The sequence below is a fragment of the Cuculus canorus genome, chromosome 3, assembly GCF_017976375.1.
Source record: "Cuculus canorus isolate bCucCan1 chromosome 3, bCucCan1.pri, whole genome shotgun sequence".
Lineage (NCBI taxonomy): Eukaryota > Metazoa > Chordata > Aves > Cuculiformes > Cuculidae > Cuculus > Cuculus canorus.
Window position 1 is genome coordinate 990,311 of NC_071403.1, and position 144,179 is coordinate 1,134,489.

A 144,179-nucleotide genomic window follows, 5' to 3' on the forward strand; every position below is an offset into this window, starting at 1 on the left:
ATTTACACTCAGATTTTAGAAAACAGCATTGAGTTAGGAGAAGTTGGCTCTACTGCCAGAGACTCTCCTTTGTGGGACCTAGGCTTAAATTTAGCATTTATACACTGTTTATAGGGTTATTCAGCCTGGAGAAGGCTCCGAGGAGACCTTAGAGCAGCTTTCAGTGCCTGAAGGGGCTACAGGAAAGCTGAGGAGGGGCTGTTTACAAAGACATGGAGTGACAGGACAAGGGGAAACGGCTTCAAATTGGAGAGGGAAAGATTAAGATTAGACATTAGGAGCAAATTCTTCACAATGAGGATGGTGAAGCCTTGGAACAGGTTTCCCAGAGCAGTGGTGGCTGCCCCATCCCTGGAGGTGTTCCAGGCCAGGTTGGATGGGCCTTGGGCAGCCTGAGCCAGTGGGAGGTGTCCCTGCCCATGGCAGGGGGTGGAACTGGATGGGCTTTAAGGTCCTTTCCAACTCAAACCATTCTGTGATTCTATAGCATTCGTTTCATTTTTCGCTTAAAAAAAAGACCAAGGAACACCAGACATAAGCTTCCAGTTAGCACACAACAGTTTGACATTGTTCTCTGTTGTGCAGGCACCGTAAGGGAATTGGACTATTTGGCGTTCCAAGTGCATTTCCATTACTTGCACGTGCGAGTTGACTTGCATGATTTTCAGCATCCAAACACTTTGTACATGTGCCACATATGTGTTAAGTTCCAGTCATTGCGCACACACACATTCATCTGGAAACAGCATATGGGAGCAGAGCAACCTGGTTCTAATTTGCACCAAGATGTTCTGCCCCGGCATCAGAAAGCAGTACTTGTAGTAAGGTAGTCCAGGAGTCTTTCCTCAGTTTCATTTAAGACCGATGTGTCTGCACAAAGACAGTCGCCCAGTCTTCTCCTGTCAGCTGAGTGGGTGGGGGGAAAAGCCAACAAAACACCACACATTTTGAGAGGCTATAAAAGCTAAGTAAGCTGTCTAGACAATTATCTAGGCATTATTCCACTCTACTCAGCACTTGTCAGGCCACAGCTGGAATACTGTGCTCAGTTTTGGTCCCCACTATACAAAAATAGATGTGGACAGGCTGGACAGGGCCCGGAGAAGGGCCACAAAGATGATCGAAGGACTGGCAGGCCTCACGTGAGGAAAGGCTGAGAGAACGGGGTTTGTTCAGCCTTGAGCAGAGAAGGCTCAGGGGAGACCTTATCACCATGTTCCAGTACTTAAAGGGTGGCTACAAAGAACACTGAGACGTGGAAAAGATGAGGAGTATGGGTACAAGTTACTCCTGGGGAGATTCCAGCTGGGCACGGGAGGAAAATTTTTCACATTGAGAACAGTCAGCGACTGGAATAATCTCCCCAGGGAAGAGCTGGATTCCCCAACATTGGGCACTTTCAAGATCTGGCTGCACAGGGTGCGGGGCCATCTCGGCTAGGCCGCGCTTTTGCCAAGGAAGGTTGGACCAAGTGATCCTTAAGGTCCATGCCAACCTGGTATTCCATGACCCTATGATCTTAGTAAGCAGCACAGGATGGGAAGGGAAATGTCTCAAAGACACAGAAGATGTGTCTTTGCACTGCCTGCCATCAGTTACGGCCGGACACACGAATATGAACACAAACCTCATGCTAAGTGGTGTCAGATTCAAGGATGAACCTTGGTTCGCAGAGTGCACAGTCCGGGTAACAAAGGCTTCCTGGTACAAAATAGTCTTTTCTCTCTTCTTATTTTCAAAATCAACACAAGTTCCGTCAGTTTCTGTATATCCTGCATAAAATAAGACTCTTGGTATAGATGCACTGATAATGGGCACGAAATCTCCTATGAGAAACATCCTAGAGGATCTCCAATTAAAATATATATATATATATATATTATTGTGGATGCCCTGTGCTTGCAAGTGGGCAGTGGTAATCTCTAGCACCAACCCCACGCCGTGTGTACATAATTCAGTTTCTACAGTCACACCTCTCAGAACCATCACAGGTAGCAGAATGCTAGAACTAGCACAACGTTTTTGTGCTGTGGGATTCAATTATCTCAACCGTTCAGCGTTTAGAGGACCATTCCTGGCATGACTTTGACCTGAACTCTCCCATCCAATGCCCACGTCCAGTTCAGGAGTTATTCTGGGGCCGGGGCCACTCCTAACCGAACTGATTATTACGGATGTGGTGAGTGAATGATCCCAGACACTGTGTACTAGAACATATATGGGTTAGAATTTGGCCATTTAAGAATTCAACATAAACACTCTAATTTTAGACAGCTGAGACCCTGAAGTCTATTACTCCACTTTGCTTCTGCAGTGCTTGATTCTCTGATGACAGACTTATTGTGCAGAAAGCTGAAGGCACCGCTAAGAAAACCCTTCTGCAGCACAGAAAGCTGAGCCTGGCACAGAGACCGAGGACGTGCCCAGGAGCTAAACGATACTAAACTACACGGCAACTGCCAGTGACTGAGATATAATCCTCTCCTCTAAAAGCAAACTGCAAAGCAAACCAAACCCTAATTGGAAGCAACAGACTGTGGGAGCAGAGGAAGAGAGCAGAAAGATCGCTCTGTTAATGGCATCTGTGCCTTGAACAGGTCACAACTCCTCGAGGAATTCAGGCTGTTTTCTGCCCAACTAATTGAACAAAATGCCTAAACTGATCTTTCCCTTGTGGAGAAAAATCATTACGCTCCATGGAAATGAAAGAAGGAATGACTGAGTAGCAGCTACTACGTGGCCTTGAGTTTTCTTAAATTGCACAAGGCACACAGATGAATATTAGTTATGAACATGTGTTTTTTGAAGAAATTGTGCCTCTGTTTTGGTTTTTTTTTATGACTATGGACAAAGTCTGTCCTAACAAATGAGAAAGAAAATACAGTGATTGAAGGAAAGACTGCATCTTCAGCTGGAAGGTGAAGGCTGGAGCACCTTCCCTACAGGGACAGGCTGAGAGAGTTGGGGTTGTTCAGCCTGGAGAAGAAAAGGCTCAGAGGTGATCTTATAGTGACCTTCCAGTACCTGAAGGGGCTACAGGAAAGCTGGGGAGGGACTATTCGTAAAGGCCTGTGGGGACAGGATGAGGGGCAATGGGTATAAACCGGAGAGGGGAAGATTTAGACTGGACATAAGGAAGAATTTCTTCACTATGAGAGTGGTGAAGCTGTGGCTGCCCCATCCCTGGAGGTGTTCCAGGCCAGGTTGGATGGGCCTTGGGCAGCCTGAGCCAGTGGGAGGTGTCCCTGCCCAGGGCAGGGGGTCGGAACTAGAAAATCTTTAACGTCCCTTCCAACCCAAACTATTCTATAATTCTATGGTTCTATGATTCAGCTGTGGCAGAATGCACGGTGCCTGTCGATGGAGTCAAAAACAGGAGAATAGTTTGCCACCACAAAAGAGTTAAATATGCTCTGCTGTGCAGGAGACCGGGCTTTGCCTTTAAAAGTTTCACCTCCACACCACCAAGGTGAGGGCAACATAAGCTATCTGCAGCCACTTCAATCTGTTGTGCAAGAATATCCGGGCATCTCGGGTGCTCCTCAGAGCAGCGGGTTCACCCAGCCAGAGCGTACATCAGTGGGCTGCAACAGGAGCTGGACCAAAGACCCAGCTGGGGGTCAAATTAGCTTTAGAGATAACCAGAGTCACTCGTTTGGCTAAGCTGGGAGATGCCGAGTCAGAAGCTGCAGTTACGCCTCGAAGTGCGGCAGGACATCTCCAGGCTGTGCCTGCTCGGAAGGAAGGAGAGAATGGTGAGCACAGGGAGTCCTACCACAAGAGCAGCACTTCTCTTTAGTTGAACACAGCGCACTCAAAAGTCACTATCAAGAATCACAGGAGACATATTCATTTAAAATATCTATTGAAATTACAAATTAAACTCTTCAATATAATTCAAAGTACAAAACACAACATTAAAAGGCATTCAGCAGCTCTTTTATACATCACAGTGTTAGTGGCACAAAATGTACTTACATTTCAAATACATCGACAGAACTATTTTTACACTGGTCAAATACATTATTTGTACACACGCATGACTCTCCTTCATGCTTGTCCCTATACAAGTTTAAAATATATCCATAATAAAATGATCAAGAAAGGTTCGGTTTTGTACCACGCACCTGTACCTAATGTTTCGGGAACTCTTAAGAGAGAGACACAAATCAAAGCATTAATGAAGACCACAGGGCTCTAAACACAAACAGCATGCCTTACTTAGTAGGAGTTCATTAGCAATTAAGCACCAGTGCAGGCTTTTTTGATGTCTTTAACATCTCTGTCATCAAAACCGTATGCTATCTGTTTTCTTCAGGATTTTGGATCATGTATTTGAAATGGATAAACTTTGGTTTTTAAAAGAAAGCAAACCTGCACAAAGCTTTATACATGCGGCACCTCACTGGGATGAGAACGGCTGGCATTAAATAGACTTATTCCTATTCAGTAAAAGGCCTACAGATGGAATGCACAAAACTGCATTTCTATCTTCCTGCTCATAACAATTTTAAATCAAAAGCACTTCATCTTATTCTGATCTGTGATATCTTACCCTGTCAGCTCTTCACTAATTTTGATTGCGTTTCCTGCACGTCTGGAGATGAGCTGTACGCTGCGAGTCGACCCGGTCAGCTCTTATTGGAGATCTTGCCCAGTTCATAATGCAGAGTATTTGCTGCTTGGTTTGGAGAGGGGGAAGCATCTCAAGTCCTTGGCATGCTAAAGTCAGTAGGAGGAGGTTTCAAAATGAACGCCAACATGAATAAAATTGGAATATTACCATAACAGTAAGCATTTATATAGACTCTTTCATCACAGAATCTTCCAGAATTTCCAAACCAATGAGCTTGCCCTCACAGCCCTCCTGTGAGGTAGGTTAACATTGGTCCATTCGTTTGGAAGATGGTTAAATTGGGAGAAGAGGAGGTAAGTGACTTGTCCAAAGCCACATGGGGAATACTCAACGTTACTGATCTCTCTCAGGACTGACTTCAGCCCAACTAACGAACGGGGAGATGCAACACCTCTGGAGCGTGGGCTCCTCATGCTCGCGAGTAAGGATTCCACCTTATCGTAACAGAAATTGCAAATTATGTACTGTTATCGACTCTATTAAAAATAGGTTTTAAGACAATGCAAAAAAGCCTACGTAATAGCATAACCAGAGAAATGCAACAGAAATCATGCAGCGAATCTCATTTTCCTGGTGAAAATCTAGAAAGCCAAAGCTGTTGTAACAGAATTTCATCTGAAGAGCAGCAGACACAAACATTTGCTTTTCCATGGCAGGGGGTTTAAATGTCAGAGATTAAAACTATGTATTTACAATTCAATTTCAGGGTATTAAATGTCACACTATCAAAATACACTGTAACATAAAACCACCTCAAACTCAATACATCACCACCAGAAGCTGCTACTTTGGAAATGAAACAGTATTACAAAAAGTAAAAATAAACTTAAACAAAAAAATCCCCGAGAAGAATACAGATGGAATGACATTTAGTAAACCTGAAAGGAATAGGGATTTGGGAAATGTGTGTCAGCACACAGCCTATCCTACCAGCCAGGATGTGAAACAAGACATGTCAAAACCCCCAGTAGCAATTCAAGTAAGTTGAGATTGGAGACGGATGCACTGACAGAGGAGTACAGTCTTCTGATCATATATTATGCTACCTGTGAGCCTTAATTAAAATATATCATTTAAAAACATCCGTATTTGTAAAGGATTTTTTTTTTTTTTTAATCTGGAAGTGCATTAGTTTTAACGTTGAACTGGCCACAGAGCACTGCGCAAAACTCTGGAAGCTGTGGCTGCCCCATCCCTGGAGGGGTTCCAGGCCAGGTTGGATGGGCCTTGGGCAGCCTGAGCCAGTGGGAGGTGTCCCTGCCTATGGCAGGAGGTGGAACTGGATGGGCTTTAAGGTCCCTTCCAACCCAAACCATTCTATGACTCTATGATTCACAATATTGCCATGTAAAGGCCGCCTCTAAGAAAGGCACGGATTGAATATACCTTCCTTCAGGACACTCCAGCACTGTCAGCAGTGCTGTCAGCTCTCAGCCGAGAGCTCCTCGGCTCTTTACCATCATCCCAGTAGTGCATCAGTCACTGGAGCCACTGCCACACCCAGCAAAACCCCTTTGTGCTCCCAATTAAAAAATGAACAACCCATGAAGTCTTTACGTCGCGCTGTCCAGTCTTTTTTCTCTCCAGTTCGAACAGAAAGACAGGGCCAAGGCTGAAAGGTCCTCGTTCAAGCTTACCTCCAAGCCGTGGTCCTCAGCAGAAGGGTTTCCGTCGCCTCTGCACCCTGCAGCTCCGACAGGGAAGCAGTTGGGTGCTCGGCTCAGGGTGCCCTGCGGAGATGGACCCAGAACCCCTTCCTGCGCGCTGCGCTCAGCACGGCTTCACACCCCTTGGGGGGTGGCAAACAGCGATCGAACGCGCTACCCAGACTTTCCTACACGTGCTTTTTAACAACTAAGTGATTCTTAATAGCAAAGAGAGTTAATATGATAAAAATATGTGATAACAAAATCAGGTATTAGAAAGATCTAAACTGCGCATTGCCATGAAGAATCTGAAGATATCGCAAGGGGTTCAGAGTGCTGGAAACCAGCTGCCCTTCTTCTTCACACTGTAATGGCTGAACTCATTAAACCAAGCCAAATAAGTGAATTGCAGATAACCTCCAGCTCCCAGAGCCAAAAACCTGTGGTTAGAAAGTTTGAATTGAGACACCATTAAACTTGGAAGAAGGGAGAGAAAAAAATTCAAGAGCAGTTTTATAAAAAGACAGTGCCCTTTTCAAAATTGTACCCTGCAGTCTTTTTATTTAACAGACAGTAAAAAAAACTCCAAAAGGTAATAAAGAAAGGAGTCATTTCCTTATGCTTGAGCTATGAAAACACATTGCTAGCCTGTGACAGCAGCCAGAAGCAGTTGCATTTGTCGGTCTTTATACATTTTCAGTGCACAGGTGCCCTGGCTTCAACATATTCATCCATCTCGATACACTGATAACGCACCGAAATAAATGGTAAAAAGACGCAGTCAAACTTTAGTCCATAAGCCGTTCAAAAGCACGTTTTCCTTCAGTACCACACAGAGGCATACACGTTGTTTTGGGTGCTTAATATTTCATGGCAAGAAGTTATCAGTCCAATTCTTGTCGGCTTTAAAATCAGAGCAAAATGGTTTTCAACAACTTAATTCTAAAGAGAAACAACAACAATTAATAGTAGGTTGGCTCGCACGCTTTACTACCCTGGAAACACAGCACTGGATTCCGCAAAACTACCAAATCAAGTGATTATTTTTCAAATGAAAACTCGTTTTGTCACAGTATTATTATTAAAAGCATACACCATACACCATATGACTAACTCTGAAAATGGGCTAAGGAGTTTAAGCGTGAAGTACAACTTCCACAAGTATCCCAGGCATTTTTATTATTAACTATAGGGAAAACCCTTATGTCTTTTTCTACTTAAAAGGGAAGATTCACTCTTAACTCAAGGGGATACTAAATAGTAAAATGAGTCCTGTATTTTTTAATAATCGCCTTAAAGACAGAAGCGAGCTATCCTGAACTTCCAAAATATTTCAATAGCACAGCTATTTACACATTTGGTTTAAATAGGATTGTATATATATATCTCTATATAAAAAGATTAAGATACCTGGATTAGAAGTTATGTAGCCCTGTAATTGTAGCAGAACCCTAACCAACAGCAGAAAAATAACAATTCAGAAAAACACCAGTGGTCCAGCGGTAATCAATACCATCAATGCACTTTTAAAAGAACCTAGATTAGATAGCAGGTTTGTGTCACACTCAACCTTACAGCTTCATCAATTCGTTTTTAAAATATAGCTTTCCATCAAACAAATGCCTTACAAGACTTCAAAAAATTCCTGGAAGGCAACAGGACCAACTTTGTCCTTCTATACCCAATGTCAAGAAAGGCATAGGATGGCCTATATGCACCTTATTGATTTTGTTATACTTGGAAAAATATGTACTGAAAAGGACATTGTGATGGCTTTAACAAAAAAAGAGATGTGTAATAAACACCGTAAAGTCATACTAAGTTGACTATCTGATTTACATGCTAGGCAACTTAAATATATACAGCAATAAGACACCAAATTTTGAAGCAAACAGATAAGCAGAGAGTTTAGATTTGTAGGCATTTTCAGCTTGTTTGGCTGATGCCATTCAGGACAGTCCCAAGTCCACCAGCAGGGCAACAGAAACTTTTTGCATTGATTTCAGCAGTATTACCTCTTCATCTCAGACAGCTGCCTGGGTCCACGGTCTCCTTTTAGCACCAAACTTGCTTTCCATTACCTTCCTTGTCTATTATCAATTGATCTACACAACAGTAGTAACAACAGCTCCCGGAACCAAGACTGTGTCAATGAAAAGCAGAACGGGGCACATAAGACTACAGCAATGTAAGTGCAAGAGGGAAACACCAACAGCAACAATAAAATCAAAACACACGTTGTGTTGAGTCCAATCTTCTCTGTCTAGGTAGGTAGAGGGTCATCATCTCCTTTATTACATTTGCACTTGCAGCACAGAACAAATGGCGTAGCAAGTAGAAGGAAAGGGGAGGCCACCAAAAGCAGAAGACCAAATCCTGCAAAGATCCCTACCACCTGCAAGAGAACGGAACAGCACTGCATTAGGGATAAAAATTGTCTAGACTCTGCTACCAACAGTGCATCAGTGTCCTTCAAAGGGATCTCAGCAAATGCCATTGACCTTACTAGATCCAGGATGGCCCTGCAAGCGTGTGCTACAGGCAGCTCCTGCGATCAGTAAACGTGAGTGACATCAGTCAGAATGGTGCTGTGCCACACAACTCGGTTCCATCACCCACAGGGATGCAAATGGTTACGTGCCTTTGAGTTTTGCTGTATCTCAAACAGCTAATGAAGCAATTGACTCGACACTCTTTTTGTTGATCAAACCTAAATATTAAATAAGATCAAGACCACAAGAGCTAAGACACTCTCACTTTCAGGTACTCCCCCTTTTTGCTGGAAAAATCTCCAAAGAGTCAGTCAAGGGTTTGCTGTTGTACACGGAGAATCTGGGAAGACTCCCACAAGCTTCCCACTAGCAGGAACATAAGCCTGAGAATCAGCCACAGGTGACAAACAGGAGGACTTTGCATGTGCCAAACAGCTTTTTACAGTCAAACCTGAGCTCATCCGGCTGCTTCGTGGGACATGACCTAACTCTATCTAAAAGCATTTCTTTCATTTACATTTATTGATCACCATCTTCCCAGCACAGGCAAAGAAGCACAGACCCAGCCATCCTGTCAGTGTGCCAAACTCATAGTTTCCAGAGTTTAAATTTGGAAAATTATTAAAAAAACCATCCAAGTTGACATATGTCGCCTGAGGAAGTTACGGATTTGCCATGGGCACTTGTATGAGCAACGCTGCAACAATGTGCCTGCAGATTATTTGAGAAAATAATTTAGATTTATTCCCCTGACAGTGTCTATGAGTAATTTGTAATAATGAAGGCAAGAGCAGAATGCTACTCTGCTTGCAAAACCTCATAACTGAAGGGAAAATAAAATTAGAGTGTAGTACTCAAAGAATTCTTCTAGCCAGGGCTAGAACTTGTCCGGAGAAGTGCAACAGAGCTGGGGAGGGGGCTGGAAAACAAATGTTATGAGGAGCAGCTGAGGGAACTCGGGTTGTTTAGCCTGGAGAAGAGGAGGCTGAGGGGAGACCTTATCACTATCCACAATTGCCTGAAATGAGGGTGTAGAGAGGGGGGTGTTGGTCTCTTCTCCCAGGTGACAGGTGATAGGATGAGAGGGAATGGCCTCAAGGTGCGCCAGGGCAGGTTCAGATTGGACATCAGGAAAAACTACTTAACAGAAAAGGTTCTCAGGCCCTGGCAGAGGCTGCCCAGGGAGGTGGTGGAGTCCCCATCCCTGGAGGGGTTTCCAAGATGGGCAGATGAAGTGCTGAGGGATATGATTTAGTTGTGGACAGGTACAGTCGGACTGTGATCTCAAAGGTCTTTTCCAACCAAGCAATTCTATAATTCCATGAACTAAGTGGTAACATTTAGTTAGCCATGCTTTAGACGGGAAGATTTACTAGTTCTTTTGTCAGCCACAGACAATTTCTCTCTCCGATTACTATGTCCTTCCTTTTGCAACTCCACCAGGGACCAGAGAGGGCCGAGAGGAAGGGCTGGTTGCAGGAGATGGCGCTGTGGGACAGCACTCCAGTTCTGTCAAGTCTTGGGTTTTGGCTGTCGAGATAAGCTCAAACTTCCTTGCCCTAACAATTTTATTCCTTGCCGAGACCAATTTCTTTTTCAGCTTCAGAGGTGTGCACATCCATTACTTATTCTTTTTTTTGGAGGCGCTGACAACCTGAGGGAACTTCCATCTACCAATCTTTGCATTAATTTACTAGAGACATAAAGCAAAGGTAAATTCTTATCTCCTTTGAAAACTGCAACTATTGCCACGCTGCTCTTTGGAGACAGCACGCCCTTGTCTAGCACTTTGCAGCCCACACTAAGAGTGCGCTGGTCTGACTTCCAGGCTGGAAGGTAACAATTCAGTGAACCAAACTAACTACTGGTCATTTTTACGAGATCCCTATTTACATCTTTCTTGCAGCCTCAATATGCCATCAAAGAATTCCTTACATTTCATTTGGGGTTTTTTTTGTTGCTTCGTTTTTTTTGGTTTTGCTTATTTTTTTTTTTATCACGTTTTTAGTGGTCTGTTTGTCTTTCAAACAAAACTGCCTGCTGAGAATCACCTTCTCCTTTTCTGCTTGGTTCCGTTGCTTCTGTAGAAGCTGTCGCCCTACTCAGCATCAAATCATTCTGGCCAAAACAAATATTTTTCTTGCATCCCCAAACAAACCAAAGGCTCACCTCAATTTGCCTTGGATTAAATACTGAAAGGAACAACAAAAGGAAATGATTGCAAGGTTGATTCAGCTTTAGCGGGTTTAGCAGAGTTAGATTCTGACTGGTGGGAATTATCACTTTCTTTCTCAGCAATGACCAGAATATCAAGCATGCCACCTATCAAATATATTTGCATTAAATGCAGTGGCTAAGAACCAACTCCAAATATCAGATTAATCACCTCATATTACAGGCAAAGCAAAAAGCTTATGTACCCACACACTTCCTAAGATACTGTTGGCTAAATCAAGCAAAAGCCAGTCCGTAGCTAATGAACCCACCCAGGGGCATATGTAGAGAGAGAGGGGTGCAAACCTTCTCCTTTTTATTTCAGTTTAGCTGTAGGTCCAGACTTGGGGCTTATTCTCAAAACTTGGGGTTTATGCTCAAACAGAAATAAAACTGTACTTCACAAACAGCCCTTCATCTCATGCTAAGGTGATTTACTGGCACGCAGTTAATTTAGGAGATGACTCAGCTACCCAGATGTCTCTGTGTCGCTGTAAAGGCAGAGGAGATTGTGCTAAGTCACACACTGCCATTTATTTTGAATGCATCGAAGTAGGGCAGAGTGCTCTTCCATCAGCAGCACTCATGCTGCGTTCAGCAAGACTGGATCCAGACTATAAGAGGTAGTCCTCACTCTTTGTGACTGTCAACTTGAATTTGTGTTTGGAACTGCTGATAAGCCCTCCAGGTTGCCCTCTATCCAACCCACATGAATGAGTCAACCAGACTCCACAGCAAGATCCTCAGCATACTCGGACCAATTCCTTTCCAGCTCTGGATCCAGAGCTAAAGACTCCTTGCAGGATGAGCTTCCCTGTTAATAGCATGGATGGTGGCAACTTAGTTTGCTCTCCAAGTTTACTGAGAGCGTAACTGGACTGGCATTTAACCAGCTTTGCAAATGCACCCTTCCTAGTTCTCAGTGTTTTTCTCCCACGGAGTGTCCTTTCTGGGAGAGCTGTTCCTCTCCAAGCTACTGCCCTCTTTAAATCTGCTACAAAAATCAGTTACCATTTAGCACAGAATTTTACCCTAAGGTATTAAAAAGATTTAGGCAAAGGAAGGCACTAAAACAGTAGTGGACCTGTAAAGAGCTTTTAAACACCTGAGCTTTACCTGTGTCCTGTGCCAGATAACAGATGCCCTGGAGTGTCCCAGCTTGTTTCGGCAAGGTCCTTTGTCGTAATGTATTAGGAGAAAATCATCCTACAAGATATTAAATAAAAAGGTAGGTAACATACAGAAATTCAAACTCTTCTTAAAACTATAAAATACTATTTCCTCAAAACTTATAACCAGGAATTGTACAGGATAAAAGCTTAGTGAGGTAGGAATGGCCATGTCCAGCCTTTCCAAAGTACTTTGTTTGCAGTTAAGTGCTTTCACAAACAGGCTTGTTTAGCAAGTGTTACATATCTATAATGAACTCTTGTCCCAAAGGCTCTCAACCTGCATATTTAAATGCTAGCATGGACTTTAGCAAGAGGATCCGAGAAGATAAGCTGCCCATTGCTTATATTTTACACACATACAGAGCAAAGAAAATGAATACTTGCACTGCAGACTTCCCAAATGTGGCTCCTTTTATTAGCTGAACAATAAAAGGACAATACGTGTTTTTGAGCAATTACATCCTTATCTCTCCTGCCATCCTTTGGAAAACCAGATGAGATAGCAAGCGTAGGACCAAGGAATATTGCTTTTTAACTGAGCCTGTGAGAAGCCTGCGACCAAAGGACTGTTAGTAAAGCACTCAAGTAGGACAGCTACAAGATTTGAATAGTCAGAGTAGCTTTCAGGAACCCCAAACATTTCCTTGCTATTGTTAACAATGCAACAAAACAGATGACATGGAAACAGATGTTGTATATTGCATACACTCTGATCCTTGGGCACGGTAACCATCTGATTTTAAACGAACATAAACATATGACAGGAGCAGCTTACAGACTGACAAATTCCCGGCGTTAGGAGGACATCATATTCTTTTTCATATGTCAGATCCATTTCTTGTACCACAGAATACAATGAATGATAAACAAATCTGACTGCTAGACTCCTGCATGGTGACGCACCAAGCCTAAGATTTGCCTGATAAACTTCCTCAGACTAAGAACATCGCTATACTCATCCTGTAACTCCTTCAAGAAGGGGCACATTGAAAAGTCAGGACTAAATGAAGTAGTATTAAAAAAAAAACAAACCAAAACAAACCTACCCCAACAGGCTGGTGACCACGAAAGATTGCAAACAACTTTTTCGTAAAATTTTGCTTCAAAATGATTAATTTCTGACTTACACAGGCACAACGCAAAGATCAAAAGTCAGACAAGTAAAACAGAGCATACAAATGCTATCAAACCCCCAGCATCAACTCTGGTGGGTCACAGTCCACCAAGCTGGGCAGAAGCTAGTTAGTGAGCTACTATTTCATTGATTAATGAGGTCACTGGGTAGGCTAAGCAATAAACTAAGCACGTGAGAAACACAGCACAGGGTGTGTACTCACATCAAGAGATTCCAGACAGTACCAGCAAAAGGCATGTTTGCAGTTCTTACACATCATTTGGGCACAGCCTTCATCTCGTTCAATGTAAACTTTACACTTTGGACAGCGTTTGATTGGAGCATCATCTTCTTCCACTTTAAAACCTGAACTGTGGGAGAGAGTGAGGAATTAATAAGATACGTAGCGATGAAGAAGAGAAGGAATTCTAAGAAATGTGCTAAGAAGATAAGCCTGCAGTAGAGATCCAGGAATTTAACTGAGTTTTGTTATTCAGATCACAGAATCACAGAACTATTTAGGTTGGAGAAGACCTTTAAGATCATGAAGTCCAACCGTAAACATCAGACTGCCAAGTCCACCAGATAGTTCAGCCATATTCTATTTTTAAACATATATCTAGAAAGAAGTGTTTAATGACTACTTTGCCCATGTAAAAGTCAGGATATTTTCTCTACCACATATTTAACCAACTGTTTTTGTTATCTAATAGTACCAATATATGGTAGCCAGTTTTCTCCTGGAATATATCAAACGAGCTGCAGCTAGTTCACACCTTGCACGTCTAGATAATTTTCTTTTTTTCCTCCCTCCTTCTTTTTCTTCTTACCCAGAAAAGAAGAGGAAGCAATCCCTTGATGGCACAAGCCTAAGACCAGATTCCTTCGGACTGGGGCAGCAGGGAGGGATTGCTTGTCTCTGCCCTCCTTGAGGGTCCACCCTAGGAATTTCCTCCCAAATCAGGAACCGTGAGGGTTTTGGGGCATGTCATTGTTTCAGAGTTGTTCTCTTCATCTCTAACACTGTGCTAACAAACCACGATCCATGAATTAGGGTCAGCACCACCACTTCTTGTCTTGCATTATGTGCAAAACCATAGGATGCCCCCTATGCATGCAGCGGGGGCAACACACAGAAAGGTGGAAATGCTGAAGAACATTCACTTCCCTCGAGTAGCTTTCTACCATGCACAGGTGTTACATACACAAACAACTAAAATGTACCTCAAAAAAATGACACCTCCTACAGCCACTGCCAGTGGGAGATACAAGAACAAATGCTGGGGAATCAAGTTTCCTGGAAACCAAGACAGACCCTTGACTGATTGATTGATTGATTGATTGATTTGTCCAACAGCAGGATAAAAGGGGACACACTCGTTAGTCACGCTCAGGGCAATCATATGACAAAAATGCTTTGTATTCATAAACCGTATATGAAATTCTAAAAGTATAGGAGCACAAACTGCTACTGACACATTACACTCCAAAATAATGAAAAAACATACCTCAATGCAATAAAAAATAAAGCATGAAATAAAAACTAAAAAGCAATCCAAACACTAAGGAAAATAAATAAAGTTTTTTTATCTTGCCATAAAATTTAGTAAACTTCACTTATGGCCAAGCACACATAAGCACATGCAAAAATTACTGTATTTGACTAGGAACTTTTGACAGCTTGAAAGAGGACGAGCTATGAGTAGGTAACTTCAAGGCTGTCCAGGGCTTTAATGATACCTTGAACTGCTACACAATCTTTGACAAAGCCTAAATGTGAAGGAGAACATACGCACAACAGCCTTTCTTATTTACTGACTGCAGTACGCCTGTGGGAATGACTTGGAGTAGAACTTAAGGTCATTGGGCAGATGTGCAGCATTTGGGATGGTTATCAGGGTATCCTAAAAGTCACTGCCTGGCACAATGTTACCAACCCGTCCAGAAGAGCGGCAGCAAGGAGATCTTCTCTGAAGGGAAGTTCACGAGCTGCCTGGAGGTCTTTTTTTCCCCCACTGCGGCAAAAGGGAGGCTGATGGAGGTTCAAAGAGCTCTTTTGTGTTTTGCCAGGAATGGTGGCAAGGAGTGAGGCTGCCAAGAGCCATCCAGTTTCGGAATACAGCATTAAAGGAACAGGAATGACTGAGCGACGAAAACTGCTTTGAAACAAAATATCAGGAAAACTCCCTCTTTGCTATTCATATTCTGGTTTGTTCAGACTGAGTGTTTTGTTTCTAAATACTTGATCTTTTGCAATACTTTACCTCGTTTCTCCTGGAAGAAAAGAGATTGGCATGTTCTCTTGACAGCCTTGACCTGGATGCCAATTAGATTTGCAAGCAGAGCAGAACTCAATGTCGCAGGCTTTGCATTGGACCAGCTGGGGGTCTTGTGGGCTTGGCTCCTGGAGTTGGCAAACTGCCTGGCAAGTAGAGGATGGACACCAAGTCCGACACGGATCCAAAAGCACTTCTGTAAAGGGGCATAAAAGAACAAAATTCAAAGGTGGTTACAAGACGGGCCTTCCCTAACAATGCATTCCAGCTGAGGTTGACTGGCAGGGCATTTGGAGACACGTTTTCAAAAGAAGTCTTGTGATTCTCATCATGAAGAATTTCCCCCTTATGTCTAGTTTAAATCTTCCCTCTCCAATTTAAAGCCATTCTCCCTCGTCCTATCACTCCATGCCTTCATAAAAAGTCCCTCCCTGTCTTTCTTGTAGCCCTTTCAGGTACTGGAAGGTCGCTATAAGGTCTCCTGGGAGACTTCTCTTCTCCAGGCTGAACAACCCCAACTCTCTCAGCTTGTCCTCACAGCAGAGGTTCTGTAGCCCTCAGATCATCTTTGTAGCCTCTTCTGGACCCATTCCAACAGCTCCATCACCTTCTTATGTTGAGGATTCCAGAATGGGCACAGTATTCCAGATGAGGTCTCCCAAGAGAGGAATAGAGGGGCAGAATCCCCTCCCTCCCTGCTGGCTGCGCTGCTCTGGATGCAGCCCAGGACACTGTTGGTTTCTGGGCTGTGAGCGCACATTGCCGGCTCATGTGGGGCTTCTCATCAATCAGCACCCCAAGTCCTTCCCCACAGAGCTGCTCTCATCCCCCACCCTGTATTGAAACCACGGATCACTGCATGACTAACAACAGCACAACACTTACACAGTTCCATTCCTTTCTTAGAGGCTGCTTACTGGGAAGTCATTTAGTGCGTCAAAGCCCATTGAAGTGAATAAAAACCCACCAATGACTTTAGTTGTTTCTAGGCTGGGTCCTGCCCTCAGGAAAACCTTACTTTAAATTTTCTACGGGCACAGACTTCCACATCCCCATAGGCACCTGGTCAGCTTATATGCTCATAAAAATTAATAAGGTTCATGTTATCATTACACATAGGACTGCCTGGTAATTGTGCACCAGCTGCCATCACAGGAGATAATGATGGCTCCATAAAGGGGTCGGTCTACCTCCCCAGTCCCTAGAGTGCTGGTAGTCAATTCAAGCAGCAAAGCCTGAAATAGAAGTCATTCCCTCCATTAGTTATAAAGCATATCGGCAATTTTCTTCCCTTCATTTATTCCCAGAGTGTTGCAGTTCTGGGAATCACGCAGGCAAGAACAAGAACAGAAACGTTTTTTCGTTTTGGTTCGGTTTTTTTGTTATGACCAAGCAATTAATACACAATGATACTGCACAAACGCATGCAGAGCCTGATTGTGATTTATGGAATTGCCCTGGTGTGATACCACTCCCACAATGAGGAGAGTTAAGTCTTACCTCTTTCAAACTGCAGCTTCTTATACCTTTGCATGATTTCTGATGCAACCATGCACTCGATCTGTCAAAGGAAGGAAAAGGGAAAGAAAATTTCCAATTAGGAACAAACTTCAACAAATGGGAGACAAAATATTTGACCTTTAAAGATTTGTTAAAAACTTACATTGGCAACAATCATAGAATCACAGAACAGTTTGGGTTGGAAGGGACCTTAAAGATCATCCAGTTCCAACCCCCCTGCCATGGGCAGGGACACCTCCCACTGGATCAGGCTGCCCAAGGCCCATCCAAGCTGGCCTGGAACACTTCCAGGGATGGGGCATCTAATATCCAGACCAAGAAACATTTAAACATCCTGGGAGGAAATTAAAACCCTATTTGTGGTAAGATTGTACCTCATTCTCTTGCAGATGGCCTCGCTTTGGGCAGGCAGCATCAGGGCAGCTGATTGCTGTTTCTAGACCTTCTTTGATCAGAAGTTCCACGTACTGTTTTAGGCACTGTAAGAGAGCCAAAGGCTGAGTTAACTGTCCCACCAAGCGTAAACCACTTGGTATTTTAACAGCTTTCCTCTGAAAATCTGAAGAACTTTTATGAGCACGGGCCATGCTGACAGCTTTTGCCATAGTTATATCTTTAAATAAAAACCCAGCAAGTTCATTTCTCCATCAAATAACTCTTCCTTAAAATATGCAGCAAATTGAAAAACAACAAAGGGGGGAAAGGACAAATTAAACAGGGAGATAGGAGTGGAAAAAAGATAATAAAACACCAAGATAAAATTAGATTACCCATACTCCAAAAACCTTCACGTGACTACAAAGCACAAACGCAGCTTAGTAAGCCGTAACTACCCTTAGACAGACATCTGTCAAGCACACCAGAGAGCAAAAGGGAGTGGGGCGGCTTGTCTTCTCTTTCTAGAAATTAATTATCTGAACTTCTTGGTTAAAGATGTATCTTTTCCATAGGAAGGAAAAATGAGAGAATTAGAACTCCTAGAAGAACTACTGTTTCCATGGGGACCGAATAATAAATATTGGTAACACTAATGCTTTTTTCCTTAGCAACGACAGCATTTTACTCACGGCATAACTGAAAATGTAGCACCTAGCACAGCACGACCATCAAGAGAAGAGAGAAGAAAGGTGGATAGTTTAGACTAATAACAAATTAAGACCAAATCTTGGTTATTCTTGAATACCAATTGCCCATCTCCACACTTCCCACACCAAGGTGAGAGCTGTCTGCTGGGGAGGCAAGGGGGGTGAGGGATATCCTCCGCTTTGCAGATACTGCACAACTGCTACCAGCCTCACACCACCCGGGAAGACCGAACATGGGTCTCCTTTCCAGCAGACGGGCCACCCTGTGGCATTCCCACCCTGCTCGTGAGTGCAGCCGGCAGTGGCAAACTGGAGACAACTGCAGAAAGGAGGTCCCTAACCCTCTTACCAGATATGTGAACAGAGAAAGGCTAGACCAAAAGCAGAGTAAAATGAAGACAGAAAAGCTCAGCACACAGCTGGGTGAGAGGCGAGAAGGGTTACACCCTCTGCACCAAGCTGGCAACACGGGGACTTGCAAGTTCTGTCTGGAAATAGTAGTTGAAAAGGTAAGCAGCTGCTGACTCGCCTTCAGCCTGGAAAGACAAAGAGCTGCATTGACATTGTCGAGTCCTGCACCCTAAACTGTGGGGCAGAGCACAAATCCGCTTCTTCCTTCCACCCAGACCATCAGGCAGGATCACCAGTGAGCACATTTCCAGCCTAACCCTTTTGCATGTGACTTGTAGCTGCCAAAAGTCTGGGCTTTAAGTCCACTTATTCAACCTCTTCTCCTTCTGTGCTGCCTCCTGCTATGTCTCTGCTGCTCCTTTAAGAAACTCTTTTCACCTACATTAACATTTTATTTTAGATTTTACCTCTCGCAGCTCAATTGCAGCAAAAACATCACTTCCTGACCACGAAATTTCTCTGCTTTTGGGATGCAGCCTTGCTGGCAGGAACATGCCACCACCTTGATAGCACAAGAGATCATTCCTGTCAGATTCCCCTTCCCTGCGTCTCCTACTCAGACAAAAGTTCTACTTTTTGGAGAAGAAAAACAGAAAAACATTAAAAGTTTTAGGCCTGTAAAAAATCCACGTATGATAGGTAATGACCTATGTCTTCCTCTTTGTCAGGAGGGATTTAATGATGGCAACTGTTCACTTAGTAGATGGTTTGACTCGTTTGTTTCCAAGCCTTCACTTGGAGCTCTGCAGAGCAGGTGGTGGAGCAGTTCAAGAGAACCAGCAGCAGCAACCACAGCAGGCTGAGCTCTGCAAGAACCAGCTCCGAGGTTGCGTGCCCTGCCAAACTGTGATTTCAGCCGCAGGGGAGGTCCTAGTGTGACCATAATGACACCGACGGCTCTTCTCTTTCCCCTCCACTTGCAGACGCCAAGCACGCATTAAAATGGAAATGCATACATTTTTAATGCTAGCAGTTAGCACTTACAGAAAGTACTTTTCAAGCTGAATGAGCTTTGCAATCATCAATCATTAATGTGGGTAATTCTCTTCCTCAACCTGTTCAGGACCATTGCCAAAGTCCATTCAATTTGTTTCCCTTCCCTCATAGTGAAAGGAACGACAAAGTTGCTCCCTGCCACGAGCAGTGCCCAACGCCTCCTCCTTCCCCTGATGTGGCACCGGCCTCACCTCCTCAAAACCAAAGCGCATTTCTTATGCTGCACCTTCTGAGAACACAGGCGCTGTCTTGAGGTCATGAAAGGTCACTCTAAATTAGGCAGAGGATAAAACACTCTTTCCACTCATGACTTGCTCACTTTAGAGATTTCCATGGTGGAGAACGAGTAACGCAAAGTGGCCGCAAGAGAGTTTGAAGCACAGGGCAGCTGTGGCCTCTCGAGAGCAGACAGAAGATGCACCACTTGTGTCAGACGGTGTCGAACTGGCTACAGTACTGGAAATGTACCAGTATGCAAACAAAACACAGCAAGATTTGGTACTTGGTTATATACTATGAAAAATTCTTTACTAAACAACTACAAAAAGGTGACAAATAAATTGTTGCATTTTCTATGCAGCTTGTAGCTGATCTCATGCTGGATGAAATTACCTTCCCCGTCTATCTGTTAAGGCAATAAAATACTGTATGGGATGAATGAAAACTGTGTGCATGTCAGTCACCCCCAAACAACTATCAAGATGAACTACTTCACAATTTTTCTCAGAGAAAACAGGAGCCAAAATAAGGTACCTAAAGGCTGAGATTGGAAGAAGGTCATAGGATATCCTTCTTGTTGTACTTTGACTCTTCTAAAATCATCATGCTGAGGAGCACCTTCATTCTTCCTTTAATGGACGCATGTCAGTGGAAAGTTATTTTTATTTGAAGCAATACTTCTACTAAATTCCATTTGTTTTTTTCTTTAAAAAAAGCCCCTTCATCGTATTCAAAATGAAATAACTAAACATACAATTTAAGTAAGTCAGACCCGGAGATACTCTAAACCTATCAAAAACTGATGGCTTTTTTTCTATAAATTTCTGCTTACGTATACAGTCTGACATGATGAAGCCAGGGCAAGACTTGGCATTTCACAAAAAATAACTCTTTACTGAATTAAATAGGCCATAAGAGGAACCATTGCCTTTGCATTCAGCTTTTTTACTCCATTTCTGTACTCTGATGGTCTTTACTTGGAATAATGAAGATCTGCCTAACAGCAAGAAGAGAGGTCCAAGTACTCTTTCTGTACATCACTGTTGTCCTCTCTGGTGACTGGATGACTTTTTCTTTCCCCTGGCAATCCAAGAACTCTACTGCCATTTGCTGTCCCCATGACAAAGGTCAGGAGTGTATCTGCTTTGAGGAGTTTTGGCCCAGATCCCCTCTCACAAGGATCACCTGAGAACCCAATCCGGCAGTGGTTTTACTCTCAGCTTCCTATAGAAATTAGGAACACTTTTTTCCACGTCAGCCTCAGAGGGAGATGGCTCATAAGGGGAGGACTTCCCTCTGAAGCTGCCAAGCATATCCTAATCTTAAAAGTTCTGCAAGATGAGCTGTACTTCTAACCTTTGTGCATCACGGGCTGTGCCGCACAAAGGTATATTCAGTGACCATCAACGCGCTGTTGATTTAGAGCCGCAGACCGTTATATCATTTTGTCTAACGTGATAAGCATTACAGTACCCCATGAGAATCAAAATAATTATTTTTTGCCTGATTTCCAAACCATAACACGTAATTTAACTCTGCTGCACTGCACTGACCTGACTGCGCAGGTCACAACAAAAACTCAATATAAAGAATTAAAACGTCTGCCTTTCAATTTTCTTTTAGGGTAATCTGAGCAAAAATTACACCCATTTGTGATGACGGTGCTTTGACTTACTTCACCTGACACTCAAAAGCAAATAAATCCCATCATAATTCGTAAGAAAGAATCCCACTTTCGCCGTTTCCATATGGGGCAACATTTATCTGCCCTCTACTTTGACAGAAAAAAACCGTGTACACTGGGTGCCTAAGGTGATCTTACAATACAAAATGCATGTAATTAAAAACACTTGGGAGATATTTTTGGTGAGCAGCTTCATTTTTTAGAATAGAAGAGGATACCTTTTTAAAAGGCTAACAATTGCACTTTTAAGAAGATGCTAATATGACCGGAGACAAGGAATAGCTTTACAAGATGTCACCTTTTATTTGAGAGCTAGGCAGCCAAAAAGATCATCCTGTATTATTTTCTTAACAGCTGATAGGTGGATATTGTCAAAACTGCTCTAATGCTGCAGATGCAAGTGCCAAGTCATATGGGAAAGCATATAAATAAGTCAATGGATTTGGAAAGGCCAAAAAAGCATTACAGGACTGCAGAGCCAAGGAGATCATCACAGTATCACTTGATTTATGTCTCAAAAGTTTAAATGTATTTTAGTGTTGGCACTAGGCCACGGTCATCCCAAAATAAAATGTGCACCGCATGCAAAACCATCACATGCCGGTATTGGTAAAGCATTTTAGAAACCTCGAGGGCCTACTGATAAAATTGAAAGGGAAAAAAGAAATGAAAGAAATCTAGCATTTACAAAATTCAAGCAAAAGAAATTAAATTATTTTTTTACAAAGTATTTGCTAAATGTGAGTATTAAATACAGACAAAGGCAGTTGCTATTATGCACAGGTAACAACCAGGTAAGTAACTCTTGACCTTGGGCAGATAATCACTAAGAGTTTTGCACCACTAATTATTTGATCCGTTTTTTCAACAAGGGAGATTGTTTGGGTAATTTTTTTAAATTTTTTTAAAACAAAAAATTTCAATTCTAAAATTAATCTGTCTGAGTTTCAATGTAAAGAGGGAAACCAGAAAATACTGGGAAGAAAGATCAAACCAAATCAGAGAATGCTTCCAAGTAAGATGATTATTAATGCGTAGACTAAATTGCTAAAGTCTCTCAAATTCTGTATCACCTGCAAACCAGGATTAGATGAACTTCTGAAAATATACACACAAAAATATGTTTATACAAACTTGCATTCAACCACGTGAAGAGTCAGAAAACGCTGGTTAGTATTTTATGATCCGCGCTACAAATGACATCAGGCTGCATGAATGTAATGACCCCTCTTGGCCCTGCATTCTAGGAAAGATGAAGAATACAAAAAGATATTGAGTGAGAAGCACTTACTTAGAGGATTTTGTAGCTACAAATCTATGGTTTCATCTATGGCTGGTTTTTGTGCTCAGAGGATACTAAGTCAAAGCTCAAAATTCATGTGATGAGGCTACATTAGTGAACAAAAACTGCTGCAACAACCACTTTTGAGAGTATTTTGTCGTATTCTTAGGTTCTGTGTGACAGGTATTTTCTTTACATTACTTAGAAATGAATACTGCGAAGGTGATACTTTTTCTTGCCAGAAGATAGTGCGATATCAGGGTTATCCCACTGCTCTGTGCTAATTCCACTAATCGAACTCTGCAAGCTGGTGAATAGGCATCTATCCTGGTAAACACATCGCCCATGAAGTCTTTTGGGTAGTGTGATGGAACACGGGGAGAGGGTGCATGAGCGAGTGATGTCTTTCACTCCATGAATTCGGATGTTCGTGTCTCAGGTGGAGGCTAATACTCTTGGAAAACAGACCCCCCACCTTTTGCCCAAACAGAAAATTCACTCTGGGCTAGAGAGCTTTTCCCTGAAGAAAACATCACTGTGTAGATAGGCTTTCTTTAGATCTAGAGAAGGCTGAACAATCCCAAGAGGAAAAATCACCCTAAACTAAGCGCCCTCCAGCAGCTGTGGTGTTCCCTGAAGAGGAGAGGAGGATGATAGACCAAGGTTTGAGCCCGAGCCTTCCTTATTCCTGTAAAGCAGAGATTCATGTATCCATATAACCGTCGTATACCATCTTATTTTTAATATTTCAGGGGATACTCCTAAAACAAACACAAATGCTGATCTGGTAATAAGACAGATGCACTTTGAATCTTAGTCTTTAAAACAAAACTACTTCCTGCCAGATTTCCGTGGTACACTCAGAGCATGCAAGAAAACCTGTGAGAGGAAAGGGAAAAAAAAAAATCGTAGGTTCCTTGGAGAGCTTTTAAGCTTCTTTCAAACACGGCCTTTGAGTAAAGTAGTAGTTATAATCCTACTCAAAATTTAATCACAGGCTCAACTTTGAAATGCTCTTGCACTGCTGCTCCAGCATGCCCAACTCTCTATGGTAGATCTACAATCTGGCTTTTTAGTATCACCCTAATCCTACTGGGTTGACTTACTGGAAAATATCTATGCAGGCTTAATCAGAGAGACGTGTTTGAGGCACACACATGGCCATGAGAGAGATCCTTCTGTCAGCTCTGCTAACCAAACCCCAGAACACAACCTATATTCAACCTCACAAACCATCCAGATTATAGAATGGTTTCAATTGGAAGGGACCTTAAAGACCATCTAACTCCAGCCCCCAGATGATCATGAAGCAAGATTTAGTCTGTGCTTTAGAAAGCTTCTTTCCCTGTGCTCCTTTGCAGGGATACCTAACAGAGAAGTTCCACAGGGATGTGGTGGCTTTCTCTATGTGTTTTCCAAGGCTGGGTGCCAGATTGCTTAAGCCTTGCTTTAATGCCTCCAAGAATCATAGAATCATAGAACAGTTTGGGTTGGAAGGGACCTCAAAGATCATCCAGTTCCACCCCCTGCCATGGGCAGGGACACCTCCCACCATACCAGGCTGCCCAAGGCCCATCCAACCTGGCCTTGAACCCCTCCAGGGATGGGGCAGCCACAGCTTCCCGGGGCAACCTGGGCCAGGGCCTAACCACCCTCATCGTGAAGAAATTCCTCCTTATGTCTAGTTTAAATATTCCCCTCTCCAATTTATAGCCATTCTCCCTCATCCTACCACTCCAGGACCTTGTAAAATGTCCCTCCCCTGCTTTCTTGTAGCCCCTTCAGGTGCTGGAAGCTGCTCTAAGGTCTCCCTTGAGCCTTCTCTTCTCCAGGCTGAACAACCACAATTCTCAGCCTGTCCTCATAGCAGAGGTGCTCCAGCCCTCAGATCACCTTCGTAGCCTCCTCTGGACCTGTTCCAACAGTTCCACCTCCGTCTTATGTTGAGCATTCCAGAACTGGACACAAGGTGGGGTCTCACGAGAGTGGGATAGATCTCAGGGACAGATGTACGTTAGACACCTGTTTAATGTTTGTGAACTACTTTGAACTTTAATAGATCACCTCCGGTTCTATGGACATCATCTCAGCGATAATAACCTACTTTAAAGAAATCTTCACTAAATTCCGATTTTTATTAACCCTGTAGCTGAATCGTCATCCTTAAGGTTAAATGACAGAAGGAAAGTCACTTATCTGCACACGCAGCGCTCCAAATCTACAAATGTGAAAGCAGTAACAGAAGTGTCTCGCGTGTTTGCTCTTTACACCTTGCACACTGTTTTCTCACAGACACAAACCCCACGTTCCACAAGCACACAGACCCTCGAGCGAGACACGCGCCTGCAAGGCTCTCAGAGCTATGCAGCAGGGCAGAACCCAGCGCCCAAACTTGGCCTTTTATCCTGTGAACAAGCGGTACACCCGAGGAAGGGCCTCAGCCAGGACCAAGCACTGACAACAGCACAGGTGATAAACATTTCCCAAAGCAGCAAGTGACTTCAACAAGCTTGGTTTAACAGAGTTCCTGCCGCTACGTGCCCAACACTTTTCAATACACCCTTTTGTTTAAAATTGCCAAGAATGAATGCTTTTTTTCCTCCCATGGTGTCAATTTAAAACTGCACCAGCCGTTCTGAAGCCCTGCTAGAGCCTACAACGTTGCCCTAACTCACCGAATGGTTTGGGTTGGAAGGGACCTTAAAGATCATCTAGGCCCGTTCCCCCTGGCACGGGCAGGGCCATCCCACTGGATCAGGCTGCCCAGTCACATAAACTTGCTTGTGGATGATACAGTGCCTCGGCTGGGATGATAAATGCAACCTATGTGCTTCCATGTTTCAGGACACACCACTTAAGCATCCTTTTCCAAGCCGTACAAATTGCTTTTCTCCAAAAATCCTTCTGCTTCCGCCTGACAGGAGGGGGGGACTCGGCTCTGCAGATGCCGCTGCGAGTAGTGCAAAGGTTGGTGTTGATTTAGCCCGTGGACACGGTGTGATTCAGGTGCTTTGGCTCTACGTCTGCCCAAACACTTTCTGACAGCCCAGCTAAATGTCACAGCAGCCCCCGGTACACGCTTAACTCAAGCAAACAACTGGCAGACAAGAAATTCCCATCATGGATGAGGAGCGGCCCCCTCCGTGTGCAGCCTCCACCCCCGCCGCACTGGAGTAACCGCCAGTCTGGGGACAGGCGAGCGTCAGCATCAGGCCACCAGTCAACAGACAAGGAAGGTGAGGCAAGAAGTGTATGTATCATCAAGGATGCAAGTATTTTCAGTGAGGATTACCCCTGAAAAGGAGCCCTCCTGGGCTTCTTCAGCTTGAGAAATACTAGACTGTGGCAAACACCCTTTGAGGCGCAGCGATCAATGGCTGTGGGAATCACAAGCAAGAGTGAGTGAGCAACAGGAACCAAATGAACCTGAAAAACAAGTGCCTGTTTCCAGCTGAATGTCTTAGTAGAGAAAGGAAAGGTAACAAGGACTTAACAACTGCCTCTCCTTCTAAATGGTCGTCTGTTTTTTTATGAAGGAGTTTATATACGCATCTATATATGATTATGTACTGTACAACACACTGAAAAGGAACGCTTTTTCCTTCAGAAAAGTCCTTCACATCAGAGTCAGCAGCTAATGGCCAAACGAGACAAGGATAACATCCTGCGGTTCATGCATATCTTCATTTTAGATTACATAGTTCAAACGGTGTACACATAAACATATTTTCTTGTTGGATTTTTACCCCTCCATTATCTTGCATAAGCTGCTTATTCTCACTTATTCAGGGACACAATTGGTAGAAAAACACAGAGTAAACTTTACAAAAGCAAATTGTTTTCAAATGCCAACACATGCAAGATGAAACTCAAACATTCAGGAGGCAAAACCACCACCACCAAAAAATTTCAGTCTTCCCTTACATGGCTGTTCAAGAAAGTTTGTTCCATTTTGGAACAGATGCATATTTCTGAGTGGGAGGACAATACACCTTCCACTTTCACATGACAAACACTGTGCAAACAAAAATGAACTAGTTCTCCCAACACCCAGATGGAGACAGATAACGTTGATCTTATTTAGTAGTATCACACAGAAGAGAGGAGAGTTGAAGGCTTTGGATCAAGTTCAGTTTTCAACCAGGGCCTGCAGCTCCCAACTCTACATTAATTACTCTGTAAATAGGCATCTTTATTATTTAAACAGGGAGTTTTATCATCACAGCACCTACAAGACAAGTCAGAACCCAGACAGCCATGTGAATCACTATGCAAACAACTAGCGACCTCTAACCACCAAGCCTCCACTGACACATCACGTGTCAAGATGGGTATCAGTTCTCTGCTAAGGTCTGAGGGAAGTGAGTAGATGGAGCAAGCTCTAAGCTGGTGGGAAACAGGAAAACATTATGATTAATAAGAAGTACCCAGAGCTCTATAAAAACCTCAGAAGCCATGAGGTGTCTCTTTCTCTCTTGTTTCCAAGCAAATAGGGCATCTCCTCTTGGTAGAGGTGGGGGAATAGAATCATAGAATCACAGAATCATAGAATCATAGAATAGTTTGGGTTGGAAGGGACCTTAAAGCCCATCCAGTTCCAACTCCCGGCCACGGGCAGGGACATCCCAGTAGACCAGGCTGCCCAAGGCCCATCCAGCCTGTCCTTGAACCCCTCCAGGGATGGAGCAGCCACAGCTTCCCTGGGCAGCCTGGACCAGAGCCTCACCACTCTCATGGTGAAGAAATTCTTCCTTATGTCCAGTGTAAACCTGCCCCTCTCCAAGTAGCCTGCGTCAGCCCGGCGCTCCCCTGCTAAGGCAGCTTTCCCTTGGCAAGCAGGGGCAAACGATGGTGGAGGAGGCAGGCAGCCAAGCCCACCTGCTCCCACCCACACTGCTCTGGGTATCTGCCTTGCCCCAGGGAAAGCAGAAGCCGACGCTGCCTCATTTACATGAAGGAAATTCTGCTTTTCCTGTCTTTCAACTCGAGGCCAGCAAAGCTGGAGGTGCTTCCAGTCAAGCATGACAAGAAAAGAAAAAGATGCATGATGTCAATCAAAGGCGCAGGCTAATGATATTCGCCTTGCTGAGCACAGGGCTGCGCAGAAGCTCAGTTAGGAGAATGACTAGAATTAAATAGACATGCACAAACAGTCATGGTTAAGCCAATGCCTGGTTAAGAAGGGCTAGCGATAGCAGCGGAGTCTAGCACTATCCCTCTGTCATGCTACTGGAGATAGAACACACTTAGATACAGACTTAAATCATAGTTCCACCAAACTCAGAGACACCTAAAGGTCCAGGGAATATTAACAGGGTGTCTCAAGGGTTAGGGCAGAGCCTACAGGTGCAAGTGTCTACTAAACAGATACAAAATTAGCATAGCAGTATTAGCCTGGAATGCCATAAAGCTGATCTATGTGGCCAGAGCTGACCAACTGGAAATCACAAACAAGCAGAAGACAGGTCTTAACACTGAGCTTGCTGTTTTCTTTTTGATTGTAGGACCTCTCTCCCTCTCATACCTGAATAACACTCTTTCCTTCCTTTGGCAATAATCTGGATTGCAGATGGCAGTAATCAAACTAATTCTTTCCATCAAAGCCAAATCCTCTCTCAGGCTTCATATTTCTTCTCGATATTTGTTTGTCCAGACTGCCTACTTGACTAACTTTCTGTTGAAATTTGAGAAAAGTAACCAACGACTCCTTTGGTACCAGAATGACAAACACTGCATAAAATATTGATGAGGAACAAACAATCTAATGTGAAGCCGGGAGAAGCCTGTCTCGCGTAAGAGCAGTGGCACCGCTGGACTTAAAACATGACATTTGGTACTCCTAAGTGTATATTTTATATATATAATTATATAAGTATACACATATACACATGATCCTGAATCACAACACATTTCAGCAACTAACTGATGGCATTTCATGCCAGAATAGCAACTGGAACACAACCTGTTGTAACTTTAATATATGTACATTTGGTAAGACATCAAGGGAATATCCTGTTCTTTAAAATACCTGACAATTTTGTTGTAGATCGTAAAATGGGCAGAATTTCAGGCAGGAATTGGACCAAAATCGCTCCCCCTTCCTCTCCCCTCAACCCCAAAAAAGCAAAGGCTAAGTAATACCTCAACAAATGTGGTGCAGTAACTAACAGAAAATGAAATCAAATAAGAAAAAAGCGATGCTGTGTTTGCCATATTCTCCCTCTCCTTCCATAAGGAGGAAAGTGTTACAAGTAAACACTTTCTGAAGAAAATGTGCAAATTCAATTCCTCCTCCTGCAGAAGCAACTGCTAAGTGACAGTCTTGAGGTTTGAAGCTACCAGATAACCACTGTGCGCTAGTTAAGTAGGAACATGTGATGTAATAAAAAAGAAATTCAAGCATTTGGGGCCAAAACTCGATGAGTGCATTTAAGATCAGTTCTGTTGCCGACACGGTTCCAGAAGGAAAGAGATATTAGTTTGCCCTTTGACAATACTCAGAAAAACCACCAAATGAAAAGCCAACAGCAGATAGTTTGTTTTCCTTTCTACTCTCTCGACTTCTGTTCCTCTGGTCCCTCGAGCAGTCCAACAACCGGTACATTCCTAATGGATGAAATGCACAAAACTTGAGAGCTCAGAGCACTGTGTGTGTATCAACGATTATAATGATAAAACCCATAATGGACTATTGTACTCACAGCTACAACCGGCAAAATAATACGACGGGAAATTGTAGCGTCTCTGCCTTATCAGCAGAGGAGTGGCAGTCTGCCCTATTCAATTCAAGCACAGCTCTGCCAGAGAGCAAAAGGAAACAGCGTCCTCATTCTATCTTTCTAAATAGCAATGTTGCGTTATTGTGCAAGCGTTGGGAAGAGACAACCCTTCACGAGATCTTTACTGCGGCACTGCGATGGTTACAAAGAGCGAAGACTTGCACACAGAAATGTTACAGGACTGATAAATCTGCACGTTGATCTAAATTCTGCCTACACGCAGTAGCGCTGCACTCAGGAGATCTCTGGGTGACACACGCTCATGCTGTCTCAGCTTGCTGTGGCTTAGACACAAGGGCTAGAACTAGGAGCAAGAGCAGCAGCAAAACCAGCTTGTAGAATCCCTTTTCTGCTCCAACCACTGCAGAGGCCATCGGCTACCTCAGATCATGCACATAAGAGCAAGAAGCCTGATCAAAATTATATACTGGTCCATCAAGAACAGAACAGAGACGGTCACCATCTCTCCAACTGTAGTTCCGCACAGCCTAGTACAATGTGATGTGCCGGATCTACGGTATGTAAACTCCACCCAAAGTCAAGACAAAAGGATATTTGAGATGCTGGAGAACAAGGGTTATGAGGAGCAGCTGAGGGAACTGGGGTTGTTTAGCCTGGAGAAGAGGAGGCTGCAGGAAGACCTCATCACTGTCTACAACTGCCTGACAAGAGGTTGTAGAGAGGTGGGTGTTGGCCTCTTCTCCCAAGTGATAGGATGAGAGGGAATGGGCTCAAGCTGCACTGGGGCAGGTTCAGATTAGACGTCAGGAATAATTTCTTCACTAAAAGGGTTCTCAGGCCCTGGCAGAGGTGGCCCTGAGAGGTGGTGGAGTCCCCATCCCTGAAGGTATTTAAAAGACGGGCAGATGAGGTGCCCAGGGATCTGGTTTAGTAGCGAACAGGTATGGTTGGATTCAATGATCTCAAAGTTCTTTTCCAACCTAGGGATTCGATGAATCCTGTTGGTTTTCAATAACTTTAGATTTGTCTGTTTACAAAACACTGTTCATACTGAAGACTGCAATGATGAAACACCAAGTTTCTGGAAATCATCACTGGAGGAATCTGTGCAAAGCTGGCATGTTCTTCCTTAACCTTTGCCAATGGGCAAAAAGCCTTGCCCGGCTCATTAAGGGAATGTTAGGCAATTTATTGACCTGCAGGCTGTCCTAAAAGGTGGAGGTGGCCTTGGGTTTCTCCCATGCCACATTCCCGGGCTGTAACAAGTCTACAGCTATTGCCTCCTGCCATTATTGAGATCGATTCTTATTTCTCCAGCCCTCCCTCCCAATGAAAGCAAGGGTAATATTATTTGCTGTTAATTGACAGGAAAGCTTTAGGGTAAATAATATTTTCAGGGCATTCAAATGTCACTGTACTGAAGCTCATACAAATCAGACCAGGTATGCTGGCTTGCTTAAACAGGACAAAGCTGAAAGAACTATTCAAGACAATCAAATACAAGTGGTACAAATGGACTGATCATTCATTTCACCTGAACAGAGTTTGACAGTAGAATTCAGCGTCACCACAGTAAGTTCACTTATGCCTGGTCCTACAGGCCACTGGCAAAGGTTGCACTTTAATATCTATAACAGATTATATCTTTTGAAAGAGCAGTAGCAGTCAGTAAGTGCATTCTATAAAGAAGAAACGGAAGAGTGATGGCAGCAAAACTTAGAAGGAACAAAGCGGAGATGAAAAGATTAACTGGTAACCCAGCCTTTCTTCTGCCATTGAAATGTTACTGAAATATGAAATCAAAATATTCTCTGCATCCAGGCAACAGGGAGAGACACAGAAAACTCAGCTGTAAATACTAGAACTATCTACTGTGCAGTAGAGCGCAGTTTTCACGAAGCCTATTATTCTGTTCTTCATGAAGCCCGTTATTATATATAGTGTCGCATGCTTGAGCAAACACTGCTTTCAACACGCACAATGAAGCAATACTTACTTTTTAATTGGACAGGCAGCATTTACAGCAGACTAGAGCTGTTTATCTGCCTATGTACTAATTTTCTCTTTTCCTATCAACACTGAAGCTGGTTGTGACAATTTGGAGTATTTCTAATATTAAATGTACTCAGAACCGAGCTGTTTGCATTGCTTCTTTCTTTGCCCTTTTCAGTAAGCCACAAAAAGAAGCCGTGTGGTCTATCACCAACCCCCTCTATCGCTTCTCAATAACCAGCAGAAATAAAAAAAAGTAAGAGATGGTGATGTTTCTGTGAAGAAAAATAAGACACAAAATGCGACTTAAAAAAAATCCTCGTTCTTCAACATTAAAAACCAAAATGACCTCTTCACCCATCTAACTTTGTTGATAAGAAATTTTGAATTAAAAATCCTGATCCCATGTCTGAACCTATTTTTAGTTTATGACATGGTGTTAAAGTCTTTAAGAATGCATCCCATAAATTATATCCTTACTGATTTTACTGTGACTTTTCCACTGCTGAACCATCATTACAAGGTCATTTTCGTGTAACTGCACTCATTGCAAAGTTAAAGGATCTAACATTTTCATTCCAGTGCATTAGGAATGAAAAGTATTACTATTGCTTCTCTGTTTCTAAATTACTGACACCAATTTACTGTGATCATCTTTGCTACGTACTACTCTAACGTTCACCAAATAGTGTTTTATCCTTAACTGATAAAGATCTTTGTTATTCTAGGCACACATTTGTGCAATATGGTAACGAAAGCCTGTTATGCAATTGTAATTTATCATGATTGGGTGAAATCAGAATCCATAATATATTAAACACTTTTCTAGTCACAAGTGTGTGTGTGACTATTCCAGAAAGACTTGGGGCTAAAGGTGTTTTTTTTAAGAGAAAATAAAACAACCAAAAAGAACCAACAAAGCCACCTCAAGAATCCAAGCCATTAATAGATGAAAGTGAAAATCTGAGTAACCTTGCTGAAGAGGCAACTGCATACAGCAGCACTCATAAGTGCTGAGTAAAAACTTCCTTTCATAAACAGGAAAAGGTTTTCTTGTTAGCATTTGTGTCAAGAACACAGTAAAGGTATTTATTTCCACTGCAGCACGGACACTTCAGGGTGAAACCCGTTCAGCAGAAACACGCACAATTTCTGCACTTAAAGTCATGCATTGGGTTTTTTTATGCCTAATAAAACAGCAAACTCACCAGGGTACAGAAGATGCATTGGCATTGTGCTATTGTTGTCATCTGCTCCACAGGATATTCTCCAAGGCAGAGCTTGCAGGACACTAATGGGTCGAGTACCAAGTCCCAGGTAGGCCTATATCTTGCTGTAGTCATTGCAGAACAGTCTGAAAAACAGCATAAAAGCAAAGATGTTCCGTCACTGCCTTATATTGATACTCAGTAGATTTCTGCCACGGAAAGTCTCCTTGTCAGCTGCTGCCTGTTAGCTATTTGGGGACAAAACCGCTATAAACAGCAATGGCTAATGTGGCAGTGTCAGCACTCGCAGTGGGCTGCACACATCAGCAAGCAGAAGGAACAATCCCGCATAATACACTGCCAAAATAGGATGAGGAAACATCCTTAGGTCACTGACTTTCGTGTGAATTATGCATGCAAAAATCTTTCCTGATTCCTGCCCTTTCCACCACAGTTACAAGCTCTCCTCTCTCACCAACACTGAGTACCATCGCTTAAAATACATTCCTGGAGAGCCACAGCTCCGGCTACCCAGGCAAGGCTCAAGGTCTTTTGTGAGCCAAGACTCTCTTACGCCCCTTTTCCAGCCTGATAACACTGCAACTCACAAAGCCAGATATTTTTATTCCCAACAGCATGACAGATCGATCAGTTTGCTAAGTTAATTTTAAAAATAATGAATATTTTGAGAACACTCAGAGTTTTAGCCTGCATTTTTCTCCCAACCTTTGCTATATGGCACTATCACAACTTTTCTTGTGGCAACAACCAACTGGGGCAAACAAGAATACAAAGTGAGCTATAAAAAGAGGCTACAATACCCTATATATCAGTTCCAAGACAGTGATTGGGTAGGATCATGCAGAGCATCTTCATTCTAGCCTTCAGGGCCCAGATGGAGAGTTGTCAAATGACTAACCAGAAAGAAAATAATCTCACACACACCAAATGTATTCCCCACAAAGAGGAAAGCTCATTTACAAGTTACACACATGCGAAAAAATCCAAACCCAAATCCCACAGTCCCCCAGACATCTAGGCTAATTTATGTAGTATACCCAATCTTAAGACCACATTTACTCATACTGTTTCATCACTGTGATATTGACCTTCCAAGTGGGAAAATTCATATCCTGATGCTGCTGGAGGTCCACATTATCTCACCTCCCTCCTTCCCAGTACTGGCTGGCTTCTTACCTTCCCAACACAGGCAGTTACACTATTCTAACTAGGATTACAGATTTTCCCCCCTCATTGGCACTTGCAGCCACTGTTCTTACCCAAGTCATCATCTGCGAACCTCCTACAACCTCCGGAACTGCAACAAATGACTTTTATGGTTTTTAGACCAGGTTTAGGCTGATGTTCAAACAAAATATAATTTTTGCCCCCAGTCAAACCATATGGAGAGTTCAGAGAAGTGTCAAGTCTTTGCTATTCAGTTCGCTGCAGACACGACTTCACCAAGGTCTCTAAATTCTCTGCAACAGAGTAAAGATTTTACCTTAGCCCTCCATCCGGTCTAACTCATTAAATGTCCTTTAAAAGGCTCCTAAAGGACACCAAAAGAGCAGACCCTCATGATGCTTATTTCTAGTGCAGCCATCAGGGAGGACAGAGGAGAGAAGAAAGACTGAACAACCTCATTTCCAGGGATCTGGATCGCTTGCTCCAAAAGCCCCATGTAAGCTCCGCACTGTTTCAAAGGGAACAGATTCAATGGTCATGCAGAACGGCACATAAATAACGGCCCCACATCACAAAATAGGACTTGTGCTGCATGGTCCTTCCTGAGACCTTAACATAGGAGTCTGATGTGATACGAATGGAAATCCCAAGAGTTTTAAGGCTAGTAGACTGCTTCTTTACTGTCAAATGACACTGCTTTTTTATTTAATTAAATAGATTAGCAAAACCAATTTTCTTCCGAACCTCTGTTTATGTGACGTTTGCAGATAGATTCATGAAGTATTTGAGAGGCAGGGATCAAACACCTGAACTAAGTGTTTGCAGTTAGTTTGTGTCCTTTGCTTATCATGCGCAGCTTATTGCACATCTTTGGTGACGGCAACAAGCAGATGAAACCAGCAGATGAGCAATGAAGAGGGATAAATTGAAGTTAAGGATGCCCTTGTAAACTTTGGGCAGACCAAAATCCTGGTGAAGATGTAATTTTATGGTGAAGATGTAAAATCTGATCCAATTCAGACTAAAAATCTCAAATATATTAATACAAATCAATCCAGACAATAAAAATAAAGAAAGAAGTTTTTATATATTCAGTGTGGGTCAATAAGTGATGGGAGAAGGGACAACATCAACCTTCCAGCTCCAGGGTTGACACTTGTTCCCTGACCCCCAGAGCTCTGAGGCTTACTGATATCACTGTGGTAATTTCCCTTTTGCAGTACAACTACACTGCCATAACACCTCTCCGAGAAATATTTCTCTGCTTTGTCTTCTGCAAAGCAGAAGTGAATCAAAGTGAACTTCTTTCAAGCCGACATCCAGCAGGCCAGCAGAAACTGGCTGCTCAAAGCAGTTGGATGCTAATCCATGAGGAATTCAGTCATGGTGATAACAGGAAGCAAATCCTGAATGTAGCGTCAAACAGCAGCAGAGTTATTTCTGCTCAATCCCTTCTTGCCAAACACTTTCTGCTGAGACAGGAATGTGTGCAGCAGAGGTTGATTGCCTCCATTCAGAGTGGTGTGTTGAAAAAGAAATGCTTAGTTGACTCCTAAAGGCTTCTATCCCATGCTGCCAAAGAAAACAAGTTCCAAGTCACCAAATTAGTCTTCCATTTATTTTTTTATGTCACTTTTTCAAATAGATCACAAATAGTCCAAGACAGCACAGTATCACACATAGGCACACACAATCGTTACAACCTCAACTGAACACTAAATCTATGCTAAAAGAGTCTTTGGTTTTAACAATCAAATCTTACAGTCATGGAATCATTAGGTTGGGAAAGACCTTTGAGACCATCAACTGCAACTGTACCTGTCCACTACTAGACCACATCCCTAAGCAACTCACCTACCTGCCCTTTAAACCCCTCCAGGGACGGGGACTCCACCCCCTCCCTGGGCAGCCTCTGACAGGGCCTGAGAACCCTTTCAGTGAAGAAATTTTTCCTAATGTCCAATCTGAACCTGCCCTGATGCAGCTTGAGGCCATTCCCTCTCATCCTATCACCTGTCACTTGGGAGAAGAGACCAACGCCCACCTTTCTACAACCACCTTTTTCACACGGGAATAACTCCCTGTTGTTCTGTGCTCGCAGCCCAGAAGGCCACTCGTGTCCTGGGCTGCATCCAGAGCAGCGTGGCCAGCAGGGCGAGGGAAGGGATTCTGCCCCTCTGTTGCTCTCCTGTGAGACCTCATCTGGAGTATTGTGTCCATTTCTGGAATCCTCAACAGAAGAAGGAGATGGAGCTGTTGGAACAGGTCCAGAGGAGGCTACAAAGATGATGGGAGGGCTGAAGCACCTTCCATACGAGGACAGGCTGAGAGAGTTGCGGTTGTTCAGCCTGGAGAAGAGAAGGCTCCGAGAAGACCTTATAGTGACCTTCCAGTACCTGAAGGGGCTACAAGAAAGCTGGAGAGGGGCTGTTCATAGAGGTTTGTTGTGATAGGACCAAGGGGAATGTGTATGAACTGGAGAGGGGCAGATTAGACTGGACATTAAGAAGAAATTCTTCACCATGAGGGTGGTGAGGCTCTGGCCCAGGTTGCCCAGGGAAGCTGTGGCTGCCCCATCCCTGGAGGGGTTCCAGGCCAGGTTGGATGGGCCTTGGGCAGCCTGAGCCAGTGGGAGGTGTCCCTGCCCAGGGCAGGGGGTGGAACTGGATGGGCTTTGAGGTCCCTTCCAACCCAAACTGTTCTATGATTCTATGATTCTTGGTGGCATTAAAGCAAGGCTCAAGCAATCTGGCACCCAGCCTTGGAAAACACATACAGAAAGCCACCACATCCCTGTGGAACTTCTCTGTTAGGTATCCCTGCAAAGGAGCACAGAAAAAGAAGCTTTCTAAAGCACAGACTAAATCTTGCTTCATGATCATCTGGCATACTGTCACAAATAAATAAGTTGTTTCTGTGGTTTTACATCATGGTGCTTAAGAAACTTAAGAAAAAACAAACAAACAAAATAAAAAGCCAACATCAATAAAAACCCAACACTCAAAAGAGAACAGAAGAGAAAAAACTAACATCTGTCAAAATCAGACGAAGACTCCTACTGTTCCTAAGACACCTGTGGTGTCTCACTGCTTCAGATCGTATTCTCATGCCTTCTAGTGATGTGCAATGCTTTGGGAAGAATGTAAAGTAACAGCAATAGGAGAAGGCAACAGAAGCAAATGATTGAAGGGGACCACTTAGAGCAGCAGCCATAGAAGATTTTGCTGCGATTTGGTCACCTGCTAGAAGGCCTCAAGAAATCCAGCAAGCAAAGGTGGAGAACTACAGACCAATCCATGTCCTGAACACATCTTAGCCCAACTAATATTTAATTTATCAGAGATTTAGTGATTACCAAACTCAATACAAACATCAGTCCTTCACAGGCCCTGATAACAGACCCATGGAATCAGACTCGGAGACGCAGAAAACCAGAAGAGAAGTTGATGATCAGTTCAGACTCCAAACTCCACTGCAGTCAAAGTCAGTGTCATTCACACATTCTTGCTAGACCGTGGTCCCTATTTAGTAACACGGAATTTGTAAGAAAAACAGTAACACAGGCCATCATTTTTTAGGGCAGCAAAAGCCGGTGTCAGGAAGCAGAGGAAATAGCTTTAGTGACAGTTTGTTCAGAGCAGTCTTTCCATAAGCAATTGATAAACCGACTAATGACTACTAAAACCTACAACTATGTGCGTGTCTACACAAAAAAAGGAACCACTACATAAAGTCACTCAAGTGACTCCAGCCTTGCTGCTGTAGCAACATGTTAATGTATGTAAAATGTGACCAGGAGATACGTTCTGGTAGATGGGTCTGGAGGGGAAAGGAATCTTTCCATATTTCAGCACAACAATTAACTCATTAAGTGAATACAAACTGCATTTCTGAACAGTAATCCCTCAGTTTTTGGTCCACCTACACAGACTACGTTTTCAAGTGAGAACAAACGGCTGACTTGATCTCCGCTAAGACAAGAATAGAACAATTCTTTCTGTCCAGGCTTCAAGAAGTTGCAGAAAACAGTGAAACATAAATAATGTGAAAACATCTGCGAAAAACTCTGGGAAAGCAGGAAATAACGCAACTCTTTTCTGTGCAAGTCATTCAAGAAATTATAAAAGAGCATGATCTTTCTCATCGCACTACAGTCAATTATTTCATGGCGCCGTACAGCCAAACGGCAAGTGCATCGAGTTAACACTTTACAGACACACGATCAGCTACGTGACAACACAGTGACTAGAAAATATGGTTGAATAAAATAGTCACACAGCGCAACCTTTAACTGGTGAGTCTTTTTCACAAAGCAAGCCGAAAACCAGAGCTTTCAACAGACTCTAAATTTCAGATTCAGATCAGGGATCTGAATTATTTTCTAAATAAAGGGCTTCAGTCCCCTCTCCTACCAGACAACAACGTATACTCGAAGTCATCTGCCTTAAAGACTTCTCTTAATCTGAATTTACTAACACGATGCAAAATGGCTCTTTTAGAAGCCAAAGGAAGGGATTTAAATAGGATTTAACACTCGTTCTCATTCCTGTTGTCCCTCTATGTTTTCATCTAGTAGCCTGGATTATTTTAAGTAGAGTTATTTTGACAAATGCATCTGCTATAGTACAGGTTTTTTGATATATTTATATATCAAAACATATATATTTATACAGTCTAGGCTACACTTCTTCCCAAATGAAGTCAAACACACTTGTCACAGTAGTTTCATATATATATTTTATATATAATGTACACTTCTGTATTAGATTTATACTTTTAATATTTATAACTATCTGAAAGTATAAATCTACAAAACTCTTTCCAAAGATTTTAGGTATATGGAGAAAGAAAAGCACATATCTGAAGAGGAGTCGTCTGCAGAAAGGCTGTCACGCTACATCTGGGACTGGCACTGCCTGCCACATCCATTCAGTAACTACTTTGAGTCCGACCTGAACAATCCCGAAGTCGCCTCTGCGGGCACGGCTGTAGCTCCCTGCACATGGGGACAGTCACCCCCAGGAGCCCCGGATCAGCTTATGTGGTCAACAGTGGTGACTGACAGTGTCCAGGAGCAATCCTGTGACTTGGGTTATTTGTTACCCCTTCACCAGAGTTTGTACGTGATGCCAATTCCCCAGGTTTCCCAGGGCTTTTCGGCAGGATCCATATTTCCCTAGCAACGTGCAGAAGCCTGCGTAACAGAACTGAGCACTTAGCAGTATTTATTGTCTGCCTTGCCACTATTATGTAAATGTACCAGAGACTGATAAGGCCATTTAAAAGTCCTTCTATAAAACAAATTTATGAATAAATTCACACAGCCGGACTTTACGTTTACAAAAGTTGGCTGTCAGACAGCGCCTCTCGTGTACCAATCCCAGTTAATTACTGGTGTCTGTCTCAGCCCTAACTGTCTGTCTCTGAGCCTTCATCCTCGCAGAAATGCTTGGAGGGAAAGCAGAATAGCTCTCTGGTAGATGTCAGCCAAACCAACACATAGAAGACTGGATTTATGTACATATTTAGGTGTTTACAGATGACTAGGTTAGAAGTTTGGTGCCTTCTTTCCTCAGGTTCTTAAATCCTGCCAAATGACTACCTAACACTTAAGGCTCACTCATAAATCTGATCCACCATCAGCTGCTCAAGTCCAGCAGATACCAGTTGTTCTCTGAATTCCAGACAACCTCAACCAGTAAAGCCATGTTCTCTCCTCCAGCAGTATAACAGACTGCAATTTTCACGCATAAATCTTTTTAACACGTAAGAAACTTCAGCTTGTGCAGAATACAGCAGAAAGTCACGTCAACACATAGTCTATCGTGAGCTCTCCAGGCCTGGCTTTAAGTCCTTGCACTAGATAACCAGCAACTCCAAGCTCACCATCTCTGTTCCTATCTTCGAGCTATTCCGGAGCCTGAGACCAGAAGAGATAAGAGACCACATAAAAGCTTAGAGCACTGTCAGCAACTTCAAACTCCTGGCTATTACAGCATGTGGGCAACAGGCTCGCTCTTGAATCCAGACTGAATTATTACAGGGTCGTCAGTCCACCCCATGGAGAGTCACTATGCTTCTTCGCTCTGCTACCTTCCCGACTGGGGCAAAACATCTTTCAAATACATAAAAGCATATACACACATCTATAAATAAAAATATATACCTGTATAAAGGCTAAATTCAAACATTCCAATGGCCAAGAAAAAAAGAAAAAAGAGCAAAAGAACAGCTGGTTTCTCAGTAATAAAAATGTACATGAAAAATAGCATCAAGAATTAAAAAAAAAAAAACCTACTAGACTGCTTCTGGGACAAGGGACTGAGCTAAGGGAAGGTAACAAAAAAAGTATTTATTTGCTAAACACCTGAGTAACAATTTCTCTTATTTCTTTTCTTGAGAAAGTGGAGCATCGTACCAGCCAAATAAAAAAGAAAGAAAAAAAATTATGCAGCTTGGGTTGATTACAGCACAGATCATGAAGTATTGGAAAAGTGATGGACAGCTTCTAAATCTATGGATATACACCTACAAATATACACCTTACCTATCAGATGCATGAGCAGGTAAAAAGGAAAAGATATTATGGAGGCAAACACAGAAAAGAAAGCTCCAGCTTCTAAGGAACACTACAAATGGCCATGGCACAAGCTCATCTTCTGTCCATGCAGGAGTACCTCAGAGGGCAAGAGCCTTTCATGTCTCCAAGAAAAAATACAGCTGCTGAATAATGTGGCAGAGGCAAAGACTTTTCTGACCTTGCATTTTCCCTTTTTGTCACCAGCCCTGGTGCCACTGCGGCTTCTCGAAACACTGCCAAGCAGCAGCAACCTGAAATAAACTGGGTGCGGCTGTTATTCAGACCTTGTAGGCAAGGGTGAAAGCATTTCAAAGAAACAAAAAAAATCACTTTACTCTGTGTGAAAGAAACTGAGGTCAGGCAGAAGAGAAAGAACTGGAAGATTCCAAGGTATTGGGGAAAAACACCCCCAATATTTTAATGAAAAGAAAAGAGGAGTGAGAAGGAAGACAGAGAATAAAGGAAAGAGAAGGGAGAAATGAGGAGGAAATAGGGAAAAAGATCTTCCTGGCTGTTCCTAGAAGAAGGGTACGTTGAAGTGGAATTCCACTGCATTATTCTAAAAACATTCTATATTCCCAAAAGATGACATGAAGATGGTAAAGATGTGGCAGTGTCAGGGAACACTGTTCAGGAGTCATGAGTCTAAGCGATGTCTGCTATCCAAGAGAACACAGGAGTCACGGAGCAGCAGCATTCCTCAGGTGAGAGCTGGGAAGTTGTCCTTGCACGACCACATTTCCCAGCAGCGGCATCCCAGACCCACAGCACACCTCCGGGCACGCTCGGCAGGCAGAGAGACAAGGTCTTAAGATAAATTGAAACAAGCTCGGCCAATAGGATGTGCATTTAAAAAGCATCCTCCTCTGTGCCGAGCAGGACAATTCCACCCCCATCATACCGGAGAAAAGCCTGGACACTGCAGCACACGTATATCGCCTGGATCGCAAACTGGCATGAACACAACACATTTTGGTCTGGGGAGAATGTGCCTGCTCATCTCATTTGCTTATTTTAAGAGTCATGAACCCATTAGATGCTCATTAAAAGTTCCCTTGAATTTTAATGCAATGAACCACTCCTTTTCAATACCAGGGTCCAGACCAAGGTACCATCCATGTGTCATTGTGGCAATCACGAAGCCCATGCAGGACTGTGAAAGACCACGGGTTAAAGCATTAACAGTTGAAATGTTTAACTCTGTTAGTATTTCAGAGACAGGAAAGACAGCTGCATACACAATCTAGGATATAAAGACTTTCTCTGTACGAAGAGTGACACTCTATACGTCATCATTCCTCTTATCCCCAGGATTCAACAAACCAGAACCAAAAGCATGTGATGGAAATAGTAGAGAGATTCCGAGACCAAGCACAGATTAAAACAACTCATTGGCATCATCACCAAAGGAACAAGAATTCAGGAATGCAAACAAACCTTTCCTCTCCACTGACAGCTGAATACAACAAAAGCAGCGTAATCTTTCTTGAAAGGAGTTGTCATATGAAGAGCCATTTCAGCACATGCCGGAGACTTTCACTGAAAGAGCAACATCTCGCTGACTTGTGTTTTTTGGTTACCAGAAGACCATCAGAAACAGTCAAACCAATCTTCCTGGCTGACTGTTTCCAGATTTTCTTCTACTGGAAGAAAGATGATGGCTACTAAGTTTTCAGATTTAGAGAGTATTCTGCACCTTGTAGCTACCACCTCTGTTAACAGAATTCACGCTCAAAACCATGGATACACCGAGGGCTGCACAGATAGCATTCATCAGCCAAGGAAGGCAGCTCAGAACACAGCTAATTCCTACACCAAATTAACACGGCTGAGAAAATACTCTCACGTTTTCCAGCTCTGAGCTCTCATCATAGCCACGGGCTACAGCCAGCAAGTCGTGTTTTGGCAGTGCTGATGGCCACACCAACCAGAGCTCTACAACTGGCTACAGCTAAATCAATAGCCACTTGCATTTAAAACACCTTAAATCTGATTTCCCCCCATATGCCTCGCCCTCTTGCTCGTCCTAACTCTCCCACAAGGAAAGGAACCCAGTTAATCAGACATCTGTAAGAGGTCTTAAAGTGAGAGAAGATGAAGTCAACTTAAGAGAGACTGCTCTCAACCAAAGACAACTGTAACCTAAGGACGGAACTTGCAGCTGCAACTATCCCCAAACACCACCTGGTAGTGAGAAGTCACTCGTGATTGAATTATGTTTTAGCTTGTGAAGGCCACAGTAATAAGGGACAGACAATTCCACTGCTCTCTACATCTTATTCCATGATTTTCCAGAAATTCAAAACACCCAGTCAAAACCAACTGATTTGCTATGCCTTTTCTCCCACCTCTTAGGCTTTCCCGTGTTTCTATTTTCTCTTCCCCAACTCCTTCCCCTCCACCCCTTTCAGTGTTTCCTCTTATTCTTCACTCCTCTGTCTACAAGGACCTGATGAATTGGTGCACTCTGAGCTGTCTCCACAACAGCAATAAATCAGTCAGGAGCAGTTTGAAACTTGAACACACCACAAGGTTTTTCCTTCTCCACAGTCAGCTCTTGCTTTTCTAAGAGAGTCATGTTTACACAAAGCACAAATAACACTAAGCTTGAGCTCTGTGGGTTTTTTCTTTGTTGGCTGGGGAGAGGAGAGAAAAGCCTTGGGAGCTTAAAGCTAAAAGCACATTTAAAGCTATGCAAAATTACTAAGCAAATGCAAATATAATCAAGAACACTGGAGCCTCAGTTCTGACCGAGACACTTGGAGAGACCAGCTGAGCAAGTCTCTCATTTCTACCAGTCAAAAGGAAATAAAAATTGTCTTTTTTCCCTTGCAACTACGGCAAAACACATGCTTGGTGCACTGACCAGTGCTGTACTTCTCTTTTACAGGTCTCAGATCAAGGAACAAGGCACACGGGATTGAAAAAAACCCACCACAGACCCCCTTACTGTTTGCCACTTGAACACTACGAGTGGAGCTCAGGTTTTAACAACAGCTCACGTCACAGCTGTACAGCACATACGCAAGTACCACCCCTTCATGTGCTACGCTTGAACCCCAAAGCAGATAGGCTGGGAGCTGAAAAGAGCATTCAGAAGTGGGGTGAAGTCTTGTTAACCTCTCAACAGCTCTGCTCCTGTGACTCAAGAACAACCTCAAAACACCAGGCAGATATTTGTATGAGAGTTTTTCACTGCTCCCGGTGTAGACAGCAAGTTCACAGGTTCATGCCCAAGATCTGCCCCTCAGAGATGAGCATGAAGTTCTCCCTTGCTCTGAAGGGCTATCTTCCACCAACAATATTGAGAGGGAGAAGAACTAGAGCACATGTAGTTAACAGGACTGAGTAAAAAATATTGCTTAAGTACAAAAAAACAAAAAGACTCTTCATAGAAAGTGCAAAACTTCACCGACAAGTTTTGTGCAGTAATTACAACCATCTGGAAAAGTACTTCTACTTTTTCCACAACCATGCCTAAAACCAGCTGCTCTACCTAGAAGCTGGACAGCTTCTCTGGAGAAGTAACAGCTTCTTTCACACTAAATATATACCAAATATACTATACCTCTGCTGTGACAACAGGCTGAGTTGGGGTTGTTCAGCCTCGAGGAGAGAAGGCTCTGGGGAGACCTCAGAGCAGCTTCCAGTGCTGAAAGGGGTGACAGGAAAGATGGGGAGGGATTTTTTTACAAGGGCCTGGAGTGGTAGGATGAGGGGGAATGGCTTTAAATTGGAGTGGGGGAAGATTTAGATTTGACATTAAGAAGAAATTCTTCACAATGAGAGTGGTGAGGCCCTTGAGGTTGCCCAGGGAAGCTGTGGCTGCCCCATCCCTGGAGGGGTTCCAGGCCAGGTTGGATGGGCCTTGGGCAGCCTGAGCCAGTGGGAGGTGTCCCTGCCCATGGCAGGGGGTGGGACTGGATGGGCTTTGAGGTCCCTTCCAACCCAAACCATTCTATGATTCTAAATTGCACGGTGCATCAGCTATGACCCAGAATTGCCCTTAGTCTTCAGAGAACAGAAAAGTACAGTGGATTTGAATTAGATGTTGTGGTATAAACCATTCACCACGTCGGTGTAACACACAGGACTAAGCATAAGGAGAAACACTAGGATAGGATTTAGACTACGCAAGAGAGCCACTCTACTGTCGGTGCCTAACAAAGTAGGTTTTCTAAGATAACTGCCTACATTACCTACTCGATGGGAGGAAAGTGACTTTGAAGGCCTCCAGAGGCAGATTTTATATCTAATACCAGGCACCTCAGCCAAAGGAAAAAAACCCCACCCAAACAGGAAAAAAGAAAACCAAACACCACAACTTTCTGGAACAATTCCATCTGCTGACAATAAATTCAATGGCTTGGCCTGTGCAAGGGCTGAATCATAGATCAGTATGATCATTTTTTTATCTCCTTCTCAAATAATGAGAAAGCTCAGACAGAGCCTGCTCAGCACACCCTGCAAACATTATCTAACTCATCAACAGCACCGGCTACTCACACTTTCTCTGAAGAGTTGTACACCACTTAAAAATGGGCAACAGAGGAAAAGATTTGATAATTCCTACATCTCTCACCAAGGAGTCAACCCTTCACATCATCTTATGCTTCACATGATAAAAATTAGACTTATCAGCTAGGACATTTTACAGCAAACTTCTAGCTGGACAAACTTGATTTTGGCTTCAGATGTCTCTGCACAGTTCAAATCCAACTGATTATTTTCCTGCATCCCTCTAAAAAAAAAAAACCCCACAAACCAAAACCTTTATCTCCTTTCCTATATCTATAACTCTGTTGCCCTAATTTCCTCCTTGCTTGAAGCAGCCTGCCCTCTTCACAACACCTCTTCTACATCACAACCCAGTTCCTCAGTTTCACCTCCACCGCACAGCAGCCACGGCAAGGTGGCCCAGGTCAACTGAAGAGGAGAGGTCAGTGTGTCATACTAGGGAAGAAGCTTGGAAGTTTTCCTCCTCCTTCTGGGAGAGGAGCAGCTTGCCTTCTTTAAGCACCATGTTAGAAAATTTAATTTTATTATGGTCTATGCTAAGATCTCAGCCACGCCAGCTTGGTGAATAAAGTGTTGTTTGTTCCCTAGTTTTCTTTTGCAAGTTACAGAAGTATATTTCTCTGCGTCCTGATGCGACACTCAACCAGCACACGCCTGGGCATAGACTTGTCACTCACACTGGCTACAGAAATTACAAACAGATTCTTATCATTTAGTAACACTTTGATTAGGGGCTTTGATTTTTGGTCTCTTCCTGTTGTCTTAGTGATGGTTCAGTTAAGAGATTCAGCTCAGGCCTTGGAAGACCTTTGACAGACGCAGTCAAGAGAAAATTCTTATGTCAGTACGAACCACTGAGATTACAGACGCAAAAAAAGGGATGATCTAGTGATTTGTAAGAAACCTCTTCTGCTTCAAATTTACTGCATAACTGCGCAGCTCATACAGTTTAGTCATGCCTCGGACGGATGTATCAGCTGGTACTTACCACAGCCCATAGGCTGGTGGGAGGGTGAGCAGCGCATTAGCTGCCTGAGTGGATGTTTTCCTTCTCCCCCTGCAGAGTGAGAATCAACATTTGCAGTATCTTCAGAGCTTATTAGCCTCAATATCAGCCTCAGCTCTAATCTCATCACAGTAATAGTACCATTCCATAGTAATGCTTCCTATTTTGTTGGTGGTTTTCCTTCTCGCCATTTAAGAACATTCATGGTGTAAGATGTGTACCTGCTTCCAGCAGAAAGCGGCAGCGCTGTCGCACCCCACGCAGCACCGCGCGGAACCCTCTGCCACAGCAAAGGCTGAATTACCAAACCCAAAGACTTTAATGCTAAGAGCACGTAGAGACAGCGGAAAGCGTAAGAGGAAGAAATGAAAGAGTGCAGGTTCACCACAGAGGAAACACTCCCTTCGGAGCCTCCCACACTGCAGTTGTTGCGATAACAAGTACCGATAAGTTACAGACCTTTGCTTCCAGGATCACACACCCAGAGGAATGCTACTGGGATTCACTCCATGGCACTTTGTACACCTGAGCACAGCTTTGACAAATCAATAGCTGTTGAGCCTCACTTCTTGTTTCCGTTTAGTTTTCTCCTTTTACTTGCTGATTAATTGCAGCAAATTAAGATGCTTTCGGAGCTTGAACTATAGTTTTTCTTTTCTCATTTATAACAAAACCTTAAGAATAAACTACTGGCAATTCTACATTTGTAAACAGCTTTCCCTGACAATTAATTCATTTAGTAAAGACACCATGGAGCCAATAAGGACTTTTTGGTTTTTTAATCATTAATATTATGGCAGAGACTTGGCTTTTGAGTTACCCAAACAGAACAGATGGTGAAAATCAAAGGAAAATATCAACTCGGTATAGAGTAAGCTATCAAAAAAAAAAGAAATAAAGCTTGCCTACAATGACATCAGCATAGTTGATTTGAATTGTAATAAAACCACAAATAAAATGAAAATTAAAGAACATATTGCCTTACACATCAGTGCACTGCAGAAAGACAAACTGAAGGTAGTTAAGTCAGTTCCCTACATACACCCACACGATTCACCCTGCTAAAGGGGGAGCAACGCCGGTGACAAAGAAACAGTGCAAAACCACGCGGCGTGACCAGAGTACTCGACTTTGCTGTAGATTTGATATGGAGGGGAAGTAACAGCCTACTCGCAAGATAGGAACTGCCCGCTAACATTTTGCATTGCCTCTCAGCACTCCTAGACCATAACAACCCCCCCAAACTGACACACACACACACACACAGTGCAACAGGTACGTGGCTCTGGAGCGTTGGCGCACGTTCACAGGAGTGGGTTTGGTTTGTGGCTCTGGGCTCCTGCATTCTGCTCGATCCGTAGCTCCTACCTGCTCTCAAACGTGGGCAGAGAGGACACTGAAACCCAGCCCTGGCCGCACGCTGCTGCTGGTGGCAGTGCTGACCTGCTCCCTGGCACAGAGCACGGGGAATCCCTGGGCACAGGCAAGGAAAACGCGTACATAGTCTTTGCAGTTTCTCAGCAGAGCGATCTTGCATGCAGCACAAAGTGAGAGAAATTTGCCTAGATTTATGCTGGCAAGAAGGAAAAACATCTAGGGCAGCTTAACCTTGTGTTCATCATTCTATGGTTTTAGAAAGAAGAGCTTTAAAAACCAGTCAGTCAAACAGAAAGCTTCCTTCAGTGACTGTCGATGGTTTTCAAAGGAAGTTAACATTACCAGAATTAAGTCATTTTACTTCCTAAAGAAGGAAACAAAATAAAGCAACGATGCTTATTCTTAAAGTATTGATACAATACATTCCCTAAGCCACTTCCACAACTCCAAGTGATCAGTTCGTTATTTAAAAGGTGACTGAAGTTTGTCCCACAAAAGCTTTCCCCTAGGAAGCAGCTCACAGCGCTATGAAGACTTCCCCTCTCTACATAAAACATCACTCAACTTGGACAGCAGTTGTGTCTGAAAAATTCTTTTTTAGAAGCTTAACAGACAACCAGATGGTCACTCTGCCCTGTCACAGCCAGTTTGCTAACAGTAATCAAGCAAACTACTTTAAAAACCAGGTCAGGTCCTGCTCCATGCTGTAAGATACCGGGAACAGGGTCAGTATCACACTCAAGATTGCAGACTTCTCTGTAGCAAAAAGGTTTCACTTCTTCTTTCATGTTTGCTTAGTGCACGCTGCTGTGGATTACAGGTTTCAGAAGTTAATACAGAGTTATAAAATACAAAGTTATGTGCAAAGTTATAGTATCATAGAATATTTTGAGTTGGAAAGGACATTAAAGACCATCTAACTCCAACCCCCCTGCCATGGGCAGGAACACCTCCCACTGGATCAGGCTGCTCAAAGACCCATCCAACCTGGCCTGGAACCCCTCCAGGGATGGGGCAGCCACAGCTTCCCTGGGCAACCTGGGCCAGGGCCTCACCACCCTCATAGTGAAGTATTTCTTTCTAATGTCTAGTCTAAATCTTCCCCTCTCCAATTTTAAGCCATTCCCCCTTGTCCTATCACTAAAAAACCCACATTTCAATACCCTTGGTTCTAAATTCCCTGCCTCGAGAAGAGGACAAGTAGCTGAATTCAGTTGACAACCACTTTCACACTCCGGAGTGTGTCCAGAGAAGAGCAACGAAGCTGGTGAGGGGCTGGAGAACAAGTCTGACGAGGAGCGGCTGAGAGAGCTGGGGTTGATTACCCTGGAGAAGAGGAGGCTGAGGGGAGACCTTATTGCTCTCTACAACTACCTGAAAGGAGGTTGTGGAGAGGAGGGAGCTGGGCTCTTCTCCCAAGTGACAGGGGACAGGACAAGAGGGAATGGCCTCAAGCTCCACCACGGGAAGTTCAGGCTGGACATCAGGAAAAAATTTTTCACAGAAAGGGTCATTGGGCACTGGCAGAGGCTGCCCAGGGATGGGGGGAGTCACCTTCCCTGGAGGTGTTCAAAGGACAGGTGGATGAGGTGCTGAGGGACATGGTTTAGAGATTGATAGGAATGGTTGGACTCGATGATCCAGTGGGTCCTTTCCAACCTGGTGATTCTGTGATTCTCTACACCCACTTGGGTGCCAGGAAGTATCTTTGAAACAGCAGTATTTGTCTGAGCTGTTCTGACTCCTGTAGCTTCCTCCCTTCTGCACGCAGCCTAAAAAGGCAGAAGTAATCCTATCAGCCATTTAACATTATTTCAACATTAAAAAAATAAAGCAGAAAAGCCCTCGTAAAACAAAATTTTACTGGAAAAAATTACTATTAAAAAGGCTGAATTAAAAAATGGTAGTTAAAGATATTCTACACTACCCAGAGGCCACGTGTTGAACACTTTAGAGAGTAGGAATCTCTCCAAGTTCAACTCGTGCTTTCCCAAACCAAACAAGACATAAACCACAGAAGCTTGCCCTCTTTTCAGCTTCTGGGAAGATGACAGATGAAGTCGTTCATTATGGTTCCAGCCAAGTAACGTGGTACACACACACACACCACCCACCCAGCTCTGGAGAAATACCCCCCTATTTAAAGAGAATCTACTGTACTAAGAAATGAACCTTTTTTGGCACGTTCTGTAATTGTTACTTTTTTCTATTGACTTTAATGGTCACCACGGTGTTTTCTGTTCAGGAGGACTGTGAAAGAGCAGCCACAGTGGTCTGACATTCCAGTTTAAAATAGAGATGTTTGGAAAGGAATTGCTCCAGAGGTTCTAAACCAAACAACACAGACTGCAACCCACCGCTTAAAATTAGCTTTTGTGGTTTGTTTTTAGATATTCCTAGTAACAAACTCAATCTGATTGCTCTCTCTTGGTTGACTTTATTGCACCTAGCAATCTGAGAGGCTAATAATAGAAATTTCATTTAAAATATAGCTATTAGAATTCCTAAAGATAGCCTATTACATGAGTAAGCTGTGTCACAGGCCTGAAATCATTCTCTAGTTGGTGGGGGTTTTTTTTTGGTCAAAGGACAATAAGTGCTTGGCTAGGAGTTCTACATGCTTTTAGGATGAAATAGTTTGTCAATATTAAAACTAGACAGGAAGAAAACTTTCAGAGGAAAGGAACTAAACCCTGGAATGTCTTATTCTATATTTAATGAAAATAACCCCCGAAAGAACAACTGTTTAACCATCAAACATATCCCATATTTCTTTCCTGAAATCCTTGTTTAACCTACATTGTCTACTAATTGTCATTTTGCCCTAGTTAATTGGCAAAGGCAGCCCTTCGGTTTCTTTCCAGCAGGAAACCAATTAAATAGATTCAAGAGCAAAACAGTGCTACTTTAAAAACAAACAAGAGGGAGGAGCAGAGAAGCTGGCTGCAGCTCCTCCAAAACAGTTGGAATAAGCATGTGTTTAAGAATTGGAGACACAAGGGCAGTGGATCTCCTTTACACCAGAAAGCACAAATGGGAGAAGAAACCTGCAGCATGAACAAAAGTGCTCAGTGGGCTTCAGATCTCATTGAGGTGGGAAAGACCAGAGCAGAGCAGTGTAGGAAGACCCCATAACGTGACAGGAAGATGGGAAATTCAGGGTTTCTTTCATCCATAGCAAACACTTCTAATTGGGACCTTTCCGCACCAGACTTGCTGCTCCAGCTGAAAGCTACGGCAATGCTACGTGAGCTCGAAGCCTCTGAAGTCTAACAGCTAAAGTCACACAGCTGAGTTAACGGGGAGTTTGGGAATATGACCGACAAAGCAACTAGGTCAGTAACTGATTAACTACAGGCACATTTGTTATCTATCGATACTTTAAAAGAACAAAACCCCCGACGGCACTAATGAAGGTCTACTAAAGACAGCGAAAATGAGAAAGATATGCAGACAAGAAAACATCCAAATAGAAGATTTACAAACATACAAAGCATAAGCTGACCACATGGGGCTTCTGTGTGGTCACACCACGGCAAATGAGCCATAGTCCACAACCACTAAGCTGGTGAGGGGGCTGGAGAACAACTCTGACCAGGAGCGGCTGAGGGACTGGGGTTGTTCAGCCTGGAGAAGAGGAGGCTGAGGGGAGACCTCATCAGTGTCTACAACTGCCTGAAAGGAGGTTGTGGAGAGGAGGGAGCTGGGCTCTTCTCCCCAGTGACAGGGGACAGGACAAGGGGGAATGGCCTCAAGCTCCACCAGGGGAGGGTCAGACTGGATATCAGGAAAAAATTTTTCACTGCAAGGGTCATCGGGCGCTGTCAGAGGCTGTCCAGGGAGGAGGGAGTCCCCATCCCTGGAGGGGTTTAAAAGACAGGTAGACGAGGTGCTCAGGGACAGGGTTTAGTGGCAGATAGGAATGGTTGGACTCGATGATCCAAGAGGTCTTTTCAACCTGGTGATGCTATGATTAATAAAAATGATTGATAAAAGGAAAATCACTAGAAAAAAAAAAAAACAATAAAAAAGGAACTGATTATCATCACAGAAAAATTGCACTAGAGCGAGAATCCAGGCTCTGGGCGGAGAACTCCTCCCCTCCGTACCGTTCAACAATACAGGCTCTTGTGCTCAAGCACAATACTTCAACACTAAGTGACAAACTGCACTTAATTTCTAACCCTAGATTTAAATCAAATGAGGTGGTCTGAGTAGGATGCACCGATACCTGCTCTTGACCTGAAATAACCAGGAGGCCAGAGTCCCTGCAGTGCCAGCAGCGGTCGGAGACTTGGCAGATGGAAAAAGCAGGCAAAGCGGTCCGTAGTGCCCAAGGCAATATAATTATCCTATGCCACAGACAGTTTGTATTCTCCTGTCTTCTCTACTAATACCCAAAATGAAATGTTTTCTGCTGGGGAGCCTGGCTTTGTGTTTTGGTTAAAGAAAGCGCAGTTAAAAGTGGTTGTTGTGCTTGGAACACCAAGTGGTGAGGTTTGAGAGGGCTCCAAGTTCCTGGAGAAGTTCCTTCCACAGACCCTGAGAAACCTACTTTGCTTGCGCAGCTCAGCCTGTGTTGTGACAGATCAGCCACCAACTGCCTCCTCCTCAGCCCTCGGCTCCACTCTTCACAGAAATGCGAACCAGCACCTCAAAATTATGATAGATACATTAAATGGAGTAGTGATCAACATGGTAAGCTGTAAATCAGCCTTTTACCATGGTGGCAAAGGAAAGAGATGAAGCTGATGGGTCCCTCCTCCGAGCTGAGTTCTTCGGTAGCTGCATTCCCACTGGCAGGTCTTACCCTGCAGGATGGTTTCAAGCCAACCTCCACATTTTATAGCAAAGTGAAACTAGATTGAGACATGCAGAAAGCGAGACAGAAGAGAAAAGAAGGTAGAGCTTTATTTCCAGCTTTTGGGGTGGGACAAAGATTCAGTAATAATTACATGAGAGGAAACACAAAGAACTTTTGAACTGGTTTCACTTGGCAGGAGATGGGATCAATATACTAACAGGAGCATGAAAGACGGATCAGAGATAAAATTAGAGGCCCCAGTGTAATGTCTGAGCATAGGGAGGAGCAAGAAAAAATGTATCAAGTACTTTGTAATGAATTTGTGTAAGCTGCATTCAAAAGAAGTAGAAAAAAGTGGAAGTTTTGCTTCTGAAAGCTTAGGAACAGAGTTTATTACACAGCAACAAGACCCTTTTGCACAAGGCAGATGATTGCTACAAGGACTGGTATGCAGTGGTTGCCTAACTTCTCTGCGAAGGTCAAAATACACAACAGCAGACAAGTGTCTTGACTTGTGCCTCTTTCCCTACTTCTTACATTGCCAGTACATTCCAGCACATTTAAGTACTGGAATTCTACTGCTTTTCCCTGTTGCTTTGTGCATCCGCAGTGGTCAGTGTCCCCTACTCCCTTCTTGCCAGCTGAACAGGTGCAAAAAATTAACCATCCCCAACTCCAGTGACTCTTAGCAGCAGAGTGACCGCTTACACGGAGCCTGGAATGAACTATCCAGAAAGTCAGTTTCACATACACACAGAATCTGTTCAAAAAGGAAACATTCAGAACCAGACTTTGGTTCCACAGCACACAAAAGAAGGGGAGAAGTAACTCCCGTTTCTGTTTTGGCACACGGTACAACCCCCAAGCATCTTATTCAGTCTGAACTTACTAGAAACTAATACTAGACAACAACAACGACGACAAAAAGAGTAAAAACCTTGCACTATTTCAAATAAAACCTCAGAAATGCAGCCTACAGCTATTTAGTTCAATAGGATCCTAAGTTCTTCCGTAGTAATAGTGAGACATCCAGACCTAAGAACTAAAAACTTTGAAGGCTGAGAATCCTGGCTTTAACTCCACCACGTCGCTCTGCATAAGCCACAGACCCGCACATACGAAGAACAAGAATGCAGATGGCTCTAGAATGAGTTGATGTAAATTATTTAAAAAATCTTCCTTACTAAGAAATAAAAAGTAGTTTCCCACCTTCAAACCTTTCTTTGCTATTGGGGAGATTTTTTTTTTTTTTATGGACTAAAGACAACAAGTAGGTTTAATTTTACATTCTGTTTCATGACTTATAATTAACATTAAACTTTAATTTGTGGCTGTCGCTACAGAATGAGTCTGTCACCTCTGCAGTGCAATTCTTCCTCCTTGTCACAGGCTGAAATAAAGCACTGCTTGACTTTTGCCATAAAGGTGCAAACATAATCTGTCTAAATTTCACTTTAGCTGTCAAAGCTTTCTATGCTGGACTGAGCCAAGCTGTGCCTTCAGCTACTACTACAAGACGACACACTACTACTAATAATAATAATAACAATAAATACAAATTAGGAAGGTGTGACTTGAGCCACATCACCCACACAGCACCCTTATGGTACACTGACTCAGTTATAGAGGTCTCATCTGCCTTTAGGGTTACAGACAGCTACTTAGGAAACATTATCTTTATTTGAACCAAAGCCAAAATATTTTGATTGCTTCCTTCCACAGTAAAATGAAACCTGTAACTATTTTAATGTCATAAACAATGAGACAGAAATAAACAACTCCGTAAAAAAGCCCAACAATTTCAAGCCATCACTAGATCATTAGAGAAGAATTTTGCCTTTTACTGGCAACCTCTGACTTTCCCATCTGTTTCCTTCTCTCCCTACTAACGAGCTGGAGCAAGCTACATCTATGGAAGCCTCTTCATAAAGAAGAGAGAAATACAGGCATTTTTCTGGACCCTTAAGGAAGATCAGCGAGTTCTGCCATCACGTTCACTATCACACTGAGAGGTGCGGTGGGCTCTTGCTGGCTAGATGAGGAAAACCAGAGGGCAATACTCCTCTGCTTTGTGTTAGCAGCCTGAACTATGCACGGTATGCTCTTGTTCGTTACACAAATACCTCATGATCATCCCTATGCCACAAATATTTTCCAATACAGACCTCTGCCAGGGTATGTTCCATCCCAGTAACCCTTCAGTGACATACGGTTGGCAGGCAGTAGGAACATTCAAAAAGTGAAATCACATTTCAGCTGTGTGGGCACATAGGTCAAAACTGCTCTCACACTGATCCCAGAAATCCACAACAGATATATGAGTCCACAGTTGTTTCACATTTGCCAGAATGATGACACTAAACTGAGGTTTCTACTTCTGCAAGAAAAAGAAACACCAGCTCTTCATGCTTTTCCAAGAGCCTGGGCACAGGTCTTCGGAGGACTTTACCACACTTTTCCTCTTGCATTTCAGAAAAGGAGATGTCGTGACTGGGTAGGTTTGAGAATCACAGGATGGTTTGAGTTAGAAGAGGCCTTAAAGCTCATCCAGTTCCACCCCCTGCCATGGGCAGGGACACCTCCCACTGGATCAGGGGCTCCAAGCCCCATCCAAGCTGGCCTTGAACCCCTCCAGGGATGGGGCAGCCACAGCTTCCCTGGGCAACCTGGGCCAGGGCCTCACCACCATCAGTTTGAAGAATTTCCTCCTAATGTCCAGTCTACATATTCCTGTCTCCAATTTACAGCCATTCCCCCTGGTCCTATCACTCCATGCCATTGTAAACACTCCTTCCCCAGCTTTCTTGCAGCCCCTTCAGGCACTGGAAGCTGCTCTAAGGTCTCCCCGGAGCCTTCTCTTCTCCAGGCTGAACAACCCCAACTCTTTCAGCCGGTCCTCATAACAGAGGTGCTCCAGCTCTCACATCATCTGTGGCCTCCTCTGGACCTGTTCCAACAGTTCCATCTCCTTCTGATGTTGGGGATTGCAGAACTGGACACAGGACTCCAGGTGAGGTCTCACCAGAGAGGAGCAGAGGAGCAGAATCCCCTCCCTCCCTGCTGGCCACGCTGCTTTGGATGCAGCCCAGGACACAGTTGGTTTCTGGGCTGTGAGCGCACATTCCTGGCTCATGTTGAACTTCTCATCAACCAGCACTCCCAAGTCCTTCTCCGCAGGGCTACTCTCCATAACATCATCTCCCATCCTGCATTAAAAGCATGGATTGCCCCAACCCAGGTGTAGGACCTTGCACTTGGCCTTGTTGAACCTCCCATATCTCCAGCCTGTCCAGGTCCCTCTGGATGACATCTCATCGTTCTGGTGTGACAAGTCAGCTTGGTGTCATCTGCCGCCTCTTATAGTATCTACAGCCCGAACTGTGATAGATCCAAGAAATCCTGTCAGCTTCTCTGTATTTAATTTTTAAGTCAATTGGTTAAAATAAAAAGAAAGCACTGAAATGGAAGAATTGTTTTCTGAACCTCAGCTTGCTTATTAAGCAAGGGATATGGAAAACAGTGCCAGGCAATCTGGTTTTAAGTCAAATTTATCTTCCCTCCTCATTTTGTTTTTCTGCTACTAAAAAATGATGTGACAAAAAAGATATTTTTTCACTTAGTAGTAAAAAAGTGAGCAGAAAAAGAATCCCAGGTGAAAAATATTTCAACAAGCTCTACAATTACACAGTACTTCTTTTCTGCAAGACACATTTCTCAAGCTCAGCATATGGCGTATTACATTAGAACCTCAATACTTAAATTCAAGCCAATTAAGACGTAATTATGTTATCTTCACAAAAGGTATTTCCTGTGATCAGAAAAATTCAAGCAAGAATATCATTACACTTCGGTAATTAAGCTAAGAACATGAGTTACAAAGTAAAGAAGAAGAGAAAAAATAGTGTATGCTTTTGACTACTATTTCCAGAAGATGGGTGTGTGAGAAGGTGGCACTGCTTGGGAAAGTGGAAAGCCACCAACAGAAGATCACGAGCTCAGGCAAATGGAGAATCTAAAAATGTCATTATTCCTGCCTACAGCCACGAATTAGAGACCCCCCAGCTCTAGTGAGAGTTACAGGATGATCTCTTCTAAACTGCCAACAGAGACAGACAGACTTTAATTATTTAAACAGAGTTTTTACTGCCTTCTAGAAGATAAATATATGCTACTTTTTCTTGACTGACTGGAAACGCATCTATCAAATACATCAGCAGTTTGCTATGGAATATAGATCTGTAGCCATCTCAAAAAGGTAATTATGCTTTTATTATCTCCTTTACTTGGAATATGGATTTACTGCTGTTTAAAAGTGAAAGTGTAGTATGGTGGTACAGTAAGCTATTAAATCAAGGACCATACACGAAAGTAAACCAGGCTTTTTATAGAGATATAAAGATGCATATTTTATATTTGTTATATAGAGGTATAACAATAAAAGCCTAGTGAATCCATTGTAGGGGGCACTGTAAAACTGTGCTTCGAAGACAGTTATCCAACTGCACCAAAACAAGTCTTCCTCTCTGTGCCTTGGACCTTGCTAGGAAGTTAGCTAGAGCACAGATTTTGTTGTTTTCCTACGCTTAATTGGTAAATGAACCAACCCTTTTCATTCTAGGAGTCCATAATTAAAGGCAAACTTTGGCAAATCCCCTCCTCTGTAGTAGCTTGGGCTGTGTGGTTTTGGTTTTTATGAAGAACATAACAGCAATTCCAGAGACTGTAAACTCCATCTCTCAGGCCCTTTCTTCACCCCTGCTCGGCTCCTGTTGGCGTAGGAGTCTCGCGACAGAGCAGCTGCATCAGAAACTGCACCCATGAGCGCCCAGCGCCGTCCGCGTGAACGCCTTCCGCAACAACCTCTGCTTGGGCAGTCACACGGATCCCATCAGAAAGCACCAACCAGGCTGGGCATTTAGCTTAAGGTAGTGTTAGACAAGCATGAAAAACCAAAAAGGGTCAGCCGTTATTTAGACTGACCGAATAAAACCAGATCGAACAGCTCCATTGTGGCAATGAGCTTTTAGAACCGCACAGCGGCACAAGTGCTCTCAGTGAAGACAGAGAATTCCCCTCTTAATACACTCTGCACTTACTTGTCTCAGTTTGTACTTATCATCTTGGGGGACACAAGAGTGTTTCTATTTATTTTTTTTTAATACAATGGATTTCCAAGCCTGAAAAAAAAAATACGTTTTACTATTACCTTACACAGCTGCAGCCCCCACGACCCAGAACGTCAGGAAAACACCTCCTGAAGGATCACAAATTCTATCCAGCACTGAGTTCAGAGACTTAATCACAGAATCATAGAATGGTTTGGGTTGGAAGAGCCTTTAAAGATCATGGAGTTCCAACAGCCCTGCCACAGGCAGGGACTTCTTACATACCAACCCAAGAGTGAACTACAGCAACTTTAACCGTACCAGGAAAACATCCATACAAAGCCACCGGCAAAGCCCACCGCTCTGAGCAAAATCAGTCTGTAGGCAGAGCATTTTAAAAAATGTAATGAGATGCCAGAGAAGGAGGAGGAATTCAGAACACAGCACCTGGCAGGAGTCCTGCTTCCACTTCAAGCTATTTCCCATTTTCAGGCTTCTCCAACAGTATTATTGCTGAGAGAATGTCTGAGCTCAGTTCCTTTCCTGTAAATACTCACAAAACCTATATCCTCAAACTACTTTTTAGCATAAAACCTGCTCTCGATTCAAACCAAAAAATAAGTTCAGCTTTGGGACTAGTTTATAGCCAAACATGCAAGATTATGGTCTTCCCTATTCATGTTAAGTTTTAAACAACGTGCTGTTTAAAAGTATTTGTCATTATAAATGCATGCATCAATCTTTGTTGCAGAAATTAAATGCTCATTTTCAGAAGCTCCATTTTCATCCTCCACTCTCTGGTTTCCATTTAGAGAGACGTGATCTAGAAAAAATATCTGCTATACTTTTAGAAAAAAGTAAAACGAACAGTAGAAGGAATGGGCTGACAGCTCAGACAACCTTCACATGAACAAGCTTATCTATATATAAATATATATACACAGCGTAACATATTAGGCTACAGAGCAGTTATTCAACCAACAGTTATGTCACCAAAAAAAGATTCTCTCCTCCCTTCTTGCACATCCTCTTCACTTTAACCTCCCCCTCCTACTTGCTTCTTTGCCACAAATCCTGCTTGAAAACTAGGGAATTACGATATTGCCCTCTTCCCACATTCTCTCGACATTTTGGAAGGAAGGAAAAAAAGTTACAAAGTCTATTTTCATTACAGAATATGTGCTTGTAAAATAAGAACACCGCTTCCTGGACATCAGGGTCAGAAGGACCACTGAAGGCTTTTTAACCTGAACACCACAAATTATTACCCACTTTCCCAAGTACCCTGAAAGCAAGACAGGTAGCTTGGACACGGCTAACAAATACTACGCAGGCACACACCTGCCTTGGGCAGGACACCTCAAGAGATCCACCACTTTCTCTAGTGGTGGGAAGGGCAATGTACTGGTTTGAAGAGCTGCAGCCACTAAGTTCTAAACGGAAAGGAGATGAAGTCAATGGTTCTACAGCGATAGCTCTCGCTCTCTAAATGGGAAGAGGAGGAAAATAAAAAAAGGAAAGTAAAGGAAAGTGAGTGCAAGACACTTTCTTATCAAGGCAGGCAAGATGCTCAGTCTCTTCTCATGCTGTTGGGATATGGTTATTGCTTAAGCTGCCTGCAAACTCCTTTCCTACATCTCTACCACAGATGTTTTCCATCTGCCAGCCCTTCTTCCCTAGCACAAAACTTGTCCTAGCCAGTACTCTCAAGTCACTGCACCAGCTTCATCCAACTCAGGCGTCTCCCGACCTCCTTCTTCCTCCTAGAGCCTTGCCCTTGGCAGCGCCTCACTCCGCACTTCACCAGCCGCTCCCCCAGCACTGCCTTCCTGGGGCCCTCTCTTCCACTGCAATCTTTCAAAGGCAGGAGATATCCTGAGGAAACAATTCCCTTTTTATCAGCAGCATTTGTCTTTCCTCCTGTTTGCTCCCAGGCAATCTCTGCCAGCCACAAGTAGTCCGTTATCCTTTCTACAGGGGGACCTCACAGATTTACCTCCTACTCCAGGCCTCTCTCGCCTTATCCAAACTGGAGATTTCAACCCTCCTTTCTGACATTTCCTTGGAGATATCCAGCTACTAGGTTAAGCTCTACACCGAGACAGACAAACCTCTTATCTCCCCTCCCACACAAGGCTTTCCCAACGGGCTCTTCCTCGGTTAGCCAGCATCCCGCCAGACTCCCAGCCTTCAGCCCGATGATTATATTCAACAGGAACCTGTACGTCTAAACCCTGTGAAAAGAACGTGCCCAATACACACAAAATGCAGTCATTTGGCAGAGAACTAAAGGGCTCATCCCAGCACTCGAGATCCTCCTCCTTTTCTTGGGCTTCAACAGATTTTGACTTTGAGAAGTATTTCCAAAGGGGTGTAGTATCTGACCATCTCCCCTGCATGCCACCTTGCATTTTAAACCTTCTTTTACTATTTAATTCATGTAAAAAAAATCATTTTATACCAGTGTTTAAGAGCCAATTGCCAACTTCTTAATAGCTGGTGACATTGCCCTCCATCACCAACAGAGCAACCAATGCTAGAGATGGACCCAGCAGCTCAATCCGTCCAACCCATTTCAGACATTTGCCTTTGCACGAGAAATTTGCCCCAAAACGATCTGGACAGGGATCCAATAATTGCAAATAACATAAATGCACAAAAAAATAAAAGCTACTCACAACCCCACCCCCTTACCAAATTAAATCACTGGTTTTTTCAGCACTCATAATTCTTGTGGCTCTTTTTCTATGCTTTCTGCAGGTTTTCAAAAGACCTTTTAAAGATGTGAAAACCAGGACCAGATACAGAATTTGAGTATTACTGTCATTAATGCAGTGCAAAGAGAAAAATGTTTATTTTATGAATCCCTTCAGCCAAGGATTAAATCAGCCTCGCCTCCTCTCCACACCGCACTGGTAAGCTGAAGTTCTGCATCCAGTATGATTCCCCACACCTTCACAGAGCTGCGGCTTTCCAGGATGCAATCTCCCATTCCATGGACACCCAGGAAACTCGTCATTGAAAATCTGACTGCATTGAGCCACACGCTGCTCACACAAAGAAATCATTCTTTGTGACTGCTTACTTATTGTGAAAAATTGGAGAATGATAGGCTGGTAAACAGCATAAGTGGCTTTTTTCCTTTTTTTTTTTTAGCTTCTGTCTTACAACTGAAACTGTCAAATGGTGTCTGGTGTAGCCCAGCCCTGCTGGAGCATCGTGATTCCCAGTTTGTTTCCCACAGACATCTCCTCGTTTCTATTTCACAGCCAGCTGCTGCTCCATCCACCGGGTGCGCTTTTGCTGACGCGATGCAATGGTTTCCCCCCCAAGAAAGCTCTATTGTACAGAGCCACAAGCTGACAGGCGGAATTGGGAACCCTGCGCCAGGCTCAGCGCAGGGCCGGGGGCAGATGTGGGAAGAAAGGCAGGGGGATCTGCTCTGTATTTGTGCGACAGCCCGTGGCTCATCTGTTTGGTGTGTCAGCCAAGAGTAGCTGGGAGGCACGGACGGCCCTGAAACTCATCTGCCTCCACTTTCCCCTGTCAGAGCCGATGATGCCGCTCAGCCTGGGGGACACAGGCTCCAAGGACAAAGGCTAAAGGACACATAGGAAAAGGATGGCATTTGACAGGTTGTGTGCACAAGAAGGACTTTCAGCTTTGGGTTCTCACTTTTACTCATGGTGGTGATGTATGATTATGCAAAACACGATGTCCCCATCAGCCTTCCGAGCCTTGTCAGGAGGCTGCATTTCATCATCCCCCTAGAGAAAGGGGGAAGAACCACAGGGTGAAAGACGAGAGCCCTCGGCAGCGACAGCTCCTGCTGGAGCCAGGGATGCAAAGCTCTCGTCCGAGGGAAATTCTCCTGGGCAAGGTATCTACATGCCACAACTGAACTGAAGTCCTGCAATCCTCATGCCACCGAGGTTACAGAGTCACACCCTGAAACACTAAAGCACAACTTCAGCGTATCCTCTGGTGAAAGGAAAAGCAGGCAAGAGCTTCAGGTAGAGCTCCTTGCTGCTCGGTGTCAGCCCAGCGCTGCCGGCACTCAAGCCAGGAGGTGACATTCCCACGGGCTCCCCAGAGCCCTCACCTGCCACAGTCCTGCCCCTCCTTCCCTTGGGTTTACGTAGCCCACATCGTTTCCACTTGGCAAGTGTTATTCGGGTTACCAGAGCTGAACAGTTAATTCTCCTGGCTGGTTCACGACAATAAGACGCTTTTTATCAGAACAGATGTGGGAAGCTCTTTAAAGGCTTTTTACCGAAAGCAGCTACATGATTTCATGGAGACAGGAAAACTCAAACCATAGTGATAAAAGGTATTTTAATAGATCCATTCATACTAGTAGATGAGATACTGTGTGCTGAAAACAGAGAAATATATTACTTTTCTAACATGATAAGCCAGAAGATTTAATTACTAGCTTTGCCTCAAACCTGACAGCTATTACTACTTCAATAACTCCTGGGTGCACTCACAAAAGAAGCCGTGTTGGTTTAGATCTGTGAGGTGCTCTTAACTTGAATTTAACTACCAGGTTTACCATAATACACGTAATAGAAAAACACGTACAATTAAGCCTTCATGAGAAGACAACTCACCTCCCTCCCCCCCCAACACCTGCTCATTAAAAAGTTGGAATAGGAAATGTCTTCCCTATATTTATTTTTCCCTCCAGCAAAGAACAAACAATCCAAACCTACTGTTAACATAATGAAATCAGCATCTCACGTTTATCTTACTGGAGAAGGGTTTGGAATCCTTTCAGATGATGTTCAAAAGCAGTAACGTTGATGAAATACTGTATGGACTCCTATAAGAAAGGAGAAGTAGACATATCACACTGCTTTCAACAGCATTAATAGCACGTAGGGAAAAAATACTTTTTCCACGTGGCTTGCTAGTCTATTTTCTTAAGCGGAAATATTAAAATAATTTGACTATGATGAGAGCTCCAAGTGGTGTAAAAAAGTCTGAATATCAAAAAAGTTTCTATCCATTCCCCAGGCACGCATGAGAACATAAACCCCTTTCTCAACTCCTCCATTTGCTGATATTTTCTAAAGCTGTTGTTCATTTGAAGTGCAAGAGAGAAACTAAACAGGAGTCTAAGGGCAGGTTCAGCCTGACCCAGAATTCCAGAGATTTAACCTGACCTCGTTTTGACAGTCAATCACAAGTTGCCGTTCATCCCAGACACTTTGAAACACACAAAGTATTTGACTGGGAAAAAGGCAGTATGTTTTTTTTTTTTATGGAGGAAATTTTCATTCTAAATGCCCTCGATTCACATTTCTGCACTCCTGAAGCACCTACGCTGCCCCCCTTGAAAACGTGAGCACGCAAGAGACGGGCTGGATGCAAAGAAGCACACGGGGGATGCCTCTAAGGCCATGAAGTATCTGTACAACGCGCGGCAGAGGCACAGAGGTTCCCTGGGGTACAACTGCCTTTTGTATAGGCTACGGCCAGAGGGACAGACTCGGCAGAGGTTTGACGGGCAGTGAGCTACGTGGCCACAAACAAAGGCAAAACAGGAAGCAAGAAGAGATTGATACAACGGCGTTATCCCAAAGCATACACTCCCCATAGCCCTGGGATTTCATGGGGGTTCTCCCCTTTGCCTCTTGGATCAGAGCTGTACAGTGACTGCGACTTCCCCTGTATCCACACATTTACTGAAGGTGCTCCATCAGTTGAGAGGATGACAGTTCTTTGATAGGAAAGAATCTTTTTATCTTCAGATTTCCGCCTCAAGTTTCCCCTGTAGCCTCAAAGCCAAGCCAACCAACCAATACCTCCATGCACACATGGGAGAACACGGGGAGCAAGTGTGAAAAATGGGAATGATCCAAACGAGAATTGCCAGGAAGGAAAACACAGCTCTGTCAACAGGGCACACAGTCTCTCCTCTGTGTGCACTGCTACTCGTTTATAGCTCAGCGTGCAATGCTGTAATTCCTAACACCACAGCAGCCAAAGGCCCCCCTTCAGCCCGGCAGCCTCCATGCTACACCCGGCAACCCCCCGAGAAGGTGCTGACACAACTCACATCTTCCCTGTCCGACAGTCCCGCTCCCTCGGTTACAGACACACCAAGCCCTTACAGATGAAGAATCCGTGCACTTTTAAGATGTATCATCTGATGCCCAACGTTCTCGTTTGTTTTGAGACAGACTGCGTGCTTTTAGTGTGTGTGGTACCTTCCTCAGAATAGATAACAGCTGCCAAAACACACTGCATTGAAAGGAAAAACCACTATATTTACTTTATTCTTTCCTGAGGTACTCGTATCTTTTCTTCTCTGACAGTTCCACTATACGACTTAACCATCAACATCCATAGGAAATGTCAACATTCAAGAAACAGCAAGTATTTCTTGAAACAATTTATGCAAAGTATTCCTATTTTGAAATACCCCCATTCCCTTGTCTCAGTATACTGAGTGGCTGGAGGAATTTTCTTTGTATTATTACGCAAAGTAACTTGTTTTAGAGAAATTAGAACAATACATTTAGAAAAAAGTTCTCAGGCATAATAGGGAATCTTTTCTGATCCCCACAGACTTCCCATCACTGCAGTGATTTGCACTGCACATAACGATGCAATCGCAGAAAAGACTATTATCATGAAGCCCTTTTAAGCATTTATAAATGCATCAAAACACAATGTGTTTATATCAGATGTATGTATTAAAAAATAAGATGTTCCTAACAAACAGAAACATAAGTCTTAAGTCATTTCATACTATCTTGTTACAGCTTTTACCATTTTCAGGTACTAGAGTTCTGCATATTTTCACTGCATGGAAATAATCAAAGCTCTCATGAACATCTGGTGGGGGATCTCCTTGAAGAACGTTGGGATTTTCTCCCACTCGAGCACTGGAACACTTAGACAGCAGAAACACCTAAGCTCAGGTCTACGGCTTCCATGAAGAGCGTCTCCCACGGTTCTTGGAAGACCAACTTGCTGATGGTCAGACACTAACCTCCTGCAGCCTTCCAGCAACTTTCAAGTGCACAGACACCCAATGGCTTCTCAACCACCTCTACCCTAAATACCTCTTTGGAGGTGGGATGTTCACTTTTAGCTTCAGGTGGTTCTCAGTAGGCTCTTCCAGTTGCACTCTTCCATCACACGAATACCGATCCCACAGCCTCACTCCAGAAGCCGGTTTTCCCCTTCCCCTCCCAGAAGGTGGGCAAGCAGGTTGCTACCTGAAGAAATGTGTAACTTTGACACACTGGCGGCTCGACACCGGCCTTGCAGGCATTTACACAGGGAAAAGATAAGGCTGTGTTTTCTCAAGTAATTAAGTTGAACTTTACTTAAGGGTTACTTTCTTGGTTTGCTTCAGACTTCTCCCCCCCAAGATTACCAACTTCTTAGCATAATTGGTAAACATTAAAGAAACAAAATCCAAAGTCCATAAAACATTTATCAGAAATATTTAAACTAGAGAAGATTTAGACCTTACTGTGATGCAGGATTTCTACCATCACTCATTTAAGCACACCTCCCTTAAGTCACTTGGGCTGTAAAGACATTTTCCTGTATTGTTTTTCAAGACTTCCTCTCTTTCACGTCGAGCTCCAGATACTGTGAATTCTTCAAAACCTCCATAACCAGAAAAGCTGGAGAATTCCCATGTCACCCACGTTAAGGGAATCACACAAAAGCTCCCTTAGTATTTAGAAGACAAGTGGATTAGTTTATTTTCACATCAAGGTGACATTGATAGGACATCCTGATGTGCACGTCCACATACTGTTTTACCCTGGCACTCTCCAAGTTGTAACTTCAGTAACACTTTGACAAAGGCAGTAAAATGCCAATTTGGTTTCCCCTCCCCCCTTGCCCAAAACTCTCCACTATCTTTGCCCTCTTTCCACAATTCATGATGAGAGTAAGTTGATATCATAGAATCATCTAATGGTTTGAGTTGGAAGGGAACTTAAAGATCATCTCATTCCAACACCCCTGCCATGGGCAGGGACACCTCCCACTGGCTCAGGCTGCCGAAGGCACCTGGCCTTTAACACCTCCAGGGATGAGGTAGCCACAGCTTCCCTGGGCAATCTGTACCAGGGCCTCACCGCCCTCATTGTGAAGAATCTCCTCCTAACGTCCAGTCTAAATCTGCTCCTCTCCAATTTCAAGCCGTTGCCCCTCGTGGGCAATCACTTCAAGCCTATATAAACAGCCCTTCCCCAGCCTTCCTGTAGCCCCTTCAGATGCTGGAAGGTCGCTATAAGGTCTCCTCGGAACCTTCTCTTTTCCAGGCTGAACAAGCCTAACTCTCTCAGCCTGTCCTTGGATGGGAGGTGCTCCAGCACATACCACAGTGAGAAATATGCCAGTATTTCTATGAAAAGAATGAGACAGTCTCAAGGGATGAGAAATGAATCTGTATGATGAAAGATCCCAAGGGGAGAAGAAACAGCGGGGATCCTGAATGACCCTGCTGCCCTTCCAGTGATCCCTCCTGAAGCTGTCACTAGCAGTAGTGTTGCCTGCTGGAAAAACAGGACATCACTATTATTAGTGCTATGAGGAGACACGATGGATTGACACTTCCTCATACTTGGCAGCTATGTTGAATTATCCCACCCAAACCCAACGATGCCCACCAACAAAAGGTAACAAGAACAGGCCTGCACCGGTCTGGAGACCAGAACAGTAGAATCATAGAATCACTAGGTTGGAAAGGACCCGCTGGATCATCGAGTCCAACCATTCCTAACACTCCCTAAACCATGTCCCTCAGTACCTCATCCACCCGTCCCTTAAACACCCCCAGTGAAGGTGACTGCCCCCTCCCTGGGCAGCCTCTGCCAATGCCCAATGACCCTTTCCGCAAAAAAATTTATCCTGATGTCCTCCCCTGGCGGAGCTTCAGGCCATTCCCCCTTGTCCTGTCCTCTGTCACTTGGGAGAAGAGCCCAGCTCCCTTCTCTCCACAACCTCCTTTCAGGTAGTTGTAGAGAGCAATAAGGTCTCCCCCTCAGCCTCCTCTTCTCCAGGCTAAACAACCCCAGCTCTCTCAGCCGCTCCTCATAAGACTTGTTCTCCAGCCCCTCACCAGCTTTGTTGCTCTTCTCTGGACACGCTCCAGAGCCTCAACATCCTTCTTGTGGTGAGGGGTCCAGAACTGAACACAGTATTCAAGGTGCGGTCTCACCAGTGCCGAGTATAGAGGGAGAATCACCTCCTTGGACCTGCTGGTCACACCATTTCTGATCCAAGCCAAGATGCCATTGGCCTTTGTGGCCACCTGGGCCACTGCTGGCTCATGTTCAGTCACTGTCAACCATTACCCCCAGGTCCTTCTCCTCTGTGCAGCCTTCCAGCCACTCTTCCCCCAGTCTGTGGCACTGCATAGGGTTGTTGTGCCCCAAGTGCAGGACCCGGCATTTGGCCTTGTTAAACCTCATCCCATTGGTCTCGGCCCAGCGGTCCATCCTGTTCAGATCCCTTTGCAGAGCCTCCCTACCCTCCAGCAGATCCACACTTCCACCCAGCTTAGTGTCATCTGCAAACTTACTGAGGGTGCACTCAATGCCTTCATCCAGGTCATTGATAAAGATTGTGACAAAAATCGTGAAGGAAAGAAAAACAAAAACAAAACAAAAAATCAACGCCAAACCACATTTACCTCTAACGTAATACGGCTCCCTATCAGTAGCCTAAATTCAAAGCCAAGGAACACAGCCATAAACATTAGATTTCATTCAAGTCTGTGAACTTCAGCTGTTTAAGGAGCTAATGGAAATGTGAAATGACTGATGAAAATATTTAGCACTAACTGACAGTTTGCTAAAAAGACTATCACACTCCTTGGATTTATGAGCTGTCTAAGGATTTGTCAGATATTTAGCTTAAAATCAAATTATAATATGAAGTGAAGCTAGAGCTGCATCGCTGCTCCCTCTGAAGTAAGATTTTTTCAAAGGCAATGTCAACCTGGAACCGAAGATGAAAGAGGTGTGTGCTATCATCCTACTAATGTCTCCTCACACATGCAAACGGGACAGAAAAACAACAGGAACTATACATTTTACCCTATATAAGTCACTGGTGAGATATTTGAGAGTGGATTTCCAGAGGCAAAACCATGCCAAGTATGTGGTTAATGCTGCTGTCCCAGTGAGACATCAAATTGTGGAAGGATAGATGGATACGGGTGGTTACATATTCCAAACACCAGCAGAGGTGACGCCCAGTGACGGCGGGAATTCAATGTGAGCCAGGCTCTGGCAAGCAGTGAAGGTGAGACACTGCAGCAGAGAGGATAACTCACACCGTGAAGGACAGCTGCCTGCGAGCCACCCCTATCCAAAGCACAGGACATACGGACAGACGTACTGGAGCCAACAACAGCGGCGGTGGGTGCCAAGGTCAGCAGCACCCGGCAGGGCAAGCCTCGCACGGCACAAATGCTCCTACCATAGCTTTTCCCAAGGCCAGAGACTGTCACATCACAGGATAAAGAAAAACAAACTAGCTTGGAGCCTTGAGATAAACTTACCCCCATAGGTGAGTATGAATGGATGGAAATCCATGAACTTAAGGCTTTTATCTGTTTACCATCAGAGCTGGAGATGAGGTAATGCAAACTGCACCCTTAGGAAGAGGTCAGCGTCACACTGCGCTTAACAGGTTCTACCACTCGCTAGATAGGAAGAGGTGCCTGGTCTGTTTTACCTGCACCTTACTCGAGACACAAGGGTTTGGGGTGCCACCTGATGAGAAGCTCGACAGGAGCCGTCAATGTGCGGGGCACAGACCAGAAACCAACCATATCCTGGGCTGCATCAAAAGCAGCGCAGCCAGCAGGGCGAGGAAAGTGATTCTGCCCCTCTGTTCCTCTCTTGTGAGACCTCATCTGGAATACTGTGTCCAGTTCTGGAATCCTCAATGTAAGAAGGACATGGAACTGTTGGAACGGGTCCAGAGGAGGCTACAAAGATGATGGGAGGGCTGGAGCACCTCCCATACGAGGACAGGCTGAGAGAGAGAGAGGGTTGTTCAGCCTGGAGAAGAGAAGGCTCCAAGGAGACCTTATAGAGACCCTCCAGTACCTGAAGGGGCTACAGGAAGGCTGGAGAGGGGCTGTGCGTAAAGGCTTGTAGGGACAGGACCGGGGGAACGGGTACAAACTGTAGAGGGGCAGATTTAGATTGGACATTAGGAAGAATTTCTTCACTGTGAGAGTGGTGAGACACTGGAACAGGTTTCCCAGAGCAGTGGTGGCTACCCCATCCCTGGAGGTGTTCAAGGCCAGGTTGGATGGATCTCGGGCAGCCTGATCCAGTGGGATGTCCCTGCCCATGTCCGGGGGTTGGAACCAGATGATCTTTAAGGTCCCTTCCAACTCAAATTATTCTATGATTCTGTAACGCCAGCCTGTTCTTAGGAGCCAGCCAGAGCCCAACAGGCTGCTGACCTGCTTGCGCCACACATGAGGTAAAGCCACCAACATCCTCCTGACCCCTCAGGGACCCTCCTGCATCCTTTCAGGCATCCCCTGCAGCACACTCACAGTGCTCCTGCCTGCACAGCCACCAAGTCTGGTGCCGAGGATCAGCAGAGACCAAACCTCAACCAACCTCGTCTGAGCTGGCACAGGCGTCCTGGAGCAGTGACCGTGTTTAACCGACCTCTCCCAGCTTTCCTGCTGCAGCCCGAGAGACCCAGTGGATGCCGTCACGACATCTTTGCTAGAAAGCTACGCAGGCACACAACTAGGAAATGATTGGCACAAGCGTGAACTAGATCTAGTAATTTAAAGTAGAGAGAAACGTCATCTGCAAGCCTTTCAAAATCCAGGATGTCAACAAATACCAGAAGTACAAATAGCATCAGGAAAATATGGGAAACTTTAATAAAAGTCGTGGGTTTGGGGCTTTTTTAAATTATGTCTGGACGCCCTCTCTACAAAACTAACACCTCACATGTCCTAAACGTGTGCATTTGGTCAGCGCTTCTTCCACAGAAGTAAGAACAGGCAGTACACATCAAAGGTAACAGTGATGCATAATTAATCTAAAGAAAGTAGGTGTAGGTGTTTCTCCTCTAGGCTCCAAATGCATGACAAGAAATACATTATCCATGAAGAAAGATGATGGCACGACATTAATCAAATCAGCATGAAGAAACAAACAGAAGACTGCCAGATGTACAAAAAAATCAGTGTGCGGAAGTGATCAGCTAACTGAAAGGGTCACACAGGGTGTGTTTATGCAAGACAAAAACAGAGGAGAAATATAGAAATAAGACTGAACTACTTCAGTTTAGAGCCTATCAAGTAATGTGTGCCACTCGGGGAACAATCTTCATACAAGATGGCAATCTTCATACAAGACAACTACAAGAATCCCAAAAGTTTCTGGGTGTCTAAAGAATTGGTATTACAAGACAAAAATTAATAAAAGAAAAGATAAAATAATTATTTTAATAAAAGGGAATTCATCTAAGCAGAATACTACTGTAATATATAAAGCACAGTATTATAATGTATAAAAACACAGAGCCTTTCCTCTCTCATCATGCCCTTTCTGCAGCATTACAAAGCTGTTTGGGGCTAAAGACTAAACACTTCTCTTCCTCCATATTAAAAATTGTTACAAAAATATCTAAAGAGGAAATAACAGTCTAATTTGAGATAGGAAAAAAAATAGGAGCATAATATAAGTTGATTTGTAAGCAAGTGAGCCAGTAAAATCCAGTTTCCTAGGAATGTGCGTCACAGTTGTAGGGAGAGTTTGGACTGCAGTCTCTCCTTCAACGGGCATCTCTCACTCTGCACGGGCTGCCTACTGCCAGCAAGCTTGTGGGTTTATTGGAGATAAGCTTCTACCCCTCTCAAACACAATGAGAGTTGGTCAAAAGGTTTAGAAGTTATTAAGAGCGAAAGCAAAAGACAAACGTTCCCAGAGAGAGCTGCACATAATCTCTATTTTCTCAGGAAACCAGACTAAAAATACATATATACTGACTGCAAATAGCTTGGTCTTGAATTGGCAGTCACTGTTACAAGACTGCAGCCGAGGCATAAACCCGACCACACAAGTCCCAAAGCACCGCTCTCATTCTGTCTGGGTGGATGTATTTCTTAATACAGGTACAGAGAGAGAAAAGGGAAAACTTTCCTTAAGTAGCAACAGAATGAAAACCAGAGTTAAATAATATTCCTTTTTCCTCCTGAGAGAACCTAAACACTGTCTAAAGCATCATTCCCAGAAAAATACGATTGCCTTAACCAATATGCCATGACCCCTTCTGTCAGCCCCAGGAGGAGGCATCTGAGCAGGGAACGGGCTCTGCACACCCACAGCACCACAGCCACCGGGCTGGTCACCGGGGGTGGGCAGCCCGACCTGCAAAGGCCATATAAAATCCTCCTGGGAGGACCTGATGTCATCGAACACCCCCGAGTACCTGCCAACAGCTAGGGGAAGTCCTTCAAGCAAGAGCATCTGCCTGGATTGCCAGCTCAGGGCCACAGCAGAGCCACCACCCCAAGTTACTCTGGGGACCACACTGCACGTGCAGCTTCAGCAGCTGTTTAGCAAGGCTCATCTATGTAAGAAAAGACTGATCTGCCAGAAAGATCCTTTTATGTACCAGAGAAAGGGAAATAGCCTCAGGTTCCTCATCATTGGAAGTGTTCAAAGCCAGGATGGATGGGGCTTTGAGTGACCTGATCCAGTGGAAGTCAACCCCTGCCTATGGGGAGTGGACTAGATCTTCGAAGGTTCCTTCCAACCCAAACCATTCCGTCACTCAATCACCTGTCTTCCTCACCAGCACAGGCTGCCCGGGTCTGCCCCAGCGTGTGCACACTAACCCTTTGCAAGAGCAGGAAGAGGCGGCTCCAACTCTGCCGTGCTGAACAAAGCCGCAACTTCATTATCAGCATATCCAAATCTGGAGAGGATGTACCTCAAGGGCAATGTGCTAAGAAAAAGACAGACATCAGAAGTCATAATAACGAGTGCTTCAGGAAAGACTGTGTGGGTGGGACAGCATGCAATCACTTTTGACAACCCTGACAGATCCACCCCCTACCAGACATTGTGTAGAGAAATTCAAGGGTAAAAAAAGTACTTTAGCTATATATAATATAGTTACGTAAGTTATAAAAATGTTATGTGTAATATTTGATATCTACACACATGCGTAACTATATACAAAAAAAGATTAATGTTTGTGAGATGAAAAAATCCACGCACGGTCCCCTTTCTATGGATCCTCACCAGCAACAAAACCTGAAGCAGACTGTCTGGTAAACACCAAGAGCAGAAATAAAGAGCACAGGAAGAAGTTGATCACGTAACAGGCTGGGGTGAGACTATAATGGATTGTTGCCTTAATGTATTTTCCTAAATTCATCTCCATATTCCTCACCAGCGAAACATAAGAGCCCTCCGTGAGGGCTGGATGTGCACAACAGTTGTCAGGTATTATCCAGCGCTTACGCTGTGGGTGACCTATTTACCAGAGGCTGGAGCCCAGATGAAGGCAGGTCAGCTGAAATCTTCTCCAAGAACCACAGTGATAGCTTTCACAGACTGTAGTTTGTTGTGGAGTTCTGTGATAACAGGAAATAACCCCAATATTCCAGAAACGCAAGTCAGTAAAACTTCCAAGCTAAAGTCAGGAGTAAATATAAAGACTCCAAAAAACCAAAGTATTTTAATGCAACGAGCCACCACTCACTCGCTATTCTTCAAAGAAATGGAAATGATTCCATAAAAAGAAAAAAAAACCCATTGTCTTGCCAAGACTAGAACCATCTGATGAGATTTTTTCCCACAGTAAACAAAACTATTAGACACGTTGATTCACCTTCTCTGTCCCTCATTTTCTTCGGCCTTTTTGAGAAAAGACACTTAAGGTGTCACCACCATAAACTGCACCATGAGCAAAGACTCAAGCTATTTGGAAACCCATTTCAGCGCTGCCAGCTCCAGTATTCACTGACTGCATATGTAGAGCAGCTGTAAGCATTTCTGATCTGCTTTGATTATGAAATAGAAAAATCATTCCCATCACCTCGCAGCATGCGGCCGGGGGAGCAAGTGCATTTTCAGCAGCTCCTCCCAGCCAGCAGAGGCGAGAAATAGAAATTATCATGATGATCTTTGTCCGATCTCCTTTAAAAGGTCAGGGAAAGATGATCATTACGAGGTCCTTTCTGCAAAGCAGAACAGAAAAAGGTCCCATCGTGTAAAAAGAGTAGTTGACCACAGCCCAAGTCGCTCACACAACTGCCAAACCATTCAACTCGAGGGGTGGGTTGGCTTGCAATTGTTTTCCATTTCCTTTTTGTAACACGAGATACAAAAAGAAATACAGTTAAGAGCAAACCTCCTCATCAAACCACAGGTTGCTAACTCAACTGCTTAACTCTTCATGCTACTGCACAGGAAACTCGGTGAGAAATATCGGTTCCCAATTCCCCAGCTACATCAGGTCTCTAGGAGAAAGGGTCCTGTGTGCAGACCAAGCTGCGGAATGGTCAGAGTTGTTATTTTTCTCCTGAATCAGCACTGGGAGGGCAAACAAGAGTTTTCTGCCAGCCTATGAGAGCATTCTTGTAAACACAGCAGATACACTGAAGCCATTCATGCTCCCGGTACTGCACTGCAGCCAAAACTCATGGTTAAGGCGGCAGCCCTGTCCTTTGGCTTCACTGAAAGAAAAGTTGTCAAAAGTTATAAAAAATACCCACAGAAAATGTGACAAAGACTTGAAATGTAGCACTGGAAAAAGCTTGAGAAACAAAAGCAGTTAAGCCAATACACAGTCTTTCTTCCCCCATGCTATTGCTATAAAAATATGCAAAATTCAGATTGCTAGCGAATAAAACTCATAATGCTAAACGATGCTCCAGGGAAAAAACCTACAGTAACTGTTTATAAATGATACACACACGATTTCATCTCGCACCTTCTAAAATAGGAATCAGGGCAGCTGGGGGGGGAGGAAATCAACCTTTTGTTTTACCTAAAAGCTGTCTTGTTCAAAGTAGTTATATCAGACTAAAACATCTGTCATTGTACTCGTAATTTGTTCGCAGATGGTTCCTCCCCTTCATAAACAATACACAGATTGCACAAGGAGATAAGGAGATGCGGTGACCAGGGAGAGGAAGGGGTAAAGGAACAAAACTTCATCCTGGGGGGGAAAAATAATCCTGTCTTTTATAAGTACCTCCTAAGCAAAAGCAAAGATTTCCACCACCACCACTCCTTCCTCACTTGTTCTTGCCTCTGCCAGGTATTTAACAACCTTCCCGCCGGGTCCCTTTGCCCGATGCCCTGACATTACAATGGGACACTCACTGAAGTTCTCCCACGTGGTCATGTCCCATCCAAGTATAACCACAGACGCTTCCATAAAGGCACAAACGTGCCCCTCAGCTCACCGCGCTGCCCCACAACACGCTTCTTCCTCTGCTACCCCCTCGCTACGTCTCAGGCCACGGAAGCGGATGGAAAGGGCAGCAATTAGCCCTGAACTCCTGCCGCAATCTCTGCCCGAGAGCTCTGCAACTTCAGCTGGGGCACTCCCGGGTCGGCGCTGATAAGCTAATGCGAACCGCAGCAATCCATTGCACAAGGTAAACAGTTGTTTGGAACAATATAAACAAATGGATCTATTTATAAATCATCATCCATGCTGGCTGTAGAACACAGAAGAATATGTTCCAGAGCAGAAATCGCAGTATTTCCAAGAATACAGTGGAAATTCAAAGAGCAATCTCTTTTTCCACCAGCCTGTCCCAATGACACTCCCAGTTCTTTAGAGCAAATAAAAACCAAGTGATACAGGGCCTGATTTTTGAGGAATAGCATATCCTTGATTTACAAGGACACTGGAGATCCAGGGAGGGGGGGCAAGCTTGTTGTCTCTGACATGGTTTCTTCCAACACCTCGAGGAAGTCAAGGACAGCACCTCTTAGGCACAGTGAGGGAAGAATAAAAAGACAGAAGCATGAAATAGAGTCCCACTCCTACTTTTTCCACCCCTACTACCCAAACAAAACAATTTCTCCCCAAACCACACACTTCACTTGTACCTGAGCACATGGGCTGTGGATGTCAATCCACACATCCTTTATTTCTCATTTCTTCCTCCCACCAAGAGTGACTATTTCACTCCACGACACTGAACTGTTTCATAGAATGATCATAGAATTGCTTGGTTGGAAAAGACCTTTGAGAATGAGTCCAACCGCACCTGCCCACTACTAAACCAGACCCCCGAGCACCTCACCTACCCATCTTTTAAACCCCTCCACAAATGGGCACTCAATCACCTCCCTGTGTGTATGTTCCAGTGCTTGAGGACCATTTCAGTGAAGAAGCTTTTCCTAATGTCCAATCTGAACCTGCTTTGCCACAACCTGAGGCCATTCCCTCTCATCCTATCACCTGGGAGAAGAGACCAACACACAGCTCTCTACAACCTCCTTTCAGGCAGTTGTAGACAGTGATGAGGTCTCCCCTCAGCCTCCTCTTCTCCAGGCTGAACAACCCCAGGTCCCTCAGCCGCTCCTCATAACCCTTCTTCTCCAGCCCCTTCCCCAGCTCAGTTCCCTGCTCTGGACACGCTCCAGGACCTCAATGTCCTTCTTGCAGTGAGGGGGGCAACTGAACCCAGGATAAAAGGTGTGGCCTCACCAGTGCCAAGTCCAGGAGCAGAATCCCTTCCCTGCTCCTGCTGGCCATGCTGTCTTTGACACAAGCCAAGATGCCACTGGCCTTTTTGGCCACCTGGGCCACTGAAGTAGAATAACAGAATGGGTGGAGTTGGAAGGGACCTGAAGGCCCATCCAGTTCCACCCCCTGCCATGGGCAGGGACACCTCCCACTGGCTCAGGCTGCCCAAGGCCCATCCAACCTGGCCTGGAACCCCTCCAGGGATGGGGCAGCCACAGCTTCCCTGGGCAACCTGGGCCAGGGCCTCACCACCCTCATGGTGAAGAATTTCCTTCTAATGTCCAAACTAAATCTTCCCCTCTCCAATCCGAAGCCATTCCCCTCGTCCTATCACTCCATGCCCTTGTAAAAAGTCCCTCCCCAGCTTTCTTGCAGCCCCTTCAGGTACTGTAAGGTCTCCCTGGAGCCTTCTCTTCTCCAGGCTGAACAACCCCAACTCTCTCAGCCTGTCCTCGGATGGAAGGTGCTCCAGCCCTCCGATCATCTTTGTAGGCTACTCTGGATCTGTTCCAACAGTTCCGTCTCCTTCTTACATTGGGGATTACAGAACTGGACTCCAGGTGGGGTCTCCCCAGAGTGGAGAATCCCGTCCCTCCCCGCTGGCCATGCAGATGCAGCCCAGGACACGGTTGGTTTCTGGGCTGGGCGCACACATTGCCGGCTCATGTCCAGCTTTTCACCTCCCAGCACCCCAAGCCCTTCTCCTCGGGGCTGCTCTCAATCCCGTCTCCTCCAGCCTGTACCGAAACCACGCACTGCCCGATCCACGCGTAGGACCTCGCCCTTGGCCTTGTTCAGCTCTCAAGATGCTTCAGCTCCTTTACGAGAGCCACAGCGCAGGGAACGGGGCAGCCCCGCGGCCGATTCCATCTCATCCCCGGCAGCTCCTGCTGCAGCTGCACCTCCGCAGCCCCCTCCCCACCCCCCCGGTGCAGGGAGCCCCCTCCCTTCCGAAGCATCCCCCACCCCCCGATGAAGGGAGACCCCTCCCCAACCAGCCATCCCTCTCCCTCTAAGACAGCCCTTCTCCAGTGCAGACAGCCCCCTCCCCATCAAGGCAGCCCCTTCCCGGGGCAGGGAGCCCCCTCCCCACCGAGGCACACACCCTGGTGCGGGCACCCCCTCTTACATCATGCACGGAGACCCTCCATCGAGGCAGCGCTCTTCCCGGTGCAAAGAGCCCCCTCCCCACCGATGCAGCCCCTCCCCTCCACCGATGCAGCCCCACCCCCCCACTGCAGCCCCCTCCCCTCCACTGCAGCCCCCTCCCCTCCACTGCAGCCCCCTCCCTTCCATTGCAGCCCCCTCCCGTCCACTGCAGCCCCCTCCCCTCCACAGCAGCCCCCTCCCCTCCACCGCAGCCCCCTCCCCTCCATTGTAGCCCCTTCCCCTCCATTGCAGCCCCCTCCCCTCCACAGCAGCCCCCTCTCCTCCATTGCAGCCCCCTCCCCTCCACAGCAGCCCCCTCCCCTCCATTGCAGCCCCCTCCCCTCCACCGCAGCCCCCTCCCCTCCACCGCAGCCCCCTCCCCTCCATTGTAGCCCCTTCCCCTCCATTGCATCCCCCTCCTTTCCATTGCAGACCCCTCCCCTCCGTTGCATCGCCCTCCCCACCGATGCAGCCCCTCGCACCAGGATACGGAGGGGATGGCAGCAGGGTCCCCCCCAGCCCCTTTAAAGGTTAACCCTTACCGCGCCGGCGGGGCGCTACCCCGCGGAGCCGGGCATGGTCCCGTCCCCCGGCCGAGCACGAGTGCGCGCGGCGAGCGGCGGCGGCGGCTTTTCTCCGCCGGAGGAGGAGGAGGAGAGGGGAGGGGATGGGGACGGGGAGGGGCGCGCGGCGGCGCCCTCTGGCGGCACAGGGAGCGCAGCCTCCAGCGCCGCTCGGGGGGAGCGTGACCGACAGCGGCCCGAGCACAGCCGGGGGGGTGCGGGGAGGAGCTCGGCGTGAGCCGCCAACGGTGTGCTCCGAGCCCAGAAACCCCCGAGCGGCGAGGGGGGGGGTCTGCCCCGCTGCTCCGATCTGTGAGACCCCCTCTGGAGGACTGAGCCCGGTTCTGGAATCCTCAACATTAGAAGGGAATGGAGCTGTTGGAAGGGGTCCAGAGGAGGCTCCAAGGATGATCGGAGGGCTGGAGCACCTCCCTAGGAGGACAGGCTGAGAGTTGGGGTTGTTCAGCCTGGAGAAGAGAAGGCTCCACGGAGATCTTATAGCGACCTTCCAGTACCTGAAGGGGCTACAGGAAAGCTGGAGAGGGGCTGTTCACAAAGGCTTGTGGGGATAGGACGAGGGGCAATGGGGATAAACTGGAGAGGGGCAGATTTAGATTGGACATAAGGAGGAATGTCTTCACGCTGAGGGTGGTGAGGCCCTGGCCCAGGTTGCCCAGGGAAGCTGTGGCTGCCCCATCCCTGGAGGGGTTCAAGGCCAGGTTGGATGGGCCTTGGACACCTGATCCAGTGGGAGGTGTCCCAGTCCACAGCAGGGTGGTGGAACTGGATGGGCTTTAAATTCCTTTCCAACCCAAACCATTACATGACTTTATGATTCTAATCTGAATCTTCCCCTCTCCAATTTAAACCATGCCCCCTCCTCTTATCATGCCATGCCCTCGGAAAAAGCCCCTCCCCAGCTTTCCTGCAGCCCCTTTCAGTGCTGGAAGCTGCTTTATGGTCTCCCTGGAGCCTTCTCCAGGCTGAACAAACCCAACTCTCTCTGCCCGGCCTCATAGCAGAGGTGCTACAGCCCTTGCACCATCTTCTGGGCCTGTTCCAACAGTTCCATCTCCTTCTGATGTTGAGGATTCCATAACTGGACACAGGGCTCCCGGTGGGGTCTCACAGTCGGGAGCAGAGCGGCAGGATCCCCTCCTTGCCTGCAAGCCCCACTGCTTTGGCTGCAGCGCAGGACACAGTTGGTTTCTGGGCTGTGGGCGCTCATTTCCAGGTTGGCAGCGCCAGGCGTGTTCCTGCGCTGGTCCAGCAGTGGTGGTGGCCTCCCCAGGCGTGCTGTGCTGATGGTGTTGCCATGGGGTTTTTTAATTGTTTTTAATGATTCGCATCTCAGGTTGCCCTCGCACGACTCCGCTCGGCCCTGCAGGTCACCCCGTGGCCAAACAACGGGGCATTTGACGAGGAAGGGCAGAAGCGTTTGCCTTGCTTGCAAAGAAGGGAAATGTAAGGAACCCGTGATGGACGTGGCTGTTTTGCAAGCCCCATTTAGCAAACACAGCTGCTTGCTGGCTGTGGGTTTATGTATCAAGCCACAACCAGCTTTCTTCTGTAAGCCACCAAGCCAACAAAGACAAAAAGACCGTGCTGGCGAGAAGAATAGCAGCTGGCTGGTTGGTTCAGTAAAATGCAGCTTATGCCCTTGCCCGAGCGGCCGCAGGGGTGGCACGAGACAGAAGCCCCGGTGTGCACCTTGTGGAGGTCACGGCTGGGGAGGGCAGCTGGGAGGCAGAAAGCATCTTGCTGTAGCTCCTTGCTCCTGGGCACCTTGGCTCCGCTGGAATATGCAGGGAAAAAAACAACTGGAAAAGGCCCAGGGGGAACAAAATATAAAGCCTTCCCACCCCACACAACCCCTGACTGTGCAAAGCTCCATTTCAGGTTGTCTAGTACAGGGGTTTATAGCCTGAAGAAAAGATAAGCTTGAGAAGCCCTTTATATTTGCTCCTCTCAACTGACCGGCTTTTCTCTCTTTATTTTCCATAACAAAAGATAATCTTTTTTTTTCTCCTCAGATATTTATGGGTAGTTGTGTGGTTTGTGACAGGCATCCTCTCAGCACCACCAGGTCTTTAACTGTTTGCTCCCAACACAGCCTGGTCCACTGAAGCACTGTCAGGAATGCTTTTCCTCACCAGGAGAATCCCCACTATTGTTCTCCACGTGGGCCTGGACGCTGCCCTCAGCGCTGAGTGAGCAGCCTCCTGTGCCAAATACAGACTGCCTCCGTAATTGAAATCTCTGGTGAATGCAGTCACCCATCCAGCGGCGGTGGTGCTGGGTTATGTTTTATTTTTTTCGAAAAAAAAAGAGAATTACAGGCACACTTAAGAAAATAGAAATGTTTATTGAAATGTGCAAATACTCATGTAAAATACTTGGCACTAATGATGTGACAGCCTCATTTAAAAATTCATCATTTGTAACATTCAAACATGTCAAGCACCCTTCGCACTGAAAAAGAGAGCATCTGATAATGCATCTTAAATTACACTATTTTCATTACCCAAAGTATATTTTAACTGAAGGAACTAATTCTCCCAAGCACTCATTTTCTACAGATTTTAGAAATAAGGATAATGCTGCCGAACTACAGCGCGAGTCCCTCCTCGGTTCAGCGTCCTCAGCAAGTGCTTAGCTGCAGTACTATGAGATTACACATGAAAACACAATTAAGCGTATCTGTGTCTGTAGTACTTAAATTTAAACCCTGACTCTGCAGGGTCACAGTGTGCATGAAATCTCTAAGCCTGGGAGGAGCCCTACTGACTGCAGTATTATTTTTCTACTCCCATGCTGAAAGCCAGGCCCAACTACAAGAATGAAAGCCTGCAGTCCAGTTTTGGACCAACGTGAACTGTGTTTATAGATTAAAAAAAATAAATAAATAAAAAATAAGGGAGGTTACTCAAACCGTAGCCAAAAAAATATAAAAATTGAAGAGTTTGCACAAAAATGAATTTTGCCTATAAAAATATCATAGCTATTCTTTAACTTCAACAACTGTCTGTCAAACTGTGCTAAGTCAAATTCTTCATTTCTAATGCACACGACTGGCATTTCCTTTGGAAAAGAGCATCACGCAGAGCAGAAACGTCTTAATTATGCACGGTAGCGAGAGGCGATGAAAACCCTTAAGATTTTAAGAAGGCAAGAACTCAGAACCTTCTGATAAAAGCCGTCCTCGATGTCTTTTCACATTTTCAGCTCCAGTTTGTTTCTCCCGCAGCTTCCTCCTCAGGCGCAGAGGATCTCTTGCAGCGACACAAGAGCCCTTTACAGAGAAGATGCAAAGGCAGGGATGGCAGGGCTGGGTCTGAGGGCAGGCTGTGCCCCTCGCATCTGCGTGCTGTGATGCAGCTGGCATCTCCCGCAGAGCCAGCGCGCTGGTACCTTTAGCGGTACATGGACACGCTCCATCTTTCCCCACGCTGGGAGTGAGCCAGCAGCAAAGGAAAATGCTCCCTTTCTCAGAGATGCTGAGGACGGGGCTGGACTGAGCAGCTGAGCCATGGGAACACCGAGGAAGTCAAACCCCACAGTTACATAAATTTGTGCTGCCCGACGTTGCTACTCAGGCAGAATTCTAGCAAAACAGCTGCCAAAAGACTGGGGGGGGGTTAAAGTGGGGGGGGGGTACATCTTAAATGTCACTTAGTATTAATGCGAGGAAAAAAAATACTGAATTTAAGCAACTAGGAAGTGTTGTGATTGCAAAACAGAAAACACAAAGAAGCAAAAGAGCATCACTTTGACAGCATATTTATAACAGAAACTGAAGCAATTATAAAGGGAAACATTTTCACAGTGTATTCAGAGATGCGGCTCCTTTAGTCAGAAGAAGCAGCTCCTACTTAAGTGCCTGCCCCTTCAGCTTTGAAGATGCCTTAAGGGAATGCAAAGCATTTCTCCTGAAAAACTGTTTAAAAAGACCAACTAGCACGATCAGAAAAAGGAAAGGTGTGATTTTCTTTGCGTAGTACATTTAATGCATGCCAACTGCTACAAATATTGAGATGTCTGAGGCAGCGCAGGTGCTGAGTTCGAGGGACAATGAGAACGAGTAGTGCCAGCTCTGCTTTGTGCAATGCTTGTCCCCACACCCTCCACACAGAGCTTTAGGGACAATGGGACTAGTTAAATTCAGACAACTGTGATTATAAAGCTAGAAAACCAAGCGTGAATGCAGCATATTAGATTATTGGTTTTGTAGGGTTTAGTGACTTTTTTGTACTTCATGTTGATGCTGTCAGCTCTTAAATTCAAACATAGCTATCACAAAACCCAACTACCTTCACTGAATACATGTTTGTAACCAGCAAGTAACAACGATTGCTAAGCCAAGCAACCTTTAAAACAAGGTTGTATGATCCATGAACTTTGTTACAGTTTGTAATTCCATGTCTTAGGAAAAGAAAAAGCACAGAAGTAACACAGCCAGTATGCAAGAGAAGACACATGCTATGTTTGCTACATAGGATCATCATCTCATCAGGAATCTTCATCAGAACTGTATTAATGGGAAGGGAAAAAATGGTAAAAATAATACTCTTTGCTGATGAAAGGAAAATGGAACGAGCTCTGAATAAAATGCAAATATTGGTTTTGCTGTAAATATTTGATTGAATTAAGGTCATTGCTAATGGGAAATAAGAAGTTGTTCAAATTGGGTAAAATGCACTTCTATGTTTTAGGACAAGTAAAATATTCTTTCATGATAAATAAAATACTCTTTCAAAAATTACATCCTCTGACACTTTTGCAAATACCGTGTGTCTATGGAAGAGATGGAGGAGGCCAAGAGCTGATTTTATGGTTAAGTCTTAAGGAATGAAAATGCCATTTTTTTCGCCTTGATTTCCTTTTCTATCTACCATGCGAGATACCCATTCCTAGGTTGTGCCCCTCGGTTCCCCCCGCACAGGCAGGGACTGCTTCCACAGGGCCGCCTGTTTGCCCTCTTGTGACTCGGTGAGAAACTGCAGTCTGCCCTCCCATGGAGCAACGCAGAATCTGTTCGGTGAGAAGTTTCCACTTCCCCATCATTACAGCTGTTCATAATGAATCAGAGACTGGGACGAAGGGGCTGGGTTTGTTTTCCGGCGTGCACACTTAGGTTTTATCATAAAACCTTTTCCTGTGTAACATTACCTTAACAGTTTGCCCTTGAGTACTTCATACATCAGATGAGAAAGTCCATTTCTGAGATCTATTTCTATGAAAGCTCTGTACTTTCTGGGTAACGTGCAAGCAAGCGATGGATAAAAATACCATCTACATGCTGAAAACATTTAACACCTTTGCATGTAACAGATATTCTAAACAACAACCTAATATACCAAGTGCATATAAAAGAATCGGATACATCTGTACACGCACACACCTCACACCCATCTTCTTTACGTGGCGCATCTGCCCAAACTCTGTCTATTGAGTTACCAGTCCAGTTTCATGTCTGCTTTACTCCACACATACTTTCCTCCTCTTTCCAGGAACATCTTCTCATCAAATCCACTGAATTTTATAGCTGCTTCCACGCCAACATCAAGAATGGACTTGGAAGGCTCTTTCCGTCCATTTGTACAGTTCAGGAAACGCATCTGGGAAATGGACAGATAAGATGTTAGAAACTCAATTTGTGAAAGCTTATTTTTTCTACAGAATTAAACGAGTTGCCCTGCAATCCCACAAAAGCGCATGTAAGCACATGAATGGTTTCACCGTAATTCTTAGAAGGTTCAGAAGCTCATAGTTAAACACATCCTAGCAGGAAAAAAGCCACGTCATAATTCCTGATGATTAGTGTTTGCTCTTTAGTTACATGTAAACCAAGTAGGCTCTTTGAAATTTAACTTTCAGGACAAGTTCTATATTTTTAAGTTAAAGAAAACCAGCAAAGACATCCTGCAAAGATACACATCTGTACTTCAGGATTCGGGATGCAATGATCAAGCACACAACCTGATGGCAACTCCTCTTTAGGTCATACTTAAATTCAAGTTCTCAATGTGTTTGATGGGAAAAAAATGCATCTATTCCTTGTACTAGATGGTAACATTATTTTATGGAACGCATTGTAAATTGATTTATTACTGGTGTATCCATACATATATAAACATACAATACCAAATATCAAAGACTTACATATTCATCCAGAATGAGGTATGAATCCCTCATCTGTAATAGATCAAAAGAAAAACTAAATTAATATGTAAACTGAAATCCCATTCTAGTGAAAAGCGAAACAACCAACTATGCATTCAAAGCCTGACCCAAATCTTTGAAACAGGCAGTGTCTTCCCACTATTTCAGTAAGCATGGATCAAATTTATAAAAGTAAACAACAGGATTACGAGCATGATTTAATGCATGAATAAACCACTAAATATTTCAATATGACCTCTCAAGTTCCTAATGGAAATGTGAGTGCCAGCTGCTTAAAGGAGTTTTAAATAGTATCCAAGCTTTTTTTTAACGCCTACCTCGACAGAACTTATGCTGTTTTGCATACTGGCTGATTATGTCCTTTTCCAAACAAATGACATGACCTTTGAAGCTGGGGGGGGGGGATGTTAATCATCACCCCAGCAGACAAAGGGGTTCTCCCAGCTCCAGAGGTTCTCAGGCCTACCCCTCTATTCTGCTCTGCTGAGACCCCACATGAAGTCCTGTGTCCAGTTCTGGAATCCTCAACATAAGAAGGAGATGGAGCTGTTTGAACAGGTCCAGAGGAGGCTGCAAGCATGATCCAAGGGCTGGAGCACCTCCCATACAAGGACAGGCTGAGAGAGTTGGGGTTGTTCAGCCTGGAGAAGAGAAGGCTCCAAGAAGACCTTTAGAGCATCTTCCAACACCTGAAGTGGGCTCCCAGTAAGCTGATGAGGGACTTTCTACAAAGTCATGGAGTGACAGGACGAGAGGGAATGGCTTTAAATTGGAGAGGGGAAGATTTAGACTAGACATTAGGAGTGAATTTTTCACAATGATGGTGGGGAGGCCCTGGCCCAGGTTGCCCAGGGAAGCTGTGGCTCCCCCATCCCTGGAGGTGTTCAAGGCCAGGTTGGATGGGCCTTTGAGACTCCTGGTCCACTGAGAGGTGTCCCTGCCCATGGCAGGGGGTTGGAACTGGATGGGCTTTAACGCCCCTTCCAACTCAAACCATTCTATGGTTCCTTTTCAGGTTCTTGTGCCCAGGTAGGTAAAAGCTATTTAATTCCAAAGGGCTTAATCATTGTTTAGAGTTCACCACTCAGCTGTGGAAAACTCAGTTTCTCCAGTTTCTGGGCTGGTACTTCACAGATCCATCTCATTGAGCAGAGGCCCACACAACGCTATGAGAGGACTCCCTCTAGTTTCCACAGGATTGGGATTGATGAGTTTTTACTCTTCTATTAATAACTTTGCTCTCAAAAAGCCTTAAAAAAATTAAAACCATTGGCTTCTGACATAAAAAAAACCCCAGTTGCTGGCAATGTTGTCCTGTACCTCTTCTGAGCCAGCACTAATGGGAAAGTGTTAATTGCCACGAGAACTTCCAGTTCTTTTCCATCTTTCCAAATTTATCTCAAAATAAAGTTACAAAAGGGCAGTTTCAATTTTACCTTCTGATTGGATTCTGGTACCAAACAGGAGACATCTTTGTGGCGATGCAGAAATTGTTCAAACTCTTCATCGCCAATAACAAATTTCTCTGCTTCTCTCAGGGCATCCTCTCCGGTATTCTCCCCTTCGATGAGCAAGCACTGGAATACCTGAAATCAGAAAGCACCTGACTAAGATTTTATGCTTTCATCTGCCTTGATGATAAGAGACTGCCACCATGGCAAAAACCTTCAGTTGCCTCAGTAGCAAATGTCTTTAATATTTCTGCCAGTGAAGCCACACTGACACAAACTGGGATAAGTGGACACTATATGAAGGATGCCGTGCAGATTTATTTTTAGCAAATTAACATTATGTAGTTCTAAATGTAATTATACAGTCACACCTCCTGACCAGGTTTCCCCAGAAATCCTAACTGTTCTGGTGTTTGTAAGGGCATGGAGAACCAACGCTTAGCTAAAGCTTTGATCGAACCTCCAATAGTATGCCTGTGCTCTAAATGCTATGTACAGTGAAGACCATCAAGTCAACCTTTATTCTTAAAGATTTTAACCTGATTGGTGACTTTAACTGCCTTCAGATGATCACAGAAAAGATGGGGGAGACTTCTCAGAAAGAAAATGTAAAGTTTGTCCATTAAACAGACTCCTTCTAAAGGCCAAGGCCTCAAATAGACTCACAAATTACTTTAGGGGGAAAAAAATCCAGTGCCTTTGCCATCAACATGCTCTGTAGGCTAAGAAAGTGGGCCAGGAAGCTTGATAAAATATTAAAATGTATGTCATGTTTTCCTTACGCTCCTTTACACGGCACAAGGAGAGTTACGAGACTCACTGTTAAGAAAGTTTATGAACTGAGTGAGAGGATACTAAGATGAATCAAGTTCAGGAATGCCTTAATCTCCTTTAGTAGGACCAAGATTTCACTTACAGTGATTTTTTTTCCTGTGAAATCCTACGTGTGTACCAATTTTCATGCAGCAAATAATGACAAATTATTCCACAAGTTCCCCCATATTTATAAGTCATATTATTGCTACCCATTTGCAAAGTGATAACATAAAGTATTTAATATGCTTCTAGTAGAAAATATCAAAATATAAGCACACTAACCACTAATACTGTAGCAGAACATTAATTTCTAAGGTACATATATATTCCTAGTGATATGTTAACTCTAATGTATCATTGTACACTAACTTCTCCTCATTTTCTTGACACCATGACACCAGATGTTAAAGACCTCCTATCTTACTTTTAATATCATTAAACTAGATCTACATATGCTGAACTAGTAACTTGCTGTAAATATCACAAAAAATATTCTTGGCATATTGGTCTCGTTTAAGTGCATGAAGAGACAGAACCTGCCTCAACACCACTTAACGCTGACAAGGAGTCCACTAACACCAGCCCAAGCTGGAGCTGGACACTTGACTGAGGTCATTAGAGGTTCAAACAACTCCAGGACTTCGCTTCATCATTACTTTTCTCTGAATAGGAAACTGATGGCAGACACTTTCTTACCTTCCAGCGCACGGGGTTGAGTGCCTTGATCTGGTCATTCATATCTTCCTCAACATTAAACCTGTTGATCACCGAATTTATTTTGAAAGCGACGGCATATTCTCGGCACCACTGTCTCAGTTTATGCAGATTTTCCACATGGTTCTTCTTTCCTTGACCACGGCCAATTAAAACGTTGACATCCTCATTGAAACTATCACACGAAATTGCCAGAATGTCTAAATATACACCTGAAAACAAGTTTTATATATTAATATTCAGCCTGTCAGATAAAAGTTGTCAGGAGTATGCCCGCTTTTAGTTCCTTATCATCTGCTGCCAAGTGCCATGTAAATCCAGTTCTGTGAAGTTATTGCGCGAAAAAAAAAATAGGTATTTTGGGGTGGATGTGGGTGTGTGCAGCACTATGAAGGCAGTCTGAGCTCTTATTATGCTGTGACACCAAAGAGGCAATAGGACAAACTATACAATTAACAGTACCACGAACAATTAAACAGCATTTCACTGGTATTCATAGTTAGTTTGTGCTTGCTGAAAATGAACCACTAACAATCTCCCCCTCACCTTTTGGTGAGGATGCCCTGAGGAGGCTCCCAAACCCTGCCAGTGTTTCTGTGCACAGTGGTTTTGCCTTACCGTACTTCTTGAACCACCGTTCTCTGATCAGGCTGCCGTTGCTAACGATGCTGACACTTGGTAGCTTCAACTCCTGCTTGCAAAACTGGACCAGTTTGCCTACAAATTCACCTCTGTCCTGAAGAAATGGTTCTCCTCCGGAGAAATTTATTTTCTCCATTCCTAGAACAGTGATACAAGAAGTCATTGCTACTGGAAAAAGTGGAATATTTTGATTTAAGCTAAGTAACTGTATTTTTCAAAGTTAGACAGAATGTCCCTCTGATAACATGTCTTTTAATAGCATAGGGGGTTATAGCATGATTTTTAGACAGTGTTTTTAAAGATACTGTTCGCTCTTCGGGAAATGATAACGTTTTGTATGAAGTATGATCTGTGCTGAACAGATGTGTCTTCTCCCATATGCACCTCTTTGCAGTCTTTCCCTATTTCAAATGCAAAATCAGACAGAGAATCAAAGAATCATAGAATGGTTTGGGTTGGAAGGGACCTCAAAGCCCACCCAGTCCTACCCCCTGCCATAGGCAGGGTCACCTCCCACTGGATCAGGGGCTCTAAGCCCCATCCAACCTGGCCTGGAACCCCTCCAGGGATGGGGCAGCCACAGCTTCCCTGGGCAACCTGGGCCAGGGCCTCACCACCATCAGTGTGAAGAATTTCTTCTTAAAGGCCCCTTCAATGTGGAGAAGCTCCTGCTAATATCTGATCTAAATCTTCCCCTCTCCAATTTAAAGCTATTCCTCCTCATCCTGTCACTCCTTGCCTTTGTAAAGAGTCCCTCCCCAGCTTTCCTGTAGGCCCCCATTAGCAAGAGATTTGACTGTTGGGAAGTTCATAATAACATTAAAATGAGTCCTTGTAAAGTAATAGAATATGCACAAGGTTTATATAGTCTGTCCCCAGCTCCTGTCTCACCATACATGACTGGTGGAGGTCTTTCCCTCTCGCGTACAGCCCTGAATTAAAGGATGCTTTCTTTCCAAAACTCCAGAACTAGTCTAGTGGGAGGTGTCCCTGCCCATGGCAGGGGGTTGGAACTGGATGGGCTTTTAAGGTCTGTCCCAAAGCAACCCAACCCATTCCATGATTCTATTTGCCAGCATTTTTTTTGTATCAACAGGACCAAAGAAAGATGCTGTGAACCTCCACCTGCCCATCACCCTCTCCTTCCTCACAGTCTCAGCACTTGACTGCAGCGATGGCAAGGGGGACCCTGTCCATACCAGCCATAGGGACAACTTCCTCGATGCCACTTGGTCCTGCTGGGACTCACCTGCCTCCCTGAGCATCGCCAGCCCCCTCTTGGCCTCCTCCAGGGGCAGCACGAAGGAGGTCTTGGCCGTGTGGAAGCAGAAGCCACACTTGTAGTTGCATTGCCGGGTGAAGTGGTAGTTGACGCTGGTGGGTGCTGGGTACGCGTTGTCCTTCTCCTGCTGGTGCCGGGGTCCCGCGGGGGCACTGGGAGCTGACACCCATCGCCAGCCGGGCAGGGACAGGGAGAAGGGCGCCAGGCTCCAGCACAGCGCACCCAGCTGCCCGCGCAGCAGTGCCAGCACCGCCCGAGCCACCGCCACGGGCAGGCGCACCAGGACGCTAAAGGACATGGCTCTGTCCAGCTGGGCTTGGTTTGGTTTGGCTTGCCTCGGCTAGGCTCACTTTGGCTTGGCTTGGCTTGGCTCGGCTCAGCTCAGCTCAGTTCAGCTCAACTCTGCTCGGCTTGGTTAAGCTTGGCTCAGCTCGGCTCAGCTCAGCTCGGCACAGCTTGACCTGGCAGGACACACTGCACCTCAGCTGTAGCCCACAGGACACGCTGGGGTCCCCTGGACCCGGCTCTGCTCGGGTGGGCTCAGCTTAGGTAGGCTCTGCTCACCTCGGTTTGGCTCAATTCAGCTCAGCTCGGCTCTGCTCAGCTCAGCTGGGCTGGGCTCGGCTCGGCTCGGCTCGGCTCGGCTCGGCTCGGCTCAGCTGGGCTCGGCTCGGCTCGGCTCGGCTCGGCTCAGCTGGGCTCGGCTCGGCTCGGCTCTGCTCAGCTCCGCTCTGCTCGGCTCCGCTCGGCTCGAGTGCGCACCCCCGGCTGCGCTCAGGCGCGTTTAAATGCCCGGCGCATCCCCGGTTTCGTTTCCCTTCCCGCAGAAGCGAAACTCGCCGCCGGGCGCTCTGCTCCCCCCCCGCGGGACGGGGCTCGGTGGCTCCTGCGGGGCTGCAGCCGGGGGACCGTGCAGCCACACAGCCGGGGGGGCGGTGGGGTGGAAGGGACCTCAACGCCCACCCAGTTCCACCCCCTGCCATGGGCAGGGACACCTCGCACTGGATCAGGGGCTCCATGCCCCATCCAACTTGGCCTGTAACACGTCCAGGGCCATTCCCCCTTCTCCTGTCTCTCCATGCCTTCATAAAATTCCCTCCCCAGCTTTCCTGTAGCCCCTTCAGGTACTGGAAGGTCACTATAAGGTCTCCTTGGAACCTTCTCTCCTCCATGCTGAACAACCCCAACTCTCAGCCTGTCCCCGTACGTGTTGGGAGAAGGATCCTCCTGCATCCATTCCATACTCTTCTCCAAACCTGTGGCACTGGTCACTGTCACGGGCAGAAGAGGAGGGTCTCTTGGCCTGACATTGCTAGCTGTTGGGTTCTTGTCATCTTCTCCACAGACCTTCATATTTACTGGAGGGCCCTTTACTGGTGCCCTTTGAGGTTTATTACGCATGAAACCAGCTGCATTCGATTCCTGTGTACTTTACATACCGACACATTTTATGGGCCTCCAGTTTAGGTGATTCCTGCCTGGTGTCCCAGACAGCTGTTTATCTTCATCAGAGGACTGTGCAAAAAGACAGACTTTTAAGGTTACAGATTGATTGGTTTTTAAGCTTTTTTCCTTTCCTCCAACCCAACATGGACCAAAAAGGGCTTCACTGGTCATACAGCTCCTTGTTGTGTCTGTATCTCTTCCCTACAGCTTCATGCAAGCACAGAGGGCCCTCAGGGATGTGAAGAGGCTCGAGGATAATAGAATCATAGAATAGTTTGGGTTGGAAGGGACCTTAAAGATCATCCAGTTCCATCCCCTGCCATGGGCAGGGACACCTCCCACTGGCTCAGGCTGCCCAAGGCCCATCCAACCTGGCCTGGAACCCCTCCAGGGATGGGGCAGCCACAGCTTCCCTGGGCAGCCTGGGCCAGGGCCTCACCACCCTCATGGTGAAGAAATTCCTCCTTATGTCCAGTCTAAATCTGCCCCTCTCCAGTTTATCCCCATTGTCCCTCATCCAATCCCCATAAGCCTTTGTAAACAGTCCCTCCCCAGCTTTCTTGCAGCCCCTTCAGGCACTGGAAGGTGTCTATAAGGTCTCCTCGAAGCCTTCTCTTCTGCAGGCTGAACAACCCCAACTCTCAGCCTGTCCTCGTAATGGAGATGCTCCAGCCCTTGGATCATCCTTGTTGCCTCTTCTGGACCCGTTCCAACAGCTCCATCTCATTCTTACGTTGAGGATTCCAGAACTGGACACAGATGAGGTCTCACGAGAGTGGAGTAGAGGGGCAGAATCCCCTCCCTCGCCCTGCTGCCCACGCTGCTTTGGATGCAGCCCAGGACATGCTTGGCCTTCTGGGGCTGTGTGCGCACACTGCCCGCTCATGTTGAGCTTCTCATCAATCGGCACGTGTTAGCACATTTCACATAATAGCACATTTGCTGTTGAACATGGAGGCATATTATACAGAAGACAAAATAATAAAGGTCCTCATGAATAAACTGAAAAATACATGCCATAAGTTGATTTTAAACCACATTCATACTCTCTACACTGACTTTAAAAACACAGACCTGTCTCGGACATAACCGCAACTGTCTTTTCCTGTAACTGTGTATAATCTGATGCGAAAGACCTAAAATCTTGTAGGAAGCTACTTTTAAGTAATTAGCCAGGGTGACAGACATCGCAGGCCCGTTATGAATGATCTGGTGAGCACATTAGAAATGGGGAGAGAAGCAGCACCGGCTTGGCTCAGCAATGCTTGTAAACAAATTCTATCAAGGCAGTGGGAGGGGAAAAGGAAAAACGAAAGTAAGTACTTTCCATTTAGCCAGCAGGGAAGGGAAAGACAACAGTTACGTCAGGAAAACAGAGAAATAGAAAGGCGAGGAGCTACACAGGTCAGTGAGGGATACGGGCAGCTTTTCCAGCATTTTTGGAGTGAAACTTGGCTGCAAGTCAATTTGACCTCAAGAAAAACAATGACTAGACAGAAAAGTGGCAGATAAGCATTAACGTGGATAAACGTAGGGAAATGCACATAGGAAAGGGTAATCGAAACTTTGTGTACCCAATGCTGAGCCAGTGAGCTGTCACCTCAGCTGAGATCTGACTCACAGCTGCTGCCTCTCTGGAATCAATGGCTCTGTGGGAAACAGAGAAATGACAAGTGGTACCGGCCAGGCCTCCACATCTCGGCAGGACCTCACGGCCCTACAGGAGCTCTCTCTGCACCTAAGCTATCAAGGGGATGAAGCTTACAAGAGGTGAGGGCTCTCAGTTCTGACACCTTTGCAAGACCATGAAGCTGAAAAACAAGCTGAATGTTGCTGCTCACAGAAGTCAGTGAAGTTATTAGACAGGGCGTTTGTTGGAACAAGAAGGGTATGAGGTTGGAACTAATAAAAGAAAATTTGTTTTATGCAAGAGGTTGTGCACTAATTGAGCTCCATGGGTGTTTGTGGAGGTAGATTTTGTTGCAGAGTCAAAACCAGATTTAGGCAGATATATGAAAAAGGGTTCAGAAATAGGTGCTAAAAGGAAGAGATGAGGATATGCAGTCTAATTTTCCTAATTTTGGTGCCTGTGGATGCTGGAGGACCACAGGGGCTGGGAGGAGGGACCACAGATAAGCCAGGCTTATGCACAGCATGTCATTCAACCAGACAAGATATGTGGGGAGAAGAACCACTGGTCTGACTTATTAGCGCATATTATTATAGTCTCAAAATGACCACGTATTGGCTTCTTTTGTAATGAAACATGTTTTACCCTGTATCTTCTGGCATCCATACCCAGGATGTTATTTCAGAAGATGCATCCGAAGCTTAACTTGAAATACCTGAGTGACAGTTTTGCAGCTATTGAAAGAGAGAAATAGGATTCTGCAAAGGTGCAGATTCTCCCTCATTTTGAGTTACACATTTTGAAAACTCAAAACATTTTGAACAACTTTACTTGCAGCATCTGACATGAACCTGGCTGTTACAGCCATTTGCAGTGCTTTTGCTTCAGCCCCTGAGCTGGCAGGGGCTGAAGTGACCATCCAGTGCCCTGGCAGCCAAGGGGGCAACCGTGTCCTGGGGGCACCCAGCACAGAATTGCCAGCCTGGTGAGGAGGGGGTTGCCCCACCTCAAGTGTTGTGTGCAGTGTTGGGCACCATAGTATGAAAAGGATGTCAAGCTACCGGAGAGAGCCGAGAGGAGCCCACGGAGTGGAGGAAGGGTTTAGAGGGGAATGTCTGTGAGGAGCGGCTGAAGTCACTTGGTCTGTTCACCCTGGAGGAGACTGAAGAGGGACCTCATAGCAGTTCACTGTTTCTTCACAGGAGGGAGGAGGAGCAGGAGCTGAGCTCTTCTCTCTGGTGACCAGTGATAGGGCCCGAGGGGATGCTACGGGTTAGGCTGGAAATTTGGAAAAGATTCTTCCCCCAGAGGGTGGTGGAGCACTGGAACAGCTGCCAGGGAAGCAGACTCAGCACCGAGCCTGACAATATTTAGGAAGCACTCGGACAGCCATAGAATCATAGAACAGTTTGGTTTGGAAGGGACCTCAAAGCCCATCCAGTCCCAACCCCTGCCATGGGCAGGGACACCTCCCACTGGCTCAGGCTGCCCAAGGCCCATCCAACCTGGCCTGGAACCCCTCCAGGGATGGGGCAGCCACAGCTTCCCTGGGAGACCTGGGCCAGGGCCTCACCACCCTCATCATGAAGAATTTCTTCCTAATGTCTAATCTAAATCTCCCCCCTTCCAATCTAAAGCCATTGCCCCCACTCCATGCTCTCGGCAAAAGCCCCTCCCCAGCTTTCCTGGAGCCCCTTCAGGCACTGAAAGCTGCTTTATGGTCTCTGTGGAGCCTTCTCTTCTCCAGGCTGAACAACGCCAACTCTCTCAGCCTGTCCTCGTACAGGAGGTGCTCCAGCCCTCCGATCATCCTTGTAGCTTCCTCCGGACCCGTTCCAGCAACTCCATCTCCTTCTTATGTTGGGGATTCCAGAACTGGACACAGGTGTCCAGGAGGGGTCTGTCCAGAGCGGAGCAGAGGGGCAGAATCCCCTCCGTCCCACGCTGCTCTGGATGCAGCCCGGGACACGGGTGGCTTTTGGGATGCGAGTGAACGTTGCCGGCTCATGGAATCATAGAATCATGGAATCACAGGCCAGTCTGGGTTGGCAGGGACCTTAAAGCTCACCCAGTGCCAACCCCCGGCCACGGGCGGGGACTCCTCCCACCGTGCACAGGCGTTCGGACTCGCTGCTCAGGGAGCCCCTCCGCACCCGCCCGGCTCTCTGCCGGCTCGGTCCGCCGCGGTCGCTGGGCGGGGCGGGGCTGCACTGCTTCCCACCGCGGTTTCGGTTCCCGCAGCTCGGCTCGCTGCGGCCATGCCGGGTGTGGGAGCGCCGTCCGTGCCCCGCGCCGCCCCCGCCGTGCGGCACCGCCTGCGGCAGGTAAGGGGGGACCGCCCGCAGCCCCGGCCCCGCGGGCACCCACCGCGCCGCGAGCTGTGACCGGGGCGCTTTGGGGTGGAAGGGGCCCCGGAGCCCAGCCAGTGCCCCCCTGCCCCGGCAGGGACACCTCCCGCCGCCTCGGGGGCTCCGAGCCCCGTCCGGCCTGGCCGGGATCCCCTCACCCCCCGCCCCTCCAGCGCCGAGGAGCTCCTGCTAATGGCTCATCTAAATCTGCCCCTCTCCAATTTAAAGCCGTTCCCCCTCGCCCTATCGCTCTTTGCCTTTATGAACAGCCCCTCCCCAGCTTTGCTGGAGCCCCTTCGGCTATGGGAAGGTCACCATAAGGTCTCCTCGGAGCCTCCTCCAGGCAGGGCAGCCCCATCTCCCTCAGCCTGTGCTCGGCTGGGAGGTGCTCCAGCCGCGCTCCCACCTGGAGTCCCGTGTCCAGTTCTGAAATCCCCAATATGAGAAGGAGATGGAGCTGTTGGAACGGCTCCAGAAGAGGCTACAAAGGTGTTGGGAGGTCTGGAGCACCTCCCGAGGACAGGCTGAGAGAGTTGGGGCTGTTCAGCCTGGAGGAGGCTCTGAGACCTTCCAGTACTTGAAGGGGCTATAGGAAAGCTGAGGAGGGGCTTTTTACAAGGCATGGAGTGATAGGACGAGGGGAAATGGCTTTAACTGGAAAGGGGGAAGATTTAGACTAGACATCAGGAAGAAATTCTTCATGCTGAGGGTGGTGAGGCCCTGGCCCAGGTTGCCCAGGGAAGCTGTGGCTGCCCCATCCCTGGAGGTGTTCAAAGCCAGGTTGGATGGGCCTTGGGCAGCCTGAGCCAGTGGGAGGTGTCCCTGCCCATGGCAGGGGGTGTGGAATTGGGGCAAATTTAAGGCCACTCCTAACCCAAACTCTTCTATGATTCTATTATTCAACCATTCTATGGTCGTTGAGTCCAACTGTACCTTCCCACCACTAAACCATCTGTAAGAATTTCATCTACCGATCTTTTAAACACGTCCATGCATGGGGACTCCACCACCTCCCTGGGCAGCCTCTGCCAGTGCTGGGAACCCTTTTGGTGAAGAAGATTTTCCTGATGTCCAACCTGAACCTGCCCTGGTACAGCTTGAGGCCATTCCCTCTAATCCTATTGCCTGTCACTTGGGAGAAGAGACCAACACCCTCCTCTCTACAATCTCCTTTCAGGCAGTTGTAGACAGTGATAAGGTCTCTCCTCAGCCGCCTCTTCTCCAGGCTAAACAGCTCCAGGTCCCTCAGCTGTTCCTCATAACCCTTGTTCTCCAGCCTCTTCCCCAGCTCCATTCCCCTTCTCTGGACACGCTCCAGGACCTCAATGTCTTTCTTGTAGTGAGGGGCCCAAAACTGAACCCAGGATTCAATGTGTGGCCTAACCAGTGCTGAGTCCAGGTCAGAATCCCTTCCCTGCTCCTGCTGGCCATGGCATCTCTGATCCAAGCCAAGATGCCATTGGCTTTCTTGGCCACCTGGGCCACTTCTGGCTCATGTTCAGCCACTGTCAGCCAACACCCCCACGAGGGAAAATTTCTTCACCAAAAGGGTTCTCAGGCCCCGGCAGAGGCTGCCCAGGGTGCCCATCCCTGGAGGGGTTGAAAAGATGGGCAGATGAGTTGCTCAGGGACATGATTTAGTAGTGGACAGATGTGGTTGGACTCGATGATCGTAAAGGTCTTTTCTGGCCAAGTGATTCTATGATTCTAAGGGTTGCATCTGTCCTTGCAGTGTGCAGCATGGATCCCAGAGGCCAGAGCAGTACTTGACCTGCTGGAGAAATGTCCAGAGCACCAGAAGAAGGGAGGTTTTCCCGTCGTAGTGTTTGAGGGGCTGGATGCCACAGGTAAGAGCAATGTGTGGTTGAGGAACCCCAGGTGAGAAATTGTTGGAAAGAGCAACTGATATACTTTCAGCCAGGCATAAGGCTTAGAAATGCAAAAAATCCTGGAAAGGATTTTAAAGAAGTAATTTGAATTAGTAATTATAAATACCAGTTCTGTCTCCTCTCACTTGTAAAAGAGCACATGGTTTATGCTAATTTTCATTCCACGGATAAATTCCTTATCTGTATAAATGAAAGAATACGAAGCGTTGAGTACTGGCAATTAAATTTCTTGTACCGATGATGAAACACACTTTTACCAGCGAGTTTTCAAGTAAATGAACTGAAATAGTGGTAGTCTGAGAAACTGCAGCAGTTTGAGTCAGAGGGAAATATTAGTTGCCTCTGATTAACTTTGTTTTCTGTATTTTCAGGTAAAGAGAACTGAAAATACCCTGTAGAAAGAAAATACTGGGTGATGGTGTTGCAACATCCCCATGAATTCTGACTTAGAAAAATATTGTAAATGGATATGTAGAGAAATTGCTGTCCACATAGTGTATTTAGAGGCAGGACGACGGAAAGTTGGGAAAAGGGAGGGGTGGGAGGCCCTGAGAGTAGGAGGTGGAGTAGGTGTTCCTCAAACCAAACTCAATAATTTTCCACTGAAAACCTTATCAAAGGCAGTGAGGTCACACGGTCGGGTGTCAGAACACGTGCTGCAAGGGAGCAGATAGGAGCATTTTTCAGGTTTTAAAACTTGCTTGTATCTGACATGTACTGTAATAACTGTTTCCTTCTGTAAATTAAATGCAGGCAAAACCACTGTGGCCACATCTGTTAGGGACACCCTGAATGCCGTCCTGCTGAGGTCTCCACCACCTTGCATCAGCCCGTGGAGGGCAATATTTGATGATCAGCCAACATCCATTAAAAGAGCATTTTATGCTGCGGGCAACTACATTCTTGCTTCCGAAATAGCAAGAGCATCCACTCAGGCACCTGTGATCATAGACAGGTTTGTATCTTAAGAAGTCCTCTTATATCAGGGCCATCATACAGTTGTTCAGCATTACAAACAGAAGCTGTCAATGAAAGTGTCTGGGTTGAAAGTGTCTGGGTTTCTTCTTTTTTTCTTCTTTCTTTATTTTCTTTTTTTGCAAGTGCTACTTTGCAGGTAGGGGGATAAATGTTAAATAAAAGGTAATACTTCTGATAAGTCAGTTGAGGGACTTCTGTCAGGTAGCAGTCACAACTGATTTAGCACATGTGATATACTAGGAGTAGGGGAGGCATGGACTTTGCAGCCGGAGCCAAAGCAAGGCTGTATGAGAAACCTGAGGAGAATGAGGATTGCTCATCGTGACCCCTAAGAAGGGTCTGAGATAGCTGTGGATGAGAATGACCAAGTTTTAGGTAAACTTACTCTTTGAGTAAGTATTCTTTTGTAAAGCCAGAAATAGGCTTTTTACTTCGTTAGGTTTAGTTTATGTCACTTCTTGTTTTCATTAACTGTTTAGGCAGCTTTCAGTATTCCCCTGAATGAATAAAGTCTAGATGCACTTTGAAACGCCTGGCTTGTTTCGTTAGCTGTACTGTGACACCTCCCTCCCCCAAAACACACATATACAGAAGTTTGTTTATCTTTGAGTGATGTTTTTAACCATCCTCAAACCCACTGAAACATATGAGATGTAGTGCCTCGTAGTGAAGGGAACATTAACTGCAAGTGAAATGCGTAACCATCAATAAAATCTGACTTCATTCACATGTGGTTGAGGTCACATGTTCTCTACCAAACCTGTTGCATGGAGTAGGATGGGAACCTCCCAAAAAAGGGAATATTGGATTTTAGCACATAATGCAACTCTTCTTTTGACCTTTCTTATAAGAAGACTTTCTTCTGATAGGAGTATTTGGAACACTGCCTAATATGTAGCTTCTGCTGTATGTTTTAATTAATAATTCACAGTCATGATGAATATTGCATTGAATATTATTGCTCTCTTAAGAAATAATGGATGACACAGGATTGTTCATCACATTTCCCTACAAAATTGCAGTGTCACCCATCTTGTCATCATGGCGCTTTCTGTTATGTTGACACTTGTCTCCTCTATGACTGAAAAATCAGTATCCTTTGTAAATTTCTTTCTGCATTCCTGTGTTCCTGACAGATACTGGCACAGCACAGCTGCCTACACAATTGCCACTGAAGTAAACAGCAAAGTGCAGGATCTTCCACCAGCTCACGATGACGTGTACCAGTGGCCTGAGGATCTGCTTAAACCTGATCTTGTTCTTCTCCTGACTGTTGATCCCGAGGAGCGAGTCCGGAGACTTCAGCGTCGGGGCCTGGAGAAAACTAAGGAGGAAGCCGAGCTGGAAGCTAACAGCTTGTTTCGCCAAAGGTACACTTGAATGAGGAATAAGAGGATATAGGCAATCTTGGCTCCTGTGGAATCAGTAGCAAAATGTCCCGCTCACATTACTGAGACAAGAATTTCCTATGTTTGGGATTTTGGGTTGGTTTCTTTGGAAAGGATTGATGTCTGACAAAGAGGGTAAATTCTGGCACTTCTGACTGAAAGTGGTTGAAAGCTGCATTGACAAACTTCACCCACTGCGAAGGATCTTAGAGCTAAAATACTTGTATTTTGGTACTTGCTGCTGGTGCTGTAACACCTCTCTTAATGAGGTCACGAAAGAGAGAGACCTAAAAGCTGTGGAGCAAGAAGTTCATGCACATACCTTCCCCAGAAAAGTCTAGAATTGAGCTCCAGATTACAAGAAGAAAATTTAGATCTTCTCTTGTAGATGCCTTTAGTTGTTCTAAGTGTCTCAGATCCCAAAATAGTCAATGTGCTCCGTGGAGCTTTCATAGAATCACAGAATCCCTAGGTTGGAAAAGACCTTTTAGATCATCAAGTCCAACCATACCTGTCCACTGCTAAATCATATCCTTTCGAAGTGATTAAGCTCAACACCCACTCAGAGCCAAGTGATCTCAGAAGAAGTATCTAGAACCATTTGATATGACCTGAGACATCTGCATGAGGCTGGTAGATGTGATACGGAACCTGTGGACCCTTCCTGGACCAGCAAAACTGAATGGCATAGTCCAGAGAGTCTCAAGCAGTACTAGGTGCATTTGTTTGGGCAGCTGAACTGCAGCCGAGGTATCCTACCTTGGGGTACACTGAATTGCTGCGTAGGCTCTGCCAAATGTATTACTTCAATCATCGTTGTCTACGGGGAGAACTTAAATACCTGAGTGCATGTGTAGATACTTTAGTATACACACCTGAATGTTGGTGTCTCTACTTAAAACTCACAAAGCTAAAATCTAGCTCTAGGGTTTTAACATTGCTGGTGATGATAAACCTTTAAAATACACATTGCTTAATTCTGACAGAAGCTTTGTGTGGAAACATGGTTCCTATAGTGGCACCTGCGGAGGGGTGGGCGAGCCAGGGAAACATGCTGTCACTTAAGAATCTTTCATGGATTAATTCTGTTACTTCTTATTCCCATCAGAAAGCAACGGGTTATTTCTGCTTGTTAATTATGTCAATCTGAATGTGAGAACATTCAGAATCTTACTTGATTCATCTTGCAACTTGTGGCCTGAATGTTTGGCATTGCTAATTATCATGGAAACATAGAGAATTATATTCACATATATTCTGCTTAGGGATATGGTTTAGTAATAGACAGGTTCCATTGGACTCGATGATCTCAAAGGTCTTTTCCAACCTAGGGATTCTGTGATTCTCGTTGACATCATCGTAGACTAAATGTGGGAGGGTTCTGTATTAGAAGAAGAGTTATAGTTTAATGAAGAGGTTTTCATCCTGTATTTCATCCTGGTATTCAGCCAGTTAGCAAAGTTAATCAGAGAAAAGGGTTGAGCAACGTGTTGGCTCAGTAATCCAGAGACTCAAAGTGGAGATCAGTTGGTAAGCACAGCTACACAGTGCCAGGCAGACAGTGCAGAGACACCTTAGCAGACTCTGAATGAATCAGCACGGGTGTTAGCAGTAGACTGTCCACTCTACTGCTGTACTGGACTGTACCCGGTGCTAAGATGTAGAGAAGTACTTCCTGCCATGGCATGTGAATATGGGTAGAGCTCTGGGAGACATTGTCAAGGACATGATGTGATTTGAGTTTGCGTTGTAGTAGCTACTAATGGTTTATTGCTCGTTGCAGTGGATTTCATTCTTAGCTTCATATTAGCTATTTTCCCTTTGTCTCTTGCTTTCTTTCAAGACTGATGACTGATGTCATTTCATACTCTGTGATATGTATTTCATTTCATAGAATCATACAATGCTTTTTGTTGGATAGGACCTCAAAGCCCATCCAATTCCACACCCCGTGCCATGGGCAGGGACACCTCCCACTGGATCAGGCTGCCCAAGGCCTATCCAACCTGGCCTGGAACCCCTCCAGGGATGGGGCAGCCACAGCTTCCCTGGGCAACCTGGGCCAGGGCCTCACCACTCTCATGGTGAAGAATTTCCTCCTTATGTCTAGTCTAAATCTGCCGCTCTCCAGTTTAAAGCCATTCCTCCTTGTCCTATCACTCCATGCTCTTGTTTCTTATTTCACTAGAGTTGAAGAGTCATACAGAAGGATGGTGAATCCTGCATGCCAAGAAGTTGATGCCAGCTCCTCCCTGGAAGAGATTATCGAGACAGTGCTGCGGCTAATTAAACAACACTGTGCTTTGTGAAAGCAACTTCTGTGTAATCATACTTACAGGATACTTTATATCGCACTTAAAAGATAATTTTTATTGCCCCCCGATTTTGTTACCTGCTCTTTCTTCTGTCAACAGTAATCTGTGCAGGTTATCTGTTTCACCGTTGCCTGCTGTATTTGTCTCTATATACAAAATACTACTCGTGTTATTCAGTGTTCTTAGAAAAGGCACAAACAAACTGTATTTATGTACAAAGTATCTCAGAATGCTCTCTGATGCTCTGACATTTCAGGATGCTGTCGTGTTGTATTTTCATCACCAAGATAAGCTGTACTTACATCCGTTGTGTTCCAGAACTCGCTGGACTGCAGCAGGAGCGTTAGGTGTCCAAGGAGATGCTGAAATGTCACCAGCAGTAAAACAATCATAGAATTATAGAATCACTAGGTAGGAAAAAACCTTTGAAATCATGAAGTCCAACCGTACCTGTCCACTACTAAATCATATCCCTAAGCACTTCATCTACCCATCTTTTGAACCCCTCCAGGGATGGGGACTCCACCACCTCTCTGAGCAGCCTCTGCCAGTGCTTGAGAACCCTTTCCATGAAGAAGCTTTTTCTATTTTCCAGTCTGAACCTGCCCTAATGCTGCTTGAGGCCATTCCCCCTCGTCCTATCACCTGTCACTTGGGAGAAGAGACCAACACCCACCTTGCCACAACCTCCTTTCAGGCAGTTGTAGAGAGTAATAAGGTCTCCCTTCAGCCTTCTCTTCTCCAGGCTAAACAACCCCAGGTCCCTCAGCCGCTCCTTGTAACCCTTGTTCTCCAGGCCATTCCTCAGGTCCATTCACCTTCTCTGGACACGCTCCAGGACCTCGATGTCTTTCTCGTAGGGAAGGGCCCAAAACTGAACCCAAGATTCAGCCTTACCAGTGCTGAGTCCAGGGGCAGAGTCACCTCCCTGCTCCTGCTGGCCACGCTGTCTCTGATCCAAGCGAAGATGCCATTGACCTTCTTGGCCACCTGGGCTCATGCTCAGCTGCTGCCAACCAACACCCCCAGGTCCTTCTCCGCCAGGCACTTTCCAGCCACTCTTCCCCCAGCCTGGAGCTGCACGTGCAGGACTCGACACTTGGCCTTGTCGAGCCTCATCCCGTTGGCCTCAACTCGTCCATCCAGCCTGTCCAGATCCCTCTGCAGAGCCAATGAAATTATCCTAAGAATAAAATTATCGAAACATTGAAGAAAAAGAATCTGGAGACCCAGTGGTGTTTATTGGAACAGAGGATAAGCAGCTGCTGCTGTCATGGGCATCCTGCAAAAAATGTGCTGTGAATGAGGGCCAACAAGCGTCGTGGCCTCTCAGCGGTGAAGTCTAAGTGTGTAACATAAGCAAATGGAATACAAATTTCAGCAGGTAATAGGAGAATGCTGACACGGTAGAAACAGAGGTCTGAGAAGAACCTGGAATTAAAAACAGTTGATAGATGGTTGCTAAAATATTTTTCTATTAAATGTTTTCTAGATCTTATTAATAGCTTTGTTAATAAGAATTTGTGGGGTTTTTTAGAGAATGTGAAATGAAAAACTGCAGAAAATCAGACAATGGGAATGACTGCACCTTTTTACTTCACCTTTTCTTTCTTGTGTGGGTTTTGCACATGTTGAATGTGAAAACAGGTTACCATCAAGAGTTCAGCTCTGCAGAGGCTTAATTTTATGCACTTTTGTTTCACTATTGTTGCTCCTATGTGTAAAACTAAACATATGGATAAGCCTTTGTGCAGTTAGAAATGAACTAGAGATCCAGAGAGACCACAGATAAAAGGTAAATTTGGTTTAAATAAAAATTTTTGCTTACTTTTCTGTGTTAAGCAAGTGCAACTAACAATTAATCTGTCCTGAAAATATAAACGTACTCAATACTGCGGTTCTTCTGTCCAAGCTGTGTATGGATGATGGTAGAGTCATAGAATCATAGAATAGAAGGGACCTTAAAGATCACCTCATTCCACCCCAGTGGGACACCTCCCACTGGCTCAGGCTGCCCAAGGCCCATCCAACCTGGCCTTGGACACCTCTAGGGATGGGGCAGCCACAGCTTCCCTGGGCAACCTGGGCCAGGGCCTCACCACCCTCATGGTGAAGAAATTCTTCCTGATGTCTAATGTAGTCGGTGCTAGATAAAGGGAATTCACATGCAGAGGGCATCACTGCGCGTGGACAACTAGGGCACAAGGAGTGTGTCTGCACATTGCGTAGCCTTCCCTTTTCCAGTCAGAGATCGCTTGGGCTGAGGAACGTCACGAGATGCCTTTTCTCCTTATGCGCACGAGGCCAGACTGCTCCTTTTATTGAGGAGTTCTTAAAACGTAGGTTTGTATTTTTAAAAGACTGTTGGTAACTTACACAACGATTGCTATCAGACACAATGAATTACACACGTGAGTATGTATTTATAGTCTGTGTTTTTCTTTAACCCACAGCTACTTGGGCAGACCAAGAGGACAGCAAAGCAAGCTGGCCTAAACTGTCATGTCCCTTTCTGATGTCCTCGTTAGAATTAAATGCCTTTTAGAAGTCGTGTGCCACGCACAGTATGTTAATGTGTGTAATCCCCGTTCTGTGGCATTTCTCCCACGTTTTTGTCCACACTGTCTAAAAAGACTGCGCTATTACTTTAATTCACATTTATAACAAAGGTGGAGGTTTGTCACTGGCTGCTGAGACGCAGGCAGGTCTGGGAGAGGAGCAGAAGGAAAACACAAACACCAGCCGTCCCATGCAGCAAGAGCATCAACTTCTTGTTGGTGGACTGTTTTCCTGGGCGATCTGATGGCCACAAGAGGTCAGGATTTCAGATTCAGCGCTCAAAAGACCTAATGCTCCAAATAATTCTGCGCAGGTTCAGAACCTTGGGCTGTGTCTGGGTAGATGGAACTGTTCTTCTGCAGCTTTGGTGTGTGTATGTTGCGTGAGACTGGAAGATTGGCCCATGACGCAGCGCTGGCCTGTGGCCACCAGCCTCTGCCGCTCAGTCCCAAGGGTGGTCAACCCCTGGACATCCCCGCTTACCCACGGCCGAGGCATTTTGGAGGCCAGGTGTTTGCTAGCAGAGATGGAGGCTGCTCTCTGTCAGCCATCCTCAGGGCGGAGGATACGCCAAAGCATATTTCCTTCATTCCTGCCTCAGTAAATGCAATGGTTTGATAATATGCCGATTTGTTAGTTCAGACCTAGTTTGGGATGCGATCCTGCAAGGATCCCAACACTGCTGTCCTCAAAGCATCTGGGGGGTTGGACCAGCCAACCGCGCACACAGAAACTGCCCATTAAACTTATCAATAGCTCTCTTAAAGTCAATGAATCCAGTTCTTACTGAGCAATAGATACTATTTGTAAGGTTTGGGTGTTTCTTGAAGTACAAAACAATACCTTCATTTGCCCCAAATAAACTTTTTCTACTTTTTAGTTTTTTTTTTTTTAAATTCTCCAAGAACTTTATACGGGATAATTTTGCAAGGTTTATTTTATTTTATTTTATTTTATTTTATTTTATTTTATTTTATTTTATTTTATTTTAAACATGCCACAGTATTTCAAGCACTTTTTCTCATTTTTAATCTCAATTGCTTCCCTTTGTTTGGTCTTGAGGGGGGATAGATACCTAAATAAAATGATATTCGATTGCCTAAACATAGACATCCACAGCCAGTCAGTGTCCCTGAGGTACCTGAGATGTCTGCGTGGGGCTGCCAGATACGACACGAGCCATTTGGTTGAGCTGTTGATCCGCAGAGCGGCAGCTGGAGGCCTGCAGGGCTGCCATATGGTGCCTAAAATGGCACTGCTCCCCCGCTGAAGCAGCGAGAGGGCCTGAGAGCAGCAGCGCAGCCTCTTTGGGCAATTCTGTATTAGCAGGTGGCCTGGACAAGTCAGGCAGAGCCGTAGTGCGGAGAAGCTGGTGCAGAGGTCACAGTCTGTGCCCCGTGTGTATTTCGGAGGGTATTTCGGAGCAGCTCTAGTCTGGTTGCAAGGACTGGTCTCTCTGTGGTGCAATATGTGTGCTCTTACAGCAGATCTTTTGGTGTAGCTCTGTCTGGATGGAGTCCCGTTCCTGTTGAAGCCGAAACAAACTTTGGGTCTGGTTTCATAGAATCGTAGAATCATCATAAAATAGTTTGGGTTGGAAGGGACCTTAAAGATCATCTAATTCCAACCCCTGACCATGGGCAGGGACACCTCCCACTGGATCAGCCTCCAAGGGCCCATCCAACCTGGCCTGGAACCCCTCCAGGGATGGGGCAGCCACAGCTTCCCTGGGCAACCTGGGCCAGGGCCTCACCATCCTCATGGTGAAGAAATTCCTCCTTATGTCCAGTCTAAATCTTACCCTCTCCAGTTTATACCCGTTCCCCCTTGTCCTGTCCCCACAAGCCTTTGTGAACAGTCCCTCTCCAACTTTCTTGCAGCCCCTTCAGGTAGTGGAAAGTCACTATAAGTTCTCCCTGGAGCCTTCTCTTCTCCAGGCTGAACAACCTCAACTCTCAGCCTGTCCTCGTATGGAAGATGCTTCAGCCCTTGGATCATCCCTGTAGCCTCCTCTGGACCCGTTCCAACAGCTCCATCTCCTTCTTATGTTGAGGATTCCAGAATTGGACATGGCACTCCAGATGAGGTCTCGCAAGAGAGGAATAGAGGGGCAGAGAGGAACAGAGGGGTTTCTTCAGTGTCCTTACTGAAAGCTAACCTGGAACAAACTACAGCTGCTTTTGGTCCACGTCACCACCTTTCCTGCAGGGTTAATGACAGGACGGGATCAAGGAAGAGTGGATTTTGATGTGTGCTTGGCCTCATCCTGCCACAGTGTGGGGTGTAACCCTGGTGCTCAGCCAGTATTGGGAGCAGTAAGTGCTGTGCTCAGCGGGGAGGTGAGGACACCTCTTGCAAGTCAGTACCAAACTCCAGCAGTGAAACATAGAGCTGCTCCTCAGCCAGCCCCCTCCAAACTAGAAAAGTTTGCAAGACACAGACTAATTCCCCAAAGTCAGATGCGGAGAGATGACACACGGTCTCTTTCAGATGCCATGAAATTGCTGTCTCTATTACGGTTAGTTTTATAGTAGTGCTTTTTAGAATCTTGGAATGGTTTGGGTTGGAAGAGACCCTAAAGATCATTCAGTTCCCCCCCCTGCCCCGGGCAGGGACACTTCAGTATTATTTTCTGTAGATACAACAAGCGAGTTTATATAGAAAGTGATGGTTTAACAAGGAGGAATTCACTGAGCTGAACACCTGCAACTAACACGTGGCGTGCGGAGAGGCCGATTCCTCACCAGGTTTCCTTCACTGTTGCAGATTTGATGTCTTTTCCTCGTGACATTACCAGCTTCTAGAAACTGGCCTAAGAACGTGCGTGCTGCCTCCACCGGTTCCTGATGGCTTCAGAGGCAGGAGAGTCAGGACACTCCGTGGGACTTGGATAGAAAGAAAAATCTCTCTCTTCAAGCCCAGGAATAAGCTGAGGCCCCAAAGAGTTTTTAATTTCTATTTCTATTTCTATTTCTATTTCTATTTCTATTTCTATTTCTATTTCTATTTCTATTTTTCTGTTTTTTTCTGTTTTTTTTGTTATTTTGATTTTTTCAATCACTTCTATTTCTATTCTCTTTTTCTGTTTTCTTTTTCTTTCTCTTTGTCTTTTTCCTTTTCTTTTTCTTTTAAGAGATGAATAATTCCAGTTGTCCATTAAAATTCATTAGCTATTTCAGGCCCAGGTCCCTTATTTTCTTAATTTGAATATTTGAAGAAACACGTAAGTCTGAATTGTTGCTGCAGGGGGCTGCACTGACTTTGATCTTCTAAACCAAAAGCTATGTTCAATAAAATCCAATCACTTCTTTTGTAAAGACAAAGATCATCACCCTCTGGCTTAATTTAACTAAACAGATGTAGGGTTTATGCAAATATGCAGTCATTGTAATGTGAAACAAAAGCTAGAATCTGCTGCCATTAGTGTGAAAATGCATTCTGTGTTACCAGCTGGTCAGTCCCGACCATCAGCCACAGGGACAGTGCAGGTCATGGAGTCCAAACCAGGGGAAATATGACAAAAAATATTCTTCTGTCCACAAAGTCGTTGCTTTTGAAAAGATGCAGCCAAATAAAGCCCCGTTTTAAGCGTGGGGAAGGTACTGAAAGAGCTCCGCTGGGATAATTTCCCTTAGAGCGGCTGAGGGATCTGGGGTTGTTTACCCTGGAGAGGAGAAGGCTGTGGGGAGACCTTATCACTGTCTACAACTGCCTGAAAGGAGGTTGTGGAGAGGTGGGTGTTGGTCTCTTCTCCCAAGTGACAGGGGACAGGATGAGAGGGAATGGCCTCAAGCTGCACCAGGGCAGGTTCAGATTGGACATCAGGAAAAGCTTCTTCACTGAAAGGGTTCTCAGGCACTGGCAGAGGCTGCCCAGGGAGAGAGTGGAGTCCCCGTCCCTGGAGGGGTTCAAAAGGTGGGTAGATGAAGTGCTGAGGGATATGATTTAGTAGTGGACAGGTACAGGTGGAGTTGATGATCTCAACGGTCTTTCCCAACCTAGGGATTCTAGGATTCTGTGAATTTCCTTTTTCTGCTGCCCTCCCTCTCCCCACGCCCAGCTGCAGCGGTGAAAGATCAGCGCATTTGCGCATTTGCTTGGGCTCTGAGTTTTCTCATGCGAAAGATGCTGTAATCAAGCAGGAGCAACTGTTCTTGAGAGGGCGGGCAATACAGCTTCTGCAGAGGATCTAGACCACCTGCCACAACTATAAATGTGGGTCAGCATCTCTGAGGCTTTTGTTGGTGATAGGAATACTCCTGCAGAGGACCATTTCCAATGAAGTCTTCTTGACTCTAGTGCTATCTAGATGATCTTTAAGGTCCCTTCCAACTCAAACATTGGTCGTGCTTCCGTGAGGTTGGAGAGGTAACTAGCAATGCAGATTTTGGAGTATTGACATGCAGAAGATACTGTGCTGCTCCTGCTGCATCTGAAGTTTGGTCTGTGTCCAGCTGCACGTACTCCTTGTTCCCTGCCCGTCAGCTTTCAGTGTGAATGCTCTGGTCCACGACTGCAGCTCACAGAAGCTTCTCTTGCCCTCCCGCAGTCCACACTGCCAGAAACATGAGCATCACACACCTCTGATACCTATCTTGTCCCTCCAAAAAAGAAATCCTCGGATGTCTTAAGACCAGTTTTCATTTTCACTCCAAACTGAAATGCGATGCTTCTGTGTCAGGTTGACGAAAACGTCTCTGTGCTAGCATTTTCATTTGAGCTCTCTCACTTGACAACAATATTTTACTGGAGCTGATTACCTGGGGTTGTCTGCTCTCAAATGAGCTCTATAGACGTTCCTTAGCAATGCATTCATAGTTTTCCGGTAGTATTTTTGTGCAGTACATATGCGTATTGGCCAAATTACACAGGATTTGCTCCACTTTTCCATTTTCCACATGAGATTTGTTTGGTAAATGGAATACCGGTGATTTTAGTGACGGGAAAGCACTTACAGTTATGTTTTATTTAGCACTTCCCAGCTTCTGAACTGCTGCTGAGTTTGGGATCAGAAGATTTAGCTGGGTCTGGCTCTGCTTCTCCATAGCAGCTTCTCCACTACCGGCAGCGCTCCCGCGTGGCTCTTGTAACACCTCAGGGTTCATCTACTTTGCAATCACAGCTGCCTCCCTTACAGGATGCGTCATCTGTGCAACAAATGGCTCTCCAGGTACCATAAAAAGCCTCTCCTTTTTCCGTGTGGGATTTTCTCTGAACAGATAGCTAGGAAATGATCTGAATGTGGGCTCTGGGTAGGATATGAAAACTTACATACCTGCAGCTGCAATTCAAAGGTAGCACCTATATGTAGCATCGCCAGTGATCACCAAAAATACACTCACTTTCTCCAAGTGTTTGATCATAGGGAGAAATTGCTCAGCATTTCACAAAGGTTTTCCTATGAATCTGAATCTGTTGGAACAAATCTTGTTGCTCACCTAAGTCTCCAGAGAGACTGCACCTATAGGGTGAATTTCCAGGATGATTTCACCATATTCAGAATGAACGAGGACTGGCGTTGCTACCCTTAATTTCTTTTCCAAAGAAGTTTTTCGGGCAGTTGTAGTGGGAGTAAAACAAAAGAGCAGCTGCAGAACTGTCCTGGAGAAAGGGGAGCAGAATGATCTGCAGTCCCTCATACACGCAAATTCCTGGTCCGGACCAGTCCCGATGCCCACCCCGATCACAGCCCTGAGGTGCTGCCCTTGCCCTAGAAACCCGGTCAAACAAAATTGTAGGAAGATACAGAAAGTGCCTCGAAGAGGGCAAAGGGAAGCAGGAAATCTTCCAAAACAAACAAAATAACCCAGGAGCTGCTCTGTGTTTGAAGCCCACCAGGCAGAGAGGAGAGCTGAGTCAGAGGGGAATCAGAGCTCAGCCCATGCTGTCGTAGAGAACGAGACAGGAAAAATCAGACAATCCTAGAATCCTTAGGTTGGAAAAGACCTTTGAGATCATCCAGCCCAACCATACCTGCCCACTACTAAATCATATCCCCAAGCACCTCATCTGCCTGTCCTTTAAACCCCTCCAGGGTGAGGACTCCACCTCCTCCCTGGGCAGCCTCTGCCAGGGCCTGAGAGCCCTTCTGGTGAAAAGGTTTTCCAGTCTGAACCGGCCCTGGTGAAATGGGGCAAACAAAAGGCAGGCTCAGAGGAATACACATTTCCCTCCTGGAAGGTTGTGCCACAAAAAGCACTGTAAATATTCCATACAAAATCAGCAATAGAGAAAATGAAGGAAAACCAAAGGGTAGAGACCTTTCTGTTTCAAAACCCGGTTACATCTACAGATTCCCACTGGTGCAAGATTGCAAGGACTCCAGGATGCTGGACTGGGTGATCACCACCCTGAATTCTGCATGTGCTTGTGTGAGCGTGTGTGTGCGCTGTGTGCACATCCGTGTTGGGATAAGGAGTAGGGAATTAAATCTGTCTCTGTACATTTTAGATATACAACAGAATTACTTTTTCCCAGTGCCTGCTGGAAACAGGGAAGAGAAATGTGATGTTTTCTAATGTTTTCCTACAGGGCAACAAGAGCAAGAGAGCTCTTATTCCCCAAACAATTTTATCCTGACTTTTACCTGAGAAAAGAGACGAGGGATTGAATTTCTGAAGGCAGAGTAAGGATCCGACTCTGGTTACGCCTCCCTGGCACGTATTTTGTCAATCTGTTGTACAAAGGAAGAGCGTTGCTGTCTCTGTGCTCCCAAGACTGGCGCTAAGCCCTGGGCGGTCTTTTCGTCGGGAGGTACCCCCGAGGTGAGGTTGCTCTCCTGGGCAGTTGTGAGTCATGCAGCTGATAGGGAGAAGGATTTCAGATGGGTCTTCTGCTCAGTCTGTCCACTTTGGTACTTTTGGAGTCTTTTCATCTGTGCATGTTTGCTGGAACAAGGTCCTCAACCGAAGCCCACGCTCTGCATGTAAATGCAGGTACCTCATTCAGACTTCTGGCTTCATCTTTAACAGATAGCAAAAAAAATAACCTGTTGATCAGTTTTTTGAAAACAACAGTGTTGGGATGGGAGGAACAGTTTGGACATGATTAAAACTCTTAACCCAAATCTAGCAGCCTGCTCAAGAGGCTTCTGAAGCTCAGCTTCTCTCATTTATGTACCTCTCCCTTCCTCCCCCCAGGACTATAAACGCTGAAGCAATGAGAACGCCTGCTCTCAGAGGTGTCTGTATCAATTAAACCACAGCAGGCTTCAAAGCATTGCAGGAGGCTTGTTCTCACCATTGTTTCACCTCTCTGTTTGAGGGTTTGTTTGTGTTTTGTTCTCTTCCTCAGCAGCTGTACTGGCTGAGAGAGACGGGGATGTATTGTAGATGGTGTTGATTCACATCCCACAGGAAAAAAATTGTAGTGGTGAGTGATTTTAGCATTTCCCATTGCCAGGATAAAGAGCAGAAAATAGCACAATAATTTGAGGTATTGACATAAGAGGGGGCGAACGGATGACCAGTGGGAAGGAGGAGTTGAAAGATTTCTGTAATCAAGCTCTTTGTTCTAGTTCCCATCCTACAGAAAACCAGCTTTTTAGCCAATACGAAACCTTGTGTTACCTTGGCGTACAATACGGGGGTGAAAATAGTCAGGAATGTTACCAATACACTGCTGGAGAAAAACAAACCATGTCCTTTGCTTCCAGCTATGCCAGTGGTGTGGATGGCTGTGAAAGGAAAAGCCCCGAATCCAGTTTCTGTAAATCAAGCCCAGCTGGGGCATCAACAAGCCTGGAGTTCGCTTTTGTCTCCTCGGATTGGGGTTGCATTCGTGTTGCACGCAGAGCCCGTGGGGCTGGCGGAAAGCACAGGAGTCTGAGTCTGAGCTCCTTCAGCGGTCACGGCTGCTTTGGCTGGGGATTTTGGGTTGGGTCCATTACGGATTATCACTCTGAGCTCTGATATTCTTTCTCAGTGTGGAATTAACAGGATACACATGGTGGATTTGGAATCTAATATCGAGATGTGGAGAGCCCTGGGCACTAAGCCCCGGTCTTTAACGGGAGCTGTGGCTCAGGCTACTGGGTCCGGAGTGTCGGTCAGCACCGAGAAAGCATCTTGCCCTGTTTCAGGCAGTGGGAGAGGTCTATAGCCCCAAGATATGCTGAGTTTCAATTGCTTCAATAAGAAGAGTCAAAGATTTGAAGCAACAGAGTAGTGTGGGAAATACTTAAAGGCATTTCAAAAGATCTCCCTGCCCTCATAACCTGTTCTATGGCATAAAAGGGCACAGAAGGAAAGATGCTTCTTTCAGACAAATATCTCTTACTTCTTTTGTCGAACTTCTTCTTTTGTAGAGGCTGCTGCCTATCCCAACAGAAGCGAATGTCTCGGATCGCATGCTTTCTCCACCACCAGCTGTCGGGCTGTGAGCACGACCTGTTGATGTCCCTGCTGACCTGTGCAGAGCCTTGTGCAGAAAGGAGCGCTGCCTCTTGGCATTAAGACCCTCTTTTTCTTGACCTCTGGAAAAAAAGGATTTTATTGTGAATATAGGGGCTCGATTTTGCCCCAGGCAGGGTCCTGCACTGTGAAATCCTCGGAGGCCCAAGGGGAGGTGCAGGGAGCGGGGCTGCGGGAGGCAGGCTGCTGGGGAGGGAGCTGACTGGTTTTTGGCAGGTTCCCTCAGAGATCTACAGGCGCGGGGGCTTTCTCTCACAAGACAGTCTGCTGGAAGCCTCGTTGAGGGAACCTCGCAGGCTTTCCTGCCGCTTGCCCAGATTTCCCCGCACAGGGAGGGAATCTGGCATGGGAGATGAGAGAAGCCTGGTTCCAAAATGCACCGTGCCATAAATTCCATCGAAGGGGAAGCGCTGAGGATCTGTTGGCAGACTCTGACCCATCCACCTCACTCGGTTTGCGTGCCTAAATCCGTTGGGATGCCAGTGCCTTTCCTTTCAAGTTACTTTTCTTTTACTCCCTCCGTTAATCCAGTGTATCCGGCACACTCGTACAGGGAAGTCTGCAGCACGTTAGATTAACTCTATATCTTCTGAAAATATTTGTTTGCAGCTGTCGTGCAAAGCCTACTTTAAAGTGGGAGTGGAGGTAATAGAGAGCCACGAGAGGGAGCGAGAGCGCCGAGTAAGGCAGCCTGGGGTTTCAGAGGGGGATAAGCTTTAGAGTGGTATGAACACATAAAGCATAGAGAGAGCTGAAAGAACGGAGGGAGTTGGCTCAGAAGGTTGTACTGAACTGTAAAAACTCAAGAGGTAGTTTAAAGCCATTTTGATACATGTAGTAGGAGGGTTTTTTTCTATTTTTCCATTCCTTTTAGAGAGAACCCCGACTAAACTAACTAAGCTGCTGAAGGGCATAAAGATGTCGCTTTATACCATCAGTCCAAGAGAAAGAGGAAAGGGGAACATGAATTAAAGTCACTAATATGTCCCTCAGTTGCACAAAATTTAAACACAATGCTGTGATGGCTATAAACTGGAGAGGGGCACATTTAGATTAGACATTAAGAAGAATTTCTTCACGCTGAGGGTGGTGAGGCCCTGGCCCAGGCTGCCCAGGGAAGCTGTGGCTGCCCCATCCCTGGAGGGGTTCCAGGCCAGGTTGGATGGGCCTTGGGCAGCCTGAGCCAGTGGGAGGTGTCCCTGCCCAGGGCAGGGGAGGGACTGGATTGGGCTTTGAGGTCCCTTCCAACCCAAACCATTCTATGATTCTAACAACACTGCTGAAACAAGATTTGCCTCTTCTGTCACTGCTGTCTTGTGTGGCTGTAATCAAATCACCCAGACCTGCATCCTCAGGGGTGATTAGGAAACTGATACTCAGAACAACTGCTGAAGTGAAGTACCTAAATAATACTGTAGTCCTATTTCCCCTACGCCCCATTTGCTCTATGTCTCTGAAACGAATATGTTAAAACACCTTCCCCTCACAGAGAAGCTGAACATGCTGTATACTCAAAGGAGTGTAAGAAGATTATATGTAGCATGCACCCGGCGCTTTGATTGTTATAACCACCATAAAATAATTGCCTTTATTTAATGGTGCCATTTCTTGTTCAGGTGCATCCCGGGCTGGTTTGCCATGCAGAACTGCTGAGGCTACAAGCCAAGTATCCTGATTAAAAAGTCAGGATGCCCAAGAGCTCCTCAGCGAGGCATGCAAGGCATTGATCCTGCTTCCTATTACAAACCCGTCTTTTGTGTCTCCCGATTTTTATCAGTTTGCTTTATTGCAATGGGTTCGTTCAGGCTGCAATAATCAAGGGCGTGTCACATTTTTTCCATAATACAATCTTATTTTTCAATGAGCTTTAAAATTTCACTCTTGACTGCAACTTGACATATGTAGTTGAGAACCTGCTGCTTTTAAAACATTTTTGAATGCCTTGAAGCATTCTTTGAACCAAATTGGGCCATTAAGAAAAAGGGGACTGTATTCCATAATAGGCCAGTTCTAAAAACCTCTATTAAATCAGTAGGAATTCCTCCCCCTCCCTCTCCTGATATTTTTCAGGCCACAAATAATGGTAGGAGTCATAGGAATTACTGGTGTTAAAAATATTACAGAGTTCCGTTGTGGAGGTAGCATGTTAGCTCCGGAGTTAAGGTTGTCTTGATTTTTTATTTTAAAGGAGGGGAAAAACATACTGTTAAAAAATTGGTTGCAGTGCCTCAGAAATAACACATACTGTGTAAGCCCATGTCTCTTCTAAACGGTTTAAGTTGTGATAAGTGCTTGAGAGCAGCCCTGCGGAGAAGGACTTGGGGTGCTGTTTGATGAGAAGCTCGACATGAGCCGACAATGTGCGCCCACAGCCCAGAAACCAACGGTGACGCAGGCTGCATCCAGACCAGCGTGGCCAGCAGGGAGGGAGAGGGTTCTGCTCTTCTACTCCACTTCTGTGAGACCCCACCTGGAGTCCTGTGTCTGGTTCTGGAATCCTCAATATATGAGTGCTATGGAGCTGTTGGAATGGGTCCAGAGGAGGCTGCAAAGATGACCGGAGGGCTGGAGCACCTTCCATCTGAGGACAGGCTGAGAGAGTTGGGGTTGTTCAGCCTGGAGATGAGAAGGCTCTGAGGAGACCTTATAGCGACCTTCCAGTACCTGAAGGGGCTACAGGAAAACTGGGGAGGGAATTTTATGAAGGCATGGAGAGACAGGACAAGGGGGAATGGCTTTAAGTTGAAGAGAAGAAGATTTAGATTAGACACGAGGAAGAAATTCTTCAAGATGAGGCGGGGGTGAGGCCCTGGCCCAGGTTGCCCAGGGAAGCTGTGGCTGCCCCATCCCTGGAGGTGTTCAAGGCCAGGTTGGATGGGGCTTGGAGCCCCTTATCCAGTGGGAGGTGTCCCTGCCCATGGCAGGGGGGGTGGAACTGGATGATCTTTGATGTCCCTTCCAACCCAAACCATCCCATGATTCTCTATGAAAGCCCATTGGCTCCCAGCCTGGTTGGTGCTCACGGTCCCCAGGGTCTCTCCCAGCTGAGCCGCTCCCTGTCGTGGTGCCCAGGGCTCCCGCTCGGCTCCGGGGCTGCAGAAGGTAGATATCAAATCAAGTAGATATCAAATTCAGAGCAGTCTGCCCAGCCAAGACCTGGTCCCCAGGGATCTCCTTCCTGCAACACACGGCTTTTCCCCCGCCGGTCACCTCCATGCTCAGTCCGGGCAGGTGGGTCTGGCTGAGCCGCAGGGCTCTCGCAGGGTCAGGTCACCCTGCATCCCTGAACAACTGCCATAAATCACCGGCTTTTTTCCACAGGTGACAACTAAGTATGCGTGTTCCTCCTTGTAGAGCCTACCAGGGCACATCTGGTGTCTGGTCTGCAGCAACGCTGAGATTTCAGAGTGACGACTGGAGTAAACGGGAATCACGCTTGGAGCAAATAAAGCACACTATGACAAATAAGGCACCGTAAAACAACATTGGCTGAAAAACCTGAGGGTTGGCGTTTCAAATTGGGATTTAACAAATGAGAAGAAGGTTTTTAATGCGAATATTTGTGCCTTTTCATCAGCCTTTGGAGAAGGGTGAGATGTATTCAGGTAATGGATGCTATCAAGACAAATCCATTTGGGAAGCTTTTGCATCCTATCCTGATGAAGCCATGGACAAATCCATCATGAAATGACTCATTTCCCACAACAGAAGCTTTTCGCAGGGCTGCTCCATGGAAGCTTAGGTTTGAAGGCAGAAAAGAAAAATAAAACTTTCTTAATATTTTTCAGCAGAAAAAACACACACTTTTTTGCTAGAAACTGAAAAAAAAAGGTTTTAATTTGTTCAAAAGGGGCAAATTTTATTTTCCCAGACTTTTTTTTTTCTCAGAGTTAATTAAAATATATATATATAGCTTCAATGCCTGTATAAACAGTTTGAAATGTCAGAAGCTTCACTGAATTAGAAAAAAAAATGACTATCAATCCACAAATAGTTCTCTAAGAGATCTATAATATTAGAAAAAGGCCAATCGCATCCTGGGCTGCATCCAGAGCAGCGTGGGCACCAGGGCGAGGGAGGGGGTTCTGCCCCTCTGGTGAGACCCCACCTGGGGTCCTGTGTCCAGTTCTGGAATCCTCAACATAAGAAGGAGATGGAGTTGTTGGAACAGGTCCAGAGGAGGTTGCAAGCATGATCCAAGGGCTGGAGCACCTCCTATACAAGGACAGGCTGAGAGGGTTGGGGTTGTTCAGCCTGGAGAAGAGAAGGCTCCAAGGAGACTTTAAGGCAACCTTCCAGTGCCTGAAGGGGCTGCAGGAAAGCTGGAGAGGGACTTTTTCCAAAGACCTGGAGTGACAGGACGAAAGGGAATGGCTTTAAATTGGGAGGAGGAAGGTTTAGATTAGATATTTGGAGGAAATTCTTTATGCTGATGGTGGTGAGGCCCTGGCCCAGGTTGCCCAGGGAAGCTGTGGCTGCCCCATCCCTGGAGGGGTTCCAGGCCAGGTTGGATGGGCCTTGGGCAGCCTGAGCCAGTGGGAGGTGTCCCTGCCCATGGCACGGGGTGTGTGGAATGATTTGATGATCTTTAAGGTCCCTTCCGACTCAAACCAGTCTATATTTCTAAGATTTTAAGAAATATCTGAGAGCTCTTCTTGTTGGTGGCTATGTCCAGCTGACTTCAGCGGTGACATAGTTTTGTTCTTTGATCTTGTAAATGCATCAAAGTGTGTGAAGTCCTTGGAAAAATCATTCCTGCTCTCAGATTTGCTAAATCGAGGAAAAAGCATAGTATTGCAGTTCAGCATCAGCGATCAACAAGATATCACAGTTAAGCAAAGTGTGATTACTGCTGACCAAAGTGGATAAAGGAATATATGGAAATAAATCAAATGAATATTAATATTAGCAGTGATAAAAATAATACTGAAGCGTAATTCTGACAGTTTCTCAGGACTGAGGATTGTAGAAGCATAGAATATTTTGAGTTGGAAGGGACATTAAGATCATGTAATTCCAACCCCCTGCCATGGGCAGGGACACCCCCACTGGACCAGGCTGCTCAAAGACCCATCCAACGTGGCTTTGAACACCTCCAGGGATGGGGCATCACCACAAGATATATGATTCTGCTTGAGATGAAAATCAGGAGTAGGACAAATAAATTCATAGGCTCATAGAATAGTTTGGGTTGGAGAGGACGTAAAAAGCCACCCAGCTCCATCCCCTGCCAAATGTTGTGGATGACAGGGGCATCAGACCCGATTTTTCCAGACAGGCCAGAAGCAGCTGGTAGCAGGTTTCATTTCAGCCAGTACTTCAAAACGGCACAACGAATTCAACTGAATTCTTATGTGAAACAGAAATGTCAATCTAGGTAGTAAGAATGTAAACACAGTTTAGAATGGACAGTAGTTTGGCCAGGGAGGTTTTCTGCAGCTATCTTGCTCTGGCATATGTTGTTGTTTTACTCAAAAGAATGCACATGGATTGAAATCATTGTGTCTTTCACTGCAGAGAGATCAGGCAAAATTCCTTATAAAAATATTTCATATATTTTCTAAATGTTTTGCCGCTGCCAGAGTGGGCAAGGGCGCATTATCTAGAGTGCAATCAAATGTCATGCTAGAAAAGCACTAAAGCCTTTTTAATTAAAAAACGTCATAGAGGCTTAAGTAAAATTATAACTGCTGTTACTGTAATCTCCTTAGAGAGGTACTCGTGTGTGCTTGTGTGAGCCGGGTATGTGAGTGTGCTGGAGTGCAGGAGAACATGACCCCTGCCCAAAGAGTAAAGCACAATGCCTGCAAGGACTTGGGGTGCTGGTTGATGAGAAGCTCGACATGAGCTGACAATGCGAGCTCCCAGCCCAGAAACCAACCGTGTCCTGGGCTGCATCCAGAGCAGCGTGGCCAGCAGGGAGGGAGGGGAGTCTGCCTCTCCACTTCACTCCTGTGAGACCCCACCTGGAGTCCTGTGTCCAGTTCTGGAAACCCCAGCATAAGAGGGAGCTGTTGGAACGGGTCCAGATGAGGCCACAAAGATGATCCAAGGGCTGGAGCACTTTCCATACGAGGACAGGCTGAGAGTTGGGATTTTTCAGCCTGGAGGAGAGAAGGCTCTGAGGAGACCTTATAATGACCTTCCAGTACCTGAAAGGGGCTGCAAGAAAGCTGGGGAGGGGCCTTGGGCAGCCTGATCCAGTGGGAGGTGTCCCTGCCCAAGGGACAATCTCTAATGTCCCTTCCAACCCAAACTATTCTATGATTCTATGATTCTATGATTCTATGAAAATACATGTCTGAATAGAAACTGGCACTGCAGGGAGCCTGCAGGCAGATGCAATGACCACTTTATAAGAAAAATCTCTATATTTGAGGTTTACCTACGCCAGAAGAGTAAAATGCCCCTTACATAGAATCACAGAATCATAAGATTGGAAGAGACCTTTGAGATCATCAAGTGCAACCATACTTGTCCACTACTAAATCATATCCCTAGGCACTTCATCTACCCATCTTTTAAACCCCTCCAGGGATGGGGACTCCACCTCCTCCCTGGGCAGCCTCTGACAGGGCCTGAGAACCCTTTCAGTGAAGAAGCTTTTCCTAATGTCCAATCTGAACCCGCCCTGGTGCAGCTTGAGGCCATTCCCTCCTATCACCTGTCACTTGGGAGAAAAGACCAACACCCACCTCTCTACAACCTCCTTTCAGGCAGTTGTGAACAATGATGAGGTCTCCTCCAGGCTAAACAACCCCAGGTCCCTCAGCTGCTCCTCATTAGACTTGTTCTCCAGCCCCTTCCCCAGCTTCGTTGCTCTTCTCTGGACATCTTACATCCAGGTATCAACACCCAGGTTATGAGGTGGTTAGGACTGCATTTGTCTGCCTCTGAATTCACACCCTGAATCACAGTATAGCACAGGTTTCATCTTTAATGTGAAACTCAGAATATGCTGTATCCTCATCACCTTTTCCTCTGAGCCATTACAGAATATTAATAATGTTACTTTATATCTGATAAATCAGCACAGGATGATTATCTCTATAAGTAATTATACATTGAGAAGCTGCCTTCCAGTTGCGTGATAGACCACAGCCAGTACTGCAATCTATATTAATCAATATCCCTGCTACTGATTGTGGAACAAATACCAGTGATGTCCAGAGTAAAACTAACATCGCTGCTGCCCTGCTCAATGGTAACTCATCAACCAAGATGGAGTTTTACTGTACCGTAACTCACCTTTGTGCTTCACACTGCTAATCAAAAAAGCTCTGATTCTTCGTATACTTTCTGAATGTATCGTAGAATCATAGAATAGTTTGTGTTGGAAGGGACCTTAAAGCCCATCCAGTTCCATCCCCTGCCATGGGCAGGGACACCTCCCACTGGCTCAGGCTGCCCAAGGTCCATCCAACCTGGCCTGGAACCCCTCCAGGGATGGGGCAGCCACAGCTTCCCTGGGCAACCTGGGCCAGGGCCTCACCATCCATGGTGAAGAAATTCCTCCTTATGTCCAGTCTAAATCTGCCCCTCTCCAGTTTATCCCCATTGCCCTTCGTTGTATCGTGCCCTTCACAGCCTTTGTGAACAGCCCCTCCCCAGCTTTCTTAATGAAATAATAATGCTTTTTCTTCCCTCTTCCCTCTCCCACGTTCCAGTGCAGCATCAACGAGGCAGAAATATTTAGCATATTTCCGATGTTCAGCTGTAATTTTAACTTTTGTGCAGCATGCACGGCTCTAGACAGGTGTTTTGAAATGTAAATAAGAAGCAGCGTAGTGGGGCACAGCACACAAACTGCCACGGAAGACTCCAGCACGAGGAGAAGCACATCTATCTGTTTAATAGGGCAGCAGCCTTGTGTAATGAGCAGAAACCAGTCATTTAAAATCTTTACTACAGCTCTCCAACTGACATATAAAACACATTCCGAGAAGGCAGGAGGTGGAATAGCAGAGCTCCAGCATAATGTGGAGGGTAGTGCAAAACAGCTCGTTAAAAACCCTTCTGTCATGTATATGGAGAGGGTACAACACGGCTGTTAGGCGAGGCAGGAGGCAGCACACAGCGGACGGCACTGTTTGCTCTAACAGGCGTGATGCCGAGCAGCCAAAAGGCCGTGTATGTGTCCTAAATGCGTGTGCTCTGAGCAGGTTTCTAAGCAAGTTATCCATTTCCAACATTATGTGCCTGCGGTTAAAGAGATTAGCTGGTGGTAATCCAGTTCTGGAGGAGATTAACTTTCAAAAACAAGAGAAAGCTTCTGCAGTGGACACATTTTTGGCTCTGCCAGCTCGGGTGGGTGGGGGAGGAAGGAGGATGAATAACCTCAGCCCTCTGTTTATCTCCCCACTAGAGGCCTCTACACAACTGTCAAAAAAAAAAGCTTTTATTGTCAGCATATTTTTAGGCCACTTAAGATGACAAAGTGCAGAAACCAGTTAGGCAACTTGTATGGAAGGTGGAGCCCTGTGGGAACGGAGGTACGGGCACAAAACTGCCCCCTAGGAAATGAAGATTTCCACCATTGTCCGGTAGCTCTCCTAGAATTAGCAATATATTTATCTTTAAAGCTTGACCCTGACTTCACATCAGATGGGTTTGTGCAACGTGGTCCCACTGCCTTCAGTGATGCTATTTTAGTTGATATTGGTGCAAACCTGATGAAAAGCAAAGAGGAAAACTAAGAGGTACCATGTTATAGAAATAATGTAAACAGCACATTCAATTCCTCTGTATACGGTTATATCTTTCAGCTACTGGTATCTTGAAAGCTACGGCTGAGCTGTGCTACGTGAGCTCTTCCCATTAAACCATTATTTCAAATTGTTCTTCCTTTTAGAAGCTGCTTTGCAATGTTTTGCCCTTTTCAGGGAGAAGGAGCACTGATGCTAATGACATCAGCATCGATGTCTATCCCACAAACCATAGCAGATCTCTAATTCCATCAAGAGAAAGACTTGAGGGTTGGCTAATGTCACCAGAAACTCTCAATGGAATTACAGCAGCAATTGTGAGGGTCTGGAGTGTTTCACCCGCTGCAGCAGGAACGGGAGTGCTATCGCTGCTGCCTCTCTGCAGTTCTCTAAAGCATAATCTTATTGACCTGTCCCGAGTAGTGTTGAGAGATCAGGAACAGGATATGACCGCTCCTCCTCAGTGTCACTGGAGGTGTCTCCTTGGGTTTTGCAAGCCCAAACAAATTAAGGGCTCTCCACTGCCCGCTCCTGCAGCCTGGGCGGTGGTTTGGTTGTGAAGGATTGGCTTCCAACAACTGCAGAGTCATGTGTGGAGGAACTTGGCTTCAGGAACGGGACGTTAAATTCATTGTATTGCCTCAGACGTTGAGTTTAACCCGGCATGTGCCCACATCTCTATTATCCATATACTGCCAATATCTTCTAAGACTTCTTGCAGCTGAGGTTGCTTTTTGACTGTTCCAGCCTCTCGATCTCTGTGAATGAACTTAGTTTTTCTCTCCCTGTCTCATAATGTGAAATTTCTGTGTGCTGCTCTTCAGGCAGCTAAAGACTTAACTGCATGGAGTCACCCTCACCCTTCTACTTCTTCCTCCTCGGAGAGGAGACTGGAGAACTCATTTCATGACAAACTGGAAAATGTGTGTGTAGCTGTTCTTTGCGGTGTGACAGCGGCAGCTATACACACCTGTGCATGCTCTGCCAGAAAATATAAGGAAACAAAAGTCCCCTCCAACTCACAGAATCACAGCATCACTAGTTTGGGAAGGACCTCTAGGATCATCGAGCCCAACCATTCCTACCAAAATCCAGTAACAACAATGAAAAGAACAAAAGCAAACAAAACCATGGGTTAAAAACAAGGCATCAGTGTTGTAAAGTTTCATTAAAATCAGAATGCAAAGACATATGGGCAGCACTTGGGTCTGTAGCTGTGACCCCGCGCCACCCCCAGAACACACAGCTTTCTCCTCCTGCTGGAGGCAGGGGTCAGTTATCATATTCCGCTTACACATTTCCAAAGGTCACCTTCATATAAAACCTGCCTTCTTCCTCTGGATTCTCAACACATATTCCCTGAAGATTTCTTACCTTTTGAGGTGTGTTATAACGCCTCCTCTGGTCTCCTCCCGCCCCCTTCAGCACCCAGTTCCAATTAGACTGGCAGAGATCCTATCGCACACGATTTCTTCTTCTTTCATTGTATTCTTCTGCAGGAATTACTCCTCAAGCTGGGTTATGCCTCCAAACTCCTTAAAATATCATAGATTTTGCAGCATTAACTGAAACCTAATAACACTAATGAACGGAAAGTCTTTATCTCGCTTTTTTTTTTTTGCCAAGTTCAAGTATTATGACTCAAACCTTCGTAATTACCCCATCATTTTATCTGTGATTGCTTAGCGTGATGATTTCATATGCTTTGCCTGGGAAGGGATAATCTAGCTAAGGAACATTTTCAGGCTATCTGGCAGCCTTCCTTTTCAGAAGATGTATTGTTCCTCTTGGAGTTACTCTACTATTTCATCCAATTCGTCTTGACATTTTGCTGCTTGCACTGTGAGCTCTTAAGGAAAAAGATGGTTTAGTCGTTGTCCTTCTTACCTCTACCTTCATCTTGTTTGTTGTTAGCCTTGAAAGCAGAAGCGACGGCCATGAATATGCCAAAAGAAAAGACAACTGACTTCCTTCTGGGTTTATCTGGGCTGCTTCAAGCTAATTTAAAGAAGTAGTCCTGGCAGGCTGTATAAATGAGGGTATAAATGGTCATAACCTGTCTAGGGAGACTTTTAAATGCACTTTGCCTATTTAAGAGCACGTGTCTAATTGCGCTTAAATCGCTTATGTTCTTTTATAAAATTCCTTATCTCCAGCGCTCTCCTGCAGTAAAAGAGAGAGGCTGCCGGGACAAAAGGAGGGATACCATCTTGGGACCTGAAAGCCTTGAATTTCTTTTAAAGGTTCCATTCAAGGGAGAGGAAAATTAAGCCTTGAAAAAAGATGATGTCTCTAGAAAAGAAAAATAAAATCTTTAGTCATAAGGATGGCCTCTCCCAGGCTTCCCTTTAGGTCTTATTTTTCCCTGGCAGCTTCTTATGGCTGCAAACAAAGCATAAATCGTGAGATTAATATATCTTTTCGAAAGTGGTCATATGCACTTCTTTAAAAAAATATACGGAAAGCATTATATTCCCATGAGAAGCTGCATCATTTCCCATTTGGAAAACTCTTGCAACTAGCCTTGAGAAAATAGAACTCTTTTCCTCTGGAAATGTTTTTTTAAACCATCTTATGCCAAACTAAAATGGAAATTTTGATTTTTTATGACAGACTGGATCTTTTTTTTTAATGATGTGCTTTAGTTTGGGAACATCAGAGCATTTATTGCATTTCATTTTGAAAATGACAGGAAGTTTCAGATCAGTAATATTAAAGGATTTCATTTAGACCACAGCAAATCACACTATAAAATATTAAATACTGTAGATATGTTATATAGAGAGTAACATTAATATTTAATCCTTAGGTCAGAGGAAAATGCACCAAAACAATAAAGCCAAACCAATTTATTTTAATACTAGTGAAGATCTTTTTGTTATTTAAACAAAACAAAACTGTATTATTAATTTTGACTTTCTTTTATTGAAAGTGAAGGTAAGTTTCATCTTTGACAAAATTGCCATCATTAATCTTGAATATTCTCTGCAGTCGTGCCTTTCTGTCTCACTAAGGATGTTGTAGAGCCGGTAACAGCACAGAGAGGGTCAAAGAAGCTCCAAGAGGTGGAGTGGCTTCTTCGGTCAAGTAGAGGTCTGGCAGCTCAGAAGAGAGGGATGAGGGGAGATCTGGCACCGTGATGGCCTGGAAAAAATGCATCGGGGGGGATTATTCATTTTCTTTCCCAGTAAGAAGGAGAAATGACTGATGGCAGAGTCAAACATTTTCAGCCTGGAGAAGAAGAGACTGAGAGGAGACCTTATCACTGTCTACAACTGCCTGAAAGGAGAGGTGGGTGTTGGTCTCTCTGCCCAAGTGACAGGTGATAGGCAAGAGGGAATGGCCTCAAGCTGCACCAGGGCAGGTTCAGACTGGACACTAGGAAAAAATTCTTAAACGAGAGGATTCTCAAGCACTGTCAGAGGCTGTCCAGGGAGGAGGTGGAGTCCCCGTCCCTGCAGGTGTTTAAAAGATGGGCAGATGAAATGCTTAGGGATGTGATTTAGTAGTGGACAGGTACAATTAGACTTCATGATCTCTAAGGTCTTTTCCAACCTAATGATTCTATGAAAACAGCCGAGAGAAGCTGTTTCCCTGCACAAATATATCTAAGCCACAAGGCTCCTTGAATGTATAAGGGTCAAAGTTTTACCGATCAACTGTGTATACCAAGGCATGAGGATGTGTGTCAGGATGCTGAACATGGGGTGTTGCCTCTGGTCCACAAAGTCTCTGGGCTCCTAATGCTGGAGGCTGAGGGAGGTTAGCAAAGCATCTCTAGCTGTGTGAGGGCTTCCTCGACTGGCCCTCCTTGAGCCAGTTGGACTTCCAGACAATCTTCTGAAAGAGCTTTCCAGAGTCAAAGCCCAGGGACGCTGTGGCTGCCCCATCCCTGGAGGTTTTCAAGTCCAGGTTGGATGGGGCTTTGAGCAGCCTGGGCCAGTGGGAGGTGTCCCTGTCCATGAAAGGGAGTTGGAAGTAGATGCCTTTTAGGGTCCCTTCCAACTCAAACCATTCTATGATCCTATGAAATGTGTTGAAATGGTCTTGACCGCAACTTTCTAAGAGCTGCAAACTCTCCTTGCTTGAATCAGGTGGAAGCAAAACAGTTGCTCGTTGCACCTTGTCCCCAGAAGGCCGACAGGTTCCCCTGGTGTTGACAGTGCAGAAAGCCATTATATTAAATGAAATATTGCTTAAATATGTGATGCAGAAGGGAAGATATTTGCGCCAGCTTCGTTTCCAAGCTCTCATCTCTCAATCTACAAGGCAGGCTTGGGATGCGCTCTTTGGCAAATCTGGAGGGGAGAAAAGTGTCTGGTTAGCCAACTAACCACTGGATGACACTGTTGTTCCACACAGCAACAACTGAAAGGCTTCATCTGGCAGTGAAAATGGTAAAAGAAAAGTGCAGATGTGGGGTTTTAAGTATTTAGTGTATTCTGTGTCTTAGTGCAAGGGGCAAATTCATTGCATTTGCCTTTGTGTATGTCCTCACTATTAAATGCTGGCTTTCATTCCTTGACGTTTAGGTTAAACAGCCTGATTCAATCTGGGTTTATCCACTACTGCCTGAGTTCTCCAGATACATAGCAAGAAGAAAATAGTAACTTCATATGTCACACAGGGAGGCTTTACTTACAACATCACTTAGAAGATTAAAAATAAATTGAAGCATATGTCACTTCAAAGGGGGCAAAAAAAGGACATCTGCATTATTTGATGCATTAATGAGAAAGTTCTGCTGAGTCTTGATTTGAACTGTATGGGAAATTATGTGATTGGTAAGCTTGCAAGTTAAATGTATTTCAAATGAAATTGTTTCTGAAATTTGTATTTAAGCTAGGTTAAGAGATGCTTGCATTTTATACTTCGCCTTCTGACGTCTTGTTCGTAAATTGAGCTTTACCCTTTCAAGTTGAGGAGTTTACAATAAAAAAAAAAAAATCAAAGCAATTTAGCTACAGATATCTGAGGCTGCATTTCAGTAGAATAAGCAAGAACAGCTCTCCTGCCTGAGGCAAATCTTATCATCCATGACCATCTGCGCAGCTACAAACTAACTACCTCCGGCACTGCATGATTCTGTAGACACTGGGCTAGAGACCAGCAAACGAACATCCATCCACCCTGATTCCTACCCCCAGCTCCTCCCTGGCACCCTCAATTCCTTTTAAACAGAAAAGAAGCATCTTTGTTTTCTTTATGTACCAAATACCCCCACAAAAATGTGGATGGCCAGATCATTTTCACCTCTCTCGTCTTCACCACGGTGATGTGGATAAGCAAAGGTCAGGAAGGTGCAGCTGGATGTTAGAGATGCATGGGCAGAAACGCTCATGAAAAATTCACGAGGAGTGATATGAGTTTCTCCACACCATCTTGGTGCTTCTGGTTTGTACAGCTCAACCGAGGAAGGCTTCTTTCCTTCTGAAGGAAATACGACTTCCAGGAGGCTAATGTTCTGTGTTTAATGCATTAGCTTTTCCCCTTGGGGCTCGGTTACAAATGCAGCTCAGGCCAAATTGATGAAATATCAGTTAATATGCGGGTCTGACAGCTCGGGAAGGACACAGCTGCAGTCAGCTAGGACAGTCTTGGGGTGATACAGAAAAATCTAAATATATGAAGGCCAGTATTTGCATATGTGGGTCTTTTGGAGGGACTCACCAACAGCTTATTAGTGAAACAAAGTATAATCAGTCTGTTTTTTTCAGAGATAATTTCTCTGGTGTTCATCCTACAGGGCAATTTGGCATGGGACAAAAAACACAGGCCTAAATCGTAGTCCATCTGTTTTAATACTAGTATGACATTTGTGCTGCATAAAGGCTTCAAATATGTCAACTTTTTCAGCATATGTGTATCATGACTTTGTGAACAATTGGAGAGCAGAGACTTGCCAGAGCTTAAATAACATGCCTTCCACTCGGCTCACCCTAACGCCACAGGGATTGTTCCAGCACAACAGAAGAAGGTCCGGTTTCAAATAAGTTCCCACATAGCTGTGTTCACACACGTATTTTAAACTCATGTCAAGAAGGTAACAAAAATTTGTCTTTATGTATGGAACAGCCAACGCAGGTGGCGAAGCAACGTGTGCAATCAGATTTTAAGATGTTTCCAAATGTTCTTGAAAAAGATATTTGGATAAAAGCTATGCGCCGATAACCAGCTGATGCTGTGGGTCTTCATGAGATCCTACGCCGAGTCCTCCCACTGGGCCATGAAATGGTGGCAGAGACCCGTCACGTGAATCATATATTATATACCCCGCAGATGGAAGCGTTTAGCTCTTTGTAGCCTGAATATGCTCTACAGGAACTAAGAGAAGCCAGGAAGAGAAAAGCCCTCAGACCTGGAAACTGCCTGTGTCCCTTTGGAGAGGTGGGGAAATCAGAAATGTCCTCTCTCTGTCAGTGTTTCACAGCTATTATATAATGGTATATGAATTAATTAATGAAGTACTGAAGAGAATTTGATTGCACTCAGTTTCTGGGGCGGATCTTCAAAAAGTTTTCTTTTTTTTCGTAGAGAATGTGTGGAATGGAACAAGAATAGGTGGAAAATGGGAAAATGGAGTGGGCTTAAATGGAGATTTAAATATAATGCTCCTTTGAGATAAATGGACAAAGGCAAGAAAAATTCCGTAAATAAACTTGTAAAATAAAATTTGTGCTGATGAATACCAAGGCATTTTAAGTCACCGATTTTTGTCTGAAATAACCCACAAGGTTTTAAGATTTTTAGATTCAAAACTCTTGATAAACAAATATTCTTGTGATTTCTCCCAAATTTTGCAGATACTTTAAGAGGACTGTGTAAATTAGAATCATAGAATCATGGGATAGTTTGGGTTGGAAGGGAACTCAAAGCCCATCCAGTTCCACCCCCTGCCATGGGCAGGGACACCTCCCACTGGCTCAGGCTGCCCAAGGCCCATCCAACCTGGCCTGGAACCCCTCCAGGGATGGGGCAGCCACAGCTTCCCTGGGCAACCTGGGCCAGGGCCTCACCACTATCAGCATGAAGAAATCCCTCCTTATGTCCAATCTAAATCTGCCCCTCTCTAATTTAAAGCCATTGCCCCTCGTCCTGTCTCTCCGTGCCTCTGTGAACAGCCCCTCTCCAGCTCTCCTGCAGCCCCTTTACCAGCACAAGGCCACCCCCACTCTTTGTGGTCCCAAACAAATATCAGAAATCAAGAGCGGAATGGCATTGGTGAGATGAAAAAAAAAGGAAACATTAGTAGAACAATTCATTTGATGAGAAGAAAATGAAAACGTGGGTCCAAACAATAGGATTTACAAAGTCAGGCTAATTGTGTTTAACTTTTCTAAAGCCCTGATTAGAGAAGTTAACAACTATTTATTTGAGGAAAAAGCCTCTCCGACTGCCTCTGTCTTTCAAAAATCAATGTTTTGAAGGCAAGGTTTCCAGAAAACATCTTTAAAGGAAAGGATTTCTAAGGTCAGACTTGTCAGAAGACACAGGGTAAGCAGTCAGGGTAAGCAGGTAACGAACACTTGAGGCCACTGGAAGGAGAGCGAGTCCGACCAGCTGAGGAGCTCACCCTCTGGAGCCAAAGTAAAGCAAAACCAGCAGAGCTGCTCTCTTTAATACAGTGACGAGGTTTTCTTCCTCAAATCAAGTTTTGGTTGCTCATTTCCCTGTAAGAGTTTAAGCTCCTGCCTGAAAGCTCTCCGGTTAGAGTACTAACAGGGAGGAAATCGGCTGCTCGAGATTGTTTGATGCTTTAAGAACAATCAGTGTGTGAAAGAATTTATTTTCACAACAATCTTGTAAAAATAATCTTGTTTTCCCATTGTACAAATGGAAATACTGAAAACCAGGCTTTTCCATGGCCAGCAAACCAATCGCTGTTGAAATCACCTTGGTCCGTAGGAGGCAATCTCTGTTTGCCTCAGTTGGTGATTTAGAATCATAGAATAGTTTGAGTTGGAAGGAACCTTAAAGATCATCTAGTTCCAAGTAAGATTAAAGCCGAAGCCTACACTTAAATGAAAGTTTACTTTTCGATCCCCTTCAGCAGAGCCATAAATCACCACTGCAGATTATATATTCAATTCTATTTGTGTCGAAATAGAAGAAATTTGTTTCTGTTGTTACAGTATGAACCCCCATTTGAGCAGTGGGTAAACTGCTCAAACCTTAAAACACTTTTCCACCTGTGTCCAAAAAGAGGCCCAGTGCCAATATTTGGAATTCTCTCCCAGTTTAGTGCTTTCACATCTCTGTTTTAGTCTGTACCCAGGAAGGAGAAGAACAGAATTACTTTGTGCGTTTGCTAGATGGTGCCAGAGTACACTGCTGTCCTGCCCAGTTCACAGAACTGCCTGGAGCAAAAATCTAGCTGCTTATTAGAAAATCCTGCCCTGGTGTAAGCTGCGTGGTGCTGCTGATCTGCGCCTTGGGCACAGAAAATGCAACAACTTATTTACATGTAGAAGACAGTCTGATTTCTGTAAGAAAGTTGAGCAATAAGTAGCACTACTTCTCTATATTTGGAATCTGAAAGAAGAAAGATATACTAGATAATTTTAATTGATTAGTTAATGTTATGAAACCAACAATCTGAGCAAATATTTGTGAAAACAATACAACTCACATCTCTGTAGCTATAAATTGATATACATAAAGCGCACTACTGATGTTAAGTCGTTTCCATCAGGGACTCATAACTTGACAGGGCTGTTTTGCCTTCTCCCCTCTCTCCTTTTTTCCCTTCCATTGCCTTTTCCACAGGTCTGCAAGCAATTACCATGGGTGAAGAATTGCCAGAATATGTTTTTTTTCTTGATGTGCATGTGTCACTGCCATAATATTGCTGTAAAAGTAATAATTTAAATAGTGAAACTAATTGCCTAGAAAGTGATGGCACTGAATGTGCTCTTTCATGGACTGTTCATTGTTGACAGTGGCCCATTAGATATGCTATTATGTCAGTTGGAGTAGCTCTACAAGAGAAGCAGCTTCGTTAGCGTTGCTCCGTGCTATGAAGAGTCATTCCTTACAGCTGGGAGTGCTGACCCTGGGTCTGAAAGGTAAATGCAGTGGTCAAAATACAGATCTGAGCAGTAAGGCGGGAAGTACGGAGCTGTACTGACACACATTTGCATTGATGCAGCGGTGCAAAACATTTTTGTTCAAATGAAAACAACCAAAGTGGAAAATCTATTCTGAAAATATTTTCCTTCTGGACCAGAATTTTTTTATTGAAGGGTACTTGGCACTTTGAGAACAGGGTACAAAAAAAAGCTTTTATGGGACTGCTTTTTATTTTTATTTTTTTTGTACCCAGTGAAGGTTCTCCCAAGATTTTCAAATCAATCAGAGAAAGTGTCTTCTTTCTCATGGCCTTGTCAACCTCAGAGGGAGAGGGTGGAGTGGGAACTATTAATGTCTCCTAACGCCATAACAAAATCCACAAGCTGGAAGATAACCCCCTACATTCTCAGGTACCCTGTGCCTGATGTACATGGAAAGATGGATGAAGAGCGAACTCCACACACCTTGGGGCTGGAGCTTGTGTTAAAACAGTTAATGAACTGTGCCCAGGGAAGCAGACCAGGCAGGCGCTGTGTGCGGGGCTAACACATTCTTACTGCATTATAAATATTTGTGTTTATGAAGATTAATGGACTGAAACATTTCAGAATGAAGTCTGTTGTTTATCCATGAGCCACAAACACGAGGGAGAGCTGCAGTGTGAGTTTCCCCACACCGTCCTGCTAATGACCTCAACTCTGACCTTGGAAGTCCTCTTGAGGGAAAAGGGGAAATACAGTCCAGATCATTTATGACCATTTCCTGTTCAGAGCCACTCAAGGCACTCACTGCTGACATTGCAATCTGAGCTGCAAATGCATGGTCACAAATTTCTCGGTGCTTGAAACCTTGGATGTACTACAAAACGTGAAGTTTAAAGCCCGGAAGTTTTCAAAATAAATGCTACTCCTTGCAGCGCTTACAAACATCTTCCTTAATAATCTGACAAATATGTTAATTAGCTGAATCTGAGCTGAAATTGAGCATTTAGAGGTACCTGTATCCGTAACTGTGCTGCAGGGACTTGATTCCTAGCCTTAAACATTTTATCAAGAATTTCTACTAAGAAGTAGTCTAAAGTAAGATCTAAAGTTCAGGCAGAAGAGCAATGGGAGAAGGTTGGGTCCCGTCTGCTGCAGGGAGACACCAAAGAAGGGGTTTAGTTATCGATTGTAGTTTATGACTTGTAGTTTGTCCACAGGGGATGGCTGAATGCAAACAAACCCATCAATATTTCCCATTGATATCTGAATATTTGTGAAGTCCAAGCCCACCTCACTCAGAAATGAAATGCATCTGCTTTATCCCCTTTATGGCTTTATTTTTTTTCCTTTAATTGAGATAAACATAGTCAAGTACCCTGACTCGGCCAACCAGAAATAGTTCATTAAGTGGTGGTAATTTAATTGATTCTCCTCACTAATGCATGACTTAAGACAGACTGCCATTACAGGATGGGTTCAGGAGGTGGTTGATCTCCATTAAAACCATGTGATTACGCTCCCAGTTTCATAGTTTTGCAGCCCAACCTCAGCCTCTGCTGGATTCCTTCGTGGTGAACCAGAGGCAAGATGAGATGGAGGAATATTTGTAGGAATTCCCGCAGAGTTCTGGGACTAAAGAAGATAAAAAATTTGGAAGGAAAACAAGATAACATAAAGAAACAAAGAGCATTCACTATGGTCCTCAACACTGTAATATCCAAGTTTGCACAACCATTAACAGATTTGTTCTCCGTGTACATATTTGGGAGAGGCAACAATTCTTCATGCTTTTGAGGCAAGGAACTTCAGCACAGAGTGGATTAATTTGTGTTTCCAGTGCCTCCTTTGGTTGACCCAGGAATTCAGCCTACATGCAGCCTGCCTAATGAATTCTGCTGTCGAGATAGATCCATGCTTTGTCCTATCTGGATAGAAGCTATCTCAGGATCAGAAATTTATAGCTGGAATGTTTACAATATACACTCCATCAGTCTGTTGTTACTTTAATTTTGTGATTTATAGAGTGTAAAGCACTAATGAAAGAAGACTGTGTATTCGTATGAATCATTTTCATTTAAATAATATCCAAAGTACAGAAATAGTACTCGAGCTGCAACTATGTATGAACACATAATTGCAATTTGTTTAATAACTTTCAAGACAATTGGATATTTCAACAGAGACAACTTTTCAAGCAGAGCTTTATACATAACTATGTTTTGCGAGTACACACAGACGTGTGTCCGGCGATGGTGACTGATGCTGCCTTTGCGCGCAGAGGGAGATGGGGCAAAGCTTCAGATGGGTCCATCGCAGCCTTTCTGCGCTCTCTTTAACCACAGTTATTTCTTCCTGTGGCTGCTGCAAAGACTGGTCCTGGTACATCTTGATTTACCCAATCTAATTTGACAGGATCAGGGTAAACAACATTACCTGCAGGTATTTTACATCTGCATTTGACTCTTGAAATGTCAAGGCAGGAAATGCACTCTGTAAGGAAGCAGTTTCTTTCTTCTCACTTTAGAAGATGTGAGGTGGTTGCAAAGCTCATTGCATCAATAAGAGAGGGTTTTGTGTAGGGACCGATAAATGGACACAATAAAATTATTAATTCAATGGTGAGTTTTAGGGCATGGCCAAATACAACTGTAGAGAGTGTATTTTATTATTCAAATAATAAAATAAGACAGAAAAATAAGTATTTCCTCATCAATCTTTTAGCTGTGAGCTTGACCAAGTGGAATATTGTATGCTGTGGAGTTTATGTTGTATACAATGAGGGTTGATCAAGTCAGTGTAAAAAGATTGCAATTTTCTAATTCTTTTGAATTTCAATATTTAGGGAGTTTCTTGAAACTATTCCTGGCTTGGTATGTGGATGAAACAAATGGGAAAAAAAAATAAATAAAAAAAATAGGAGTCTTTCCTATTTTGCCACGAAACATCCTTCCTGACCCTGAAAAAATAAATATTTATAGAGCCAGAAAAAGGAAGAGGAGGTAGAAAGGAAAAGAGGGGGGGGGAAATAAGAATAGGGCAAGAAAATCATCAGGGAGTATTTCTTTAGGCAGGATAGGTAGGAGGTTTTAATTACTTGTACCTCCTTTTTCATGAATAAGAGGGTGAATTTATTAGATACACTCCTGGATCTGTGAAAAATGTGTTTTAATATTAAGAATGAACAGTTTTCAGTTCTTTAATATTTACATGTGTAATAAATAACATACCCTCCTATTTCAGTGCCACAAAATTGGTTTGCACTGTGGATTTTACAATACCAGATTTCCTAACCCCTTCAATAAAGCATGGCCTTTTGTATAAAAAGAAGAAGAATCCCATGGTATTTAAAATATCTTTCTTCTGACCTTTCTTAAGGGTACATCCGATTTGCAGCTCTGTATAATGTGTTAGCAGCAGGCGAGGCTGCATCTTGAAAATCGTTCAGGATTGATAGCGTGTCCCCACGCACATGATCCTCATGCGCAATTTCTCTTTTCAAAGGAACCTGCTGGGTTTGCCATTTTAAAACTGACAGTAGCGATGTTTGGGTTTTTCATTCTGTTCTGAAGCTTTTTAAAGGTTTCGGTGCTCGAAGTGTTTATAAAATAACAAATTAAGAAGATAATACTGCTCTGGGCCACACAGAACAATGCGGGGGCCAGAGAATAAAAGATTTCCTAATCTATGGATCTGAGCCCTCTGCTTCCGTGACTGCATCCGAGAGGCGATAGACACCCTTTCTCCTTTCCTTGCTTTTTAAAGAGTTTCAATAATCTCTTAAGCTTTCATATGAAAAACACACAAGCGGGGCATGTATCAAAGATGAAAGGATATGGTGGAAAAAAGACACCTTCCTATTTTTATTGCTAGCATTTCTTTTCCCTTTGTAAACTTTCTCTGTCCCAGGGAGTTACGTGAATGTACTGGCAGTCCAGTTCTTTTCAATAGCGTTCGTTTGAACCGACCTGTGATGGTTTTGTGTGGTCATAGATTCTTCATGCTGAATTTATGCTTTATATTTCTCTAAATTAGTGCCATTGCTATCAGAGGCAGTTCCTGACAATGGGGCCCTGAGCAGGACCGGAATTTCATGGTTTGTGCGTTCTAGTGAGTTCCTCATTAAAGAACTCTACTCCGTACAAGAGCTCAATCCAAACGGAGTGTTCTTCTTCAGAAACAAATCACTAGAAGGAACAATTCGTGGTAGAAAAATGACTAGCTCGACAGCACATAAGATTGTTTTATGAAAACATTTTAGCACTGATATCCACATCTTAGATGCAATCCACAGCTGATGGCAAGCCATCCTTGTCTCTGTTCCCACTGCATGTAATTAGCTCCTAACACATCTCCGCATCACGTGCTCTAAATCTTCCTTTCATCTTTCTGCTGGAGCACTGATGTCTCCAGCGACGGATTCTTAAGCAAGCGTTTTATGACAGATGCTCTACATAGTCATTTTATATCTGTGGCATCAATAAAGCAATAAAACTTAATTGGTTGCTTCAGCACAAAGCAGCTTGCTTCTGACACCTTGAAGCTGCGAACCGACAGGCAGGTTCACCGAGGGGGGAAGGAGGGAAGAGAGGCTGGGCCGAAGCCAATATTGCTGTATGAAATCCTTCTCAGGGAGCCGGCTCGGCGACGGCGGTGCTGCTGGAGTTCCCGCTCAGTTGGGTGGTGGTGACATCCCTGGGACGTCACCAGGCACCGCTGAGACAGCTGGGGCAGAGGCTCAGAGTCCTACGTCCTGCTTCCCTTTGGCCACAGCCCCACAGAATCAGTTCGGCACTTAAACACATTAAAAAACTTGTTAACAGAGATGAGTCAGTGGGAATTCTGGCCTAAGGTGTCCTGTAGGTGATGGTAAGGTAGGTCCTGTAGGTGATGGTAAGCAGCAGATTAATTTAATGGTTGATCCTAAAGCCCCAAATTATTTTGTTCTGTGGTTTTTTTTCTTCTTCTTTTTAATGAAGTCTTCCACTGCTCTCTAAAGAGCGTTCCTTCGTGTGATGCTCATGTTGATACAGAAGAACAGTCCTGGCTGTTCCTACAAAATGAGGAAGAGATTTCCTTTCAAAAATAGCATTCAAAGGCACTTTCTGAACTCCTCTAGATCACAGAGTGCAGCATTGCTGCTTATGCTTCAGTAACACTTTAAAAAAGCTTATTTAATTCTTAGAAGTTTCATACAGGTGACTTTTACATGAAATTAAAGTCAAAGCTTTGCTATAATTTTGCAAATAGCCACAGCACGGTCTCTTGACTGAAACCAAACCAAAGCAAACCAAACCCAGAAAACCAAACCTTCCTGACTCATGGAAGGAAATGAGTCTTTTGATGAATGTATATCATCTCATCCTCAGCTTCTGTTCTTATGTTAATAAGTTAATGGCATTTTACTATTTCCTGTTTGTTTCTTGAGAAAGAAGATGAAACGGAAAACGTCGACAGAACCAAGCGGGCTGAGAGGCAGAGACTGGAAAGTTCGATACACGTTGACTTACGAGTAGAGTTTAGGGCTATTTCTCGTCTCCATTAATCTGTTAATTTAAGGCGTGTATTATGCAGCGCTGTTACCGGGGTTGCGATGGAGCTTCTGCAAAGGCTGAGGTTGGAAGCAGCATTTTCACACTTAAGTTAAAATGCATCAAATTGCTGCTGAATATAGACTTTTTTTTTGGCAAACTGTGCAGCTGGGAAAATTGCTCAAATAGTCCTAAACTTCTATGACACATAATCCATCTCTGACCTCAAGTGTCATCTGTCTTCATGACCCTCTCACTACTTTTTTTTATTGATGAGTGCATTCAGTGTGCACAGTCAGAGTGATTGAGCTCTGGGCGAGAAGACCCAAAAGGGAAAAACTGTCCTCTCTATCTTCGCAGCTAAACCTGGGCTGGAAGTGCAATAACTCACTTCACTGCTGCCTGCATGGGCCACGGGACCACAGCCGGAGATGGAACGCCTCGGAGCCCAATCACTGCTGTGGCCAACCTGGCTGTCTTCCTCACTCATCTCCTTCGGGTCTCTCCCCAGCCTTTCCTCCCACCAGCCCGGGCTACCACCTCCTCTGCAATAAGGAGCTGGATGACAAAATAGACCCTCAACCACTGCTGGAGCTGCTGCAAGCCTGTGGCTCTCCTGCAGTGCCCAGAAGTTCAGCAGATGTTCCCAGCACCATGGATGGGAATCATAGAATAGTTTGAGTTGGAAGGGACCTTAAAGCCCATCCAGTTCCTCCCCTCTGCCATGGGCAGGGACACCTCCCACTGGATCAGGTGCCCAAGGCCCATCCAACCTGGCCTGGAACCCCTCCAGGGATGAGGCAGCCACAGCTTCCCTGGGCAACCTGGGCCAGGGCCTCACCACCCTCATGGTGAAGAAATTCCTCATTATGTCCAGTCTAAATCTGCCCCTCTCCAATTTATCCCCATTGCCTCTCATCCTATCCCCACAAGCCTTTGTAAACAGCCCCTCTCCAGCTTTCTTGCAGCCTCTTCAGGTACTGGAAGGTCGCTATAAGGTCTCCCCAGAAATTGATGGCAGCACTTGTTTGATGCCAGTTCTTAATGACAAAGGCTGAAGACTCTTAGCACCAGTTAACTTTTTTTTGTGCACGCCCATGTGGTGCTCAGTGAAATGACAGTGGTAGAACGGTGTCTATTTCTCTAGAAACCTCCAAAAAGAATTAATTTTACAAGGCTTGCTGGTGGAAAAGGCACATCCACGGGAAAGCATCAAAAAGCGTGTAGGTCTCCATGAAGGTATTTCAATTAGAGATACAGAAATATTATAGTCAATAGCTCGTGGTGGTCTGTACTCTTCTGCACCTCAGCGCTCCAGAACAGGTGTGCTCCACAGCTGTGCTGTTCTTCCAAAGCAAAACCCTTAAAATCTGAAAGCACAGGCCAGGGCTTGATTTCATTACTGAGAACAGGACCAGGGGCTGCGATGTTATTCACCACCCATCTGAATAACTAGATAAAATGGATGGTTTCCTTACGGTTTGATTAGATTTTGTGTCAGTTCTTGCAGTGACAGATTTAGAGAAAAGTAATAAAAAGACAATGTAATTTAAAAATCAATAATGTGGAGGGGAGGGAATGCAGACTGGGAAGTTTTGCATAGCGGGTAACATTGTGTTGTGATGTTTAGCTTCTCCTTTTATCCCTTTCTATTTAAACAGATTTCTAGGGATTTTTATCTTTTATAATGGCTACAGCCCTTTTGCTGATCTCGTTTCCATTACACAATGTTATTTCAGCTGCTAGGCAAGGAGATAATGTGCCCTTCATTAAAAACAGCCGGGAAGAGGAGAGGAGCGTACCCCCTCTTAACAAGCATTTCTTGTCCCTTATCTTTTTTTTTTTTCTCTATCTCTCCTTTATTTTTTTCGTTAACATGCTACTCGGATCTTTTGTCTGCGGAGAAGTTTGATTATGCCTTAATCCAAATGGCCAGTTCAATCTATTTTAATCCAATTAACCGATTCAAACTATGTTGGGTGTCATAATCCATTTCTTGGATATCCAATTAGCTGTTGTTGTTCTGACTGTGGATGAGGACTTTGCAGAGCAGAGGCTGTTGTTTGTTTTCAGTTTCAGGATGCAACCTGATGTTGCGGGGCTGGTTTAGGCTCTTTTTCCTGGTAGCCCAAGCGAGGAATGAAAGTAGAAGATGTCAGCGGCATTTGCATCCTTCCTAGGTTTGATCTATTTTATCAATAATTAAAGTCAGTAGGACTCGGTTCTCATGATCAAATTGGATTTGTCTCTTTGATATTTTTTTTTTCATGGAACTGAATTTAAATATACCACTTGCTGGAAAAATGACTTGTAAATTTAGCTGCTTTAGCTTGCGGTTCTCAGCTTGAGATGGTTCAAGGCTTCTCTGTATTTTATGAAAATCAGGTCCCTTTTAAGGAAATGCAAAGTGACTCTCTCGGTTCCCTAATCAGTCATGAAAATCTTGCCCTTTGTATTTTCCCTTTTCAAGCCAGTAGGCTGAGCAGTTTATCCAGGGAAATGTGAGCTTGGATCTCACTGAAACATTTCAATTACTTCCCTGTCTGACTGAGCCTAGAATATTTATGAACATATCTGGTAATTCCAGCATTCTAATCAGTTCTCAGGCTTGAATACTAAATTTCCAAGTAATGGTTTTTAATTTTTTGCTTTTACTCGACATAGAAAAATGCTGAGATTTTCGGAGCTGATGTTTTATGGAGGTCAGAAGGATACTTGGTTCATTCTCTAATGCAAGTTTCTAGGAAGACATTACTGAGCCCATGATCTACAGCCCACGATGTCCTGGTGGACATACGGTCCTGCCAGGGCTTCTTGCTTTGTTAAAATCTTATTCACCTTTGGGGCAACTACACTTTCCAGTTTGATTTTATTTGGCCAAGAAATACAATGTGATCTCAAAAGGACTTCAAGTCCTTTTCTACGAAAAATCAGAGGGAGAGTTAAGTTGCTGCTGGACTGTTAAAAACTCTTCTCCACCAGCTGAATTTCTGGTACAAATCTGTGTTTGATACATGAGTCAAAAGCTGTGTGAAGTGTACACCTCAGCAACACATGCTACTTTTGCAAACATTTATTTCCCTCATTCTGGCATCTAAGAATGCTTTCCTTAACGTGGCCACAGTGAGATTTAAAAATAAATTTGAATCTTTGTTTTTCCCCAGCATAAATAAAAGCAATATTTCTATATAAATGATCAATACTTCAAAGTTAAACAACAAACGACAGCACCAGACACACACACAAAGCCCTTTAGCAAAGAAGGAAGGGATTAATGTGAGCAAACAAAGCAAAAATTCCCTCTCAGAACTTTGACAGACTACTTTTTTATCTTATCGTCGTCCTTTCTAAAGATATGACACTGGTGTTTTCTCATCATGAGTCTAAGTCATGTAAAAGGGCTGGAAATGTGGAACATTCAGTGACACAAAGCTGGCCATGAGGCTGGTAAGATGTATCAACACAGTGGAAGACGTCACCTGGAATCATCAACTTGCTGATAAAAATAGAGTGTTTCATCAAAATGGTTGAGTGTTTCATCAAAATCATCAAAGTGATTTGGTACTGGTGTCTAAATCACAGCTTCTCCGAAGAGCTGAAGGTGGTAACGTGGCAGGCACCCCCGTGGACCCTGAAGAGTGCTCATGTTCCTTGAGGATCATACCCTTGGTCTGCAAGAGTACTGGAGACTTACCAGACGGATAAAAGGTAGAGTTCAGATCCAGATTAAGATTAAATTGAATCCTGAACATAAGAAGGACGTGGAACTGTTGGAACAGGTCCAGAAGAGGCTACAAAGATGATTTGAGGGCTGGAGCACCTCTGCTATGAGGACAGGCTGAGAGAGTTGGGGTTGTTCAGCCTGGAGAAGAGAAGGCTCAGAGGAGACCTTATAGTGACTTTTCAGTACCTGCAGGGGCTACAGGAAAGCTGGAGAGGGGCTGTTTACAAAGGCATGGAGTGATAAGACAAGGGGGAATGGCTGTAAATTGGAGAGGGGCAAATTTAGACTAGATATAAGGAGGAATGTCTTCACGCTGAGGGTGGTGAGGCCCTGGCCCAGGTTGCCCAGGGAAGCTGTGGCTGCCCCATCCCTGGAGGGGTTCCAGGCCAGGTTGGATGGGCCTTGGGCAGCCTGAGCCAGTGGGAGGCGTCCCTGCCCATGGCAGGGAGTTGGAATTAGGTGATTTTCAAGGTCCCTTCCAACTCAAACCATTCTATAATTCTATGATTATTAAATTAAGAAATAAATCGCCTGCATAGCCATCTATGGGCTGTGGACCTGCATCTACCTGTAGGCTGGTCTCAAAACATACACAGCAGGGGCAATCGCAGAGACGGTTGGACGTAATCACAGTGCACAAGTAAGAAGCTGAAGTCCAGGCAGGGCGTATGCCTTTTGGCCACTGCTTTGCCTTCAGGTCATACAGTATCCTCCTGCACCTTTGAAGCTTCATAAACAAGTTATTTTCAAGAAGAATGTACAAGGACACAGTAATGGAGGTTAGCTGGAGCTATGAATTTTATGAACAAGTTGATGGAAACCACATTAAATGGCAACATCAGCCCACAAATCAGCTTTGCCGTGCTCTTACTCCGATCTGGTATTGAGGGTGATTCACTGTGAATTTGTTTTTCATGGCCACCATTTCTTGCAGTGTCATTTATCAGCATATCAGCCACTTGTGCTGCAGGAAACTCGGGCTTTACACTTTAGCAGCCTTAAGAACAAGCATTTTTACAATGCAGCTCATGTTAGCAAAGTAAGTACTGTAAATAACATTGCAAAGCCTACAGTAATTGTTCTTTTTGTAATGTTCCCGTTCACCGTGCTATCACCCAAGTTATAAAGCTGTCACATCCTGACTCACCATGCACTGTATCTTAGAACAGTAACACAATTTCCACTCAAACTAAAGTAGGTCAAAATGCAGTCTTAAGACGCTCCGGCAGAGGAAGAGCTGCGTAGCACAAGGAAGAGAAAGATATCCTTATTTAGGGGGAAAAAATCCTTTCTTGAAATTGTGACTGAGAGGTATATGCAGAAAAATGAAGATGTGTGCTGTTAAAATATAAAATATTAACTATTACGAAAGAGAAATATTTGGTGGTTTGTTTTTTTTTCGACAATATATTAGTATCCACTGTCCTGTGACTCCTGTAGTCTCTTCCAGGTCTTTGATTGTCCCCCTGCCTGCAGTTCTTCCACCCAAAGGCTGGCTATGAAGTAGGGAGGGACCCTGTAATCCCCCTTTCCCTGTGGTCATTTCAAGGTGATCTGTGACCAACAACCTTCTAGAATTCTAATTTATTTAGAAGGAAACTATCAAAAAAACGTGCTTTAAACCATTAAATGCAGCATATGTTCACATAAAGCTCTTCCCCTCAGCTTGCTGTGCCCTTGTTCTGGAAAGACACCAATATCTTAGGCTCTTCCTATTGAATCTGTTTCTTTCTTCCCTTCCCTCTGCTTAACCTTCCAGTCTGTTCCCCCAGCCATATTCTGAGAAGCATCCTATCCTTTCTTCTCAGGAGACCTTTAACTACTCATTAGCCTTTACATTTTCAAGCTCTGAGCTTGGAAAAGTAAACTTACATCTTATTAGCAGACAGGATGCCATGTCCTTGAGGTTAATAATTTTGCCCATTATCTTTGAAGAGCTGGCGTAAGTATTTGTTCTGGGAAGCTAAGTGTTGCTTCCTAATTAGTTTTCTATGCATCTCACTGTAATTTAAATCAATATACTCACAAAGAATATTCCTGAACTCGGTACAACTTCACTGACTGGTCACATAAAGCATTAACTCTTATAGTGTTAAAGTAGTCACATATTTTGTTCAGTCCTATGAAATGAGATCAAAATAATTGCACTTCAGTGGAAAACAGGGAACCCGTTTCTGTCCTTTGAAAGCATCATTGTATGCCTGGAATACGCAGAGAGAAGCTGGTGACCTTGCCGCAGCCCCTGCCTGCAGAGCAGGGCCTCTTTGCAATGTCAGGAGAAATATGTGTGTTTGGATCCAGAGCTCCCACATTTAATTCTCACTGTTGATCACTTATCTTTGCTTGCAGCAGCACAGTTTATGACTTCCACACCTCAAGATGAATGTAGAGAGAATCTTAAGGGTCAAGGCAAACAAAATTGAACAATATTTGTTTTTTTATTTTTGATTCTTATGAAAGCTGTAAAGAAGAAAAGGGGTTTTTAGTGGAAGATCAAAATCTATGTGATAAGAATAGTCCTGGAAAGAACTATGTGCTTCAGAAAGCCCAGTTCCCTACCATCACATCTAGAAACACACTAAATGTCTAGATTAGAAAAATATACTAGACCTCTACTAGGACATCTCTACAGGATTTTTAGGAGATATCTTAAATGCAAACTCCTCTCAAACTCAACACATGCCATAAATGGAAAGACCGAACCCCATAGAAATTACCAAAAGAAACCCACAAAACATAGGAGGAAATGTCTACAATCAGCAGTTACAATTATTTTGTTCCCAGAATTTACATTCTTTATATAATTTTTCTTTTAAATTTGCATTCTTTATATGATTTTTACTGAGTTTGAACTTGGTGCAAAGAATTGTGACAAATATCTATGTTCTTGTTTAATGAGTACTTTTAGACAAAGCATTCTCCAGAAGAGTTATAATCCCATATTACAACAGTTTGGGCTTGATTAAGACGCTTAAATGCAAATCAAGATTCTTAAGAATGTGTAGGTTTCTTGGGATATCGGAGACATCTGTGGGCACTGCAAGTGTGGCAGAAGACTAGAGAAAACCAGAAACCTTTCTGAACTGGCAGCTGGGGAACATTTAGGACGCCCCAAATGATTTTTATTAGATATTATGTCATATCTAACCTATGTTTGTGTATCTTATGTAAAGAGAGGATTCTAATTATAACCGAATGATGTAATTGAGTCCTTTATGTCCAGCTGTCTCTGTCGGTAAGATAAGGGAAACAAAACAAACTGCAAAAAATACAGAATAAAAAATATATCTATCTCCTTACAGACCTGTTGGCTGGGCAAGTTGAACAACTTCCTCTGATTTCAAAAGAAAGTAAGCCAGGCTCCAACCTAAATGAATAAATAATAAGTAGCATAAATTCTTCTCCAGCCTTCTTGACCCACGCATAGCATCCAGATCAGAACTGGTTTTTCACACTTTTATCTATTTAAAATTAAAACCGTGTACCATGCTTTCATTTAGCTAATTAAATATGGTTTTAGCGTTGCTATTTTGTTGTGTGATGCTGGTGCTTGATATTCAGAATTCAGCCTGGTCTGTGGTGTTGGCGAGCACTTGTGTTGGATGAGCAGGCAAGTACAGAAAAGTCAGCTTAACTCTTATTCTTTCAGGCAGAGTAAAGAGGACAGAAGGCAAACGCAGCAGAGGAGACCATAGAATCTGAGCAGCTTTTTCTTGTTCCCAGGTGTAAAGTGAGTTCAGAGACACGATATTATGAATAGCTATGAATAGAAAGCTGCTACAGAAAATAGCACATAGGTGCTCCCCAAGCAGTTGCATGACCATTAAGTCTGAGAGAAGTTTCCAGCCGGTTTAATTTAACTTTCTGAAGTCTCTGGATGGGCTAGAGATAGTGTTTATTGCCGATATCTAAAAATTAAACTGGCTGTTTTTCCTCCGTAGCAAAAGGACTATGTGTATAAATACGGTACTTGAAGAACTCAGTTAAAAAGTCTGTCGTTAGGAGGGGGAAAAGAAGTCTGCATATTCCTGTCCTGGTGGCTGCACTCTGGGCCAGGTGGAACCCTCTGAAGGTGGGATGAGGGGGTAATTGCTTCAAGGAAAGAAGCCCGAAGAAAGATCTGACGAAATCTTTTGAGTCTAAAGTGTCGATTCAGGCTGAAGATGTGTCCAAAATAGCAAAATTGGGAGAATTCTTGGGAAATAGGCTGTCTTAAGGGCAATGTTAAGATGTCAGCCCAGTCTCTGGCATGTTTTATTTAGTGAGGATGAGCCATACAACTTTCCCGGTAAGCAGTTTGTATGTGGAGAGTTTGCTTTTTAGAGACCTGTAGAAATGGGGCCCTGAGCAGCCTGGTGTGATGGGAGGTGTCCCACGGCGGGGAGCTGGAACTGGATGGGCTTTAAGGTCTCTTCCAACCCAAACCATTCCACGATTCTATGATTCTGTGAAACAACCTGTCCTGGAGTGGATCATAAGAGATGCTGACTTCAGTCAGGCTGAGGATCCACCTCGCACAGGAGGCTGTTTCTTTCATATTGATTCAACACAGGTGAGTTGACAAGGGATAAAAATGGATGAAAAGCAAGCAGCTATCACACCTTTCAGAGGATGTGTGAGAGCTTGGGGTAGGGAGACAAGAGTATATACGGTTACGTCTCTGCTTGTTTAATGAAAAATCCAGGGAGTATAATAAACCTCATTTCCATGAAATTAGCATACGGGTAAGGCTTTGTACGATCTAAGAAAGGCACTGTGTTTGAACACATAGAATATCAAAATCCTCATTTGAAATCTTTAATTAACTTTTCCTCCTCTTCATTATCAATCACTTATTTCAACTATTCATAGTCTCAATCAGCTGCCTCTGGTGGTTAAGAGATAAGACATTTAAGAAATAAAGAGTCAAAGTCAGCGTTGCTTTTATTTGTATTGCATGTGAATTTGACCAGAATGCTTTGTGGTTTTTATCAAATATTCAAGTGAAGGGAGCACTAAAGCTGATTTGGCCATGTACTGCCCGGGGACGAGGAATACGAATGCTCACGCGCGGTCTGAATGAAAGCTTGATAAACACGCACAGACCAAGATTTTAATGATATTTAATGAACACAGAGTTTCTCTGAGTGTTGTGTTAACAGATTCACCTGAAATCTCTCAGGGTGTTCTACTAACCGATGCGATCTCCAGCCTGGAGAAGAGAAGGCTCCGAGAAGATGGTACAGCAACATTCCTGTTCCTGAAAGGGCTACAGGAAAGCTGGGGAGAGACTTTTCAGAAAGGCATGGAGTGGTAGGACAAGGAGGAATGGCTTTAAATTGGAGAGGGGAAGAGTTAGATTAGACGTTAGGAGGAAATTATTCACCATGAGGGTGGTGAGGCCCTGGCCCAGGTTGCCCAGAGCAGGGGTGGCTGCCCCATCCCTGGCCAGGCTGGATGGAGCTTTGAGCAGCCTGATCCGGTGGGAGGTGTCCCTGTCCATGGCAGGGAGTTGGAACTGGATGGGCTTTAAGGTCTCTTCCAACCAAACCCGTTCTGTGATTCCATGATGCTATAAACTGGTAGGATATAACTCTTGCATGGTTTTGGTTTAGGCCACTTAACGCTTTCCCAGATACTACCTGGGAATGGCGTGGGGGTCACTGTGGGGTGGGAAGCACTCTTAGGTGGGCATTTACCTGCGTGGAAGTGAGACATACGATGTCAGCTGACCTCCTTTAGACACGCTTTATTCACCAGTACAGGTGTTGCTATCTGTGAAATTAAGTCATTAATCTTAATTTTGATCATCCACAGTCAGGAAAGATGCATTCAGGTGATCTACAGAGAAAAGACCAAGGAATTTGAGAATTTAGTTTGAGAGAGAGATTAGAGGAGCCTGGATTGTCTAACTTCTTAAGAAATTAGCCTATAAATAGTACACATCAGAGAAGTAAAAGACATATTTCCTTTGAAGAAGAATATTGGCATGAGAACAAATATATCATAGTACTCATGAATATAATTTTCACACAATGCGAAAATTACAGGAAGGTTTTTTGTACTCTGCAGGAGTGAAGGTTTATTTGTAACAGATTTCCATTTGGAGTACTGGACAGAGGTGAACTTCAGGCTCAAAATGTTAAGATCATGGATGAGATCACACAGTTTGATTGATACTTGCAGTAAGTGTCCAAATTAAGTTGAGTGATTTCTTCCAGTTCTTGGCTCTCTTATGGGATATTACAAAAATTAGTCAACATATCAATTTTTAAGGCTAATTTTTGAGGCAAAGTGTTGAATAATCTTCTTCCACATTTAGGGTCATGGCTGTCTGTTTGAATTTTGACTACTGTTAGGTTTGTAGTTCCTTGTAATCACTTTGGAAATGCAGCTACAACTTCTGTAAATATGA

The 144,179-nt window shown here is 44.8% G+C and overlaps 3 protein-coding genes across 7 annotated transcripts; 1 reads left to right on the forward strand and 2 right to left on the reverse strand.

Moving 5' to 3' along the window:
• Nucleotides 1-3,879: 3,879 nt before the first annotated feature.
• RNF144A (ring finger protein 144A) lies at nt 3,880-76,824 on the reverse strand. Of its 5 annotated transcripts, none has more exons than XM_054062245.1 (9): nt 76,703-76,777; nt 62,021-62,091; nt 32,689-32,834; nt 17,446-17,550; nt 17,051-17,111; nt 15,539-15,746; nt 13,498-13,645; nt 12,105-12,194; nt 3,880-8,677 (listed from the first exon to the last, which is right to left on the reverse strand). In XM_054062245.1, exons 3-9 carry the CDS (start codon nt 32,821-32,823, stop codon nt 8,546-8,548), a joined length of 879 nt encoding a protein of 292 aa, XP_053918220.1. In that variant the 5' UTR covers nt 32,824-32,834; nt 62,021-62,091; nt 76,703-76,777; the 3' UTR covers nt 3,880-8,545. The 5 variants fall into 5 exon arrangements, with proteins under 5 accessions (XP_053918220.1, XP_053918219.1, XP_053918218.1 ...); XM_054062244.1 differs by having other exon boundaries at nt 62,010-62,091; nt 76,703-76,768; XM_054062243.1 differs by lacking the exon at nt 62,021-62,091 and having other exon boundaries at nt 76,703-76,824.
• A 2,330-nt stretch (nt 76,825-79,154) lies between these two features.
• On the reverse strand, nt 79,155-88,448 carry RSAD2 (radical S-adenosyl methionine domain containing 2). Its single transcript, XM_054062806.1, has 7 exons — nt 88,376-88,448; nt 87,779-88,272; nt 86,506-86,667; nt 85,870-86,099; nt 84,343-84,492; nt 82,886-82,918; nt 79,155-82,341 (listed from the first exon to the last, which is right to left on the reverse strand). The coding sequence occupies exons 2-7, from the start codon at nt 88,107-88,109 to the stop codon at nt 82,177-82,179; spliced, it is 1,071 nt and encodes a 356-aa protein (XP_053918781.1). The 5' UTR covers nt 88,110-88,272; nt 88,376-88,448; the 3' UTR covers nt 79,155-82,176.
• Nucleotides 88,449-92,998: 4,550 nt separating this feature from the next.
• On the forward strand, nt 92,999-102,071 carry CMPK2 (cytidine/uridine monophosphate kinase 2). The gene is made up of 5 exons (XM_054062617.1): nt 92,999-93,211; nt 94,968-95,082; nt 95,878-96,079; nt 97,239-97,472; nt 99,679-102,071. Exons 1-5 carry the CDS (start codon nt 93,146-93,148, stop codon nt 99,797-99,799), a joined length of 738 nt encoding a protein of 245 aa, XP_053918592.1. The 5' UTR covers nt 92,999-93,145; the 3' UTR covers nt 99,800-102,071.
• The last annotated feature ends 42,108 nt before the right edge of the window (nt 102,072-144,179 follow it).

Bases quoted from the DNA above. Each gene is read 5' to 3' on its own strand.
- RNF144A (XM_054062243.1), bottom strand. From the start codon at position 32,823: ATGACTACAGCAAGATATAGGCCTACCTGGGACTTGGTACTCGACCCA. The intron at 17,112-17,445 runs GTACAATCTTAC...TTCCTTTGACAG, and splicing joins GCCATCTGCAAGAGAATGAG to ATCGAGTGCATGGTTGCATC. The intron at 15,747-17,050 runs GTAAGACTTAAC...GCCCCTTTACAG, and splicing joins GAAGCTGCAGTTTGAAAGAG to AAGTGCTTTTGGATCCGTGT.
- RSAD2 (XM_054062806.1), bottom strand. From the start codon at position 88,109: ATGTCCTTTAGCGTCCTGGTGCGCCTGCCCGTGGCGGTGGCTCGGGCG. The intron at 86,100-86,505 runs GTAAGGCAAAAC...ACTTGTTTTCAG, and splicing joins ACGGTGGTTCAAGAAGTACG to GTGTATATTTAGACATTCTG. The intron at 82,342-82,885 runs GTAAGTCTTTGA...TCCATTTCCCAG, and splicing joins ACCTCATTCTGGATGAATAT to ATGCGTTTCCTGAACTGTAC.
- CMPK2 (XM_054062617.1), top strand. From the start codon at position 93,146: ATGCCGGGTGTGGGAGCGCCGTCCGTGCCCCGCGCCGCCCCCGCCGTG. The intron at 93,212-94,967 runs GTAAGGGGGGAC...CTGTCCTTGCAG, and splicing joins TGCGGCACCGCCTGCGGCAG to TGTGCAGCATGGATCCCAGA. The intron at 96,080-97,238 runs GTTTGTATCTTA...TGTTCCTGACAG, and splicing joins GCACCTGTGATCATAGACAG to ATACTGGCACAGCACAGCTG.